Source organism: Python bivittatus, unplaced genomic scaffold, assembly GCF_059951505.1.
Source record: "Python bivittatus isolate LINGU-HERP-01145 unplaced genomic scaffold, Pbiv_v1 ctg000200_np1212, whole genome shotgun sequence".
Classification (NCBI taxonomy): domain Eukaryota; kingdom Metazoa; phylum Chordata; class Lepidosauria; order Squamata; family Pythonidae; genus Python; species Python bivittatus.
Genome location: NW_028277040.1, coordinates 17,678,414 through 17,822,592, shown reverse-complemented (window position 1 = coordinate 17,822,592; position 144,179 = coordinate 17,678,414). Strand labels below are relative to the sequence as shown.

Here is a 144,179-nt window from a genome sequence, read left to right as displayed (position 1 = left end):
ACTTCAGCTCCCAGAATTCCCCAGCCAGCATGGCTGGCTGGAGCATTCTGGAAGCTGAAGTCCACACTTCTTAAAGTTGCCAAGGTTGAGAAACACTGCTCTAGCCTCTGCATGAAGATGTCCAGCAGTGGCCCCAAATTACCTAGAGTGCGTGTGAGAAGCTGAAAGGAAACACAGAAGCTTTTCACAAAGAGCCCTGTGAATGGGGAGGGCAATGTCAGAGCCAGAGCTAGAATTCTATGGGGAAAAGAGCTGACAAACTCCATGCGTTTCACTCACTGTCACTCCCTGCTGCAGCACACTGCTTCTGCCATGGCTGCGCTTGACACCTTTGCTTCTGCTCTTTTACCCTGTCAGTATTCTCTCTCTCTCTGCCCCCCCTTCCTCCTTTCCGTGTTTCTCATGCAGCTATAATGGAACATGACCATGCAGGATCTTGAAGTCAGCTTCATAAGAGCCGGGATAGCCTAGCAGCTGATTCCAAAAGGTTAGCCGAGTTAACCTGTTGCAGCAAAAACAGCAAAGCTGCTTGTGACACCTGAAAGATCTCCAAAATTATTATGACTTTGTTGTGGCAGGCAGATCAGTCCTATTGCTTCATCGGAGCACTCCAATACCAGAACTGTCTGCCAGAATATTCTGGCAAGTAGCAGAAAGTATGGGGGAAGTTACATTCACTGCCCTTCTTGCCACTGTTTTTTCAACCTCTCCTCCCCGGTTCCTCAAACTGCAAGCATGTGGTCAGATAGTGGCTAGTCTAGGGTTAGGGGCAATCACCGCTAGAATTAAGAAGGACCACAGTTGGCTAATGCCTGTTCTCTTCAGCTCTGCTAGAGATGCTCCCTATGAACTAGATGGATATGATTCCTGTGAACTAGAGACAATCATCACTTCTTCTTGGGACCTAACTTCCCGGGGCATCTGAAGGATACTGCCCTAGATGGACGCTGTTTTGCCAGATATAGCTTGCAAAAGGAATCCACAAAGAGTCAGATTTCTATATTATTATTATCCCACCTTTTTTTATATATAAGTCAACATACCTAATACTCCTACCTAATATTTTCCCCACAACAACCATTCTGAGAGGTGGGTTGGGCTGAGAGAGAGTGACCGGCCCAAAGTCCCTCAGCCGGCTTTTCACAGTCTCCTGCTTTCTGGCTCAGCTCTTTCATCACTACACCAAACTGGCTCTCCATCTCTTAACAGTCCTATATAAACTTTATTGTTTGAGAGACTATTCAGAGCATATTTTGAAGGTGTGGGGAAGGGGCTGCAAAGGAGAAGTGAAGCTCTAAAATCCCATTGCATGATTGCAGAATCCAGCTTTGCCTGCCTGAAGATTATTTCTTATCCTCATAATTTGGGGGAGGGGGGATGTGCAAATGCAAACATCAATCCTCTTAGGTGTTCATTAGAACAATTCTGAAATGTGCCAAGCTTCTTCCAAACCTGTGTGGAATTATGGTGTTTGGGTTTTTTTTGCTGGCAGACGATGACTATTTTTTGCTAAATCAATGGCCTGAGGAATACTTTCTGCATCCTGGCATAATCAAATATGAATCAGGTGGCATGTTTTCAAAACTTTAATAAGATTCTATCTTATAGGTGCATCACAGATATTGCTGCAGTAGGTAAAGCCAAGCCTGCATTTCCAATACAGAATATGCCATTCCAGCAGTTCTGAAACACGGGACTGCAACTTATTTTAGGTAACCATAAAAAGGTGCCAAACGCCTTTTATCAGTTACATTCCATGCCTCAGAAATTGAAGCTGAAAAAGAAAGATTCTCTCTATATTTTTGCAGGATGACAATTAAAATGATCATCTTATTAAAATTGAAAGTGATGCCTTTCCTTAAAGACCAAAATGTAAAGTGATAATTACTGAAGTTATAGATATACAGCTGTAGGTTTTTAAAATTAACCTATTTTTCCAGCACTGACATTCTCTTTATATATGTGCAAATCATGGATTAATATGAATGACTATAAGAACTCCAAAGGGGGCCATTATGATTTTCTTTGCATCAATAATCCTCAGAGTTGAAAAGATTTACACATTGTAATGTAAGGTCTCCATGGCTTATCTGAAATAATAAACAGTTGGAAATGGAGTTTTGCTCCCACATATATATTTATCCATTTAGGTTTTTTCCTGCCCCTCCTAAATTGTATTATCCTGAATGGCTTCATTTTAAATCTGGAAATGTATCTATTCAGCGACAATCAATTGACCTTTCCTTTTGAAGGATGGAAAAATTGTGCACAAAATACTTGAAAAGTAGCTATTCCATCATTGCTTCCCCATCAGAGTATTATAAAGATCTGCAAGGAGGTTTGAGCAAAAGTGTTGAGCTCAGTGCGTGCATGGCAGACCACCTGCTTTGCATCCAGAAGATCTCAGGTTCAATCCCCCAGGATCTCTAAATAAGATCTGGGAAAGACCCTTGTCTGATACCCTGGAGAACATTTCATTTCACGATCAGTTACCTTGGAGGTTTGCCATAGATTTTTCTGTTCATGACCCCTTGAATATTGTAGTGGACATTGTAGTAACCAGACCACAGTGTGCTGCATTGGCTTGTTAAAAAGAAACTCTTAATAGGAGCCCATAATCTTTCTGTAGCAGAAAAGTAGAATTTTGTTTCTATTGACCGAAACTATGATCAGTGAAGGGCATCTGATATTGCTGTTTTAGTTTCCCACAGTGCATTGGGTGTAATATAGAACATTAAAATGCTGCTTCTTATTGATTCAGGTCTCCTTTAGTCACTGCTGGAGGTCTTTGATTATAGCAGTAACCCCATTGGAGGGTTCTTTGCAAAAATATAGGAGACTGTAATGACATATAATGTGAGATGATTTGTTCCCCAACTTTTATTTCAGGACTATCTTTAGAAGGAGGCAAATGCATAGCTTATTAATTCCTTATTTTGACTTTGAGGAAAACCAACTGAAAATTGACTTCTAGTTTGTTAAAGGGAAGTGGTCAATGACTGACAAGGGGGCTTATAATGCTGAGCAGTAGGAAACTAGGTAGATGAGTTTTCTTAAGTCTTGTGCCTTCCAGATATATTGCGATGTCAGCTCCCAAAATCCCAGCCAGCAGCCCAACTACTAAGAATTCTGGGAGTTGTAGTCATGATTGTATGAGATATAGAGTTGTCACTCTTCTGGAGGGCATCAGTTTGGGGAAATCTGATATATGCTGTTTTATTCAAAATCTATTCTAGAACTCAGGTTTCTCGGTTATTACCTACAGTTCAAACAATGCAACTGTTGACTGAATGGCCCCAAAGAGAACATGACAGCAAAACAATTCTGTTTGAAAATAGAATTGTAGGAAAGAGCAATCAAATTAGGATTGGGAAGCCATCATTCCCAGCAATAGGGATGTCAAAATTGAACTAAAATGGGCTCCTAGGAAGAAAAGGATATTGCTCATCTAAGTGAAGGGTTAAATCAATGAAATCCTCAATGTGCATAACAGTAGCTACCAGCATCAGTAGCCTGGCCTGTTTAACGCTTATTGTGCAGGTGCAGAAGTAGGACATCAGCTTGAAATGTGTCTCATCAGAAGTTACAGAGTAATTTCTCATAAATAAAGGCTGATGTTATGAGCAGAAGAAAATTGCATTACATATATGCCAGTGATTTGCAAGCTTTGTCAGAGTCACTGCTATACTGTGATAGCTAGAATGTCCTCTGAGCTGGAAAGGTTCTGATTCAAACTTTCATGTGTATTCTTCTGTTTGGTTTTCTTTTGTTTTTTGTACCTTGGAGTCATTGCTGACTCCTGGCGACTGCCTGGACTAGTCTCTGCAGTTTTCTTGGCAAGATCTTGGAAATGGTTTGCCACTGCTTGCTTCCTAGGCCTGAGAGGCCACCCAGCTGGTTTTATGCCTAAAGTGGGACTAGAACTCATGGTCTCCCGGTTTCCAGTCCAGTGCTTTGGTCCACTACACCAAACTGGCTCTGTTCATGTATATTCTAGGTGCCCTTTAATAAACTTAAGTACTCAGTTTCAGCTGCTGATTTTCCATAATATACAAACAACAAGTAATAACATCCTACTTTACACGACTGACATCAAACTGGGATTAACAACATAGTTCCCAGAGAGTCAGAACATTTCAAAGGGCATAAGCAATTCCTCAAATTAAAGTATCATCACCACTGTTGTCATCATCTGAGATTGCCAAATCTTCAGAAATTTCAGTACAATAGATGCACTCAAGGCATCATGAGAACTTGTACAAGAACGCCAAAATCTCCTGTGAGACCTTCCAAGATTTTAATGTTCTTGCACAAACTCTCATTAGATCTTGGAATAAGAATACAAGGGCTTTGCGGCTCCAGGTCCTACATGAGTTTTCACCATCATATTCAGGACCCAAACGTTTGGCTGATCCCTGCTGTAAAATCAGTGAACTGGCAGGAGTTCTTGGAGCATTTTAAGAGTAATGTAAATGCTATGGATTACAATTATTAAAGAGAGTTGCCATTGTCACACTGATGATGCATTGGTGAAGGGGTGCAATGAATCTACAACTCCCATTGATTTTCATAGATCACAATCATGCTAAGGCTAATTGGCTGCTGTCAGTAATGCATTATTATATTACTGTTCTTTGACTATTGCCACTGGGAAGATGTTTGTTACTGAAGTCATTTATGTGCCGGCAGTCTCCACTTTAATAATAGAGAATGAAATATTGCTATCACTACTTCACAGTGCATGAATGACAATTCAACATTATATTGCTGGGTCTACAGATGCAGTGTCTATTGAAGCCAATGCCCTCTGTTTCTGGAGCAATGCCAATTAGATATTAATATTTGAAAGAAGCTCAAGTGGATATAGATATGCATCTGAAGCTGGCTGCTACAGTACGTTAAATGCACAGAATATAAAATATCACCCCCAAAACATCAAAGGAGGACAGTTTCACAACTTTGGAACTACTGCATGTGTTCTGTGGATAAACAGTATTCAGTAGACTTTCTAAAACTCAGGTTTAAATCTCCCCCTGACGTACAGTTTTTGATTTTGGCTGGAACCTGTTTTATGTTTCTTGCCCTTACTCTCAAGGGTCGTGTTGAACAAAATCCTTTTTCTCCCTCTCTCCCACTCTCTTCCTTTAAAAGACTCAAGAACCATCTTCTTTTGTCTACCCTCAAATATACAGTTGTATCCTAAAACAAAGGAGCTCTGCATTTACATTTTTTCCTTCAAAGCCTGATCAGCTGAGCTAATGGAGCAATTCACTATAGCTAGCTGTGAAGAGAAGCGAAGAATGGCTTCAATTGTTCTCTAAGAGCTAAACGTCTGCCTTCGTGGGTTGGCTTCTGGAATTATGGCTGTGGATGCATGCATGACGAAATGGGATGAAAACCTATCCAGTGCACATGAGTGCCTTTGAGTAAGCTAAGCAGAAGACTAATTATGGGGAAATAGTTCTGTACCTGAGGGAACAAGACCCAGAGGAAGCTTTTAAATGCAAAGTAGGATGTCGGAAGTGGACCAAAGTTCAACATGTATCTTTTCTTTAGACATCTAATAGATTCATGGAAGCCTTTGGTCTAAACATGTTAAGGGATCTGTTTCTCCATCTCACTTGGTCAAGTTTAGAACCATGTGACTGTTTACTGCAACCTTCTCCTGTCTGGCCTCCTCCAGATATGTCAGAACTGCCACTCCAAGAATCCTCAACTAGCATGCTAGCTGGGCATTCTAGGGGTTGTAGTCCCAATATATCTGGAGAACACAGGGAACTGCTTGATGATTGCTTTGTGTTTTGCTTTATTTGTACAATGCCTAGAGAACTCTGATGGCAGAGCAATTTGACAATGCAAGTGAACGAGCGAATAACATATGTTACATTTCTTTGGCTTATCTCAGTGCCTGTGCAAATTTAATTTGCAATTGTGTAATAAACAGTCATGTGTTCCAGGTTTCTTTCATTTAATCAAGTCAAAGTGCTGCATGCATTATATGAGCGTATCTGATTCTTTCTTCCAAAGATTCAGATGGGATGGCCATGAGTTCCACTTTGTGGGTAGTCATCTTCTATTGGAATGGTCATCAGAAGATACTCTTCCATTCAAGGACTGTGTTTAGTAGAAGAAGAATTCCTGGGAAAAGAAACTTAAGAAGGGAAAGAAGTGACTTGGATTTTGCCCACCAAACTTCAGCACCAAATGAACAGACTGGATACATGTGTTTAAAGGTCACTTGCTCATGGGGCCTTCTTTCCTATGGGGGGATATATTTCTATGTAAATTCTGGTGCCTTTGGGGCTAGACCACAGATTCAATGGCAAAAATGCTTTGGAGTGTTCAGGCCAACGAACGTACCCTGTCTGCGGTTCTTTAAACCAAATGGGTTTTTACTCAGGGACAGAAGACAGATGGGCAACCCCAGGAAAGTGCTGCTGCTTAAAGAATTGCACCCAAGTGCTACTTTTGTGCCCCCCCTGCAAGGCACTTTTCTGCATTCAGATCCAAGGCACTGTCCAGTCCTAGAGATTACTTCAAAATGTATCTCTTCTCATATCAATTGGATTTTGCACATTTTTTGGAAAGCAATGCTCTTTTTTCTCCCCTTTTCTGGCAATGCTACCCTTCCTTCAGCCCTGGTGATCATCTCTGGCAGTGTTTGCCAACAGGAAAATGTGTGTTGTACAGTACTGAAACTCGCTAGAGAGGTAACCTCTGTACCAGTAGTGCAAGTTATCTTTGGTTTCCAGAGATGCAACCATCAGCACTTCAGTTGTGGATTTTTTTCCCCTGCTAGGACTTTTTCTTGCAGGAAAGAGAAGAACAAAAAAACCTCACTCTCCCTCATTGTCTTGTGTAAAGCGTAGAGTTGTATGCTACAGCATCTAATGCTTCAGAGTAAACCAGCTTGAGTGTGACATTCCACTGTCTTTTCAAGAAGATGGTTTTTCATTGAGCAACTTGGGAAATGAACTACATCTCCCAGCCTAATTTCAGTTGAGAAAAACTTCCTGGAACTGAATATTTCAAATAAGTAATTAAGGTAAATATTAGTTGATATGTATAAGCATGTGTTTAATCAGCTGGGTCCTGTCACAAATTTATGCCAGTTCAGGGCAAAGGGCTGGAAAAATCATATCAAACATAGGCTTTTCAATTAACCTCTATTTCATTAGCTTTTTAAAAAGTATAATAAAAAATCTGGGCTTGAGTATAAAGTAGGGCAGCCAATGAAGTTTGAGATCCCCGCTTTTTAAACTTTCACAGATACTATGGAAAATATAAAATCTGTATTTTATTTATATTTTGGTATACTTAAAGCACCACCAAGGCCAAAGGGAATCTTTAGATCAGACCTTTTTGTCTTCCATTATTTCAAGGTTCTCTGGTTGGGGAATTGGAGTATTTGCCAAAGAAAACAGATCCTGTTAATCCTCTGTTAGGGCCAATACATACAACTCATTTATATCCACTTGGGCTGCTCTTCTTTCTCAATTCAAGCCAGCTGGGCTAAATAATAAGGCAAAGATTGGCAACGGTTTATGGCACTAACTCTTTCCCCCCAAGAAACTCCGAAATACATCTCATAAGTTCACAAAATACCTGTGAGATTTTGCAAGCTCATGGGAGTTTGACTTTTAAAAAATATTTTCTTTTTGCAGGGTAAGAATTGCCTCATGTCTACCCTGGCACCCATTTCCAGCCCATGTGATAAGGTGGTACAAATTTTCCCCAAAAGATGGCTTAAAATGGAATAATAAATTGAAATCCAGGCACATTATGGAGGATTCATATTACTGCTTTGCAGACAGATACTTCAGCACCACAAAGTGCTGAAATCCTGGGGGTAATTAATCATGTATGCTGAATGCATGTGTACTAGTTTCATTGCATATGGAAGCAATGACTGGCAGCATGTCAATGCATGTACCTCCATCAGATGTGTCAGGCTACAAATGGAATTTACTTACTATCACACAAAAGAAAGCTAAAATAAGTCTTTCACCTGGATTAATTTAATTTCTATCTCAACACAGCCTGAAAAGAATTGGTATAACTGCTACCAATCTGAGTGTTGAACTATACTTATTCCAACTACCATAGTAATATAGGATATCCTACTTTTTAAATAACTTTGAAAATGTGGCATTCAACCCATCTCAGACTACAGATTGGGGTGGTGGTGCACAGAGAGGGCTAATGGTTTACTGAGAAATCCCAGGATATAAAGTGACAGAATATATAGGTGGCAGAATATATAGGAACATTTATTTATTTATTTATTTATTCATTCATTCATTCATTCATTCATTCATTCATTCATTCATTCATTCATTCAAAAGACTTGTAGGGCTGCCTATCTTAAACACAACTCTGGGAGGCTCACAACAAATATGGTTGGAATATGAATATGATTAAACTCAAGGATAATTCCAGGTTTGGCCTACACTGTGGTGATGAAGGTAGCAAAGTATCATACTGTGCTGATGACACAATTTAAGGTAACCCTGTTGGGGAAGTATGGGTGGGATGATCACCTTTCAGAATCCTGTGACATGTTCTTAGGGTATTTTGCAAATAAAATTACTTGTATTTGTTTTGACTTAGACCGCACATTGGCAGGAACAAGTGGGGTAACTGGGGCAACTTCTTGCAATATTTTCTGGGATTCTATTGGTTTTGTGGACTCCAAATATGTGGACAAGGTGGTTGGTAACACATGCTCTGCCACTTGCCAGTTAGACTATATGCTACCTGTCTCCTTAGGGTGGCTAGAAGTGGTGCATGCAGTTGGATTCATGAGGGAAGGGGGTGTGGAGTCCTTGGTGCTCTCTGAGCTTGGTGGTTTGCTTGCAAATGTTTCATTACCCAACTTGGTAACATCATCAGTGCAAGCAAGCAACCAAAGAGCACCAGGGACTCCACAATTCAACCCTAAGCTACATACATTTTCTTCTATTGGAAGGGGTTAAAACTGCTTCTGTAAAGGAGGTGGCGGCACACCGCTTCTTGAAGAAGCCTGCCTATATCCAACCCTATTGAATAACTTCTCCTTGGTCTCCAATCTTCCTTTCTTGGGGAGGGTTTTGGAGAAGGTGGTGGAACTGCAGCTACAAGAGTCCTAGGTGAAACAGATCATCTAGATCTCTTTCAATCAGCTTTTGGACCCAAGCATGGGACTGAAACTGTACTGCTTGCTCTTGTGAATGTTAGAACCTGGAGCAGGGAGTATGGTATCTTATTCTGTCTCTCAGTAGCATTTGCAATGATTAACCAAGTCATACACATTAACCTGTGAGGGTTAGGAATGGGGAGCAGGTTCTGTTCCAGCCTGAGGAGGCAATTCCAGATGGTGATAATGGGGAACGAGCAATCAAGCCCCTTGCTACTCCTTATGGGTGTCACAGAGCTCAGCTCTATATTAAATCATTATGAGAGGTTAACCATGGATTTGCAGGCTGATAATACCCAATTATATATCTCAGGAGATGCAGTGGGTGTTCTTATCTGATGTTAGTTAGGGGTTAGATGGGATGAAACAAATTGAAATTGAATGCCAGCAAAATGGAGTTGTTCATTCAGAATTATCAGAGTGGGTGGTAGACTGGGTTATGCTCCCTTTGAAGAAGTAAGTCTGGTTGAGGATTTGAGCATACTTCTGGATTTGTGACTTTGCTTGTGGAGGTTGTAGCCAGGGGAGCTTTTGCTGACTTTTGGTCGGTATGCCAGTTGTAACTCTTTTAGGAGCAGGAGGTCCTGGCAACAATCACTCATGTCCTCATTAACTCCCGATTGGATCGTTGCAGTGTCTTCTATTCAGGGCTGCCTTTGAAAACTCCCTGGAAACTTCAGCTGGTGGGTGAGAGCATGTTATATCCATATGGGTTGGTCTGTGTTGCCCACGGGATCGTTTTCTCTCCAACCTGTGCAAGCAGCTCAGGAAGCATTGTCAGGGGTGAGGAATTGAAAGCAGGCTTTTTCTGTTGCTCCGAAACTTTCCTCCCCCAAGGCCCAACTGGCCACCAAAATGCTGCAGCTTTGTCAGGCTTCTGGGATGTGAGGGGCCAGTCATATTATATCTTTTTCAATGATGCTGATCATTTTAGTTTATTATGTTATGGTATCATTATGTCTTTTATGTGAGCTGCTTGGAGTCTGTGGAATCAGGTGGGATATACATTCTTTAAATAAACGTTATTAATCTAATTCATAATGCTTTGAAATATACAACTGCCTCAAAGCTAATACCCTTAATAATGGATGCATGTCACAAGTATGCTATGGTGGTGAGTTGGTTAAATTGCAACACAAGTTGTATCATTAATTTTCACCTTTTATCAAATAAAATTCCAAATGCTTAATTCTGACATTCAGACATTTCCCAAGTCTGCTTTGGCACCATCAGTAACAGCATGATGGAAGACTTGATCTGCTGACTGATAGGTTTCTGCAATTGTCCTGCATCTTTCTTACTAATTATGCCCAAGTTGCTCATCATTCAAAATACTGTTTATGCTAGGGGTTTTCTACAGCATGTCTTAGTATAAGCAGTGAGTTAGGAGTTCCATAGTTTGTTTGTTTGTTTGTTTGTTTCTCTCTCTCCCCCCCCCCCCCCCAATCTTCTATTATTTTGCCACACCCTGCTAACAGGCAATGGCAGGGACTGGATCTGGAGTCGCCATCTGCTCTATACCAGAACTTTGGTCAAAATATGTTCATGCAGTAATTGTACATTATGCTGTAAATACCTACCACAACTAGGTATGCATAACTTTTCAACCATATTTCAATGCTGTTAAGCATCTTCATGTGACTATATGAACAAATGAGGAGAAGGAGAATTAGCAAAAAGGGAATAGGGGGACCACCCACAGCACTGAGACATTCCTAGGATTCAGCTTGACTTCACATTGGACACAGTTTTAAACAATACTCCCAGTCTTGCTTTGTCACACCCTTATTAAATCCTTCACAAAATATCAAGTTTGGTCCTCAGCTGGCTAGCAGCAGCAGCCAGGATGAAGTGATGCTTAAGAAGCTAGACTAGGATTGAGAAGATACAAGTCGACTCTCATCCGTGGAAACTCACTGTGTGATTTTGGGCTATCTCCTAGTCCAATCTGTCTCATAGGGTTGTTCTGGAGAAAAATAGGAGAAGGGAGTACAGTGTGTGCTGTCCTGAGCTCCTGAAAGCTAGTTGGGATTTAAATCTAACCGGTATATAAACTAGTTAGCTGGGATTTAAATCTAACCAGTATATAAAGTAGGCAGCATGATGATACATGTAGCAAATAATCAGTAGCAAATGAATAAATAATTATATTATGCCATCTCTCCATTCATAATAGCTCACAGGGCTTCTCTGGGGAGAAATTGGAGAGGTTGGGTTATGGATGCAATCTTGAGCTCCTAGAAGAAAGACGGATTATAAATCTAATGATGAGTAAGTTTTTTTTTTTTTAAGTAAAATAATAGCACTAAAACATCAAAACGAGAAAAACAGACAAATGAAAAGCAACAGCTATTACTACCAGTCTTGACACAGGCTGTAAACTGGTTTTGGGGAGAATTAAAAGCTGCCTATTCTTAAAAGCCTTGTATTAAAAACTCCCAATGCCTTTGTACTTGCCCTTCCCCTACCAGCACAAATGAAATAGTCCAGGCATCTTCTGTCAACTTAAGTTACTTTCCCAGGATTGTTGTGAGGAGACAACAGTGGAGAGGATCATCTTGCCTGTGCTGCGCTTTATGGAGGTAGAGTAGATTTGATGATGCGGGGTCTCAAACTGTGGGTTGCAGGAGAGTCACAGCGGGATACGTGAAACTTAGAAGTGGGGGTATCACCATTCTGAAACCTGATCAGGCTCATGCAGGCGAAGTGGAAGTCTACCAAAATTCACTCTGGCATTGCTCTTCACTTTGCCTGTGCAAAGCTTGAGAACTCCTATGATACAGAGATTAACATTTGATTACTAGAAGTAAGTGGTATATTTCTTTCGTGCCCAGCCCATTCAATCATTACTTTCATCCATGATGATGGGATTCATTCATCATGTTAGGGGGATGTGGTGCCTCTAGGTTTGAGAATGTTTGGCTTGTAATATTTCCTTTGGGGGCCTGTGTCTCCTCCTTTCTAATAGTAATAGCTCCAGGGTGAGCGCCAATAGCATTGTGGCCACAATAGGAGGACTGAGGAATAAGAGGGAAAGACCAGCGTGCACAAGGCAACTGTGAGGTTTGCAAGTGTACTAACTATCCAACTAATTATGGAAGAAAAAAAGAAACAGAAAAACCAACAAGGGCGGAAATATACACAACTTTCAAGTGCAGCAGCTATAGAACATAAACTGACAGCTAGGGGGAAAAAAAGCAAAATGGGAGGAAGAGTGGAATGTCTCTCTTATTCTTTCCCAGTACACAGTTCGTTTCCTTTTCTGTGGCTTTAAATTCACCTGGAAAGTGGGTATGCCTCTCCTTTTCTCTTTATTTTGTGCTAACGAAGGGGGGCAGCTCATTACGAGCTGCAGAAACATTAAAGACATTCAGAGCAGGCAGGGGGATGGATATAATGTTCTCGTTGGATAATTTTTACAATACTCTGCATAATCATCATAATCATTTAAACCGAACTTTAGTTTCTGAAGAGCTCTGCAAGCATGGATTCAGATCTCCTTACAACAACTCTGCTGCGTTAATCATAGTTATGATGGGTAGTGGAAGCGGGGAGGCAGGCTGCACAAATACTCCCAGCCCAAGCTGGTCCTGCAGGCTGGGATGATGGGAGTTGTAATGCATCACAGTGGATGGATTACACAATAGCCTGCCCATCGCTGCTTGTGCTGCTGCATTCTGGACCAGCTATAGCTTCCAAATGGTTTTCAAGGGTAGCCCCTTATAGAGCATTCTGCAATAGTCCATCCATGAGGCAACCAAGGCATGAGTGACCATAAGAAGAGCTTCCTGGTCCTGGAAAGGGTGGCACAGGTGCACAAGGTGAACCCCGTGCAAAGGCCGTCCTGGCCACAGCTGCCATCTGCTCTTCAGGTAGGAGCTGTGGAGTCTAGAAGGATCCTCAGATTGCACACAGGCCCAAATGGGGAAATACAACCCATTCCAGCCAAAGATGGTAGATCCCCAGCACAGAGGGCCTAAAACACCCACAACTACTCAGTGACCCTGAGCTTGTTCCTCTCAATCCAAAACTTCATAGCCTCCAGGCACTGGGACATGACTTCAACAGCATTGCTTGGCTGGCCCAGGGTTGAGATATAAAACTGAGAATGTATCAGTATTTAAAATGATAGTGATCAGTTGTAAATGTACACCATCAAAATCTGCATTGAATCAATCTCCTTATTTTTATGGTAATGCTCTTCTTATGGTTGTCTTGTGGATGGACTATTGCAATACACTCTATATGGAGCTATCCTTGAAAACCATTTGGAAGCTATAACTGGTCCAGAATTTATTTATTTATTTATTTAGTGGACTTGTCCCCGCCCATCTCCCCACAATGGGGGATTCTGGGTGGCTTACATCAAATTAAAATCATAAATACATGATTAAAAGTTATAAAAGAACCACACTTACAGAGATAAAAAAGAGAATGCAGCAGCACAAGCAGCGATGGGCAGGCTACACCATGCCTGTGTTACACTCATGCTTTGTGAGCTGCAGTAAGTTACTAGTTACCTTCTGGGTACAATTCAAGGTGCTAGTTATCATTGTTAAAGTCCTACATGGATTAGGGCCTAGTTATTTGAAGGACCTTTTGTCTCCTCTGGGTTTTGCCCATCTTGTAAGATCTGACAGAGTTGAGGTGTTTGGGTGCCATTGATTAAACAATATCATCTGATAGGACCCATAAAGCAGACCTTCTCTATTGTGGTGCCTGCCCTCTGGAACAGTATCCCTCTGGAGAATCATATGACCTGTACCTTGCTGGCTTTTAAAAGAACACCAAAACCATGGCTGTTCTCCCAAGCCTTGGGTTAGTGTGGTTGTCTGTTTATGTTTCTGCTGGAAGGGGGGTGGGGGTGAAATCTGATTACTGATCACCTCTAGGTGATGCTAACCATTTGGTTTTATTGTTGATTTTACCATTTTGGTATATGTCAAGCCACCCAGAAATGTGATAATGAATGAATGAATGAATGAATGAATGAATGAATGAATGAATGAATGAATGAATGCATGCATGCATGCATGCATGCATGCATGCATGCATGCATGAATAAGTATCATTCAACTCACCTTTGGGCCTGCTTGCTATTCCCTTTGGATGGACAGTCTTCTAATTCTTGCTTCTTTATGTTTAAACTGGGTGTTGGGTTTTTCAACTGATGGTTTCTAAGAGAAAGGCTGCCTTTTGACATCTCTTCAAATAGAGGTCTATCCTCTCTTATTTACCCACAGGGTGGCGAATGATCATGTTAACCTTCAAGGAATGGAACTATCGTGAGTTCCTGACTATCCCAGATGTATTTAAGTTAGGGATGGGTGATGGCCAGTTGCATTTACCAACCCTCCACTTTCTCCCAGACAGTTGAGAGTTCATCCATGTACACATTCTCAATGGTTTGGCTAGATTCAGGTGTCTTTTGGAGGATGGGAGAATGAGAGTATTGACTGTCCCCCATCTAATTTTTTGTTCCCAGGATCTTCTAAAAAATTAAATTAAATTAAATTATATCAAAATCAAGTCAAATCAGCTAGCCTTATCTGGTTGAAACACTTGGTGCTTGCAGGTTGACTGCCTGTGTACAGAAGAAGCTTCTAAATCCAGATATAAGTACCTCCCTTTGTCTGAAGTGTGAATGATTTTATGGCAAAATTATTGAAATGCTGTCTCATTTTTCAGAATAGGCATTTCATCATCGTAGGAAATACATTTCTTCAATTTAGCTTGCAATGTCTGATAATCTGATAAAAATGGTATTTTATGCCTACACTGGCACTTTTTCTAGAGCTTTGTGACAAGGTTTGTTTCTTCCACCACCCCCTCCCCAGAATTCTGCATGTCTTATTGAACTTCTGATGGTTTACTTTCAGGGTCATCAGATATTTTTAAAATGAACTTTCAAACAGCCTAAAATGTGCAAACACCTTATAAAAGCGTTTTTAGTCTTCATCAATTCTGTTGGTTTCCCTTGAAAGTTTGAAGGTGCTCTGAGTAAACATCCTAATTTGCTTCAAACTGATCTTTGGATGGAAGCTATCTTTATAACCTTTCTCATTTTATGCATGCTTAAGCTAGCAAAACAGTCTGCTGTTTAAATATTGTGGAGATGGGAGCAAGAACATGAAATATTGGAATATTAAGTCCTTCAAACCTCATTTCAGGGAACATTCTGGAGAAATTTTAGTTGAAAGAACTGCCATAAAGTACAGCAGCTCCAGAGAAGGTCTCTAGTAACTATTTGCTTTTTTCACAAATTCAGCTTTTCAACAAATATTAAACCCCTTACTCTTGTTTTCTCCGAGTTGCCAGTATGGCTACCTATTCTGTTGGGGGAAATGGGACAAACTCCTTTTGGATGGCATTCTACCTGGGAATGGGTGGGATGCAAATTTAGTCAGGGTTAGAGCAGGCCCATTGTAATACTGTAAATAGAACTTAGGTTATTTGTGGGAAACTGATCGCCTGTTAATTTTGGTGTATGTGCTCTAAGTATGACTGAGCCAGGATCCAATTCAGCATGACATATTAATTATAATTATTCTTCCACTGAAATTATTTATTTATTTACAACATGCTCTACCATGGCCTGTTCACTCTGCTCCTTGTACTTCCTTTTCCCAGCAATAGCTTGGTAGCAGTTTCAGTTTTATTTCTAAAGAAAATATGAAATAAATTCACCATAATTTGAAACTGAGATAATCATTATAAATACCAATAATAAGCATTTATTTACTTACTTAGCCACCCATCTTATGTACCATAGCCCTGGGTGACTCACATAACAATAGTAAAATAACAACAACAACAGAAACTCTTGGCACTCCAAAGCCCACCCCTCCCCACATTGAGCTGTACTGGGTTAGTCTCATCCTACCCCAACGCTTGCAGGATGAGGCAGCTCTTCAAGGTCAGGGGCTGCCACAGAGAAGGTAGGCTTCCTAGGTCCTGTGAGATTACAGCATTTAAGAGAAGGGACCTGGAGGGTACCCACACTATTAGGCCTGGTGGAATGGGCAGATATTCTCAGGGAGAGGTGGTCCTACAGATAACCCGGCCCCATGCCACTCAGGACTTTAAAAGTGATAACCAGCCCCTTGAATTGCATCCAGAAAGAAATTGGAAGCTGGTACAGCTCACGCAGCAACAGATAAATAAATAAATAAATATGGATGAGCCATGGAATGCCCAGAATTCCATGTGCCACTGCATTCTGGACCACTTGTAATTTCTGGATGGTCTTCAAAGGCGGTCTCATGTAGAACCCGTTGTAATAATCTAACTAGGAAGTGACTGTGAGCAAGGCCTCGCAGTCCAACTGTTGGTACAATTGGTGCATGAGATGAATCTGTGTGAAGGCCCCCTGGCCATAGCTGCCATCTGCTCCTCAAACAGAAGCTGCGAGTCCAGGAGAACCCCCAAATTGTGCAGCAGCTAGAGTCAGAGTCAGCCCAGCCAGAGTCAGAGATGACACTTCACCAGAAACAGGGAGACCAAAAACTCATAGCCACTCTATCTTGCTAGGATTGAGTCAGAGTTCCTCTCCATCAAGGCCCTTACACCCCCCAGGCCAACACTGGGATAGCATTGCTTCGTCGGCCAGGGATAGAGATGTACATCATCAGCATACAGACGATACTGCACCTGTGCCGCTGGATAACCTCCCCCAATGGTTTCACAGAAATGTTAAAGAGGAGGGGTGAGAGACACAAGCCCTGAGACACTCCACATTGCAGGGGCCTAGGGCTCAACCTCTCCTCCCTAACATCTACAGGAGCCAGCCACAGTGGAAGAAGGAGAACCACCACAAAACAGTGCCCTGCACTCCCAGTCCCCAGAACCAGTCCAGAAGAATATCATGGTTGATGGTATCAAGCACCACTGAGAGATCCAGGAGGGCTAGGATAGATGCACCACCCCCATCTTGAGCCCTCTACATGTCATCCATAATTGTGACCAATGCTGTTTCAGTGCTGTAGACTGGCTTGAACCCAACTGAAAGAGGTCCAGATAATTCACTTCATCCAGGGCCCTCTGAAGCTATCTTCCCTAAAAAGTGAATGTTCAAAACTGGATTAAAGTTGTCCAACACTGTTGGGTCCAAAGATGGCCCCTTGAGAAGAGGGTGTACCACCCCCTCCCAATGAGGCATCAATCACTGCTTGGAGCCAACCACCTCCATAATTTACCAACCATAATTTACACTATGTTATAATCTTAAAGAGAACTTTTATAAAATGATGTACCACTGGTATATGATACCAGAAAGATTATCTAGAATGTATAAAGGCACTTCAAATCTATGTTGGAAATGTGAACAAGAAGGGTCATTTTATCATGCTTGGTGGACATGCAAAAAAGGCAGAAGATTTTGGGTTCAAATGCATGCACTGATTCAGAGGATTTTAAAGATTAATATACAACTGAAACCAGAACTTTTCCTCTTGGGACTGATGGATAAACGGTTGGAAAAAAGCCACGGAACTGTGTTTTTATATACGATAACTGCAGCGAGATTATTGTATGCATGAAAATGGAAAGATTTGGCAATATCTACAATGGAGGAATGATTCATGAAGATGATAGAACTTGCTGAGATAGCCAAATTGACCTGTTTGATTAGAGAAAAGACAATATATATGTTTATTGCTGACTGGAAACCCCTTATGGACTTTTTGTGTAAAACAGAAAAAAATGAACTTACGATCTATGATTTTGATGCTTCAAGAGGATAGATTATAGAAAGAAGAGAGTCACAATGTAACTTTAGAGAAAGAGGTAAATCTACAATTGTACTTATAACTGGTGTAAAGAAGACTGGAAGCCACGTCTTTATATCTTTTTTCTTTCTTTTCTACTTTTTTCCTACCTTCTTTCCTTTTTGCATTTTAGCTTTCTCTTTTATTCCTTTCCTATTCTTTCTTCCTTTTTCTTTTTTCCTTCTTACTCTATTTTACTTTGTATTAATTTTTATTCTTGTTTTTAAAACTTTCAGTAAAATTATATTTTAAAAAAGGGGACCAACCAACCACCAAAAGGCTTTAACCAACCAGGGGGGCAGGGGGGGGGCATGGGCCAGAATGCAGCTGGCAGAGGTCTCAGCAATGAGGACCCTGTCTACTTCCTTGGGAGTAACCAACTCAAACTCTTTCCAGATAACCAAGCCCAGGCATGCTTTGTCACTTCCACAGAACCTGCCCAGCATGTGTCTGACTCCAAGTGAAGGTGAACAGCTTTATCTGACCAATGCCAAGAATATTTCTCACAGCAGCCCTCACCCTGAACGGTCCTGGTTAACCGAATAATGCTTATGGCCTGCTATCCATAGATGCAATAAGAGCGGAGAAGTGAGCCCGCTTCGCCACTCTTATCACCACATGGCAAGTCCCAATAAAGGCTCTCACCGATGCTTGGCTGGCCTCACTCTTCATCTTTCACCAGCTTTTCCCATACTGGTATAGCCATATGGGCTCCTACCCACACCCCAAACAAAAACTAAGTTTGCAAGATACCAAAATACATACATGCCTACCACTTAAATCAAACTGTCATAAGAGTTTGAGAAGAGGAATTAAATTTTGTTGAGGGGTAGGGAGAATAGAAAAGTAGCAAAATGAATGGAACAGTTGAAACGGGGCAGATCAGCATCCATTCCTAACCACAATGACACCAAAATTACAAAATGTCAGGATATAAATTACAGCATTCTGTATGTGTGTTGTGACATTGCCTACAAAGATATAAAGGGAATCGTTTGCCACCCGCTGCCCCCTGTGGATGCCTCTAGCACAGCTGGAACACTAAAGCTCTACTACTGGCCATACATGTTGACCTGTAATGGTACATTTGTAGGTATCTGAAGCTATCTATTTTATAGAAGATAAGAAGAAGATACACAAAGAGTAACAGAGAAAACAGAGACAATTCCAAATATTGTCATGCACTTTTTCAAACAGATAGATTGCTAAAGATGCTTATTATCAGGCTACATTGTATATCAAAGCCATGATAATCAGAATGCTGAATGCATGACTTAGAAAGGAAGGAAACAATTTTCCATCATGACTAATAGCACAATTCTCTTGGTGACATTTTGTGATTCCTACTACCACCCAGCAAAAACTGCACATTTCCTTATTGCTCCATAATTGATTAGCCATACTTTTGTAAGGCTAGCAATTTCCCATTACTTCATTATCAAAATTAATATTTCATTCATCTTAATTGACTTTAGAACACCACCATCATTAGATATAAGAGGCTTGGGTTAAAATCTAAGCTTGGTATACAAAGCCCTGAGTTGAAATTTCATTGAGTCTCATGAGGCTAGATGTTTTTGCAAGATGGCTTTGGTGGATCACTTTTCCTCATTGTTCACCTCCTCTTTACAGCTTTTGCTCCTGCTCCACTACATTTTCTCTTAGGAACAAAGGAAGAGTCCTTATCCTAAAGTAGACCACTGGCTGATCTAGCTCAGTACTGTTTGCACCACAGTTTCCAAGATTCCAGCTTTACCCAGTCATTCTTGGACTGAATCTGGGACTGAACCCTTACAAGGCAAGAGCTATGAACCCTCCTTGCGGTCAAATGCCAAAGTTGCATGGCCAGCTAGAGGAGGGTATGTCAGATGGAGGCTGATAATTCTCTTATTTGCTCCTACAGCTGCTTACTTGCTCAGAGCAAGCCAGCTGGAAGGACAAGTCACACAAGAAGATTCTGTGTTGACAGGCGAGCCCCCTTGTAGAAGTAGGCTCTTGGCAGCTGCCCAAAGAAACCAGTTCCTGAAGTTGATCCTGGGAAAAAGGATGATGTTAATAATTATGATCTGCTTCACAGTGCAATTTTATAAGACAATCTGCTGCCCTGTGCTAACAACCTTTGAGTTCTTTTCAGTCCTTGATCTATTTATAGACAGAGACTAACATGAAAAGACCAACAACTGCTGAAATGATTAAGGCTTCATTTAAAACACACAAGATTTGTTATCTCTTATGGGTGCAGAAAAACAGATTAGCTGGATTCTTAGAGCAAACTGTATTGGTTTTTATCTTATTATTTATAAACCACTCAGTTGGAGTCAGGCAGTGTCTAGATCGAATTAAATAAATAAATAAAACCATCCACATCCTGAATTAACCCAATATCTGGGTTCACACAATAAATTGAGCTATAAACCTCCCAAAGAAGCTGGGTTCATATGACATGCTAAACCAGATACACACAGCAAACACGATTAAAACTAGTCAAGCTTAGCATATTGTGAGCACGCAGTTGGTAGGACTTCAACGGGCACAGTTAAGTGTGAACTATGTCAGAGAGTAAATGCCTACAGCATCAGCAAGGGTGAGTGGCTGGAATATCTTGGAAATGGTATACACAAGATTTGAATTCACAAAGCATGAGGGATACATGACTGCCCCACCACCTTCTAACTCACATGTTGGAAGCTTGGTATGAACCAGGATCTGTGCCTATACATGTATAAGCCTATAAGCCCTATAAATACACAGCCTCGGTTCACACTGAGCATTCAGCTACAGTATATTGGTTGAGGATGTGCAACTGCATTCCTGGGTACTTTCACTTTAAGCAGCTGCAATGAGGAACTTGGTGTCTTTCAGACATTGTTTAAGCACAGTTCCCATTATTCCTCATTGATTACACTGGCTGGGACTGCTGTATTTCAATAACATCCGGAAGGATACAGATCGGTCACTCTCACACACAGACACACACTCATGCATGCATATATATATATATATATATGGAATGGAAGCATGAATGAACCTAATTGGGAGGAGAGCCTTCTTGCTAGGGGTGAGATAGCTAGTAATTAAATGAAAAAGAGAGACAGGTCCCCCCAATTCTTTAGTGGAATACTTTAGCTTGTAGATAACTGGGAACGAGATTCTTGGCCGCAGTTATCCGCAATAATCTCCTTTTGCCATCAGGGGCAGTTTTACCCCACTTTAGCTCATTTTCTCAATCCAGTGCCTGGTTCCAGGAAAAGGAACATATTCTCAATACTCTCACATTACAGCTTCAGTGCTTGCGATCCTGTCATAACATTCATTAAATGTAAGCTAAAAGGGGTTGCAGTCGGAAGGTGATACAGCCTTTCAAATTAAAATGTGAAACTTTCAACTGAATTATATTTAAAATACATGTTTTTTAAAAACTCATGGGCTAGTTTTGCAAGGGTGCTGTAGGACTTTTGTTGCTATGCAGTTAACAGGGAGAGAGGATTTAAACACAACACTTAATCTCTCCTGCCCCCCTCCCCATTAAGTATACTGTGTAGAGCTGGAAGGAGCTATTTAAGTCACTGAATCCAGCCCTCTCCTCACCGCAGGATCCAGACGGAAGTATCCCATCAAATGAGTATCCAGCCTATCTATAGGTATCCAGCCTAGAGAATCCCACCACCTTGCAAGGAATGTATTTATTTCATTTGCATCTTGCCTTTTTGTCTGGATCTCAAGGAGGCTTACATGGGGGGGGGGGTGTCCTCCCCATAGCAGCCCTGTGAGGTAGCTTGGGCAGACAGGAAGTGCCACTGGCTCAAGGACTCCCAGTAAGCTCTGTGGTTGAGTGGAGATTTGTCCCTGGCCCTTTCCCATTTCCCTCCAACAGTTGAATTGCTTCCCTGCATTGACTGTGGTTGTATTGCTGAATTATTCTTGCCACTAGGAATATTTGCCCATGGCTTGAGTGTTCTTCCCATTGGACCCAGTCTTTAATCAACAGGGATGCTGAAGAGGGAAGGATACTCTTTTGCCCAATACCAGGAACTTCAGGGCCAGATCTGGGTGGGAACCTGGAGGAGGAGATATCTGTAGGGCAAATTGAGAGAGGAGCTCATGAGCTGGGACTTGAGGAAAAGTAGCCATAGGCGTTGTCCTCCAGCCCAGTCATTTCAACACTTTTTTTTCCCCAGAAAGTTGCAAGCTGCATATATAAGCTTCCCAACCAACACTGATGTGCAGTCTTCCAACTACAGTAAAACCAGCAATGCTACCATTCATTTCCACTGCAGCGTCCTGCTTCTTCCCAAACATATTTTAAATCAGGTGGGAGCCCCAGTCAAGGCAAGAATTCCTCGTTGGTATTGCAGGTCAGCCTGGACTGCAATACTTAGGTTCCACCTTCTCATTTTTCTACAGAAAAGAAAAAATGGAAGGAGCGGGGAGCACTATTAATGCCTCCTTGGGCTCCTGAATGAAAAGGCAGAGATGAAATCTAACAAATAATATAGGAGGAACAGGCAGAAGCCTAGGAAAAGTTGTGGCAAATGAGGAGCTAATTCTGTGGGGTGAGGTAGGCAGGCTCTCTTGCTTTGGCCTAGCAAACAGACACATTCTTATTTTATTTATCAGATCTACACACTGCAACCTTCACTGCCTACTCCTGGAGGTATACAATTTTTTTTTTTTGAATTGCTATAATCTAAAAAAGGAGCTGAAGTTCAGTCCTGTGGCACAGGACTATAGGAGCAGCTTTTCTGAGACACCTTCAGATGAGTGATGAAGCTGCTGAAACCTTAGCTCCGTTTTCAATCTTTTGCTTCAATTCTGGGGGCGTATTTTGTAGTTGCTTTGGGGCAGAGATGGAAGGTATGAGGGAGACACCGTCCTTTGTGCGTGGAGAGGCAGCCAGACTTGACTGGGTGAAGCAGGCGTTAGGCTTACCACCCACAATATTGTGCTGGTTGGACAAACCTGACAAGAGTTTGATTCAATAAACTTATCTTTGTTTATTCCTGAACTCCCCAATCAATATCTCCCAAATCTGACATTAGCATGAAAGACATCTCACTTACAGCATTGTTCTGACATTTTCAATTAGTTGCTTGGTTTTGTTTCATGGCACATCCCAGCAGCGTAATTGGCTAACTCTGGCCCAGCAGTATATACAGAGGCTAGGTTTGTTTTCCAGCAGGTTGGGCAATCTACTAACCCACCTGAACTAGTTTCTTTCCCCTGGATCAGATCAGTTTAACAACAGTCTCCCTTCCTATCTTGTGGATAGATTGAGGGAGACCCAGAAACAGCTAATTCCTCCCAAATCAATTTAATTGCAACTGCAAGACAGCTGTCAACTCAGAACAACAGATTCACGATTTCGCTCTTTACTGCCACCGGCAATATCCCTACGTCTCCCCTCCCTACCCCCCCCCAGCTGCCACCGCTGGCTACACATGGTGAAAAAAAAAGTGCTTGCGATGGGATAGCTGAAGAGTCGTTGCTCGGGCAAGGACCAGGGTGCAAACTTGAGATCCGTCCAAGCACATTTTGTCCACTGGGGAAAGCACGCACCCTGCAAAGGTAAAGAGAGCGCGTGCGCGCGCCCCAGCCCACAGGGGGGCGCGCTCTGTCAGGCAGTAAAGGGAGCGAGCGCCGTCCCCCTCCCTGCCTCCCCCCCTCCATTTGGAACTTTGCTGACTGCAAGGTTCTGAAACCGAACGTAGCGACACACGGGGGCGGAGGCGGTAGAACGTTCGATTCTTCCTTCGTTCCATCCGGCCTGTTCCTCGAGGGAGGGGAAGAGGGGGAGTACTCGATCCCGGGTCCACGTTACCCCCTGCCCCACCGCGGGAGTCGCTTGGAGGAGGGGAAAAAAAGGAGGCCTCGGCAGCGCCACCCTCCGGCCGTCGAGCCTACTGCGCCTCCCCCTTTCTCACTCACTCACTCTCCCCCCACCCCCACCCCCCCGCTCCGACTCTCAATGTTCCACACTGCCCGGCCACAGAGCGTCCTCTGCTGCTTTATTTCCCCCCCGGCTGCTTCCATCCCCTCCAAGGACATTTTATCCCCTTCCCTCCCCCCTCCATCCCTCCCCTCCGATCTAACATCGGGACAGGACGCCTGCGAAGGTAAAGGAGAAAAGGGTTAGGTGGCTGCATCAGGAGCCTGGGCGAGCATGGTGGGGGGAGGAGAGAGGAGGGGGAGCGGGGGGAGCGAGAGAGAGAGATTGGTAGAGGGAGCTTTGTTCTTGTTTTCAGCGCTCGCTGCCTGGCGGTGGTCAGGAGAGCCGGAGGAACCGGACTGAGTTCACGCCTCACTTGGTGCGCACACACCACACTGGTCGTGGTGGAAAGCTTCCTACCATAACAGCCTCTCCATACCTCCTGGCTGGGAGCTCGGCTCTCCCTACAGAGCCAAGAGGAGGAGGGGAGGGGGAGGAGGAGGAGGAGGAGAAGGAGGGGGCGGCGGGGGGGGGACGGCGACGCCGACGACAACGACTGTATGTGTGTCTGTTTGTATGTGTGTGTGAGGGGGAGAGAGAGAGAACGAGGGCAAAGCTTCAGTTTCTGCCCTGCTGCTGCAATTTTTGACGAGGACCATCCTTCTTTCTTTTTCATTTTTTAATTATACAATACAAAAACCCAACCGCCTCCCACCCCCAATTTCATCTTTCCTGGATTTTTTTTTTTTTTTTTAAAGAGGGGGCAGGAAAAAATATGTCGGTCTGTTTTGTAGAAACTGATCAAGACTCGGTGGCGTTGAAAGCTTTCCAGAAGGTGCAGTTTGAATTATGCTTCTTCTTCTTCTTTTCTTCTTCTTCTTCTTCCTCCTCTTCTTCTTTCTTTCTCTTTCCCTCCACCCCCATTTCCAGCCTACTCTGTAGTGACCAAATGTAATTCTTGCTGATGGCCGTGCCAACAGAACCCGAGCTGGCTGATTTCTGACTGAGAGAAAAACATTGGAGTCTGAAATAGCAAATCCTTTCCAGCTATTTAAATACAAGGAGACAAGAGGGAGTGGGGCATTTATTGGTTTGGTTTGGGCCTCCCCATTTGTATAACAGCTCAAGTATTGTTATTGGCAATATATTGGGAGGAGGAGAATATGGTTGACTTGACCCCTTCTGCTCCAGTGTAAATATTTACAGGGCATTTGAGAGTTTTTTTTTAAAAAAGGGCAATCTTTACAGCGTGTCATGAGTTATTAATGCTTATTGCTTGAACACTTTGCTAAATTTGCCTCACGCCTTTAAAAAGTAGGTGATTGACGTACTGTCTGAAGAATTGTGGAGCTGAGCTTGTAAAATGAATTGAGATTTGAAAACAGAATAATATATATTTAAACACTGAGATCCTTCCTTCCTTCAAATTGTGCCATCCCTAAACACGGTAACTGTTGCTCTATAACATGAAACTGAAACTTTTAAAAGAATTGTTCAACCATTTAGTTGTAAGGGGGCTGGAATAATTCCGCTCGGAATGATAGGGCATTGAGTGGATTGCACTCCACTTAGTTAACTGATATTCTTTTGTCCCATTCCCTTCCTTTTGCCCCTTCCCCCAACATTTCCCAAGATGTCCAGTGATAGACAAAGGTCAGATGATGAAAGCCCAAGTACCAGCAGTGGTAGTTCAGACGCAGATCAGAGGGACCCGCCAGCACCTGAGCCTGAGGAACAGGAAGAAAGGAAACCTTCTGCAACACAGCAGAAGAAAAATACCAAACTCTCCAGCAAAACTACTGCTAAGCTATCTACTAGTGCTAAAAGGTAATAGATCCAAATACCTGATTGCTTCCTTTCTTCTCTCTCGCTCTCTTTAGGGGAAAGGGAGCAGGAGAGAAGCCTCTCGTGATGAGAAGACACTTATTGTAAAGGGGCAAACTTTATTCTTCGATGACAAGGCCTGTAATAAGAGATGGCTTTAGGGTTAGAATCCAGTTACTGCAGGGCCTCCTGCTCAGATCTCCTAGGGGTCCATTCACCCAACCCATTTGCCAGGTTGAAGATGGGAGGGTTGCATAGGCAGTTTCTTCACCTGAGAACTCTGCTACTACGGAAAGCAGATGTGATTGATGGGGGTTGAAATGCACCCTGGGAAGGTTGTCCTCTTGCCATCTGCTGGGCTCTGGTTTGGCCCACTTGGCCCATGTGTAGACCTTTTTTTGCATGGGTGACACCTTGTTGCTGCATGTGTTCATTCAGGCAAGGAGGCCCAGATCTAGATTGCCATCTTCCGTGCAGGGGACACCCTGAAATAATGAGAGGATACTTTCATTGGCTGTTTTTTCAGTTGACTGTCTTTGGATGCTCTGAAAGAAGAACTCTTTCCAAGTTATATGAATTCTGTGGCTGTTGTTTCTTTTAGAGCTTCCGTGCAGGTCAACTTACTTTGTGAACATGGATGGGCTGGGTTTTCTGTATGCAATTGAAATGCAAGAAGGGCTGTTAACTTGACCGTCTCTTACCTTTGTGGTCCATCCAGCTATTGACTTTCCTTTTATCTGTGAAGTTTCAAAAACTCGAGAGCCTTTTATAGGTTGCTCCTAAGTGAACAATATCAGTATCTGCATATATGCTTTCTCACAGCTTTGCTTTCAAAGAAGCACATATGCTTTTAATTTTCTTTAATAGCCATCTGAGTTGGGCAAGCTTGAAATACCTTGAACCTTGCCTCTTCAGAGATAACTGAGTAATCCCTTTTCCTGAAGCTCTGTTTCAGCTAGGAATCCACATTACATTATCCAGTAGTCTATCTGTCAAATGGCATAAAAAAAACTTTAAAAGTGCAAGCCATTTTTTTGTTAAAATCAGTAGTAGTTTCAACATTAAGTGGGCCAGTATGTTTGTGGGCAAAATGTGCTGCTACCATAATGTAGACTTTCATTAGGAATCTTGAAATGTTGCACTGTACTTCAAGCTCTGCACACATTATTTGAAAGCAATATTAGCTTTTTCCAGCTTCTCATTTTAAATACTAAATTGAACAAAATTGGAAACAAAATGCTTACAATAGATCTTTTGAAAAAATAGGATATTAATCTTTTTTAAAAATGACCTCTGATGCATTTAAAGTAACTTGCCAGCTGCTCTCACAAAGTATTTGTACAATTTGTTTGTTGTGAAGAAAATGACTCTGAATGTTTTGCTAATATTTTATTTGGTGTTTTGAAATTTTCGACCCACTTTTTAGTTCCATAACTTGTGTAAATTCATGTAGAGTACAAGTCTAAAGTATCTAAACTATATCTGGTGCACTTGTCATAGTAATGAATGTTCTGTCGACAAAGCATAAATTGCCTGAACTTTTAAAATCATCAGTGTGTGCCTCTCCCTAAAATATTTTGTTCTTGGGATAAATGACAGAACCTCCATCCTTTTGATATCTTTTATTAAATTGTGATAAAACTGATAATTTTTTTTAGTTGCTGACACATTATAGCTTTTGTCCAGAGGCGCTATCAGGGCTGGATCCATCACTGATAATATCAGTATTTGTTTTATTGAACAGAGTCACCAGCAAATCTTCAATACAAATATTGGGAGAGAGGAAAGAATAGAAGGGGGGGGGAGTGCATCTAAAGTTATCTCAAGATTTTGCTCTGATCACTTGCCTGCATAGTTATCAAGTGGACTGAAATGCTAAAATTCACTGTCTGAAGTCGGAAAAAATCCAGCCCAAAAGTGTTGTTATTTTCTGTGTAATTGCTTTTGGCTGTAACTCCTTCAGTTATTGGTACAAAGTCATTCTGAAATCTTCTTGTATTTCCTCTTTCCCTCCCCTTGCCTCCCTTTCTGGTCTCATTTGCATATAAGATTTTTTTTTTAAAAAAACCCTTTATAAAGAATAGCTGAAAACTCCTAAGACTCACTTTTCAGAGACCTCTGAAGGGATTCCTGCCAGGCTAAGGTGTAAATGCTCTGTCTGTTTACCATAACAGTGAAGGAAAAAAGCTGTAAAGTTTCTCTGTCCTGGGATTTGGGTTGTGCCTGTGAGAACAAAGAGGAAGCAGCCATGTTAGCATTACAGAAGGCAAAACCAATCTTGCATTTAACTGCATGGTGGTAGAGGGCAGTGTAATTCCCTGATTTATTCGACTGTCTCAAATGCTTTGTGCCTGTTCTCATTTTGCCAACAGAATTCAGAAGGAGCTAGCCGAAATAACCCTGGATCCACCTCCGAACTGCAGGTATGAGAAAACCAACCGGCCAGCCTTTCGGGGTGCTGATGCAATTGGAGATGGGGTGGGAATGAGGTGCAGATAAAAAGTTAAGGTGATTGGAGGATTGCTCAGCAACAGAAATGTGCCGTTCTGCAATATCTGTAGATCAATATAAGATAAAGCAGGAATTGTAAGAGGCGAGAGGAACAAGTGTCATGAAATGCTTTGACAGAATGCTTTGATTGTCAATGGCACAGGGTAAATGTCATATTTGTTGGAAATAGTTGCCTTTGTTAACAAGTGTTTTGTTGTGCATGTTTAAGTTAATAGTGATGTGATCATGGATGTGATGTCTTAGTTAAGGACTTAGGAGGTGTTGGATATTTGAGGCTTATGACAACATGAACTACCTGCATGTGAAAAAAAGGCATAGTTTCCCCTCCAACTTTATGTTTTGGTTTTGGTTTCAGACAGAATTAAAATGTAATACTTGAAAATATGTTTCCTGGTTAGATGATATTCTAGAATAAAATAATGTAGAAATATTGTTATGGCTTTGGGGGAGATTTATTGTGATTATGATTATTTTGCAAAAGAGAATTCTAAGTTAGCAAAGGTGAATAATTCCGTTTTTGAATGAAAGAGTTGTGCAGAAGTTCTTGCATGCCAATTCAGAGATTTTCTCCCTTACTGGTTGAAAATTAGAAACATGCTACTTTTTGTCTTAAGAAAATTAGTAATGTACTGCTTTAAGCAAAATTGCAATTGTTTGGGAAATATCCAGTGTTGGGTTTGGAAGATAAAGTTATTCAAGGTTGTGGCTGATACTTGTATTGATTCTTGTTCTTGATCAATTTGTTATAAGGTACTACAGTTTGCGCTGACCGTTATATTGAATGCATGGCTTGTGTGAAGGAATATTGCCGCATTTTTGTGGATGGTTGCTATTTAATTGGATTCTGGGGAAATAACCATCAAAGCCAAGGAGGCTTGTTGTTGCTTTCCTTGCGCCAGTGTGTGTATGTGTGTGTCTGTTATTTTCTTCTTAAAATAGTTCAATCCAAAAATGTAATGTTTATCATTTTTTAAAAATAACTGATGGTCAAGTCCTTTACGTTTGTGCTGCAGGTCAAATGCCATTTGTAAGCTTGTCCTGCAACAAGTTATACTTGAACATATGCAGGCTTTGGGTACAGTTGTCAATCACTTTAGAGTCACAATCTGGCACACACTTCTTAGTTTCAAGCAGTGAAAGAAGATGTCTTAGACTCACCTAAAGAAATAAATAAAATGAACTATGAGGGTAGAACTCCTAGATTCTTATTACACTTTGGCCCTTGGATCATGGGCAGATTTGGGCTAGATACTTGGACAATCTTTGCACCTATAATCCTGATTTTTCATAAGGATTACTGCGACATCCCAGGTTTCAACTGAAACATTGACTTTGTGTTTTGTAAAATCTTAGCTGTACCTTCTTTTGACTGTTCCTGGTGTCTTATTCCCTAACGGCTGCCCTTTGGTACCACTTTTCCTCTTTGAAATGCCTGTTGGCTATAATGGGTGAGGGAGGGGCTGGTGGGAATGGCCAGGCAGGATACGCTGATAATTTTATTGCAAACTCTAAATGAAAGCATTTATGGATGCTACCTAAAGCTACCTAAGTCTGGCTATGAATGATATTTTGCCTCAAGGGACAAGGTTTTTTTTGCATCTATAGTGATATCCAGGCAAATAGATTAGTAATGCTTGTTCGCCTCTGCAGCGCCATGGATCCGTTGGTGTAGGCAGGTGAACTTTGCAGTGTGATAAAACTCCATGAAGTGAGAGCAACAGTTTTCTTTTTTCTTTCCCCGAAAGAAAAAGGAATAGAAGAAGGGCAAAAGAATGCTAAAAGAAGAATCAATAGCAGATCTTCTTTTTAGAATTAATTTCTCTTCTTCCCTTTCTTCTGCCTCCAGAGAATCATTTCTTTTTGATTTTGCTGATCTCTTTGCTCATTCATTTTTCGTGATTCCTCAACGTCTGGGTCCTTTCTCTGGTACAGGGGCCTCAAAGGAGGGGTCAATTTGCAACTGGACTAGACTTTGTAGATTACTTGGTGCAGAGAGAGGCAGCAGAGTTGTGGAAATAACCCATCCTTTCCCCGAGGCAGAGCTGCTTGTGAGCTGGAGTCAGGGCTGGCATCGGAGCAAGTCCAGGCCAGACGTTTATGACGAGCCAAGAGCAGCGAATATACCTCTGCTCTAACAAGGTTGCTATTTTCACCCGAGGAGGTTATGTGTAGTGTGAAAGAATTCTTTGTGTGAGTCTTCCAGGACTGGTGCCTTGCTTGGGAGCTCCCCCCTTGTTGCAGCTGGCACGGGAATTCCCCTCCCTGAATTCCTGGTGATGTGGGTGGAACTCAGAATGGGCTTTCCTAATTAAAAAAAAAAAAGTGACTCCAGAGTTGGAATCAGAGATAAAGCTTCTTGATAAAATAAGGTTTTAAGATTGCTTGTCAAGGCTTTAAAAAAAAAAAACTAAATACTTTTAATATTCGAATTTATCCTCCATCATTCTTGGGAGAGAACACTATCTCTGCCCCAAATATCTTTATTCATAAGTGCTCTATTTTCAGGAGGTAATTAGATCCTTCTGTCATACAATCAGTTTGGCAAGATGCAGATTGCTCTCTGCGTGCAGGATGGGAGGAAACGAAGAGAGAAATGGGTCTGCTCTAAAAAAGGTATCTTTTTGTTAAGGAATGCCACTGTTTTCCTGTATATTAGAACTGGGTATAGTTCCAGCAGGGCTCATGAAAGCTTCTAACATCTGTTTCAAAAGTTGCATTTTGTCTTCAGAAACTGATTCCCAAATGTATGTGCTTTTGGAGAACAGCTCTTTTTAAGTAAATAGCCATTTTTAATTACAAAAATTGAATTCAACAACTGGAAGGAATCATATCCAGGGCTGTATTTTGGCAAATGCCACAATCTCTATGTGCGAATGGCTTATTAAGCAGTAATTTAGTAGCTGGAAATATAATATATGGAGTTCTAATAGTCATTATTAACAGTGCAAAGGTAAATGCCCTTTAAATGAGTTCTATTACATGAACGCATCCATGCAATTTTTGGGGGGACAGATCTTTATTATTTTCACTTCTTCATCCAGTCTACAGTTATGGGATTTCTTAGTACCCTCCTATCCCGATAGGCTTAGCTTCTAAGCCCAGAGAAGGTCTGTTGCCACCTGCTGAGACATAGCCACACCAAAGTTCCTTATATCCAAATAGAGAGGCCTTAAAGAAATAAAGACAGACTGTGATCATTGTTGTTGTTTTATGGTAGGGATCTGAGAATAGAGATTCTCCTAAAACCTCTTTGTTGAGTTAGCATCCAAGGTGGCATTTGAATCTGGGACACCTTTGTTTCTAGTAGCTGAGATTCCTGACTATTGCAGAGCAGGGTGTAGTAGGCTCAGGGTGATCAGATTTTGGAAGTTTTGCCTTGGTGAATTGGACAAAAGGATACATTTGACTTATAGTTGATTGTAAAGTTGTTCTATGTTCTGCCTTGTAGTAGTACCAGTTACATGCCTACCCCAAATGTAGAGCAATAGGAAGAGAGTGTCATCTGTCATGCTCTCTCTTGTAGTTTGCATAATCATGATTTTGCACCATGTACACACACCATTTCCAGGTATCTGTTGCTGTGTGTGTAGAGAACATCCGGGTTTTCAGTTGTCCAAAGATTTTCCTAATGGTGTCAATCAGTTTGCAAGATGGTTTTGCAACATGTGGCCCTCCAGATTTTGTTGAACTACAACTTCCACCCTTCCACAGCATTGATCATGCTGGCAGGGATTGCTAGGAATTGTAGTTTAGCAACATCTCAAAAGCCACAACTTCCCCCCTCCCCCCTCTTCCAAATGAGTTATAAGTAGGGCTTCAATTAGTCTTCAAGAGTAAGAGCTTAGAATTGTAATAAATAGAATAAAGAGAATAAAGATTTGCCTTGTTCTTTCCTGAAAAAAAAAGTGGGGTGGGGGATCAGTCTGTCTCAATTCCTTGAACTAGCCATTCCCAATTGGTGCCGGGAAATGACTTATATTAGAGAGGAGTATGGGAGTTGTAGTCCAGCTTGCTTTAATTGAGAAAGACAGGTTTAAAGCCTTTGCATTTTAGGGTGATAGAGATTCAATAACCATAGGAGCTTCCCAAAGTGGTTTTTCATTGTCTGAGTGAAACAGAATCACAAATGGTAAAAGGAGACTTGGCTCCTTCTACAGTAGTGCCAGAATGATACTAATGTGCAAAGGAAATGATTGAATTACTTTAGGGTTGCTGTGCGTTATTTTGTTTGTATGTATAATTAGGGAGCCACTCTGCTAAATGTAATTGGGGATAATTTACCGTGCAGCAAACGTTAGCTTTCCTCATTGACTATGAGTATTGCAAACATCATTGCTTGCTCCTTAATACAATTACATTTAACACTCTTTAACTGATGAATGTGAATATTTTGCAGTTTGCTGACAGTTTGGATTGCCTTTTTTTATTTGTTGTCATTGTGGGAGCTAACTTGTCCTAATCCAGCAATATTTCTGTTAGATTTCAATTTTCATGTCATCATTTGAGCTTCTGTTTTGTTCACATTCTCACTTCACATTCTCATGTAAGAATCTCTTATATTTCACCCATTTTGTTATATTTACATTTCATACTTAGAAGGGTCTATTTGCTATTTTAATTTTAATCACACCTATCAGGTTTCAATTTTTTAAAGTAAAAAGTTGAGTGTGATACAGCACATTTGGAAAAAGGTGCGGCACACAGATCATGCGTGTGGTGCTATCGGGCAAAGTAGCTCTTATCCTACCTGAGCAGTATCACTAGAGCAGAAGGGGAACTCCACATTCATCTTATTCCATACTTATTACAGACATGTATTCCCAGCTTTCAAACATGTTTAGGATGACTTGTACTGACTCAAAATTATAACAAAATCATTGGCAATAAAACTGGCCAAAAAGCAGTTGGAAGGCAAGGTGGTTTAAAAAGCACCATACCAAGAACCAGCAGAGAGATCAGTGATCAGTGAAGGAAAAAAACAGTCATATTTAAATGTCTTCAGAGAAAGAACTCTGTGCTCCACCAGTTTAAGGTGCTTGGCCTTGGAAATATATGCCATCGGCTACATTCCAAAAGGTGACTGAGTCCAAGGGTGGATTTATAATTTAATTTAAAGTCAGTGTAATGTAATATGATTACCTCGCACTGTATACTTCATAATTTCCCCTTCTTTTGTATTACAACTATAAGTCAGCTTTAGAGGATTTCGAGAATCTTCAGTTGAGACTTTGTGTACTCCTGCACTAGATAATCAGCCTGTGGGAGAACATTTCAGAGTACCACCATGCAGGATGTGCTTTTCCATAGCTGAATCTCAGATGGTAGAGACGACCAAAGGAGAGACTGCATTGAAATGAACAGAAAGCTTCCAGGTACTTTTGCTGCAAGTTGTGAAGAGCTTTAGGTGTTCATTGTGGCATGCCCGGGAGCCAGGACAGTTGACAAAGCTTTGTATAAGTATCATGATGTCATCGTCTTGCTGCAATGTTTTGGATCAATTTCAGTTCCTTAAAGTGCCTTCAAACACAGTACCATATAAAATGCATTACAGCAGTCTGCTGTAGAGATGAGGTAGTGTCGAGCTGACACACCCACACAAGCTAATTTAAAGCATTTCATATCATCCTCTGCTCCATTGATAATTAAGGATAAGTTAATATCTGTGTGGATTTCATCCTTCAGGGAGATTATTACAGCTCCATCCAGCCCAGAGCGTACGCTTCTCTCCTGCTTGCAGGTCTTTGCTTTATGTAGACTTTAGACATGTTGGAGTGTGTGGCGGGAGAGAGTACATGAGTGCTAGCAGGACCTTGCTACTTGTTTTGTCATAATGATGCAATTAGTGTCATATCACAAGCTCTGCCCTTTTCATACAATCTGAAACGTTATGATGCAGGTATAAAACAGCAGGGCAAAACTACAACACTGCTTTCATCCTTTCCTCTCCACCCTGCAGTTGCTGTTGGCAGAATAGATTCTAATAAATTATTACATTCATAGTGTGCATCTTTCAGGTATGTGTGCAAAAGTAATTTTTCAAACTTTTCTTTGTCCATCTCCCTTTGATTGCCCAAACCATGCTCCTTGTAGAAATATTAGCCCACTACCTCCATAAACAAGGAATGGATTTAAATCAAGCAAGGACTTTGCTTGTGAAATAAGTGTAGGGAAATTGCACAGTCTTGGAATTACAGTGGAATCTTCCTGCAAATTATATCTATTACTGTTAGTTTATTATTTCTGCTGATTACTTACTAGATGTATTGATATTATGTGGTCATTTTGATGTACAGTACTTCATATTAGAATATGAAGAGTGGGATAGAAACAATAGTAATAATATTTTTGCTAGTAGATGTGATGGAATGGACTTATGAAGGCCAGGCTCAGGGAGATAAGCGTGTTCTTAGCCCCCAACAGGAGCGTGGGAAGTTCAAGAAGATGAGGCTGGCAGCTCCCTAAGGAATTCACGGTGTTGTGGCTGGCTGGCTTGGGAACTAGGGTTCAATCTGGGGAGATTTCTGTCTGGAGGTTGTAGCTAATAAACGCAACAGAACTGTATTTGCATTGTCTCTTGGAGTTCTTTGGGCTGAACCTGACATCAATCTCCCCAGACTGAACCCTAGTTCCCAAGCCAGCCAGCCACCACACTGTGAATTCCTTAGGGAGGTGCCAGCCTCATCTTCTTGAACTTCCCACGCTCCTGTTGGGGACTAAGAACACGCTTATCTCTCTGAGCCTGGCCTTCATAAGTCCATTCCATCATAGTAAAAGTATTACTGCAGAGAACTATAATGGGATTTCCTATCCTTTCAGTAGTAAAGGGTACAATGAGTGATTAAATCCTGTAGCAAATCTAATTATTAATTTAACTCAATTAGTACAGTGACTACTTCATATATTTAAAATTTGCTTATTTATATGCAGTCCTTCCACAAGAGTTTTAGGATAGCCATGTAGATGAGTTCAAGTGTGCAGAGTATGGAACTGATGCTGAAAGGGAGTGAATGGTGGTAGTAAGAATTTCCTAACTAGCAGAATAGTGTTGCTAGCTCTGTTATTTGAATTCAAGCATGTATTCTTAATAAAAAGAAACAGAGTAGATATTTAGCACTAAAGAGAGAGGATGGGTGGAGGAATGTACGGATAGATAGATAGTACAACACTATACCCAGAAGATAAATATGTGTTGGGTTAAAGCCTTGGAACCATTGTTACTAATTGTTGCTTAAATAATGGTTCCATTCCATCTCTCTCACTCTTTTTCAGTTGAAACTTTGGATAAAGTGTGTGAGATATTGAAAAGTAGTTTTGAACAGAGTAGCATAAGGATGGTGTTGCTGGATTAAACAAAAGATCAACTCCTCCTCCCACCCAAGAATGATCAACTAGAGCAGTAGTTTTCCTACTTTTTTCAGGCTGCAGAAATGGTTAGTTAAAACAAAAATCCCAGAACCCCTAATCAAGAGTCAAAGCACTAATGTTAGAAAGCTGGCAATAAAAAGAAAGTAAGCTGTTTATTGTAAGTGCAAAATTAACATTTCCAATGTACAAAAAAAACCTCACTTGAATTTCACAATTATCTGAGAGGATAATGTTTTAACTAAAAAAAATCTATGTTCAGTGACTGGGATATGATTGCTTTTCCTTGAATAAAAGTTCCGTATTTGGGGCAACTGATGTTTTTGTTGCTGCCTATAAAGAGAAGATTCTCTTGAAAGATAGGTTCTTGCTAACAGTGTAACGCCTTTCAGTGCTTGACTGCCAATATCAAGATATTTTGATATCTTCTATACAGAAATTCATTAAGTTCTACATGAGAAAATGTCATTTGTAATGTGAAATAGGCAAATTGAATGTTAATTTGTATTGTCGAAGGCTTTCACGGCCGGCATACGATGGCTGGTGTGGGTCTTCCGGGCTGTATGGCCGTGGTCTTGAAGTCTTGTTTCCTAACGTTTCGCCAGCACCTGTGACCGGCATCTTCAGAGTGCAAGAGCACAGACAGGAGCAGGCACAGAGAGAACTGCTCCTGTCTGTGCTCCTGCACTCTGAAGATGCCGGTCACAGGTGCTGGCGAAACGTTAGGAAACAAGACTTCAAGACCACGGCCATACAGCCCGGAAGACCCACACCAGCCATTGAATGTTAATTTCTCACAACTTAGAGTATTAGAAGCTGCAATACCAGTAGCAGTGGAATTTGTTTCACTCTTTCTGTTTTCATATTTTTCTGTACTATTTGCTATTGTACCAGTTTGTAGCCATATCTTGAAAAAAGTCCACATTACCTAAAAATTCATTAGGCCTGGATTTTTGGGGAAGAAATGGAGGACTGAAGATGACTCTGCAAAAAGCGGAAGTGACGACCACGGTGGAATGAAGAGCCACTGAATAGACCGGTTTTTCATAATTCCTCTCTGGACAATGAGGGGACTTGAGACTGCCCACAAGTGCTCCAGACAGTTGCTCCTCCTGAGGAGATCGCAAGACAGCAGTCTCTGGTGGGATTAGAGCTCTGGGAGATGAGGGAATAGCCATCTTGCTCAAACCACGGTCGGCGCTTTCAAAAGGACACTGGGTTCGCATACTTCCTTTTCTAATGACTTTCGAAAATTGCTTGTTGATTGCTTTTCAGCTATTAGGAACCTTTGGATTGACAGGTTTTACAGCACCGGGTGTGTTTTCTTCAATCCTTAGCAAATGAAGTTTTAAATACAACTTTAAGGACTAAAAAAGAATTGGGGGGGAGGGATAAACAGCAAAAAGGTGATTAAAATTTTGATTTTAGAAAATTACAAACAAAGTTCCAGATAAATTTGAAATAAGGTTTTGGAATTAATTATAAAGAATCTTTCCAGTGGGAAAATGCTTTTGTTTTGAATTCTTTAAAAAAAAAAAAGATTTTAAAGATTGGACACTAGAGGGAACTAGAAGGAACCCAAGATTACAATTAAAGGAAAAGAACACTGAAGCTTGACTTACAAATACAGAATGAAGCAATATATTTTAATATTGGACATATTGGAGGATGTTTTTGAACAGTAGATCCAGAAGTCAATTTTAAGAGTGTCTGCCTCTATAGATAGACTGTGTTTAAAAGATGTTATGGAAGAGGAACAAGTTGTACCTGGCAAAATTGAGACTGATTTGAAAGTGGATTTAAATATGACAGGCTACAAGGATGACATGGAAAAAGATATTACACTGGACGTACAAAAGAAACCGGCTGATATCTTAATAATTAAAAGGGATATATAAATAACAAACTAAGAGAGTGACCTGGATAATTTTCCTATATTGGATTTACAAAAGAGGCTTGTTAAAGCTTTGAAGAATTTATTGAGAAGGGACAAAGAAAAAAATGAAAAAAAATCAAGTTCTATGACATTATTTGAAGGGTCTAAGATCAAGATTATTAGAAGTAAAAGGAAGGAATATAAAGTTGGTTTATTTGATCAAAGTTAAAATAGCTATGTTGTTATCGCTGGTAACCTTTAATGGACTTACTAACACCAGGACTGAAATGAAGAGGCTTTAAGTTTATAGATAAGAGATGGGATATGGGAAAAAGAGATCATTTGTCATATTTTAAGAGAAGGTGGTAAGTTACTAAAATTGTTTATACTTGTTGTGATGAAGGGGGAAGTCACTTCTTTTCATTTTATATTTATATTTTTTTAGTTTATATTTTTATTGTTGTAATTGTAGTTTTTAATAAAATTACTATAAAAATTCATTAGGCCTAATGAAAAACAAATAAAATAATATGCATACAGTATACTGAAGGAGAGAGAGAGGGAGGATGCATGTTGATGGCATGGATTTTTTCCATTGTGAATGCCTGGCTGAAGCCACTTAAGGACCCATCTTCCTCCTGCCTGCCTTTGCAAATGTGATTCTCGTGTATGTTTACTTTGGAGGAAGTCCCACTGCAAAGAGATCCCACTGCAAAGAGATTTAAAGCACAAGGGCATTGCAGTTGAGCAGTGCAATCCTAAGTTTCTTTATTAATTCCCACACAACTCAGTGGGGCTTATGTAGGTGTGCACAGGAGGCCACCTTTAAGAAGCTCTGTTTGGGGACATCTGTATGCATGCACCGAAATACTGTCTGCAACACAGAAAGTGAATAGATTGGAATAGGGTGTGGACTTAGAAATGCTTGTTGGAGTTTGGGGGCAGGTTTGGCTCCTGTGAACCTGGTGAAGAAAAAGTACAGTGGTACCTCGAGTTATGAACGCCTCTGCTTACGAATTTTTCGTGTTACGACCAGCTCCGGCCCCAAAAATTTACCTCATGTTGCGAACCACCTCGAGTTACGAACCGGATCCGTGGCCATTTTCCCTCCCGTGACAGGTGGTCCGCGGCCATTTTCCGCCCCTGACACGTGGTCCGCGGCCATTTTCTGCCCCTGACACGTGGTCCGTGGCCATTTTTCCACCCCTGACACGGGGTCCGCGGCCATTTTTCCGCCCCTGACACATGGTCCGCGGCCATTTTCCGCCCCTGACACATGGTCCGCGGCCATTTTCCACCCCTGACACGTGGTCCGCGGCCATTTTTCCACCCCTGACACGTGGTCCGCGGCCATTTTCCACCCCTGACACGTGGTCCGCGGCCATTTTCCACCCCTGACACGTGGTCCGCGGCCATTTTTCCACCCCTGACACGTGGTCCGCGGCCATTTTCCACCCCTGACACGTGGTCCGCGGCCATTTTTCCACCCCTGACACGTGGTCCGCGGCCATTTTTCCGCCCCTGACTCTCCCTCCAAGCAATAGCCGCCTCCCTGTCCTCCACGCCAGAATGGATTAACGGTAATTACATTGAACCTTATGGGAAAATTTGCCTTGGGTTGCGACCAATTCGAGTTGCAACCAGAGTCACGGAATGGATTAAATTCGTAACTCGAGGTACCACTGTAGCTAATCACCACCTGAATGGACCACTTGACTCTCCTCAGGGAAGAGGAGAGTCAAGGTGTGAGTGGGTGGCTAAGTGCATTCAAGTTTTTCTCCCCTCTTAGTTTCTTGCAGAGAGTCCATTCAAATCCTTGGGGAATGCTCTGGTTCTGTGGAACCCAGTTTTTTTAAAAAACCAAAACAGGTCTTTGGAGATGCATCAGTTGGGCAAGGTAAAATAGCAATGGCTTGTTTATCTTCGGCTTCAAGTATATTTCTTCTTCCTTAATACTTCCTTAATGTAATCAGTAGATTCTTCTGCTGTTAGTTAGGTTTTATGGATTTTAGTATATTTTAATCTGTTTGCATTTTCCTGTTTTGATTTTGTTTAAAAAGAAAGAGGATTGTTGAAATTAGCAAAATTGGATCAAGACTGCTGTTTTTGTGCATGGTTGGTGAAAAGTAATATAGAAGCAATACTGGAAAAATCAACTATATGGAAGGAAAAATCTTGGCTATTTTAAAGAGTTATGTTACCTGACAATCACAATACCATTTCAAATTTCCTATTGATTTAGCATCTATATTGTGTTTATTGTCTATGAGAATGTTTATATTTATCACCTTTTCATCAAGAACTGTGGGAGTGGAATGACTAACGTGCACCATCTTTCCTGATTTTTCCCACAGAACCACCCTGTGAAATTAGGCTGGGAAATAGTGCTCACTTAGTAAGCTTCATGGCTGATGGAGAATTTAAACCTGGGTTTCCTCAGTTGTAGATCAATATGACAATGTAGCTAATGTTTTTAGTGAAACATAGTTTGCATCCAAGCTACACAAAATGACTACTACTTGTATGCTATACCTTGAAAATGGATTGTCACGGTTGTCCTGTTCTAGGCTGAGCATGCATGCAGCTTTCACTTTGAAGGAGTTCACTTTGATTTGCAAGCAATTATAGGCAGCAGCAGGGAGAGGACCAGTGAGTGCAAGTGCAATGCATGCACCAGCATGGGTGTGGGCAAGGGCATGCACGCACCAGTGCTGCTTAGAAAGGAGCAAGAGCTTGTCTGAGAGTTCAAAGCCAAATCAGTATTCAAGAGCGTAGTCCAGAAACAGTCCAGTGGTTCAAGTGCTACAGAAGAGTAGTCAGCTGGTGTGGGGTCAAAGAGCAGAGATTCAGGCAGCATATGGGATTCAGAGACATGAGAGGATGGAGTTGAGGTTGGAGCAGCTGCTCCCATGGAGAGCCAGCCTACAGCCGTAGCTCTAATATAGGTCATATATCAGAGCTACGATTGCTGGATGTGTCTAATTAAGGCCATTGCCTCTTTTGTTTCTTGAGTAACCAAGTGTGGTGTGTCTGTTTAGTTCTCCAGAGTTTGTTGTGTGTTCTCAGGCTGAGTGTTCCTTGGAATCAGGGCCTCTATCATCTAACTCATTCTGCACCTGTTCTGGATAATTGCTGGCAGAGCCTAAGCGCTAGATTGCTTCCTGGTTCCTGAGGCCAACATTCATCAAGAGCAGGCTTCTCCACGTTCAAGTCATCTGTCTCAGTGGAGACCATGACAGTTGTGAAGATTTAATAGAACAGACACACTAAATTGGGAACTTGCAGGTGGGCTCATATCTTTTTATCTACAGCTTTGCATTTAAGACCCTGAGGGCTTTCCAAGTCAGTTGCCCCATGCTGATGTGTGAATCTATACTGCTTCCAGGGCATTATAATTTCAGAGAAAATAAATGTAGTTAATGCAGAACAGTAGCTAATTAATGAGAGTTCCAGTCTAATCTCTGTGGAGGGTGTAGTTCTCCAATGTTTGGAAAATCTCAGTCCTTGAATTCACAGTAGCTCTGTTCAGGTGTTATAGAAACTGGAGGGTTTGCCAAGTGTGTGCTCTATTTAGGTCCTGTTCCCTGCCAGTGTTACACAAATCATGTCTTTTTCCTGAAGACCTTTGTGCATTCAACCTGAGAATCTTGGCTGGAATGGAATCCAGTGCTTGTCGGAAGATTTTGCTAGTAATATCACTGGATCTTAGAGAAGCATCTGGACATCACAGTGGCTTAGTGAATCAAATTTGGGGCAGAAATAACAGAATGGAGTCTTGTGACTCAAGTACTCTTCAAATGTCCAAAAGTAATTAGGGAGTGATTCACTCTTCTGATGTAATGTGAAAAACAGTTCTGTGAGTTCAGCTGTTCTTATTCCACAACAGTAGGCCCTTGTTTTTCTGTCAGATATATCTGTTACAGGTGGCAGGATTTGGTTGTATTCCATACCAGGTATTCTTCTGATAACTTTGTTTCCTTGCAGTAACAGCTGTGGTATTTCTTGTTAAGGCTTTATACCAAGGAGGCAATTACACTCTCTTCCTACTACATATGTAGCAGACTCAGAAAGGTTAGAACAGTAGATGGCAGAGAATTGGGAAGCCATGCACACAAGAAGTTTGCTGTCTAATACAACGCAGGACTTGTGCCCTGTGGATATGTTAGTTGCCAGGTTCAAACAATGGACCTCTTCCTCCTGCCTTTTCGAGTCAATGGCCATGTGGTTTCCTGGCCTGGAAAGTTTCTGCTTTCTGTTCCTTGTTTACAGGCTGTCTTTCTCTAGCATGAGAATCAGAGGTTCCCATTTCACCAGCTTCATCTTTTACCCCTTCTTGGTTATAAACATGAAGTTAAGGGCTGTCCCAAATAGCAGGGTACCTTATTCTGGAGGCCTACAACTATCTGCCTCAGAAGTGGAGAGCTCTCTTTTGTTGGAAATGTCGAAGCAAAGCCGTTGGCCATTTTTTAGGTACACAGTTGTTGCATCTTGCGTTGCAGACTTTTTCAGAAGCTGGTTGAGATGACCTTGAGGGTCTGTTCTATGAGTCTGTGAAATGTTATGTGAGGTCTACTCTTTGTGTTAGTTGAGAGTTTTTGATGGTGGGATTTGGAAATAATACATTGATTATTGTTATGAATTGATTCTATTTATGTTTTGGGGCTTTACAGTACTGTAATAGTTTCTTCCCAGAGTTCTTACAATGTGGCCCAATAACATTCTAGAAAGCATTATATGGACATGTACTTTTCGTACTAAGATCCTGAAGAAAAATGCTGGATAAGAGAGACAGTATATTCTGTCTCTTGGATTGCTATGTAGATGATCCATGTGCTGGTTGATATTCTCTTATGAATCTGAAAGTCAACTTTTACAAAGCTCCCTTGGCACCATTCCTCCTGAGAAACAGCCTTTCAGTAAGATGTGTGTTTCAAAATGTGGAATTGGATTGAAGTGGATGGTTTTTTTACACAGTGCCCTTATAGAAAGCTTGATTGTTAAGCTTCCTAGGAACAATCCCTTTTTCTAACTCCATCAGCAGAAAGATTTGAAGCTTTTGTGACACCATCGGGTATTTGCTTTGCTTTGAACTTAGCTGAAATTTCTCCAGTTTTCTGAAATGCTATAGAGATATTCCTTAAATATTATTCACCAGTTTGGGGTTGCTGCCATTCATCTCCTGCAGTGTTCCAGGATGAGACTAGAGATGGGCCATCATGGAGTTTGCAAATGGTTATCATACTACAAACCTTAAAGAAAGCTAAAATGTTGATTACTTGTAGAAGCTGCAGGAGCAAGACAAAGGGTATCTTAAAAAAAAAAATCCCATGGGAGAGAAAGACGCCCCATCCAAGAAAAATTCTCCCCACTGAAGAGATCTAATGAAATTGTCTTCCCAGTTACTCTCTCCACAAAAAGAGGAGAGAATTTGACAGGCCATTTGTGGAGTTTTAATAAGAGAGCTGGTTGATTTGATGTTGGCGGATCTATTGATAAGAGTTTTCCTCAACGTCCCAGTTTGGATATACTCAGCTAAGACATCAGTCCACATTTGGAAAAGGTGGGCTTTTGTTGCTATTGGACAAACGTGAGATTTGAAAATTGTTGCCTTCAAATGCTAAACTAAAACAGCCTGCTGCTATAAATTGTGGCAGTATGTTCCAATTCACTGTTTGTCTTGGACTTGGTGTATTTTTTGCTCATCATCTCTTCTTTTTGCCTGCAGAACACACATGCAAACAACCTTCTTGCTGGTATTCAGAGGTTTTGCATTTTTGTTGACAGCTGGTTGCTAAATTTGCTTGTTACTGAGCTGATAAACTCAGCTTGACAGGAAATCTGTGCCATTCTTTTGTTTAGAAATCGTACCCAAGTGGGAAGGCAACTTTCTTCTCCTAAAATGGAAGGATCAGGCATATGTGTCCCAGGGATTCACCTTGGATGTGGTTTAATAATGGCTCAGTGTGTAGAAGACCTTAACTCAATCTGTAGGCCCCTCCTGTGGTCTGGCTAATATATGTGAAAGATGCAGTTATTTTAAAACAGCAAGGGCCAGTAATTTCTCTCTGCACCTCAGAACCCCACTGAAAAGGCCTGTCGAAGTGGCTACAGGTAATAGAGGATATTGATTATTGTCCTGAAATCAAAGTTCTGGCGGCTGAAGTGGATCTACTTCAACAAAGACTTCAGTTTTTCCAGGCCCATTCTCCAGCATCTGTTAGTTAAGAAATTTAGCCGCTTATGTAAGGATCGGTTGGCATGCTTTCTTTGTTCTTTCACCTTTTCATTTGATAGAAATTCATCTGCTTTTTGCAAATTTGGGGGGGGGGAGGCATTTTTCTCTGAGGTGCAAGAGGCCTACAGTACAAGGGCTTCTAATTTGAGAGAAGCTTGGGCAGCCCTCTGCTAGGAAGAATTCACCCAGGCAGATTCCTTGAATCTGGTTGAGCGGTGTGGCATTTCCTCCCTTTTGAACTGGGCTTTTCACATTTTTGTTCACTACCAGGGAAAAGCGGTTCCAAAAGCTGATGCTGATTGGACAACTCAGGGAGATTTAGAAGTTGAATTGGAGTTCATTGTTTTCAGCTTGGCTGCCTTAAGAGCTCCAGGCCCCTCTGTGTGTTTCCAAGGGTATCAGTAATTTGAGCTTTCCTAAGCAGAGAAATCTGAGATCATCTTTGATTGTATATATGCTCTCCATGATATCAGTCTCACAGTAATTACTGAAAACAACTGTGGCATTTAGTCATCTAAGCCATCTAATTTCTCTGACAGAGATGAACAGTGCCAGGGATTTACTGCCAATAGGATACAGCGGCCCAAAATGGTCGCGATCGTCTTGCGATGGCTGTTTATTTGCTCTTCTAAAAACCAAAATTTTGTAGCAGTGACATCCAGACTTTGTGCCGCGAAAGGCTGAATTCTGGGAGTTTTCAGGAGTAGTACAGTGTGCGGCAAAGGAACTTTTGTGTTTTCGTTATTTGCGTAATTCTGCTTCTGCTAGCCAGGGGAACGGAGTTTTAGGGAATGCTTAAACTGCTTGATGAGGTAGACTTGACACACTTTTAAGTCTGTGTCACAGCCTTAAGGGCTAGAAATTGGTAGGATGAGCATTATTAAACTCCACTGATTTCAAAGCATTAGTAAGCACCTGCTTAGAGTTCTTTCTGTGAAATTTGTGGGATTCAGAAAGGTTAAATTTAACTGAACCCTCCCCTCCCCTCCCCTCCCCTCCCTACATTGTGCTTTCAAAGGACTGAGGGAGATTTGCTTTTTTCTTTCTGGCCAGAATAGATGTTCCCTTGATAGGCATTATGGCTATCTATCTTATTTTCTCCTAATTAATTATGTTTGCGGGAAATGCAAATCTTACTAGGAATGCAGTATGCAGGGAGGTAAAACATATTTCTTCCCTCTCTCAAGCAATTGAAATCCCTCCTGGCCAAAACGCTTAGATAAAACATCCTTATGGGTTGAAAGATTAGGTCTGGGAGCCCACAGATTTCTGGGTTGATAGATCCAAGAGTAATCTCGGTCCCTGGAAAATTATTCTTAATAAACGTAGTCCTGAATATATATAGAGTATATATGTATATATATATGCTATAGGTATCTGAATATAAAATATATATAAACAGGGCCATTAACACTACCTTTTTTTTAGATAGGCTGCCAGATAATGCTGCCAGCTCTCCTAGGAGTTTATTCTTGTCCTTGGTGCTTTTCGACTACTGAGGCTGTTTCTCAGTGGTGCCATTTGTGATTTTGAAGAGGCAAATGGCTCTTGCTGTATCTGTTATCCGTCCTTGTGAAAGTGATGCTTGACTGAGGTGATTGCCTTGCACTTTTGTTAGGGTGATGACAGAGAAAGTGGGGGAAGAGAGAGAGAGAAAGAGCGAGAGAGAGAAATCTCTGAGAGGAGGGAGAGAAGGTTGAATCACAGGGTGATTTCATCTTTTCAGTCATACACCATCCAGGATCCTTTGGGATCGGAGGAGATTTTAAATGTTGGCAGTAAATAAGCATTTGTGCCCATGCCTGCTAGGCACAGCAGTATACTAGGACTAAAACTGCTGCTTTTGGGCTACGAAAAGGTTAGCCAGGTGACTGAATGGAGTGAGAGCAAAGGGGGCCAGATGCTTTGGCCCGGTGATGGAAGGGGGAGAAAAGGAGGGGAGGGCGGAACCTCTGTCTCCCGGGGAATACGCAGGCATCTTAAGGGTCTGCCGCTGTCTAATCAAGGAAAAGGATCTTCACACTTCTCCCTTCGCTGAGGCATTTGAAAACTAGTTTGATGAAGCTTTGAGCTTGCCAGTCCTGATGGCGGGACCGCCTCGTTCGACCATGGCTTTCTTTGTAGTTAATCTTTCCTGAAGGCAAATCAATGAGTTGCAGCCATTTAAAGATGTGTTTACCTAATGATAACCCTTATTTACCCAACACTATTATGAGAAAGTGATTTATTGGTATATTGGGGAGGGACCCGGTGATTTTAATTTTGAAGGAGCAAATTGGAGGAAAAAAACAGAAGAAGGGTGATGACACTGAGTACAGCAGCAGTTACAACACTCCATTGTTTCGTGTTTTGTTTTTAAGTCATTATCGCTTCTTTTTTTGTCACCTCTTAGTCCTTCCTTAGTAACAGCTAGTTCTTAATGGTAGTAGTGATGCTGCAAAATACTAAACATAATAGAATTTTAAGGCAATTAACTGCCTAATAGTATCTTCAAGAGTGTTATTAATTTAGCGGACTTGACGAGGCTTGGAAATCAGCAAGTGGTTTCTCACTAGCAGTGCTCTGGAAGGATTCAAACATATTTTTCTTGTAGATTGCTCGGTGTTTGACAAAAATGAAAGATTTCATTTTGAAAAATGTCTACAGCAAGAGGTTGACTTCTTGTATGTATGTTTGCTCATGCAAAATTGGAGCTGCTTCAGTAAAGTTCTGTGTGTTTAGCATGTTAAATTCTGTATTCAAGACCCTCAAAAACATCTGTGTGTAATCTGTAACTTCCTTTATGAGATTACGGAATCCAGATGGAGTATGTCTACAGTGGCATAGGTCAGTTTTCCATCTGGTTGGGAATTTTGGTAGTTGCAATCCACCACATTTGGAAGATAACGGTTTATGGGCATCCCCTTGGGGACAAGCGATGTTATGTGAATCATGGTGTCCTTACACACATAAATGAAATTAGGAGATTTGCATCATGATACAGCTGATGCAGATTGCATATTCAATGTTATTTGCATGATTATGTCCTAGTGGTTTTTACCAGACATGTAAGCAATAGGTTGGAGAAAACTAACATAGGTTAATGCCAGAGTCTTGTAGTAAATCAGTGAAGCTAATGAGGGAGAGGGAGTACTGTACAGTTCAGATAACCAACTGCCAGATTATTTGAGAGCCCAGCATGCTGGTTAAGGCTACAGAGTGACAACTTTCATTTGCAGATAGGTATTTCAGGATTCATCCCAGAGAAAGCTTTCTTAAAAAAATGTCTCCCATGAGTTGCTGATTGAAATAAATGGAGAAATCCAAGATTTTGATACATCTGTAACTGAGCACTAGCGTGTCCTCCTAGAAACAAAAGTCAGCAAATAACATGCTTACTTAAGTCATAATTTATTTTGTATGGGGGAAAAAACCATGTGTTTATTTTACAGAGATTTTAAAATAGCACTGTTTGTTGCTCTAATAAGGAGGTCAGGTAGCATACCCAATATCCTCCTTCCAATTTAATCTTCAGAATAATCCTGCAATGTGAATTGTAATGCAAATGAAGTTTATTATTTGTATGTTGTTACCTGTGAATATACGTTTCATCTTTCTCTGTGATGGTTCTGCTGCCTGCCTGGGACTTCAGTATCTCTTGGGCCCTGATGTTCTCTGATTCGAATCAAAGCTGGCTCCAGAAGGAGGAGAAGGCACATTAAGGGAGGCTTAACTGCAGTTTTCTTTCCTCCCCCCATCTTTGCTTCAGCTTGTATGAATGCCATCCTTTTCATTGCACCCTGTTTTGGAAATCTGATAGGAATGGAAGGTGGCCTAAAGGATTTATCAGACAAAGCTTCAAATCTGCTCAAGGCAGGAACTGAACCTATCTATTGATCAGCTGATAGTATTAATAGGTAGTTTCCATTCTGCCATATCCTGGCTTCCTCCTGAGTCGATGATGCAGTTTTGTATAAATGGGGAGCTCCTGGCAAATCCCATGATTATGTCTGGTACTGCCCTAAAAATAACCCAAATACATAAATAAAACATTGAGAAGGTTTAACTGAGAGATTGGTTAGCGCAGCTTTATAATGTAGTGCTCTGTTAATTTTGGAAGCCAAGGATGTAAGCTGAGGCTAAGAGTGGTTTAACACCATCCTGCAATTCATCTGGTGTTATTACCTCCTTGTTGCAGATTGGGGGTTTGGCTGATAGGGTAATAAACACTGGTATCCAGACACATGGAAAGCCAGTTTGGTCTAGTGGTGAAGGCACCAGCCTAGAAACCGGGAGACCATGAGTTCTAATCCTGCCTGATGTACAAAGCCAGCTGGGTGACCTTAGGCCAGTCCCCCTCTCTCAGCCCTAGGAAGCAGGCAAGGGTGAACCACTTCCAAAAAAACCTTGCCAAGAAAACTGCAGGCCATCACCAGGAGTCAACACTGACTCAAAGGCACCCCCGAAATCCAGATACATAGCTACACTTATCATACGGATTTCTTCCTGGATTTCTCCTGCCAGCTCTCATTTCTGCCTCAAACCTTGTCCGAACATGAGTGCAACACCTCTGTATTATTTATTAAAGAAGGCTGATCTTTTTAAAGCTTCCATGTAAGCCTGCAAAAAACAAAACAAATAAAAAGATGCTGCTGTTTTAACGAATCCAGTTAAGGTGATTCTTTAAAGCATCATCATCTTTTATTCAGGCTTGAGCAGAAGCCTGGAAAGTGACAGGCTGTTTTTATGAATAGCAGAGAGGTGCTGTGCTTGCCTGAGATCTAAAGCACTTTTTCCAAATCATTTTTGAAGTGTGTCTGGGTCTATTAAATATGTAGCGTGCAGCTGTCCTGTTCTTCATTTTTGATTGAGTAAGAGTGTTGTGGTCCCATCTGCATGTGGCACGATTGCATTCTCCTGCCCCCAATGCATGGTGATTTTGATCTAACACTCACACATTCTCATATTAAATGGAAGGGAAGATGTGTGTATGTGCGTGTGTGTGTGTTATCATTAAGAGATGACTTTCCTATAGATGGATGGCCTGGAGCAAATTAAGTGCTGGACCTTTGTTTATTGTTAACTCTCCCTTAATAGATCCACACAGTAGTAGATTTTTTTAAAAAAATCTATATAGTAATTGGCTGTGTTTGTTCTTTTTTTATATTTGTTTTTATTGCTAATGTCATTAGCTGTCTCAAGAATCCTGAGGCTACAAGGCAGGATAAATATGCTTAAATAAATAACCCCCCCTTCAGTTCCCAAAACTAGTGTCACAATTTTGGGGATTTGGATCTGTTTCAGATGTTTGCTCTGAGTATGTGTGTGTGAATATGTGTATACACAGGGATCAGAAAGAGGGAAAGAATGTCTGTATTGCTCAGATAAATTGTAATTTATGGTTAATGTAATGGTTGTTTAGATAGGATTATATTGAGATGAGAGTATAGGAGGGGACATGCCGAAATGGAGATATGTAGTATTTTGAAACTACATTAAACTGTTCGACTTTTCCCCTGAAAATTTGCCATGGCCGGCATTACACGCCTTTTAAAAATGTTACTCCCCTTGGGCTGTTATCCTAAATTTATTCCCAAATCAATTTCATTGAATTCAAGTGGAATTACTTTTGATCAGATACATAAATGCAGATTGCCTTGTCAGTTGCAATTATAAACATAGATCTAGTATGCACTTTGTATTAAGGCATGATATGGTTTGCTTTATTTTGGTGTAGTGTATTATGCAAACCGAATCATTGTGATTGATTGATTAGATTTATATCCTGCCATTTTTTTTGGTGCAACTCAAGGCAATGTACATACTGCTCCCTTCTCATATTTCCCCTACAAAAACAACCTTGTGAGGTAGGTTACTCAGTTGGCCACGGTTTCCAAGAGGGCTACTCTGAATACATCCAGGAATTATAACTGTTTTTCCAGGTCTAATGTTCTCTTTAAAGTTTGGATTTTATCTCCAGAAATCCCCAATAAATGTCCACTGCTTGCTGGGGAATATGCAAACTGGAGTCCAGTGTGTCTAGAAGTTACAGCTTGAGAAGCAGCCTCCTCCTGTGTTTCAGGCTGAGCAATGTTGCTGCATAAGATTGCACTGTGGATTGCTATTTTTCGTAGCCCAGCGTTCTTCAACTCCTGTATTTGTCAAGCTTGTTGAGATTACTTCTTTAGCTGCTCTGCCTCCACCTCCCTCCCTACCAGATGCAAACCCTGAGTGGACGTATGTTATGTGTTTATTAGATAAGTGTTTTCCTGGCATGATTGCTAGCTTCCTTCCATGGCGTGGTGAGCAGATGAGCCCAGGGCCTGCTGCCGCTGCTCTCTCCCTGGATACATTTGCAAGGGCAAAATATCATCCCAAGAGGCCCAAGAAAACGATTTAAGGATTTACAGAGAATGCAGAAAGCACCATCCTGGCAAATCTTTTTCCTCAAGATTTTGATCTAATTTTAGGGGGAAATGGGCTTATTTTTGTTGAGAATCTTCCCTGTCCTCTGCTTTTTTTTTTAATCTGTGAATGGTATTTACTTCCCCTTTTTCCCCAGTGTGTAACCAACGACAACTAATACCAAAACAATTCACTAGGGAAAAAAAAGTTCTAGAATATGAAACTAGTATCAAAGGAACCATAGGAAAACAGTGGGGGCAGAAGTTGAAGGACGTTTTGTGGAGTAAGGGTTATTTATTTGCTTATTTCATCTTTTTGTAAGCCAGCTCATCAAAGATTCCAGGTGCTTATGTTTCGTAGACCAATAAAATGATTAACTAAAAAAGAAACAAGTTCCATAAATAATGTCATAATACTATAAAACCACTTCTAAATCATCAACTATGTTAATACCAGATACCTCTGTAACAGAAGCCTCCAACTATAGGTACAGTGACCATATGTCCTTTATTATTTATTTCAGAAAGTTGTCCTTTAAATTTCATTATTTATTTTCTTGGTTTCGCTCTTGAATTTTCCTTTGTAAAGCGAAGTTATAAACATAGACAGGTTTTTTTTAATCCTCATAAACCTCTTTCAGATTTGCCCCCTTTTCAGGTTTGTCCTTTATCTTTTCCAAGAAAATAGGGTCACTGTAACTGTAGGGCATTGTCTACTCCAATAGGAAATATCACCTTGATGGCCTTCCAGAAATGTTAACAAGGAGAGAGCTGTCCTAACCCTTGGGGACAACTTCCAGAGTGAGGGGGCTGTAACCCAAATTTGCCTTCAGGCCCCCTCTCCACTGGCATTCCAGAGCACAATCCGTGATGTGCTCTACTGGCCTGCACATTTTAGATGGGCAAATTCTCCTTGGGGAACTTGTCCTGGAGATAATGAGAACCTAAGCCATAAAGCTTCCCTGTATGGACTCTGTAGACCCTTCTTTTTTTAAAAAAACGTGCTGTATTCTTAATTTAAAACATTTGCAAGTTTTCTGTAGCTCTCTACAAAAAGTAAGAATGAGCATAAATGGATGAAGATCATGTCTATATATTTATATACTGCCAACTATGTACATGACTCTATACAGAGTACAAAAAGTCAGGGCTCCAAGGTCTTGCTGTGTAGAAACTAATACAAGGAAGATGTCAGAGGGAGAGAGGCAGGAGTTTTTGCAGCAAAAGAAAGCAACTTTTGCTCCCAGTGACATCACTATGCAAGCTCCTCCTTTATAAGCCTGGGTAGTGATGCTCCTGCAGGGTGGAGCTTGCATGTTGTCATCACTGCACATGCTCAGATGCCATGAAAATCACACTTTGTTCCTTGCGTGTCTGAAAAAAAAACAGACCAGCCTGCCCAGCTGTCTTGTTTTCTGTTGGTAATTGACCCAACGCAGATTAGCTCTGATTTTTCTGGGAATCGGATTATGTCAATTGATGTCACTGGTGTGGATGCCCTTGGGGTAAAGTTTGTCGGGTTGAGTTTGGTTCCTGTTGATTTCATGTCATGGAGTTTTCTTGGCAACAGCATTGAAATGGTTTCTTCTGGAATGTTATTTTATCTTTCCAACCTAACCTCTGGCTGTTTCTGTATTAGTCTCCCATCCAAGTACTAAATTTGGTGCAACCCTACTTAGCTTTTTGAAATTAGCCAAGGTTGGCTAGATGCTGCCATCTAGCTGGGACAAATAGAAGGTGGTTATCCAAATATTTTTATTACACATCCTCAGTTTTATCCCAAATTCAGATGTAATATTCTGTGGGGGCTGGAAGAATTCGTATAGCATTATGAATTGTTGGAGTAGCAAGCAAGCAAGCAAGCAAGGAAAGACTGTATTATTTCATCATGAGCCCAAGCTTAGAAGCCAAGGTGCCTTTCTGAAGCTTTTGATTCAGTGCATGGTTCCTGGCTGGCTCTTTCCCCTCCATCTCATTAGAAATGAATATTCATAAAGATTGCAGTCTACAATAGGGGGCTGGGATGTGTACACTGAAGGGGGCACTCTCCTGAGCACACCAAACCCTCTGATTTATTTAGTGAAAGCACCCTGCACCAAAGCCTTGCTTGACTGATTTCCAGCTTTCTTTTATCCAAAAGAGACAGTGACGGTGATGTGGTCTTTGTTGCTAAAACGAAGTCCCCAGGCAAAAGAACAGGAGCAGCCAGTGAGGTACTCCCCCAGTGCCAGATGTGAGGGGCTGTTGGATAATGCTGTACGCACACAGCATTTAGCTTGCCGCCTGACCATCATTACGTTTGAGGGAAGTGCCAGAACGACTTGCTGAAATATTAGCATAGTAATATCAGTTATCAGAGGTGAAATAGGCCCAGGCAACAACAACAAAAAAGGTTATTTTCCTTTGGGAATGAACTTTATTTGGAATGTTGTAAAGTTTTTATGGTAAGACAATTGCAGGAAATGCTTTCTGCTTTCTTTTTAGATTTTTTTTATCCCGCCTTTATTATTTTTATAAATAACTCAGGGCTTACCTAATACTCCTTTCGCCTCCTATTTTCCCCACAACCACAACCTTGTGAGGTGGGTTGGGTTGAGAGCGAGTGACTGGCTCAAAGTCACCCAGCCAGCTTTCATACCTCAGGCAGAACTAGAACTCACAGTCTCCTGCTTTCTAGCCTGGAGCATTAACCACTAGACCAAACGGGTCTGTTTGGTCTTTCTGTTAGGGAAGCTCTTTTCTTATGCACAGACAATGTGAATAATTTTTTTTTAACTGACATTTTAACGACCTCAGGAAACTATCATTCAAGATGCAAAACAGCAGCAGGTTGTGATGTTGTCAAGGCATTCACAAACAGAGAGAAACTATTATTGATAAGTTTCAGTTACACAAAATGCCAAAGATCTCACTTCATTCTGATAGAAAGAATGTCACTTTTAATCCTCACCCCCAAGTTGAAACAACTGAACAAAAGTCTCCTTACAGCCTGATTCAGTTTAATAAGCCATATTAGAATAAGGAATCTAAATCAATTCATTCAGAGGTGTTAAGCTTTATTTTCATTTTTTTAAATGAGAATAATTATAAGCAGGAACATTGTTTATTTGGACCTATTGAAATGATGCTTGGAACACAAGAAATGAACATTTTCAAAATGCCTGAGCCACATGTATGTGGAATAGATTAAGCTGTGAATTTGGAGAACGTGGGCTTCCAGGCACAAGATGCTGGAGGGGAGCATCTGCCATCTCAGCTATTTGTTTGAACTATTCCTCTGCTGGAGAGCAGGGCTCGGTATGACATACTCAGTTCTGGGCCCCTAAAAGTAGTTTATTGCCTCTGGTGTAGCAGAACACACAATCTAATTATTTGTGTTAGAGTCAGTCCAGTTGAGCTTTGAACGTTGGATGAAAAATGGGCACCATTCTGTCCTTCAGCATGGGCAGCAAGATATTCTATTCTATTCTATTCTATTCTATTCTATTCTATTCTATTCTATTCTATTCTATTCTATTCTATTCTATTCTATTCTATTCTATTCTATTCTATTCTATTTGTAATTGTAATTCTAAAATAGAAAGATCAGTAACAATTGCCAGGATTCCAAGAAACAGGAGTACAGTAAGCTTATCTTTTACTGACTGTCCACCTGAATTTTGTTTAGTATTGACAGATAGCAGTTCTTGGGGATTCCGTTACAAGTCTTAAAACGTCTACCCAGTAATACAGTGGATTGGACTTGAAACTTTTTGTGTGAAAATCTTGTTCTCCGCTATGGATTATTTGCCCACTAGGATTTTGTAGACATAGGTGAAGGTGCTTTCCTTTTCCTACCTGGAAACCAAAGTTCCTCCCACATTCCCTTAATCATATAAAAGAAAAATAATGAATGTGGAAGCTCTAAACCAGGGTTTCTCAACCTTGGCAGCTGTAAGTTGTGTAGACGTCAACACTCAGAATTCCCCACCCAACATGGCTGACTTGAGAATGCTGGAAGTTGAAGTTCACACAGTTCCCAAGGTTGAGAAACACTGCTCTAAACAGTAATATGGAAATACTTTCCAAGAATAATTATTATTCTCTTGGAAAGCTCACAGCCCCAAAGTTAACTGAGAACCTTCTCCCATTACCACCTGATTTGATTTCATTGTTACTGAAATGTCCAAATCCACCATAGACTGCTACATGAGGCATAGACTTTATCGATTTCTGTGTCTATTTTTTAATTAACCAATTTTTATACCAATCAGAAATTACACTTCAAAACAGGAAAAAAAATGTCCTAAAACTAAACAGAATGCTCAGGCCTTCCACCCCACCCCCTCCCAAAAAATCTCTATTTCGGGTTACCTTAAGCTTCTTTTGTTTCAGGAGTATAATTTTTAGACAAGGGGAGGGAAAGATTTTGTCGCAGCTACGGTTAAACAATTGGGCAGTCCTGGTTTGGAAATCGCACAGAAAACTCTCAATAGATTTCAGTCTGCCTTCTGCCCACCTCTCTTCTGGGGAAGAGAACAGTGCAGAGATGTATGAATGTTTGGAATGTGTCCATAGAATCCATAGTACTATACAGAGGCTCAAGAGGGAAGGTAAAGAGTTTGAAAGCAAGCAGGCTTCACTTTTAGGAAAAGTGTAAGTGTGTTGCAGTTACTCATCAACTGTTTTTGTAACTAGACCAGTTGTTTACACATAATTCAGATTGCAGGGAGGGAGTGTATACGTAGCTCACAGTGAGCCTTTTACTGTAACTTTTCTGTACTGTGGGTCATAAAGAGGTTTCCAGATGATGGATTTTCCTGGTGCTCTGTTTTGTGTTAAGCTGCTCATAGACACAAAACATTGAGCCGTCTCACTTTGCTGGGAGGCAAATGGAAAAAATAGAAATAAAAATGACCCGTGTCATTGTCTGTAATGTTTGAATCAGGGATGTAAGCACATATATGTTAGGGACATTTCTGTTACTTGGGATGGTGGGTGTATCCTATAAATTATTAAACTTCATTTAGGTAGTTATTAAAACAATCAGTCAGTTGCCTTTCTAGAACTTGTGCCTGCCGGGTCTCAGATAAGCAGCAATCCATGATGAAAAAGGATGGATTCTATGTAAAAATCATAATATGGTATATACCTAACCCAAAGATGACAGACTGGAGAAGGAGACCTTAAAATATTTTTACGTCATGCTGTTTCAGTCAGCAGAAGGTTGGAAAATGTTCAACATTAAAACATTAAAGGACTACAGTTTTCTTGTATCACCTTCAGGCAGAATTGTAATATAGAATTAGACAGATTTGTTAACTTACATTTAATCCAAAATAGATGCTGAATTTTCAGTAATGTCAGTTGTCTTAGGTAACTCTTTTATGAGGCAATGCCTGATAAATATATTCCTAGGCAGGCAGAAATATAGACAAGAGGAAATCTGGGGGGAGGGGAGGGGAGGACTAGTACAGGTAGTCCTCACTTACCAATCACAATTGGGACCAGCAACTCCATTGCTAAGCGACACAGTCGTAAAGTGAAATGCACGTGACCATGACAACTTAAGAGGTCGCTGGCTGTGATTGTTAAGCAAATCACTTGTCATTAAGCGCGATGTCACATGACCGCGACTTGTGACTTCCTGCTGGCTTTCCCATTGACTTTGCTTATCGGAAGCCAGCTGTGAAGGTCGCAAATGGCAATCGTGTGACCGCAGGAATGCTGCAATAGCCACAGTTTTAAGGACCGGTCATAAATCTCCTTTTTCAGCCCTGTGCATCTTTGAACAGTTGCTGAACGAGTGGTCAGCAAGCAAGGACTACCTATAGTAGCATATAAAAATATAAAGGTTTTGTACTCAACGGGACTTGTTTCTGTTATTTCTGTAAGTGTTATAGCGGGAGTGAGAATGTCACCTCCTCCCACTTCAGATCTTGGTAAACTACGACTGCCAACATCCCTCATTCTTGGCTCTGCTGGGTGGGTTACTGGGCATTATAATTCAGCAGCACACCGCAAGAGGCCAAGTTCCTCATCCCTTGCTTTACCCAATCCTGCAAGACAGACAAGTTTTGTTTCTTGCAATACCGAAGTAGCAGTAGAACTGGCAGAGAGAGCGATAGTGGGGATAGCTAATGTATTGCACGGCCATTAATGGGGGAAAAAGATAATATAAATGTATAAAATATCCATGAGTTCATTTATGTGGATAGACTTGACATTTGCAAATAATAACTGTATTTATGTATGCATGAAAGGAGGAGGAAACTGAGTTAGTGACCTGTGTGCCTGTACAGTCTGTTGCTTCAAAGCCATTGCTCTCTTTCCTTATAGTTTTTTATCGTTAAACTGGTCTGGAACAGTTAAATAATTATATGTTTGTTACTGGGGTTTTTTTCCTTTTCCTATCTTTATTATTATTTTAATAGTAATATGTTAAAGAACTCTAAGTATGTCTCTTAATGAAAAGCAATAAATACCTCCTATGAATAAATATATACTAGGCAGTCCTTAAAATAAAGGACGCTTGAAGTAAAGATTGCCTTTGAATAAACATCTATTCTCTGTGTAGTAACACGCATGGCCAACCTGCCAGGGGTAGCTGAATCAGCAAATGATAAGTAATGAGCTTCGATAGATAGATGTTTTATTATGGTCATAGACCAGCTATAAAAAGAAAACTCATGCTTACAATGTGTCACTTACATAAAACATAAAACAGAGTTCCAAAATGACACCAATAAAACTTGAGAATAGGCCTTTTATTGCTCTGCCTGCAAGTCAGAAAGCACGCTTAGGAATTCCCTGAAGTTTGATTCACTGGCAGGCCTTGCTCATCTCCAAACCTCGGTCCCTGCCATGTCTATAATAGGACTAATATGCTCCAGAATGCCTTCTAAATTTTTAATTCCTTAATGTACTGCACTAGACAGCAGTGCTGTGCCCTCTCCTCAGGACAACTGATGAAATGATGCAGATCATTCCAACGTGCCTTTGGCGACTTGAGTTATGCAATAAATTTGGCTACTTGGGGCCTAACCTTATTTGGTACATTTATAGGATTTTCACTGGAAATTAAAAATACGTAAAATTGAAATTCGCAGCCACTGAATTCTTTGGCCAGAAAGCTCAACTTTCTGTGAGCTTTCTGTACTAGTATGACATCACTGAATCTATTCCAAGATGCTTCTCTTATAACTTCTGGACTGCAATGTGTTATTGAGAGGTCTGCTTTGACTTTTAGCCACCCCTTATGTTCTTACTTTCTTATTTGGATACAACAGTGGAAACCTTAGCATTTCAAAGCAGTATCCATTGGCACAACTTCCTCTGAGGCTGATTGTCAGATTTTGGCACTATTTAAGCATAGGAATTGATTCTAAAATTGATTCTAGACATTATGTGCCTTTCAATATTTGGTAATCAGATTAGTTTATATCTACTCATCAGTCTCTAGGATAGTTATGGAGCTTTCCTAGAAGGTTTTGAGTGGAGAAATTTCTTTGGGAAAAATTCCTACACAAGTCAGACTAAGTTGTTCAAGAGTCTTTGTACAGAAAAATAGTCTCTTTGCATTAAGAGTCTCTGATGCCCTAATTTAGCATGGCTTTTTCCTAATTAAAGATTACTATGATTAGTAAAAGATAATCCTACACGCTACAAACTAACAGATTTTATGCCAACACTCCTACTTTTCCAATAAATAAAATATTGCTTAAAATTTTTGTTTACTAAAAATGAAAGTGAAATTGATTTTGTGTCATGAAGTCAGTGTTGACCCTTAGCAACCACATAGATAGATTTTCTCCATGACGATCTGTCCCTAACCTGGTCTTTCAGGTCTTCCAGCATTGCAGTCATCACCTCTGTAACTAAGTTCATCCACCTTGCTGCTGGTCATCCTCTTCTTCTCTTACCTTCCACCTTTCCCAGCATTAGAGCCTTTTCCAGAGAGCTAGGTCTTTGCATAATGTATCCAAAGTATGATAATTTGAGCCTGGTCATTTGTGCCTCGAGTGAGAACTCTGGTTTGATTTGTTGGATGATCTATTGGTTTGTTTTCCTGGCTGCCCATGATATTCTCAGGAGTTTTCTGCAACACCAAAATTCAAAAGCATCAATACTCTTCCTATCCTGCTCCTTTAAAATCTAACTTTCGCTTCCAAAGAGTGTCACAGGGAATACCATGGGTTGCACTATTCTGATCTTTGTAGATATAGATACATCATGGCATCTGAATAGTATAATTTTATTTTTGCTTTTGCCTTTACATGCAGTATGGGAATAGGTAGGAATTTTAGTTTTTTGTTTGTTTGTTTTAACTTGGAGAGTAAATAAAATTGATTCACTGAATACACACTTGGAAAACTAGAAAGTAATAAATATCCCACTGATGTTGCAAAAGAAATACCTTTCTTGATAATATTTACTGCAGATCACAACAAAAAGATATAAAGAAAATAATTAATAAAGATATATAAATAATACAAGTACCAGTTAAAACATGCTGTCTGAAAACTTGGGTTCCATAATTTAAAGTAAATTATGCGCTAAAGTAAATTTCTGCGCTTAAAATGTAAACAATTAGAATCTAGAGAGAATACAAATGATTTGATCTACTGTCAAAAAGACTACATAGTGGGAGTCAGGTCAGCCTTCTTAGGTAGCTAATTCCATTTCTGGGGCATCAAAAGTGTGGACACTTTCTCTTTGTGGGCGTCTTTTGCAAAGACAGCTTTGCAAAAAGTGGAGCCGACGATCCCAGTGAAATGAAGAGCCAGTGAGTAGACCAGGTCTTCAATACTTGCTCTCCTGAAAAGGAGAGGACTTGAGATCGCCCACAAGTGCTCCAGACAGTTGCTCCTCGCAAGCAGACTGCAAGACAGCAATCTCCAGCAGGTTTAGAACTCTGGGAGACAAGAGAATAGCTATCTTACTCAAACTGCGGTCAGCGCCTTCAAAAGGACACTGGGTTTGCATACTTCCTTTGCTAATGACTTTCGAAAATTGCTTGTTAACTGCTTTTCAGCTATTAGGAACCTTTGGATTGACAAGTTTTACAGCACTGGGTGAGTTTTCTTCAATCCTTAGCAAACAAAGTTTTAAATACAAGTTTAAGGACATTAAAAAAATTGTTTTTGTATAAACAGCCAAGGGTGATTAAAACTTTGATTTTAGAAAGTTACATATGGACTAAGGATCCATATAAAATTGAAATAAAGTTTTGGAATTAATTATAAAGAATCCTTCCAGTGGGAAAATGCTTGTGTTTTGAATTCTTAAAAAAAAAAAAAAGATAAGACTTTAAAAATTGGACACTAGAGAGAACTGGAAGGAACTAAAGATTGCAATTAAAGGAAAAGAACGTTGAAGCTTGACTTACAAATACAAAATGAAGCAATATATTTTAATATTGGACATACTGGAGAATATTTTTGAACAGTGGACCCAGAAGTTAATTTTAAGAATGTCTGCCTCTATAAATAGGCTGTGATTAAAAGATGTTATGGAAGAGGAACAAGTTTTACCTGACAAGATTGAGACTGATTTGAAAGTGGATTTAAAAATGACAGACTTCAAGGAAGATGTGGAAAAAGATATTATACTGGACATAGAAAAGAAACCGGCTGATGTCTTAATAATTAAAAGGGATATATAAATAACAAACTAAGAGAGTGACCTGGATAATTTTCCTATATTGGATTTACAAAAGAGACTTGTTAAAAAGGGACAAAGAAAAAAAATGAAAAGAAATAAAATTCTAGGATATTATCTGAAGAGACTAAAGATCAAGATCGTTATAAGTAAAAGGAAGAAATATAAAGTTGGTTTATTCGATCAAGGTTAAAATAGAGAAGATTTTATCTCTGGTAACCTTTAATGGACTTTTGCTGACATCAGGACTGAAATGAGGCTTTATGGATTTGGAGATGGGATATTGGAAGAAGAGATGGGATATTGGAAGAAGAGATCATTTGTTGTATTTTAAGAGGAGATGATAAGTTACTAAAATTGTTTATACTTGTGATGAAGGGGGAAGTCACTTTATATATTTCTTCTCTTTTTCTTTGCTATGTTTTTATTTTTTCTTCCTTTTTTCCCCCTTTTCTGTACATATTTTTTTTCTTTTTTTCTTTTTTCAGTTTGTATTAGTTTTGATTGTTGTAATTGTAATTTTTAATAAAATTACTATTAAAAAAACAGCCAATTTATGGTGGAATACAAAAAGAAAAACTTTCTCCTTCGTTATCACGTTCTTGGTCTCTGATGTTGGTAGCATTTTGGGAAAGTTTAATGTTTCAGGGAAATTAATATGAGAGAAGGCATTTTTAAGGAATTTGGATCTCAAGCTTTGGAGAGCTTTGAAGTTCAAAAACAGCATCCTGAATAGATCCTAGGAGTGAACCAATAACTCTGGCTGCTGAATTTTGATTGTAATTAAGGGTGTGCATAACATGGGAAATACGTTGTTTCAAGTGGGAAACAAATTTAGAACAGGTCTGCTGTATTCCAAGTGTTGTCAAAACAAAATTATTTGAAATGTTTCCAGTGTTCTGCTCATTGAAAGCAATGGAAACCCTGAAGCAGCTACTTTTGCACTCTTATTTTACCCTTCAGGGCTCTAAGAGCAGGTAGAGAATGCTATCGGTCATCCAGATTTACATGAAAGTTGGCCAAGCTGATGATTTTTAAAACATTAAAATAAATCTCTGTCGGAAACAATGGCAGTAAGGATTTACTCTGTACTGGCAATTATATTTAGAATCAATTATCCAACTAATAACTTCAGTTTCTTTACATGAACCTTTTGTGTTGCTGAACCAACAGATTTCAGGACAAAGAGAATAACTAATCTCATCAATGTTTCTTTCAATTTGCACATCTTCCAGCCCAGCCCCAAAATTTTAAAAAAGCCAGGTAGGCTATAAAAGAATGGGGAGATCACCTTAATGAAGAAATGATAAGGGCGGAAAAATGACAACTCCGTCCTGGGAAAATGGAATGTGTGAGCAAATAGCATTGAGTGTGTTTGGTATGATAGGCAGCAGAGGGAAACTCTACCAGGCTTTCAAGAGTCTGTGGTTATGCCCTACAACAAGAAAATAGGATCCCCACAATCTCTGTAGTGCCTGTTTCCTGACCTAGCCTACCTCAAAGGGCTGACAAAGGCAGACATTACGAATTATACTTTGTTCCATTCCTGTGAAGTTTTCCTAATAGTTTGACTTAGAATAGTTTGACTCCACGGCCAGTTTTTCTGCAAGCCCAGAGAAACGTGCATTAGAATGTGCATACTTTTCCCCCCCTTTTGTAGCCTACTAGCCAGCATGAGCCCAGCAAAATCAGCTGGATGCTTTTTGCAGAATTTTGCAGATGTTTTTCCTCACACACAGGAGTGGGCTACTGGCCAAAAAAGAAAAGTTGCTGATGTTTCTTAACTACGTGAGTAACTTTAACATTGCAGCAAGACACAAGAACATGCATAGAATACCTACACATGAGGAAGGTCAACAGTCCAAATTAATATAGAATCTTTTCATTTTTAAACGAGTCCTGTAGATCTATATTAACCAGCCTCAGGAATACGCAGAGTGTAAGCATCGCATATCAACCAAACCAACACTGTATTACTAGTCTTTAATTTTATTCAGCCTGAGCAGAAATAATAACCCTTGAGTGAACGCACAAGAGTGCACGTGCATCTTTGCATTGCTTGCTGAAAAAGAAAGCAGATTAAAAGTATACTCAACAAACCAACCCACTCACATGAACTCTGTTCCCATAGCAATAAGAAAAAAAACACGACGTAACTTATCAGGCAGACCATTCTCTTTTTCTGTCTGGCCATGTGCTTGGCTGTACTAGCAAGGCTGGAAGAAGTTTGAAAAAAGCAACTCATAATCTCAAGCCACGAAACGAGAGCCCGGGTGCAGTGCTCGGAACGCTCAAAACCTGCTAAGTGTTGTTTCATGCTCAGAATAAAAGAGCATGTTTTTGTTCTGGTCTCGAAACATAACTCTCACAGCACAGAGGTTTTGTTTCCCACACTTGGAACGTTTGAAATGGCCGTGTTGAGGTCAGAAATTTTTGCACATTTGCAATTATGATCTGTGAAGTTTTCAGAGGTTGCCACATTTGTAACATGTTCTGGTAACCTAAACAGGATGTTATAAGATAAGAATGTGGGGACCACTATTTCACAGCATCTCTTGTCCAGGGAAGATGACTCCTGGCCCTCCACAGGACTTTCTATCCATAAGTGGACAGAAAGTCCTATGTTCCTCTGAAAAAACTCACACCTCAAATGACAAGATGGAACAGTGATTTCTCCCAAGCTGTAAGGGAGAGCTGGTCTCTCCAAAACATACTGAATTAACGCCCTCCCCCGCCTTATTATAACCTTTTCATGATCTGAAGAGGAAAAAATAGTGAGAGAACGTGCAAGTAATCTTTTAGATACTTGGGATTAAGACGTTTAGAGGGTTCAGTTTTATAACTGAAAATAAGTTCAAGATTCTTTACTATTGTTAAAGAACTAATTTAAAACAAGTTGATAGTTTTAAGATGGCGTTTTATTTTACTTTTTCTAAAATTTTGCACAAGCAGGAGTAAGCTGGCCAGCTGGTGTAGCTTTGAAGAGGTTTTGTCATCAGAGGGCCTACAATTTTCTGACTGCTCTAAGTGAGGTGATTAATCTGTGATTAAAATTTGATTCATTTACCAATTAAAGAACCTGATTCTTTTGCTTAGAGTTTGCAAATTAATGCATAATTTTAGTTTATGGGCTTTTTGTGAGCTATTCTCACTGTGTAATAGATATGTTATACTGATTAATGGAAGTCAGATATTAAAGTACCTGTTGATCCCAATCTGTATTGGCTGAAATATTGATTGCTGGCAATATACATAAAACATTAGTAAACATATGTGGTCCATCATCAGCCATAGAAGCTCACTGGGTGACTTAGGGCTAGTCACTCTCTGTTAGCCCAGATGGCTTCACAGTATTGTTATGGGGAAAGGTAAGACCAAAGCAACTTAATGGAGACCCTTTAGTCCTCAGGAAGCAGTGACAAACCTTCATATTATATTAGGTTTAAAAGCCAGCCAGCGAACTTGAAGAAGATGAAGCCGAGAGCCTGAGAGATTGTGGGGGGCAGCTCATAAAAACCGTGCAGGCTTCACTCTGGTCCATCCCAAGCCTCCACAAGGACATTCACATTTGAGTGATGGGGTTCCCCACATACCCATATCCTTAAAGCATATGTTTTTGCCTGTTTAAGTGTATTTTATTTCTTAATTGTCCCAATGTGTTAATATGCGTTGGGGAGATTCGAAATTTGGTTGGACAGGCAAGAGATGCACTGCAAATCAAAGGGGTGGGAGAGGTGGGGTTACAATAGGACAGCCTGGCCAGGGGGCTGATCTGTGAACAACTTATATCAGGCTAGGGTGAGGAACTCATTGCACTATGTAGTTTATCCAACATAGGTACAAAACTAGCAGGCTGGCCACAGTGTGGGTAGAGGATTCAGACGCTGAATCTACGCTGCGCCTAACTTCTGGTGAAGCTGTAACCAATAAAGTTGCAGCCATTAGGGCTTGTGAAGCTTTCGATTAGTAGGGGAAAATCCAGTTCAGAATGTGTGTGAACATACACAGAGCAGCTGTTGGCAACCCCTTAAACCAAATGTGTCTTTTCCCGGGATCATGCATCAGCTGTGAAGGGTAAGCACATGAGGCCAGGAAAAGACAGAGCTGTTTTAATAGGTTGCCAGCAAATATTACATGCGTGCCCTCAGACACCATAAGTTACATTTTCCCCTTCAAATCCAAAATGCTGCGCAGCCTTACTTGCCATTATGGCCAGCGTCGCATCATGCCTGTTGTGTGTTCAGGGGTTCTCTCCCTTTTCTCAGGACTTGATGCTGCCAGCTCAAAAATTGGAGGGAAAGTGTCTGTACAGTGAGTTGGATTCCTGGAGGAAAGGTGGAGTATAAATGTAACACATCATAAAAATAAATAGCCACTACAGTTGACAGTCATTCTCAGTTTTCCATTATGCACTTTCCACCTTTATGTGGCTCTTTACAGCATGCTTTTATTCATAGTCGTATGTGAAAATGTATTTCCCATTGTGCTTTTCCTGAGCATTTCTTAACGGCAGAAATGAATCTGTGCTCCACTGTGAGTATACCCTTCACAGCTAGATTCTGTGGGAAGAATTCAAAATGTTGTCCTCTTTGAACTGGAGATCTTATGTCTCCTGGTTCTTATTAAGGTCTTGTTTTCATTTTCACAGATTCCTAATTACACTTGGCTCTTTCCCATTAACTTTGTAGACTCTGGCCACTGTTCCTTCATTTTCCACATGCAGATTTGAAGGTTTTTTTCCCCCCTGCCTCCCAGCTGTTATTTAAATTCCAGCAGTTCAGAGCTTGCCATTTCCATGGGGGAACTAAAGACTAATACCAAAAAATATTTAATCTGATGATGTGTTTAGACTCAGCTGTTTTGTCCTTTGTTGACAGTGAAAGATATTTTCATTGTATATCAGAGAGTTTAACAGCCTCATGTGGACTTGGAATAAATAGCTTTACCATGGTTCTTGTTTGCCTGTGTTCTGGATTTCAGATGGAAAGTGTTTGAACTTGGTGAATTAAATGTCACATTCATCTTAAGTAACATCATAAACATCTGTTTCCCTTGGTTGCTGTCCATCTTTCTTTTTTTAATAAGCATCTTAGAAGCTGTTCTTATCAAATAGATGTACGTAGTCTCATTTTTAAATCTACTGTCTAAACTTATAGTTACTTTAAAGCATCACTTTGAATACTAAAAGCTTTAGAAGCAGCAGTACCGTGTTACTCTGAGTGCTGCTAAACTGAAGGAGGGACTTGAATCTGGAACCCCTGGTTCTAGACCAGCACCAACTGCCACACAGTGTTGGGTCTCAAAATCAAACTGACACAGTATTGGTGAGGATAATGGTGATGATGGCGAAATTTAAATTCAGCATGGTTGCCTGGGGCACTCATGGGAAGACAAAAAGGAACAAGTGATGTCACGCATGTCATGATGTCATCATGCAAATTACATGAATGATCTCATTGTTGCAAACTGCATGGTGCAGCTGACAAACTACTTAATTCACATTATTTGCACGATGACATGTGTGACTTCCTTGTGGCTTCTACTGGATGGGTATGTTTGTCTAAGCAATTGCATTTAACCATTGTTGTCAGGAAGGACAACCAGTATCTCTGACAGAAATTACTTTGTACATCTATAGGTATAAAACGTTTATGAAGAATGCAGAACTGATCTCTTGAAAAATGTCCTCTTTCAGAGTTATAGTTTCTACGTAGGAGAAATTTCTCTCACAAATTCCCCTCCGCATTCATTTAAAAAAGAGAATCGGTACACAGTTTAGCTGAAGCACATATTATTTATTACAGTACAGTACCAGAGGCAGCAAAAGCAAATCTAAAAAGGGTCAGAGATGCAACCCTCCCTAAAGAGCTATGGAAATTAGAATATACATATGATTCACCAACAAGATTAGGCCAAGCATAGGTGACATTGGTAGTGAGGTCAGATATGAGGTGGAATCTGAGGTCATGGGATGGAACTACAAAAACAATGGTAGATTGAAGGAATAAAGACTATTCTCATGAATGTGCTTTCTTCTAGAGAGTTACTTTTATGAGTTTATCTTATGCTGACCTTGTTTGCCAGAGCCTATGCTCTCTTCTTAGTATCTTCTCACAGCTTTATTGACATACCTTGGCCTTCTGACCTTGTTTTACAGGTCCTTGGGAAGGTTACTTAAAGAGGGGATATTTTGCTGGTCTTAACCAATGTCATATTTTTCTCCTGGACATAGTTTTGGTACTCTGATGGGAAAAAAAAATGACAATATAGGGACTATAAATTATTTGGAGAAAGAGTCCAGTGTGTGTGCTTGTGCATGCATTATGCAAAAAGGATTTTTATTTGAAATCTATAGCCTGGGGTGATACACATTGTGATTTTACACATTGTGTAAACATAAATGTAGATTGTTTGCCTTTGGCATCGTGTTTCAGATGAGTGCAACATTTGTAAACCATGTTTATGGCTAAACAGACACTACAAAGCAGGGCGCGCTAGTTTGTTCAGCAGATTGGTATTAAAACAAACCATGACTTAATTTGCTGCGTGAACCTAGTCAGTTGATGTCTGAAATTGTTTCTTTTTTCCCTGAATGGTCAGGAAGTGGAAAATGCTGTGACTGAAAAGAGACCTTATGAAGCTACAATGTTGATACCTTAACATTTGGAGCTCCTGATATTTCAGAGATGTAGCTTGTATCTTTTCCAGAAAAGGGTAAATAGCATAGGAGTCTGGTGCGTGTTCATGACATGTTAGAGCTTCAGAATTGGCTCACATCATGGTGGCTTCACTTCATCAAGCACAATTTCAGATAGTTATTTTGAGTCTTGCCTCCAGTTGTCAGAACAAAGTGTATCCTTTTTTTCCTCTCACGGTGCTGCTTTATAACCACCACACCATATTCTGTAGCCTATTTCTCATTAAATTAGAACTGTGAGCAAAAGCTTCTTACATGTTTCTTCTTCTAGAAGGAAACTCATCTAACTCAAGAACCAGATTTGGCTAACCCTGATAACAGTGAGTTTTTACAAAACTCTCTTGGCATTAACTTAAAGCCTTGTTTTTATCTAGCACATTGGTTCAGTACCGTATCCTTGAATTATTTAATAACATAACGCAGGGAGACAGTGGGCTCTCAGAACGGCATACAAAGTAAAAGCCGAAGGATGTTTTGCAGCTGTTTTCTTAGTGCTGATTTAGGTGATATATTTATTCTGCATGTAAGTTGCTGTGGTGTTTGAAGGTTAATACTTAAAATAAATATAGTGGATGGGTGTACATGGTTTTCTCATCATCAGCTAAGCCAGTTGCGAAGTATCTAAGCACTTATTCTGTGAAGATTTGGGAGCAAATTATATGCATATCATGAAATTGCAGTGATTGTTCGCTAGATAGAAAGTGGCTTTGAGAGGCTGGATGGAGATTGTTTAACTCTTTCTCTGCTATCTGGCTTTCTACTCAGAATTAACTCCGCTCCCATTGCTTTTTCATGGGTGTGGCATTTGTAGCCAGGGAGGGTTTAAACTTGGAGGAGGCAAGTTAAGAGAACTAGGCAGAGGATTTCCAATCCTTTAATAATAATACCTCTCTGGGTCATGTGACTGGAAGGGGGGTTAGAGGGAGGGGGGCTTAGAATGGATCATCCAGCAACACCCTGAGCCACCATCCAAGAGTTCCCTCTCCCATAAGGATGCATTGGAGGGATTTTTTTTTTTCTGGAATGCTTTGCTCCATTATCAGAGAATTATCATGCTGAGAGACAAAGCCCTGAGCCCCTTTGCATAATTTCCTTCCACCGTTGGACTGGAAAGAATAAAAAGGGATTGGCAGGTCTCCCCATTTGTAATTTGCTTTTTTGTGCAAGAAAGTAAAGAAAAAGAACAACAGGAAGCACTATTTTTCTGTCTTTGGGTGGAAGTGCAATTTAACTAAGATATCTGATGGGAAAATACAAAGAACTAAAGAAATTTCCCTGTCCAAAAAAATCATGGAACATTTTTTGTGCTGTACTTGCAGAGAGAATGAGTTGAGGCGATTAAGTACTGAGCCTTGCACTGAAAAAAAACCTCATCTAGATTGGCAAATCTAACACATATATTTCTCCTTCAAACAGCAAACAGAATTTGTAGTATGGAAGCCAAGCTGCAACAGGTAAACCCAGGCACTTAGAAGCGAAGCAAAACGTTTTAATGCCTGGATTTTAACAGTATTTAATCTCCTGTCCTGAAAAACCATCATGTCAAAGTCCAGGACATGAGACGTGGAGACCTGTATGGGTTGATCCAGTCCTGCACCTAAGTCTCACTTTCAGTGGGACAGGCCCAGTTTAGCCCTGACCAAACTAAGCGTTTGCATTAGTTTCAAATCTCTGTAGTTCATGCAGCTAATTTAAAGTGGATCCAGCCAATCCTGCATGGGTTTTTATTTCATTTTTCAACATATGTTGCTGCATCTGTGTTTACCATCACAATTACAGGAGCTAGAAAAATTATTTTTTAAAAATTAAGTGAGGATCCCTGTACAGTGCTTCAGCTGTACCTTATACCATCCCAGGGTTTGGGGGCCTGTTTTCTTTTTTGTTTTTGTAGTGGTGAATTATAGCCACCAACATTACATCATTATCTTAGCATCTTTGTTCAGTCCTGCAGTGCCTTAGTTAAAAGTGCCATCCAGTTTGTGAACTCCAGAATGCTTTGCCTCAGAAAGCATGTGTCTTTTTAATATGTCCTGGCTCAATTATCACATTCAATTTTGCCTGCCAAAATAGCCATATATATTATCTAGCGAGCGACAGGCTGGGCCTTTATCTGTGCCTGGCTGCTTGCCAATTGCTTAATTGAAGCTCTGTGTTTGCGATGTGTCGGATCTGACAGAGGTCTATTACACCCAGCTAAAACAATATTTTGAAAATGTTTGAAGTGAAATCCAATCCTGGGCCCTAAGTATTTATGCTTCTTTCGTGGATAGTGGCCTACTGTTCTTGAGCACTTGGTCCTTTAAGGTAGTATTATTATTATTACCTGTGAGGACGGGCAGATTTGGGGCCTTTGATATTCATTAATGTCAGTATTAAACAGTGTCTTTGACACCTTTCTCTGCATTGCCCCCAGGCTGAGCTATCTAGTGCCATGTACTCTGCCTGTAATTTCCCTTTTGAAGAATGCTTTTCACACTTGTGAGCTGGCATTTGCTTTACTCTGTGAGATGCTCAAGTTATTTCTGCTTTCTTGTATATCCAACTTGAATGAGACCCACAGGTCAGTGTTATAATTAGGCTACATTTACTGTGGTTCTGTTGGGCTGAACACAAGCTTTGGGGAGATGTGGGGAGGCTGAAGAATAGCTTCTATCTTAGAGCTGTAACTATACTGAATTCTATCGTATAGTGCAGTATTAATGCAGCATCAGGGGTTGTGCAATATGGAATGTGAAGGTTGTGTTATATGTTTTATGTGTGTTATGTGTTTTATGTGTTCTATGGTTTTTATATTTTTAAAGCTGCACTGGGGTGGCATTTAATTTCGTTGTACAAGTAGTACAATGACAATAAAGATTTCTGTTCTGTTCTGTTCTATTCTATTCTATTCTATTCTATTCTATTCTATTCTATTCTATTCTATTCTATTCTATTCTATTCTATTCTATTCTATGTTTCCACTGCAGTCATCCTCATTCTTGGCAATTAGATATATACGGGAGCATATTTGGTGAATTTCAAATGATTGCAAGCTATCCATAGGCAAACATAGCAAGGTGTTTTGTGTGATCTATGGGTCCTGAGTTTTAAAAAAATGGGGCATCCATTCTATTGGAGTGAGGCACCTACATTTTATAGTGCAGTTGAGTAGTATCCTGTCACTGTTTCAGATGAATAATTGGTTGGTTGAACAGCACGATAATGAAAGGGAAAGGTATACCATATGTGCTTATATATTTTAAAAAAAAACATATTCAGTAATGCATTGCCTTTTATCCAGGGGTAGCCTTTTGATCAATCAGGTCCAGGGACTGGAACAGGCTATGCTGCTGGGCATCATAGAAATTCACAGGATATCCTTTGGAATGGCATCGAAAAGCACATCAATAGAAGCCCAGCTCCTATACGGCTGTAGATGATAGGTTTGCCATATGGTGGAGGCTGACTAATGTCTCAGAGAATATGGAAACCTAGTATTTCTTTTCAGATGCTACAAGAAGTTCTCATTCCTCTGCATCAGCTCCAGTCTCTTACTCGCTTCTAAAGCATCTGCTTTTCTTCTAGTGAAGTGGCGGGCGGATCCTTATTTCTCTTATTCTGTAATCAAAACATCAACTGTCCCTAACTCTGTTAGATCATAACATGATAATTGCATTTGGCATGATTAAATCTCCTGTAGCTTACTCCAACCCTCTCTAGTTTGGTGTTCTCCAAGTGGGTTGGGCAGCATCCCGATTTAGCTGGAGGGCACCAGATTGGAGAAGGCTGGACTAACTGTGTAAGACAGGGTTCCTCAACCTTGGCAACTTTAAGACGGGTGGACTTCAACTCCCAGAATTCCCCAGCCAGCAAGGAGTTGAAGTCCACCCGTCTTAAAGGTGCCAAGGTTGAGGAACCCTGGTGTAAGAGATGGTAGAGGTGTAAGAAAATGAGAGGGAATAGAATAGTAGATGGATTGTGCCCATGTGTGATCCGAGGAAAACAATTAAGCAAAGCATTTCTAAATTGGTAATGCTAATCCCATGAGGTTAGGTTTTTCTCATATCAAGTAAATATTCTCATCCCTTTGTCACTTTCAACCAGCAAATAGTAAAAGTTTGGAGGCATCATTCTTTGCCTGTTTCATTTCACAACCAGCTACCTTTTGCGATTTGTATAATTGGGCTATGTTCACCCAATGGTCTCATGACTGATGCTAATTTTACAATTTCCTCTCTGCTTCTGTTAATGTATCCATGTACAGTGTTCACACCAAAATGTAGTGTGAGTTCCTGCCCCCATTAAAAAGGTTGCTGATGCAAATTGGGGAAGGACAATTAAAATACTCTCCTACACAAATGAAGTTACCAGTATAGCTGGGACAAAGATTTATTCATTATTTACCTTTTCCAAGCTACAGATAGTGGAACCTATCCAAGCTGATTTTGGGAAAGGGCAGCTTCAGAAAAATGAGAGTGAAGGTGACTGAAAATTACACCCAAAGCTTCTCATACTTCTTCAGTTCATTCAGAAGCAGTCAGATTTGGTTGAGCGGAAACATAGGCGTGAGAAAGCAACTCCGAGTCAAAAATAGTCATAACATTTAACAGTTATGTAGATCTTTCCACAAGTTGCTTATTATTCTGCAGTGCTTCATAAATAATGATTCAACAGTAGCTGGCCTCGTAAAGCTCCCTGTCATATTCTTCAAAGGTTGGAAATATCCTGTGTCTAAAAGTGTGTACCACACACACTTTTTCTTCTTCTCAGAGCTCACATCCTCTTCATCCTTAATGAGGTAGAAACACAAGCTTAAAAGCAGAAGACTGATTTGGCTGTTCTGTCTTTTGAAGTATTAGTTTCAACTGCATCTTGAAGTGATGCTATGTGCCAAGAAATATACTTAATATTTTTGCGGGGCCAGAAACTGGAGGCACATCACACATTAGGGCAGGACTGCCTATGTGTGTGTGTATGTGTGTGTGTGTGTGTGAAGTGAAAATAATACAGGAAACTATAACATTTTGCTGCTATTTAATGATCATCTGAAATTTTGCAGCCCAGATCTAGTAGCCTTATAGTTTAGCTTTTATGCTACAGTTTTCCTTTACTGCCTTAACATGGTAGGAAATAGTACTCTTGTCAAACCTTTTACAGCAGTTCACAATTTAAAAAAAGTAAGATTCTTAAAAATTCAGAATAGGCAGGTTTATTGCAGTGAGCAAGAGCTTAGGTTACAGAATTTTGGAAACCTGCTAGCTTGGCCCTCATTTATCCCTGAGTATATTAGGGGAGTGTCTCCCTATTGCTTTTGATCTTCTTTCTGTCGGAGTCTTGGTTAATGGGGAGGATGTTAATTACTTATTTGTTATCGCAAAAATGTCCGTTAGTTGTTCTTCAGTATTTTGGAAACCATCATTTGCATTCCCAAGGTCGGAGAATTCCATCACTTTGGAGTTTTTGGCAGTCAAGATCAGAGGGAGTTCCAAGGACGCTTACCCGTCCTGGTGAACTCAGTGGGACCTACTCCAGATAGAGTACCTAGAACAGATTCTAAAGTGCACCATTATGGGTCAGATAATATCTGCCTAGATAACCCATAATGAATCAGGGAAAGATAGATGTGAGCTCTACTCAAAGTCACATGATTCATATCCTTGAAGTAAAATAGGAAAATATGCCAAAAATCTAAGTTATGACATTTGTATGCAGGAAGTATCTAGTTTTCCATGATGTCCTTTTGGCTCCTGCCCAGCAGCCTGCTAGCTTTGCATTACCACAAACTTAAATTAAATTGCTGTCACAAGCGATATAAGCCTAGTGGGTTTCCAAAAGACAGATGATGAGTTAGTCAAAACAGCTTTTTGAAAAATCAAACACACACACACACAGCGTGCTTCAGTTCTGCTTTAGGTAAGAGTCAGGATGAGTTATGCTGCATAATGTACATTATGTAATATAAAGCAGGTAAATGCACTTAAATTACCCCAGTCTGCAAGTGAGTTCAGTTGTTTATGTACAATAGCCCTTGCTGCATTTGAAAACTACACATCAAATGGATTTATTCTGTGGTGGGCAATTTTCTGTTTGGATTGTAGAAGGTCAGTGATTTTATTTGTATTTTAATTTAGTTTTTTTTTTAAAGTATTCTGTATTCTTAAGTTTTCCATGGTTTAGGATCAAACAACTTATAGGACTGCTTTCTCTCATATACAGTAGGCTCGCCTACATTCTTAGACCATCAGGAGGGCATATGTGATGGGACGTATCGTGGATGCATTGCCATCATTGATGAATTCTTCTTTTTCTATGGTCAGCTCACACTGTACAACAAATTGTCACTGGAGAAGAAGCAACCCTCCCCCCCCCATTACACAGTTGTAAATGTTCCAACACATATAAATTAGGAGACATCTGTATTCAGGCCCTTTAGTGATTTAATATTAAATGGTTATTCTTTTAGTTATTATTGTTTTATATTTCTAGATTTTAGTGAGTTGATTTGTTTAGTTAACTGCAAATGACTGTATATCATCTCTGTCCCAAAACTCTAGGCAGTTTTCAGTATAGAACTTCCCTACCCCAAATTAAAATAAAGCAACCCTCCAAATGGTAGCCCACGTCACCATGGCTCTTCAAAAGCCTGCATAAATAACATTATTTTGATGGCCTTGTGGAAGACTGACAATGAGGGGGGCAGGCATGTTTCTGGGGACAAGGTGTTCCATGGCATTGGAGCTACCATGGAGAAGGATTGCCTTGAGGTCTAGGTCTTCATCACCTCACAGTGTGTAGGGACTCTAAGCGGCACTTTTCTTGATCACATAGGATGAGAAAAATCATTTTGAAAGAGATGACTTTGTTCTTAATGATGCTCTTAGAAAGCCAAGCTTGACTTCTTATATAATGCTGTGACATTGTCCCATTAACTCTATCATCTCTGGTTCACTGAGATCACTGTAAGTTGAAAAAGCTCTTAGAATTATGATTGAAGCTGTGCAGGAAAAATAAACAATGGCTGTAAGCAACCACCAAAAAGGTTCACTGAAGTTGTAGGTATGTAATATTTCATCTCCTGAAAAGTGCTTCTTCTGTGCTAAAAAATCAAAACGGGTGAACGTTTCAGCATGGCTCTAATTAATACATTAATCCATCTGTGTTGCTTGCTTTAAAAACACCTTTATTTTAATTCTGTGTGCACAGGAAATCTATATTCTATGATGGTACTGAAGTGTTGTAACTGTTCCAACACATATAAATTAGGGCTAGTGAATTTGCATAAAGGTTCTTTTCCTCTCCATAATAATTAATAGAAGCTTAGCTATTTGGGAAAGTTTTTGTTTTGGTGGAATTAAAACTCCAATTAGCCACCACTTTGGCAACGTGCAGTGTTGCCCAAACTGACTTGTGCTCAGGGCATCCTTTCTTTTCTCCTGCACCCCCAGATCTACTGTAGAAGTACTTCTTATTTACATCTTATTTCCTGGGAGGGTATTAAGCAAATATAAAAGCCCATGTTGGCTCACTGCTCTGCATTGCCTGGGTAAGATAGTGTCCGCCATATGGAACATCATTCCCCCCCGAGGTCAGGCTGGCCCTGACCTTGATGGCCTTCCGGAAGGGCCTGAAGACCTGGCTTTGCCATCTGGCCCGGGGATCAGAGAGTGGCCTGGAGCCCGTAACATGGCTGTATAGTTCTTGAATGGCTGTGCTGTCCTGGGGATTGTAATTTGTGGCTTTTAATTGTTTAATTGTTTTTAACATTTGTTGTTTGTATGGCTGTTTTATTTATTTTTTATTTGTTGGTACTATTTATGTTTTAATTGTAAGCCACCCAGAGTCACAAATGTGAGATGGGTGACTGTATAAATAAATAAAATAAAATAAACCTTTGAGTGAAAGGAGCCTGTGTCAGCTTTCCAGCAAGGTTAGGAAGTATCTTAATAGCTTTAAAAAGAGCAAGTCAAGTTAAATAAACGTTTCTGCTCCCAGAGATTTTGTGAGAGCAAAGGTAAGAAAAGAAATGCTGAAGACTGATGAGCAGAGAAGGAAAATTTCAAGTAATGGATAAATTCTCTTGGAAGGAAGACAAGGAGCTGCTTGTATAGCAGAGGATGGATTCTGGCCACTGAAAACTGCTTAGCTGATTCCCTGAGCTTTTACTGAAAAAAAATATATAGTTCCCCAGATTCTTCTTGGCGTCTTTTGACAGATGTATAGGGATTTATACATTTTTGTTTCTTTTTGCCCAATGAAATAAAACTTCTATGCCCTAGAATACAAGATTCTATAGCATACATTTGTTACTGTATCTGGGCAATTTATCTATTAATGACATACCTTTATAAGGTGGTTTGAGCTTGTGGGTTATCCTGTTAATCCTTTTATTTTGATCTCATGTATAGGAAGCATTTTTGCCCTTTGTGGGGAACAGGATCTGGGCAGCAGTTCAGGCTGCTCCCCAGGCCCTCTTGGACAACCAACTGGACAGAGATGCAGCCAATTCTATATACAGTATATTTGTCCAGATGGTAAAATCCACATGTTGTGTACCTTGTTTTTTTTAATGTGATGGCTGGGGACTGCAGAGACCCTGGTTCAAAACCCCAATTGACAATTCTAAGTGGGTGATTTTGGACACTGTCCATATATCTCAGCCCAGTCTACCTGATGGGGTTCTTGTTGCAAGCATGAAATTATTTCCATAAATTGTCCTGTAAATAATTCACGACGCTGTTATTGAAAGTTTTATAGATCACCATTTTAGGATTTCCACATTCTAACTGCTGAATTTGCAAAGAGCTTAGGTTCATGCTAATGGCATAGCTCATATTTCAGTCGTATACTGAAATTTGAGATTGTATATGTCTCTTATCTGTTTGACATTCAATATGAATGTTCTGTGTGACCGTGTGTGTGTGTATAAAATGTATATGAATGTACCATATGAACATTCTATATGACATATGAGATCATATAAAAATCATATATTTCAATCATGTCTAATTTGCCAAGAATTGGATACGATTGAACGGATAGCATCATCATCAATGTATATCTAAGTATCCCTATGTAAGTTCAGAGAATCTTATACTTACCTAAGAATTTTTGTGAGCAAATTACATTATGAACGATAATGTAATACTGAATATGATAGATAAATAAAAACTTACATAGGATTATAATTATTGTTATATTTTCCCCTATCAGACCAATAGTCTGGGGACCAAAGTTTGGAAATAGCTGAAGTAAGGGAAAATGTGTTCTACTTTAAGTTCCTCAAAAAAAAAAAAAAAAACAGGATGGCTGGATGGAGAGAGAGAGTCATAGAATTTGAGAGATGATCTTCTTGAGAATTGCCCTTCATTGTCATGTCCTTGGTTTCATTGCTGCATACCAAAAGATTTGGTAAGTCTGACTAAGGGAATGACTTGATGAATGTCTGGAAATAGTCACTGCACTCTTAGCAGATTTCGGGAGCAATTTATGCCAAGCATTTCCCGAGTGCTATTTCAGGAAGCCAGGGAAATCCGTATTCTACTACCTAACGCTGTGAACCTGTCATTGCGAATTACCTTACTTTTTTTTGTTCTTTCCACAGCAATTGTTTTTGATAGTGAGAAGCAGGTAACTCAGCTTTTTTAAAGCATATATTCATATACAAATTCGTGTTATTTTTTTTTAAATCCACACTGATAGAGAAACTGAATTCATCCCAAATGATTTATAGGAGTAGAGGTAAAGGAAGATTGTGATGAAGCCAGGTGTGGCCTTTCTTCCAGCCAAGTCTTCTATGCATGGAAGAAAGGGGAGGCTGCACATTTACTTACTTAACTTATTTTGTTGGTTTGCCCTATTTTCAGTAATCTGCTATTTCTGTACGCAACCAGTTTTCTGTAGAGCTAGCACTCAGGGCGGTGGCGGGGGGGGGGGTACACAAAGGGCATGTGGTGTTTTGGAAAATGATGTATCTCTTTCTGTTCATAGAACTTCTTCATGCTATCAGAAGCTCTTACACAAAAGGAACATTGTAGAAGGCCTATGTATTTATTATTTAAGGCTTTCTTTAAGCTATATACCTTGCAGGATGTCTTACGTATTTAAAAAAATTCAAAACAATAATAAGGCAGTTCAAATCAAGAGAACACGTCATATCCCCTTGATTATAGCATTTGGAATTAATCAAGGTATCAAAAATTGTGGAGTTTGGGAATATCCCTGGCAGGAGAAGTCTACACCTGAATTGCAGAAATGGATTGTTGATATGTACTATTTGTGAGCATTTGAATTATGCCACAAAGTGGCAAGGAAAAAGACTTTCAATCAATATAGTAAATGTTGGTGAAATTGTTTTGTTTATCAAACAATTTCCAGGTTTTTTAAAACTGTTATGACAACCATTTTAGAGATTGTGTTGATTCTTTAATGCTTTTGCTTGTATTTGTAGTTTTTTTTCCCCCCTCCCCTGATTCATTTAGCATAACACAATACAGTAGTGAGAAATACTAGATGACATCCAGCCTAGAGAATGGGACGGTGGCAAAGGGCCCATCAAGATAAACCTAATTGGAATGAAAATTGAAGAAAGCACATGGAGTCTCCAAGCTTTTCCCTTGTGTGGCCATACTGGCCTGCCTGTCTTCTTGCTGATCTTCACATGCAGGCAGGTGACCTATAAGCTTTAATGCTCAAAACTACCCCTTTATGCATGGGTGTGGAAAGGTACTGGCAGCCCATTCAGTTAGCGCAGTAGAAGGGTCACATGAGCTGGCAGTTTGACCCTACCCTAGTACCCAGTCAGGACTCTTCCTCTATAGCATGCAGGACTGTGCTGGACCACCTTGCAAATCTGTAATGGCCACAGTGGTCCCACCATTAATTAGGTTTCCTTCAACTTCGTGGGAACCATACTTTGACTCAAGGAAGCATTCACTCATCATATTGAGCAGGTGTCCAGAGAGCAAATATATGTTTGTTCTAAGTGTTTTAGTGTTGCTCAGTCGGTTCTTCTATTGTTTTTCTTGATAGTGTCTCCACAGAATTGATACAAGGTGAGGTGTGAATGAATGAATGTCCACTGAAGGTTCTCTGTTACAAATTAAGAACATCAAACAGATAAATGTAATCAGAAGCCAAAAAATGATACAGCCTTATTTCTTCTCTGGATTCTAAGGTATTATATTATGTCCTGAATATCTGCCCTATATCTGCCCTACTCAAGTTCTCAACTGCAATTGCCCCTCTAGTCTCTTTGCTTACTACGTACTGAGTAGAAGTTAAATTTCCTTCTTGTAAATAGCTAGGATCAAGGGTCTTAGGTTTGCTATAACAACCCTTTCCAAGTTTTTTTGTACAGGTTTATGTAGTCCCTCCAACAATAACAACAACAACAAAAAATGTAGTTTAATCCTAAGTGGAAAAATGACTTTATGTTCACCCTTACAGTATGGAATGCTGTTCAGGCTCATTTAACTAGAGGGCATTCAATGTTTGAAATTAAAGTCCCTTGATTTTTCCCCCTTTTGTTTGTAGGTCACCTTTTAATGGGACCGTAAAGATTAAAATATAGACAGAATCCTCCTATTTGTCATCCTCAGTGCTGAAGGGGCTTAAAAGTTCAGAAGGGTAATAACTCAGCTGTTAAAAGCTGAGGAAAAGGGAAGGAAGAGTGGGCAACACCTTAAGTAAGTTTACATCTGAGAGAAGCTGAACATTTTGGAATGGGGTGCTTTTCATCTCTGTAAACTGTGCTTCCTATAGTACATGCCATGTGCAGGGGTAATGTAGGACTATAATCAACATGACTGCGTTATTCATATTTCTTTATACTTTACACACTGATAAGCATGCATTTTCCACTAGGGCCTGATTTTGATGTAACTCAGGTCCTTGGTAACCTACGGTTTTTCAACTGGCAAATTGCATATTTCTGAAACTATTCTGGCTCCCATAACCCTTCCTTCTCCAGCGTAATTCCATCCTCCCTCTCCTTATTGGTTGCCTTGATAGTTTCATGTTATAGCTCTACTTACGCCACTTGTAGCTGAATTTAACCAGGACTGACAAACACCTATAATTCTTGGCTAATGTGGGAACCTTGGTTAGCATTATTGGCATCAACGCATACTTAAATGTATGCTACTGGAGAAAATGAAAAAGAGAAAATGAGTGCCCTAAAAGAAGGTGAAATGTTTTAGATCCTGGGAGTTGGCTCCTCAGCTGCAAATCGTGGTTTACTTATGGATATCCCACAGAGAACAGTGGTTACTTTTTATTATTATCACTAGCTGCCTTGAATGGCTAAAATGGTTAAAAATAAAGGGCAGTGTTGATGTGTTGTATTTTGATGTGTGTCAAGTTTTTAAATGGTTGTTTTCCTGGTTGTAGATTGGGATCCAGAGAGCATATATGATTATAAATATGGGCCATTACAAAGCCATAAGATCCTATCCTATCCTATCCTATCCTATCCTATCCTATCCTATCCTATCCTATCCTATCCTATCCTATCCTCCCCTCCCCTCCCCTCCCCTCCCCTCCCCTCCCCTCCGCAAGCAGACTAACATGGATACCCTCTCTGAGATTGACTTCTATAAGAATTTTTTAAAAACATTCTTTTAAATCTATATACTGTCTTTCAGTTTTGCTACACCCGAGATGATTTAAGTGGGGCTGATCAAGTTTCTCTCCTCCCTGGCTTATATTTGGCTTGAGTTGGATCTTTCAAAAAGAGAAGAACTTAATTACACATACTAAGTTTATCTGAAACTGACCCTTCAGCGGCCAGGCATGAACAACAGAGCAGGCCCTTTTGCTTTTGCATTTGGAACCTCCTGCTAGTTTTCCTAACTGTGACCCTAAGCATCCTTGTTAGGACTGTGCCATGCTTTGGATTTGAGAGGAAAAGTTGTTTCTGAACATAGCAGTTTTGAAGGCAACTGCATCTTTTCCCAGGATCAGGGGGCTTGCAGCTGCAGCTACAGCACAGTCTCACAAAAAGATATGAATGATTTAATTATAGCCAGCAGATCTGGGCTGCAAAAATCCAGTCCACCATTAGAAAGCAGCCCCAAATATAGAAAACTAGTGGTTTGCCATCTACTGGTTATCTGGAATTATGCAGCCCAGGTTTGGTCACCTTGGTTGAAGAAGTTGCAAACAGGTGTTTTGTGTATGCCCATGGACTCTTTTTGCTTTAGGTCTGCTGCACAGCCCTAAAATATAATTATTTGTTTGTTTGTTTGCTTATTTTTATTTATGTTTCACATTTGTCATTGCCCATCTCCCTGGAAGTGACTCTGAGCAATTTACAGTAAAAGGATAAATATTAATTAAAATATAATATAACATATAAAATAGTGTGGGTTTATACCTAAATGCACCCTCGTGGCATCAGGCTACATGTGTCAACTGGGAAAAAGAGATCTCTTAGGTATAGTGTTCTGTATTTTTGAAAAGGCAGAGGAGAATGGCTTCCTTAAATCAGTTTAAACCAGAAATACATTTTCCCTGTACTGATTTTTCTTTTTCTTCTTATGAGTTTAAAAAATCTGATAATCCAGTTATTTTATCTCCATTTATTTTTTATGATAAAAGGCTAAAATATTTTAAGAATCAATCTAAGGAAAGCACAGCTGTCTGGTGAATTTTCTGGACTTGCTTGCCAGGCTGTTTTGCACATATAAATTAGGTTTTTTCATGTACAATTGAAAAGAGAAGTGTGTCATGTAGTGATATAATGAAAGCTTTAGGCAGTAGCCCTATATTTAATTAGTGGGACTAAGGACACTGAACTCAGTGGTACATACTTGTGGGTAGGTAGGTAGGTATGTGCAAATAAATAAGTGTAAACAGTCCATGACTGTGTTTGATCACAGTTGTCTCTAACATACATAGTTTATGTACACTATACTACTAATATGTATAGTTGCTACTATATATATTCATTGAGAAACCCATCTAATTTCCCAATGTCTGTTTTTGTTATGTAGATTTCTTTGTTACAGGATTTTTCTTTGATAATTCCCCAAATCCTCAGCAATCACCAGAGTTATCTGAAAGAATGCTATTTAAACTCTGAGAATTCTCAGTTCATCAAACTAATTATCCGCTTTTCTTTATTGAAATCGTTATTGTAACAATGACAGCCTGTTATCTTTGTGTAACTTTACTGCTTTGTTGGCTGTGCATAGTCATCACTACAGTTGACCATGTGAGTGCTATCGAAAAATTTGACATTGCACTTCCAAGTGTGTGAATGCGAACAATCATGTTTTAAGTAGTATCTTAGAATTCATCTGCAAGTAACCAGTAGAAACTCTCCCCTGTCTTGGCTTGTCAGATAGAACAAATTGGCTGGTACATAGATCCAGTTAACTTTGATGAACAACTAGACTGAGTTTTTAGTCTTCTCTGCCTGATATCTAATCACGCTTACACCAGGGGTGAATTTTACTTCCTGCTTAAAAAAACAAAGTAATATTTTCTAAGGTATGAAAGAAAAGGTGGCAAAGAAAGAAAGAATTCAAGGTATATCTGTATCATTGTCACCATTAAGGAGTGGCTCTTCTATGCTACTTTCAGATGAAAGAACAGCTACTTCTTCCATGTCTCCCCCTCTCTCTCTGGAGTTGCCAGGCTCAGCCATTATTAGCAGAGTTCTAAAGAAGTAAGACAGCTGGTATTTTCCCTTAGGGATGTGAAGGCAATCCCAGACGACCGGCCCATCTTAGATTACAAGTACAAGCAGCATGAACGCAGCTCCTTTCTTTCTCTTCTTTCTCCCTGCTGCCTCAACTGTGAGTGTTCAAAGAAGGGAGCTCTTGCATCCCACAAACTCTACTGGAAAAGAAAAGTAATTGATAGATGAAAAAGAAAAGTTTCAGGAGAAAGAGAAGGATTATCTCCCCCAAAATAATCTGTTGATCTTTAATAGCCATATACAAATCAGAGAATTCTTTGTGTATGTGCACTTTTTTATTTAAAAAAGTGTGGGTCAAATGTATTTAGTATGATGAGAACTTCTAGTTTCCTGCTTTGTTTGCTTTCCAGTTCTGGTCCCACCAGTGCAGCCTTCCTCTGTTATCTTGTCCATCATTAGACAGACTATTAATAGACTTTAGTCACAATATCTGGTATATGATGTGAGATTCTGGATTCTTGTAGGCAGGATTCTTTGCAATAATCCACAAGGGCACTGGTTGAGATATTCAGTTTTCTGAACTCATATTGGCTACTCATGTTGGTATGAATTATTCATTCACAATTCAAACATGTGGTTTAGAAAGGCCAAGGTTTTGGCTAGCCTCCAGTCTAGGAGCAGGATTGTCAAAATGTCAATACATCCACCACAGTTGGGACCAGAACTTCTATCACTAAGTAGTGTAATTGTTAAATGAGTCATGCCCAATTTTATGACCTTTTATACCACATTCGTTAAGCAAATCACATGGTCGTTAAGCAAATCTGACTTTCCCCATTGACTTTGCTTGTCGGAAGCCCCCTGGAAGGCGATCATGTGACCCCAAGACACTGTGATGGTTGCAAGCACAATGCTGGTTGCCAAGTGCCCGAATTTTGATCATGTGACCATGGGGGCACTGTGATGGTCGTAAGCACAAGGACTGGTCGTAAGTCACTTTTTTCAGTGCCATTGTAGCTTTGAACGGTTGTTAAACAAATGGTTGCAAGTTGAGGACTACCTGTATATGCATCCTTCTCTTATACAGTCAAGGGGCAATACAGATCTGAGCTTTCTAATAGGGTTGAACAAAACATATACAATAAGGTAATTAGTTTAGTATTTAATAATACTCACTTCCAAATAGCATAGATACTTCCTGTCCTGGGAAATATCATTTTGCAAAGAAATGATCAGTCCTGGCTTCCTGAAAGTTCAGGTCACTTAGGGTCATAATCCAGAATCCAAACATTAAGCAGGTTTAACCCTATTAATTTCATGGGGCTGAACCACACTTCATTCCATGCTTGATTGCAATCCCTCTTAGACAGCCAAAGAGGTTTGGACCACTTCAAGTTTTTGAGATCTCCAATCATGAGGATTTTTCAAAATTACAACTTATTAAAATAAAATGCAAAGTAGTTGGAGTTTTCTAAGAACAAAAAATGGCAAATGCTGAAATTTGATCCTCATTTTGAATTGGAAGGCCAGGCCAAATGATCCTGATTGATTCTGCTTGATTATAATTTTGCATTTAAGTAAGTGTTTTTTTCTTCTATGGGAATCTGTATCCCACATGTAGAGAACATTTGTTAATGATAAAGGATACGGGAAATTGTAGTTTGGCATCATCTGGAATTCAGAAATATCAGGATCCCTATTCTTAAGTAAACAGAAGTTTCCCACAGAAATTTCTGTGGGAGTCTGCCTCGATGTCCAAAATAACTTTGTATCGTAAAAGTAAAGCTAACACAGAATTTAACTCAGCTTGGAAACCATTTTTAAATTGTAACTCTATATATATATGAGTTTGCACCATATCTAAAATTTGGGTTTGTCTTAATATAAAGTCTTAATATTCTGACTCTAAAGGATTTGCTAAACCAGAATAGATTTTCAGTGATTTAGTGTAGCTTTTAATCTTATTTTATGATTTATATTGAGCTGACTACTGCTGTTGATATTTATATATTGCTTGGAATTTAAGAACAATCTCTAGTTTTCAAAATGATAAAGTATATTCAGTTACTTGAAACCAATTAATGAACTGTTGAAAACTCTAACCTAATTCTATGATGCTTGTAAATTCCCTGTTGATTCACTTCGTGTTTTATTTTTCTGTATTTTTCTCTCTCTTTTTCTTTCCTCTCTCTCTTTTTCTCTTTTTCTTTGGTGAAAATGCTTCATATAAAAACCCAGAAATTTCACAAGTGGCTTGCTCAGTATAATTCCACAGTGAAAAAAGATCTGGAATACATGGCCAAGTCTTTTGAACTATGTTTCTGTGTAGTGTAAAGACTATTTAAATGCAGCCTGCTCTGTTTTAAATGTTATAGCAGCCAGTTAGTATGCGCATTTATTTGGTAGATTTTGTGCATTATGAAAGGGTTGATTTAAATCAGTTCTTGGTCACTTTTTAAAGCAGTATTTAAATTACGGTTTTAAATCAATCCATTTTGCTGAAAGATTTATTTAACTGGCACTGAAAAGAGTGTGAGATCATTGCTTGGATAATGTGCCAGGTATTGTGTGCCATACAGCTGTAATTTAGTAGTGGCATCTGTAGTTGCATAATCTGTTTATTGAAAATCCAAACAATTAAAGACTGGTACTTTTTTTTTTTTTTTTGGCTTGAAAGAAAAGTAAATTCACCTGATGCTATTTTAATCTCCGTGCTGTGTGAGATACTTTAAAATGTCACTGAGCCTTGAACCCGCATCTGTTTAAGCTAAATCCAAGTCGGCATCATGCTTACCTAAGACTGCAGTTCTCAACTTTTTCACTCTGAAATGAGTCCCATAGATTAGGATGAAACTTTCCCAGTAGCCATTGAACCTTATCACCTTGGTAGTCATCCAAATTTATTTTTGCAGTGACCGTATCCTGTCACCCAAGAACAAGCCGAAACTGAGACCCAGCTTAATAAGGAGTGAGATGATCTCTAGCCGCTCTCTACAGCCAAGAGGAACGTGAACTCATTGCTGTCACTCTAAATTTCAGACACAAGTGAAGTGTGTCCAGGGTTAAGTGCAGCTTCGAAGTGAGTTCTTGCCTTTCTCCTGTGATTTTGAAGTCAGCCTGGCATCAAGAAACACCTGCTTCTCTGGGTGTAAAATAAAGCGAAGGGTTGTGTTTATCATGGACCCTTGCCAAAATGAACTGATTTGATATAACCTTTCAAGCAACCATATGAATCCTTCAGTGGTATTTCAAAAAAAAATTTCCTGGAATTTTATTTTGAATCACTTCTAACTAAGTTTGAAATGGATGTTGTCTGCTTTTTGTGGAAAATGTGGAAAGAGAGATCTCTGAAACGGAGGTAGTCAGGTGCAGGTTGAAATGTTTAGAGAGGAATGAGCTTGCCAGTGATGGTTGTGGGATCTGCTTTCACTTGTGCAAAGGTTTTAGAGGTGATATGAATCAGTAAGAGACGGTGCAGCCAAGTTGTCATGCTTTGCAGGGACCTCAGAGGAACACAGGAACCTCTGTCTTTTGATGAGCCAAATCTGCAGCCACCACAGTTAGAAGCTAGCTTACAAGCGAAGTATTTTTGGATCCCTAATCATTTATTTCCTTCCTTTCTTATTTCAGTTTCTTTTTAAAATTTTCATGTTTAAGATGTATTTTTTAAAATTAAAAATGAGTATACTTGGTCACCTGTGGTGATTAAAAATCACCAGCAGATGACCAGAGAAGGAAGTCTTTGAGATTGAAAGAAAGGATGGTTTGTTTATTGGCTCAGATTCTTACCATTGCAAACTTTACTACTGTGCAAACACTCTGCTCATTAAAGCTGGTCCCTGGGCATTTTCACAATTTATTGCTCATCTGGCTTGACTTCAGTTGAAAAGTTGAGCAAATTTTCCTTGAAGAGATTTCTCCTATGTATCGAGGTTGTAATAAAAGAAAAAAGAGAATGCTTAATGAGACTTTTAGTTACTCCTGTTAAGAAAAAGAATGGCTAAACAGTTTATTCCCTTGCACGTTGCTTTAACCGCTGCACTTTATGGCACTGCTGAGTAGGGCAAAAGGGATCTGTAGGAAAGAAATAAGCACAGCATAATTCATCTCTTTCACTTTTTTATTGCCCTGTAATTTAAGCTATTTGGCACACCTTTTCATAATGAAAATATTACTGTTAATATGTGAAGTTGATTATTTCATTTCTGGGTCTTCACCAGGGCTATTCAGCAATAATAGACTAGTCTTAACATTCCGATTGGGCAATTTGTAGAAACCAAACGGTCTCGTAGACTGCAAAGTGGTGGCTTGTGGCCCACGTCCTGCAAAAGCACATTAAGCTCTGCCCCCTTTCTTTGCTTCCCAGGTGTTTTGCCATCATCTGGGTGACGTGGAACGGATCGCTGCTCCTACCCTGCTCTCTCCTTTGATTCTGACACAGCCAAGGTTACTTTTTTTAGCAGCGAAGGAGCAGCTGTCTTGGCTGGGGTTTGGGCTGGAGAATTACGCTTTGGGCTGTCCCACGCAGGAGATTCTGATGCATTCAAGATCTTTATTTTCAAGAGCAGTGGAAAACTGGTGATCTTGTTCAGGAGCATCAGGGTGGGGGTGGGGGGAGAGTTAACTTCAGCTGCCTCCCCAGGAATCCTGACATGGCCAGGGTAGCTGCTCAGTACAGTTTATGACTAAGATGGGTGAGGCAGTGTGTTCACCGTGAAGGGGTGTGTATGGAAGGCACAGAAAATAAATGGAAGAGAGGTGGATAAATGAAAGGGAGAGAGAAAAAAGAGCCTCTCCCTGCTCTTGGGTTTGATCCCATGCACTGACAATATACATGGCCCTCAGATATACACCCGTGTGTAGATGCAGTCCTCAGCTCCACCCAGAGTCATACATATTTAATCAATAGTAATTACGCCTCTTGAAAAGCTTCCCTCCTCTTGCCATCAATACAGTATTTTGCCAGCATACTTCCCATTGAACTGAATGCAGCTTCTCTGAATTGAACTCCTAAAGACTTCTTTGTGTAGACCTGTTATGTCAAGCAGGTAAGAAGTGTGTAGGCAACAGTCAGGTTGCCATATAGGGACTGCAAAACTCCAGATGTCACTAGATGGCAGCAAAGTGATAAGTAAACTCTGACCCTTTGCTGCCATCTAGTAGTGTGCCCAGATTTTGGCAGCCCATAGAAAGAGCCTAAAGGAAAGGGCATCTTGTATTGAAAGTCACTGATTTCACAGTCTGGAGGATCTGAACTCAAACCTCATACCCAAGCTTCAACTTCTGGATATCGGGGGTCTGATCTTTTTTCTGTCACTAAAGACAGCAGAGATCTTCAACTTAGAGTCCTTGAGCTATTCCTACAAGACTAATGCTTGCGTGCGCACCTGCTGGGTCTTTCACACAAACGCACACTCACCCATTCTCCCACATGGATCCTTGCAGAAAAGATGGCGAGTCCTTTCCCATCCCCACCTTTTTTTAATTTCGAGTGCTGGGTATAAATTTCCTGCCTCTTTCTCCTGCATGTCCCCAACTCTCAGTCACTGTTAATCTGGATAACATTGAGCTCCTAAAAAGAGGGTATTTATTTGGTCTTATTTGTAAGCCTTGGGGAAGAGACATCACAACATGGGGCGGGGGGGGGGAGGTGCTCACCTGCTCCAAGTGGCAGGTATTCCAGCAGCCTTCCTGAAATGTCAGCTCTGTCTCCCTCCTCTTAAACTGCCTTCCGCTGACTTAAGCATCGGTTTAGGGCCTGATGCTTGGGCTTGCTCTGCGACCCACCCTGCCCTTTTCCTTTTGCACAGTACCTTATAGAGGGCACGCCTGCAAGCTGGAACTGCCTCAGTTGTGTTGATTGCGCGTAAGCTGCTCTGATAGCCCTTTTGACTGAAGAGTAGGATAAGCATACTTTCACGTGAAGGCACGGCTTTGCTGGATCAGACCTGGTCCCCTCTAATCACAGGCGATCTTTTCAGTAGTAGTCAGTGCCTTTCTGAAGGTGCCCCAGAGTGGAAGGCAGTGTTTTCCCTTCTTCCAGCAATCTCCAGCTGTTTCTAGCATCTAGGGGTTTATGGCCTCTGAACCTGGAGATTTTTGCTCAGCTCAATTGACTTAGCTCTGATCCTTGGTTTCTGACATTTTTCAGGAAGCCAAGTCATCTCTTCAGAAAATAAAGGCAATACAATAGAAACTGTGGAAGATCTCACCCAGTAGATTTTATCTCCACTGTGTGTGCCACGGTGGGGTGCTGTCTGCATCGGACTCCAAGGCCTTGATAAAAGACAACATTCTTTTAATTTGTCTTAGATGGCCTGTATTTGCCAGGATGGTAATTCCAGGCCAGCTTGTTCTCAATTGTTTGTCTGTGAACCAATTGTTATCTGGGCAGTAACAAGCCCTTCAACCTATTTGGCTCTGGTCAGCTTTTATTACATGGGGACAGATGTTTCACAACTGGAATTCTTTCACAATTGATTGAATGGTCTTAGCGATTGTTACTCCACACAAATGAATATACGACATCACACTGATGTGGAGTATTGGATTTTTAAAAGATGTTTTCTATATAAACGGTATATTCTTCCATGGCAGTTTTGCTGTTTGTTTTTTTTAATGCAAATGTGCCCTCATACTAATGCAGATCATATTACTTTGAAATTTAGTAGTCTTCTTGATTTTCACAATATTGATATGCTATTTTTGGAGAAACAGATGTAAAAATTTTCTTTTTGTTTTTCTGTGCTTCAAAGGCTATTCCTTCAGCTTGCTTTAATTATATGTGATATGAATAAATAAATAACTCCTAGGGGTTAAAACCGCAAACTTCTGTTTGTTTTGCTGAAGCACTCTATAATAAAAACACACCCACACCCACAAATAAATTGTTGCTGCAGTTATTAACTTCATGGTTCAGCTGTTTGCTTCAGTTTAGTTGTTTGTATTTATATACAGTATTTTCCTGAATGTTACATTTTCCAGAATGAGATGATACAGATTAATCACACCTATAAATTATAATTAGCCATTGGCACCATTATTTAAAGATAGTGGCTTAACCTGTAATATAATACTTATCTTCATGATTGAGAGGCGTTCAGGCAGAAGCTTGAATTGGGGACTAGATGCAGAACAGCATTTTATATTATTATTAGTATATACTACATACTGCCTTTTTTGTAAGAATGCTTGATGTGGTTTATCATTTAAAATTACATCTCAGAGATGAGATACAAAAGAAAAAGGAGGCAAGGAAGGAAGAGGAAAATAAACACATTTCAGGTGATCTACAATGACAATGATATTATTTATAAAATTTACAGTGAAGTTACTTTATGGGGCTGCAACACAATTCTGGGTGGTGAGAAGGATCTCATTCTTTGATTCACTGCCATGGAACGCTCACTGAAAACATGGGGAGGGTGATAGACTCAAGGGTGCAAGGCATCTACTTATTACCAAAAAGTTATTACAAAATACAGATTTTAACCCGCATCTGAGGGTCCACCCCAGTTTGTTGTTAGGCAATTTTGCTACACTTTGAGATCTTTAACCTACACTAGGAATCTATTCCTGTACTCTGTGTGTGTGTGTGTGTGTGTGTGTGTATGCGTGCACACCTTCCAGTCAGTCTTGACTCTTGGCGACTGCCTGGACAAGTCCCTGTGGTTTTCTTGGCAAGATTGTGGAAGTGGTTTGCCATTCCTTGCTTCCCGGGGCTCCGAGAGAGAGACTGTCCAAGGTTACCCAGCTGGCTTCGTGCCTAAGATGGGACTAGAACTCGCCTGGTACCTTCTCATTCCTGAACCACTGTCTTTTTCCTTACAATCCTTGGCCCTGTCTTCTTTCTTAATCAAAGGCTTTATCTGACACTCTGTTTCCTATTCTATACATATTTTATTCTACATTGCTTTCTCAACCAACATATCCCAAAGTCACTTGTATGCACAGGAGGTAGAATGTGCAATCAGGTCCTGAGGTAGAGTGGGACATTGGGGGGTTCTAGTAGACCCTTTCTTCAGTACTGCAACTGCTCTGGGCCTGGTACTGTGTCCTCAGACCCACTTCTTGAAGCTTCTGGTGGTGGCCAGCAATCTTGGCTGTTCTTCAAATGCTAATGCTATGGGCTTAATTCCCTGGAGAAATTGCCAGTGTTTCTGCTAAAAGCCCGGTGCCTCTGACATTCCTAGACTTTCACAACCCAGTTACACCAATAGACTTGTTCTGGGGAATCTGTATCGTATCTGTGTCTGTTTCATCTGTTGTTGCTGCTGCTATCTCACTTTTCTGTCCAAAGGTCAACCAATCATTTGTGTAAATGCAGTTTTGTAGCCAGTTTGAGTATAATGCTACAGAGAGGTAGGTGTGTATGCTCATATCATACTCAAATTGCATGTAATGATTCAAGAATCAAACTACTGTCTCCAGCCTAGAAGCTCCAGCATTTCTTGCCTAGAACAAAAGTACAAGTTGAGCTTTCCCTCAGAGTGGTACCTTCGAGATGTTTAAGACTAGAGCTTACATCACTTATTGCGAAGGGCACCATATTGGGAAGGCTGTCATGTTTGTACAGCCTCATTGACAATCTACAAAGTTTTCCATCTCTAATCAAAGCTACAAGCTGGATGAGTGTTTTATGGCTTTCAAAATGGAATCAGTTTATGGTCATTTCCCCCACTTTTCATGAATGGAAAAAGATTGCCTGACTCCCTAGGCTAGCCTGGTGTCCTTCAAGTGTGTTGGGATATAGTTATAGCCCTTCTGTAATTTGAGATCTGCACTTTGCCCTTTTGTTCCCACAATGCTGGGAAATGTCACAAGTTGAGATAATTAACTTCCACCTCTGCTATTGATCCAGAGAAATGCCACCAAGGTGGTTTTGCAGCAAGTCCTCTGGAGCTGTGAGGCAAACAGTTCCATTTTGGTGAAAATGGGACGGGCATGGGACCAGGTTATTTAAGGGACCGACTCTCTCCAGTTACATCTACTTTTCCCATCAGGACCGGCAGGAGAGGCATGTTACGGGTGAGTGTCATCTGGCAGGACCCAGGAAGAGAGCCTTGTCTGCCGTGGTGCCCTGTGGAACATTATCCCTCAAACCTTAGATTGGCCCTGATCTCTTGGCCTTTAGGAAGACCCTGAAGACATGGCTCTGCCACCGTGTCTAGGGGTCTGGCAATGGTGGGGAGTCTGGCAATCAATGGCTGTATTGAGCTGATGTAGAATGAATTCTGCTGCTGATCATGATTTTATGTTTTTTAAATTGATTATCGACAGTTTTTATAGGCTTGTATATTGGCTTTTAACTTGTTTTTTATTGTTTGTATGTGTTGTAAGCCACCCAGAGTCACTTAGATGAAGTCGAAATAGCAAAAACAATATACCTGCCTTGTCTTGCCTTTCAAGTCTTCAGATTTCCCTCCCAAACTCAAGATGGTCTTGTGTTTCTCCATCATCTCCCCCTTCTTCCCATCCATTTTGCCAGTCCCTTGCACAGTGGCCAGATTCTTTATATCATGAAAACAAGTGCCACTGTTCGAGATTCCCTTTGGTCAGCTGGAGGGAGCTCTGCTCTGCTCTGCTCTGCTCTGCTCTGCTCTGCTCAGAGGTTACCCAGCAGCAAGGTGAAGATGCTCCTGGAGCAGCGCATGCATCGTTGTGAAGGTAGCAGGGACAGAAGCAGCCGCTGGATGAAACTGGCCTAGAGCATTTAAAGTAATCTGGTTTGGAAGTCTGGAAGTTGCATGCCAATATACAAGGTCAGGGCTCCAGGAAAGGACAGGTGGGTATAGCAGTAGAGAAATCCCAGGCTGTGTTCTGCCTGCTGTTGGGTGAGGAGACACAATCCAGTAAGAACAGGAGTGCCTCATTCTCCAGCAGTGTGCCAAGAAGCGCTTCTCAGGGGGCTGAGAAGTTTGTGAACATGTCACAGCCAATCTGTTGGTAGGAAACATACCTGAAGAAGGAAGCCTGGGACATCAGGGTGATCCAAATGCCTACTATGACGATGTCTGGAAGGGATCATTATTTAGTTGTGCATAGAAGGCCCCAGATCCAGTCCAGGCCATCTCCATCCAGTTCATGGATCATATAACAAAGGATGAAAAAGACTTTAGCTCCAGACTCCAGAGAATCAGTAGCTATGTTCATGGTTAACTGAATCATGGTTTATTGAATTAAGCCAGTTGCCTGAACATAAACTAGCCACACCAGTTGGGTTTGTGCAATATTTTATCTTGTGAAACAGCCAGTCACATTTTAATATGTGCTGTGTGATAAAGTCATGGCAAGTCACGTTTGCCTATCCATTGTGGGCTGGATAGGCAAACGGTGTAACTGGAAAGAGGTTCATACTCAGCAAGCACCAACATCCTCTCAAAACACACAGCTCGTTTAAAGGCTATAAACCAATTGATAATGAAAACCACACATACAAATTGATTTAATGTTTTATAGTTGCTCCTTATAGTTTGTTTGAATTTAAAGCAATTTTGTATTTAGTTTGTCCCCCCTTGCCTCATCCACCCATTTAAGTTGCCAGAGCCTGCCTTCATGTTTTATCTCCAGCTACATTTAAAATATGACTGTTGATCAGTGTCTCTCAGCCTTGGCCACTTTCAGATGAGTGGACTTCAACTCCCAGAATTCCCCAGCCAGCATGGCTGGCTGGGGAATTCTGGGAGTTGAAGTCCACTCATCTGAAAGTGGCCAAGGCTGAGAAACACTGCTGTGCAGGTTGTAGTTGTTCATTATTTAATACTGTAATTTAATATTAGCCATTAATTCATTTGACGTTTTCTTCTCTTTAAAAAATTGCGTCAGGTTTTCCTTGTGGTGGTTCTGAAAAAGCAAAATCTAAAAAAAAGATTTTGCTCTGCTGGCTGGGGATTATGGGAGTTGTAGTCTCAACACCTCTGGAGAGCCTCAAGTTGGCGTAGGCCGTAAAAGTTAACAGTTGAAATACTTGACCAATGTTTGGACAAGAATGTTTTGGCTGATCAGAGGAATAGTTCTTATGTGCATAAAACCTTTGGGGAAATAATTCTATCTGGGGCCTGCTGGGTTGTGCTAAGCTATAACGTGATCTGTTTGGTATTGGCTTAGTCGGATGTGTAACGATACCGTAGTCAGTGGGTTGTGAATTCAGCCCGTTGAGGCTTTTTCTCTACATTTGCTGTAAAAATTGTGGCATAGTGTAATGTATAAGCCCAGCCGCTGAAGCTCATTTAATAAAGCTAATCAGAATTCAGAGAAAGGTACTGAAAATTAGGTCCAAGGAAATGCTGCAAGTCTGAATCGTGTTAAATGATGAAACAGACAGTACCTTCCTTGGATCAAATAGTGTAAGAATTTGGATTTGATTCTTTACCCTTCTGGCCTGCCTTTTGGCCTATGAGAACCTTGAAGACACACATACTAGGGAGATAATTTTGTTCCCTGATCCCCATCTATTCTCCCTCCTTCCTCTATCCACACTTCATGTGGCTGGAGCACATGGAAATCTAACTGATGCATATTTGCAAGGAGATTTTCTGGAATGCCAAATTATTGCGTTTCCCCCCTTAAGTTATAGCTTTGTTTTTATTTAGCAGTAAATCGGTGGCATGAATTTCCTGGTATGCACGCAGAGAATTAAATTGCATTGCTAGGGCCTTTTTGATGGTTCTGTGTCTGTGGTGCTGTTCTGCGCATATTTACTTCTCAGTGTTTTATCTTGTTGGATCCATGAGGCATTATCCTTTGTTCACTCACCATCGTTTTACCGCCCTGTTCAACAACTCCAGGCCATAATAATGTTTCATGTACCACACGGGGCCATTCCAGCATACGTATGCTATACATCCCTTGTTCAGCTTGTCCTATTCTCAGCCAGGTTTCTATTTGAAAGCAGTGCAAGCAAAGAACATAATACTATAGCCCCACTAGAAGCATGATGGAATGAGCGGTTACCACAAGTCAGTGAATGATGTCACTGAGAGACCACGTGCCGATTTTAGCTTGGCTCTGACAAGACACTCAGTAAGTGTCAAACAGTCCCGGATTGGAAATCTGGCAACTGTCTGCCGCTCTGCAGAAAGCAAAGGCGCCATTAGCAAATGTAAATACAGATTGGGATATTTACACAGCTTGCTTCTTAGTGTAACCTTTTCCTGATTCCATATAGAGACAAGACTTAACAAGGCAGAGTTTCAGGATTGCCCAAGATTGCCAGTTTGCATAAAGCACAAGCCCGGAGGCTGGAGGGTTGTTTCCCCAAGCTTCTCTGGAGACTACTTCAGCCTTGGGGTATTTTTCAACCATTGAAAAATTGTGTTAAATCTCTTCCACCAAGGAGGCTTGACTGTGGGGTACTGTCCAAAAGCATTCCACTAGAACGGGTGCTGCGGATTATTTCTTTATCGAATTTTGTTTATCAAATTTATATGGCTGCCCATCTCACAAAAAAGTGACTCTGGGCAGCGTACAACAATGAAGTAAAACAAGAAATATATAAAAACAGACATGATTAAAAAAAATATAAAAGCCATTATTAAAACATATCAAACCAAAGGCACAGGAGAGAATGAATATTAACCACAGTGGCGGAGCCATCTTTTATGCAGCTTACTCGGAGAATCCTGAAGGCTGGGTGGCAAATTTCAAAGCTGGCTCATTTGCGGGAAAATTGCTTGTGTGTGGACTTTGTCTGACCCAAGACTAGATGAGACCGCGATGGCTCTTGGGCAGACCCTGATCGTGTTCTGCAGAATGGAAAACTACAATATGCATGCGTACAGATCGTGAAATGGAGGCACGTCCTGGTTTGATTCTGTCCCTTGCTTCCCCACGATGGCTCGCGTGAATTTTGCAGTGAGAATGTCAGTTGTTTCCGAAGTAGGTGAGATCTCAAATGTATAGATAATGCAGGCGCACATACGTTCGTGAACATGCGCTCATGTATATTATTAAAAAATGAACTCTCTGCATGTGGTGAACAAGGCTCTCCCTCCACTTTCTGATGTGCTGCTTGCTGGGATATCTTTTGGTTTGTTCACTTTACAAACTTTACAAGTTTGTTCACTTTACATTTTTGTAGTCAAAAGTAATACATTCAAGAAGTCTTCCAGTCTAGACTTCTTCCTCGTTTGGTCTAATGTGCGGTCTGATTTCCATAGAAATGAATGAAAGGGTGAAAATATTTCTCAGGGCTGTTAGTTTGACCTATTGGACCTTGTACCCTTTAGGCACGGAAGCCAGCTGGGTGACTTTGGGCCAGTCGCTCTCTCTCAATCCAACCCACCTTGCAGGACTGTTGGTGTGGGAGAAAAATAGGTCTTGTACTGCACTTAGATACAGCGTGTGTCAAGTAGAGGAATCATACTAAATACTAATACTGCAGTTTAAACAGATCTGTTGCAGGTTTTCCGGGGAAGGAGATGACCGGTTCTCTCAAAAGCCTCGTGCAGACATATTCAGTAGAGGTTATTTAGTGCTTGTATGTTATGTTAGGCAGTTAAGGTGATTTAAAAGCATTGCCGGCATTCCTTCCTTTGGTTCAGTTCTTATTTGTTATTTTAAGCAAAACCCATGGAGTACAGTAAAAGATTAATAAATTTATACATAAATCTGGATTTGCCAAGAATTTTTACTCCAAATGAAAGCAAAAGTTGCTTTGTATTCACCAGCTCTTTTTAGTCCAATTCAAAAGAAAGCTACGCTTGCTTCTGTTGCAAATTTAACATCTGGAGTTTTATTCTTTCCAGCTTCCTTTTTTTTCTTTTTCTTTTTAAAGTAAGGCCTTTTTTTTAAAAAAAAAAATACGAATGTTTGTGTGGGTCTATGTACACACAGCCCACATTCTAAATATGGATTGGGATTTAAATGATGTTAAGTTTCCAAATGACATAAAACTAGATTAACAGCTCAGTCTTAATGATATTCACTTCTAGAAATAACTCCCATTAATTGCCGCAGAGGCTTTTTTAAAAAGCAGGCTTATGTTTATGTCTATTTTAGGTTGATCAGAGAGGTTGCTGTCTTATCCGGTAATTTATTTGTCAGTTCCTAGGCAGCTTTATTGTGAAACTGCCTTCTCCCATCAACTTTAAGACAGCAGCGCTGGTCCTTCCTGGACACTTTTACCTTCCTCGTCCCCAAACCGGCATTCAAGATGTTGCAGTCCCATCTCCGTAGGTGTGTATGCATTGCAGCCATGAGTTTGGTACTAGGTTATGTAGGCCCAGAGATTGTTCTGGCTTGCTCTCATGGTGGAAAGCGTGGTTTCCTGTTACTCGTGGGTTTGGGTGGTTTTTTAAGGAAATAGATTTGGAAGAAAATTATTTGAAACGTGCACCTCAAATGCTTTTATATTTAATATTAGCAATGGTGTTTGTTCATTTTATTTATTTATTTAGCACTTCTAATCAACTTGAAACTGAAGCACAAAATAAATACCTCCTGGGGACTATTAATATTTTTCTAAGTAGAGCTTATTGTTCAGTTCCTGATTATTGCTGATATTATGAATTCTTTCAAAATACTTTTTTTCTTTCTCTTTTTTTTTAATTCATAAAAGGATTTTTGCATAAGCCATTTCAAGCTCTGATCAGTGGGAGCTAGTTACCAAACCCCAAAGTCCCAAGCAATTTTGACATCATGTTCACAATCATAGTAATATTTCTGGGGCCTGGTCTGAATTTGGCCTTCTGTCTATGTAATGTGCTATGTTGCATTAAATCTATGACTTTTACTTGAACAATTCTTCTATTTACTTCTGTATGCCTCTAAAAGTTGTTTTTAAAGATATTTATGTTTTAGTTAACAGAAGTAAAAAAAAAGAGGGAAAATAATGTTTGTATAGGGCACCCATCTTGTTATATATCTTAGATTTGGAGCCTGTATATTCAGAAGGTAGATAGGTAGTAGATTTAGCTAGTAGTTTCCAGGTAGTCATCAGGAATCAAGCTTAATTCAAGGGAGATACCTAACTGTTTCCCTGCAATAGAACAACCAACTGGGTTCCATTCTAAAATACTAACTTTCCAAATAGCATACAGTACTTTCTACCCACTGCTAGGTGGGAATGGCAGAATAATTTGTTCCCATCCCATTTTCCTTGCCACCCCCCCATCATTCATAGCAGACTTCTCCAGAGTTGAAATTACTACTGGCAGGAAACTGGCAAGTGACCATTTGACTATGAGGCTGCGCTAATCTTTTATGGCCAAACCAGAAAAAAAATCATTTGTCTGCACTAAGATCTGTTTAGGAACAGATTCCAATCTTCCTAGAAGATAGGAAATGCATTGCTTCATCAGCAAGCTTCCCAGATGACCCTCTGTACGTAATTCTCCTGCTAAATTTTTTATGACCTTTGACGAGTTTGTCTAAGGAATTCCAAAAAGATTGAATCTTGTATTTCTGAATTCTTCTTAATCCACACTGCATGATGTGTCTTAGTGTGTTAGCAATATATGGTAAATGTCAACAGCCAGCACTGGAGAATCAGAACAAATGTGGTCTTTGCATATTTCCTTGACCCTCTCTAACAAGTGGAAACAAAATAAATTGTGCAATATAAGCAATCAGTATGCAAATTTATTTAATTTGCATATACTCTGTAAGCCGTAGCATGAGAGATTTCTTTGTGCAGAATTCTGAATATATTATGCCGAATGTGTCCTGCTCTTATACTAGCTCATTCACCCTGGTTTTGATCTCACCAGTAGATCTGAATCTGTAGAGTACGTAAGAACCTTAAAGTCAAATATTTGTGGTAAGCTGGAAGATTAACAGTGATCTGAAGGAGTTTGAGACAGCAGGGTGAGGAACCATCACTTCCTGAGCTTTGCTGGTTCATATGAATCAGATAATGCGTGCAAGAGGGTGTTTTCTTTCTTTCCCCCTTTGCTTCCCCTCCAAGCAATAACTAATGTTTGATTGCACCAGCTTTTGGGGATATGTTGGAATGGAATAAATGGCTAAGATCCTGAAGATCCTCAGTATCTCCAACAGGGATGAAATTTTGTTTCATTCCCACTTCTAGTGTGGGAGCCAAAGCAATAGAAAGACCTGCCATTATCCACAGAGGACTTTCAATGCAGGCTTCCCTTGTTGCACCCAAACAGGAGGCCTGCCCAGTTGAATTGTTCCTAGATGTTCTCCAAGGAGAAATAAAATTGTACCATGACATGCGTAGTAATAATAGTAGTTACTGTTTGAACAGTACTTGCGTGTATTCAGAGCACTTCATGTGGATTTTTTTGTTGGAATTCTCACAAGAACCTTGGAAGGTATGTCACTGTTTTTATTGTTTTAATTAGGTTGAGAGACCTTGGTTTTCCTGAAACCTCACCTGCCAAATAATGTACACATTGATTGTTTCTGAACTCTGTGCATGCATTAGCATTTTTAGCATACATTAGCCATATGTTAGCATGCCCAGTTGTCTGTCTTAGTCCCCAGGTAGGGAGAGAAAGAGAGACGCCTTGGAGCTCTGGACCCTTCCCCACCTCCTTTGTCTTGAATGCTGAGGAGGGAGAGAAGAGACCCCGGGCTGAGTGGCCCCTTTAGGTTTCCTTGATGAATATACCCTCACTGCCTCTTCCACGCCACTTTCTAAAGATCACTTCTGGCTTCTTCTCAGTTGCCACCAGGATCTTCAGGCATTGTTCTCTGCTCCTGGTCCCAGTGACCTTTTGGTCCCCTCTTATCCCATCTGCAGCACCCCACTTATGGTGCAGGTCATTTGTGTCTCCAGCAAATGCAAGGATCGCCTTTTCTTTCCATCTCTTTGGCTTGCCTCATGAAAGAAGTGAGTCTCCCCACCCTGTTATATTTTTGTCCACCTTTGGATTTAACAGCTGCCCTTTCCCTCCAAGTGGCCCATTAAATTGATGTTTCACTGTATTTAGCTGTTCAATGTATGTTGCATATGTATGTTAGCAGACAAAGTGCCATGGCAAGACAAGCCCCTGCATGGGATGTACCATTGACTGTCCGCTGAGGTGGCTGACATTGGGAACTCCTATCAGTGGCTGGAAAGGGCTGGACTAAATGACAGCACTGAGGCACTAATCATAGCAGCACAAGAACAGGCACTAAGTACCAGATCCATAGACGCAGGGGTCTACCACCCTAGACAGGACCCAAGGTGCAGACTGTGTAGAGAAGCCTCAGAGACAGTCCAACACATAGAGGCAGGGTGTAAGACGCAGGCAGGAGCAGCATACACTGAACAGCACAACCAAATAGCTGGCATTGTGTACAGAAACATCTACACAGTGTATGGGCTAGACCCCCCCAAGTCCAGATGGGAGATTCCACAGAAGGTCATGGAGAATAATAGGGCTAAGATCCTGTGGGACATCCAGACAGGCAGGCAGGTACTGGCCAGTCAACAAGGCATCATGGTAGTAGACAAAGACCAGAAGACCGCGGTGGTGATAGATGTAGCGGTGCCAAGTGACAGCAATATCAGGAAGAAGGAGTATGAGAACCTGGAGAAGTACCAGACCCTGAAGGAGGAACAAGAGAGGATGTAGAAAGTAAAGGCCAAAGTGGTCCCAGTGGTGGTAGTAGCATTTGGGGCTGTGACTCCTAAGCTGGGAGAGTGGCTCCAACAGATCCCAGGAACAACATCCGAGCTCTCTGTCCAGAAGAGTGCAGTGCTGGGAACAGCTCAGATACTGTGCAGAACCCTCAAACTCCCAGGCCTCTGGTTGAGGACCCGAGATTGAGGAAGACACGTACCACCCATAGGGGTGAGAGGGGATTTTCAGATATATATATATATATATATATATATATATATATATAGATATAGATATAGGTATACAGATACAGATACACACACACACATGCACACCTTTGCTTGGCCCTGGTGTACTTCACATATTTTTTTCTCCCCTCTCCTCTTCCCTTTTCTTTGGGTTGCCTTAGAGCTTATATGGGAATGAGATTTCTTGGTGCAGAAATAAAAGTCAAAGGAATGATTTAATGAACATTATATTAGCCAGAAATGATCAGGGTTGCATTGTTGTTGTGGGGAAAATAGGAGGAGGAAAGATTATTAGGTATGTTTACCACCTTGAGTTATTTATAAAAAAATAATAAAGGCAGGATAAAAAATCTAAAAAATATATTTTTTTTTAATGACAAATTGGGCAACTCACAGCACCCCAGACCCTTTATAGCAGCTCCAGGGGCCACAACCACTGAAAACTGGTGATGAGGTTTCCATTCATTTTGAATTGGGAAATATATAAATACCAGAGTGGTACTGCTCATACAGGCTTGTTGTAGTTTAAAAGAAAAACTTACTTTTAAAAACTCATTCTCCATAAAATCCAGAAGAAGAAAAAAAAAAAACAGAAAATTTTGGCCTGACCCGTGTAATACAATTTTGCCCATGTTGTACTATATCCTTTGATCTCCTTCTTCTGCCCAAATGTTAAGCATGGCCGTGACTTCCAAGAAGTTGTTTGTCCATTTTAAATTATGACTAAATAGCTAAGAAATATTCACTATGAAGTGATGGTTTATATTACAGGTGGGTGAGATGCTCCTGCTACAAATAAAGATTTCAAAGTGGCTATTACATAGCTTGATTAAAGTATTAAATACAGTTTGTACATGAAAGTTTAGTGTTATTAATTATTTATTTAGATTTATTGGAGCTACATTTATTATAGCACATTTATTTACTTTTATGCTATTGACCCACTTACAAAAATATGTTCATATGCTTAGGCTGAAAAAGTTGAGGGGATGATTGTCATCCATGATTGTTCCTTTTTTTTAATCAGTATTGCCATAGAAATAGGAAATAATTAGAAGTTTCCAATGTTAAGAATGGGTGAGAACTTGGCTTGATTAATTCTTGGCTTTTTAAATTTTATTTATATAATTCACATTCGTCGCTGCCCATCTCACTGGAAGCGGCTGGGCGATTTACAGTAAAAGAATAAATATTAAGTAAAGTACAATATAACACACACACCCCTTTTATTAAGGACTAAGTAAAATAGACAGAGCTCTTCCTACATGGAATGGAAAGAACCTGAGATTTTAATTTTAATAGTTGTTAAAATAGAAGAAAAGAATCCAACCGATTTCCCTTTCCAGGTGAGAGACTTTAAGCGTACTCCGGCCTGTTAGTGATGCTGTATTAGGGTAGCTGCCTCCTTCTTTGCTGACTGGCTCCTAATCTTTAACCGTTATTATGTAAAGAAGGGACAACATTGCTACCCTGCCCTCTCTCATAAGCACAACATAGCTATTCCTAGCTACTCCATGCTGGCAGTAGCTTTCTGGGTTAAATTTGTCTGGCACGGGTAGGTGCTCGTTTCATTCAGCTCATTTTTTTTCAGAAGGACTTATTCTTAGCAAAAAAAAAAAAAAGAGTTTGTATTTAAGCCGGATGGATTTAACAGTAGAAAAAATGCAGGAGAAATTAAAACGAAGTGGTTTGTTCATCCCAGACTTTTTCATTTAGTTGAAGACACATGCAAAGGATCCATGGAGGAGATGCAGAATTGTGCTCTCTGCTCTGCTTGGGAGCTGTTGGATCTTTGGGGGCTCCCTCGTGTGGTGAACCATTGAAGTGCAACTAGCAGTTTTCTCAATCTTCTCTTTCAAGTCGTGGGTTGACTCTGACCAAGCTGGCCATTGGATCTACCTGATTAGGAAGGAATCTGTTTAGGATAAGTTTTGAAGTTTGATATTTATTTATTTGTTCATTCATTCACCACATTTATATAGATATATTCCTGAACTTTGGTGATTCTCCAGTTAATGCTCTCTGTCAGAGTCTGCACACTCAATCCCAATCTTTTGGTTTATTCTTCATTCCTGAGTGGTTATACAGCTGTTGGTTTCAAACATCTGATCTTCATGTGAGCATTGCTTTGGTTTCTGCCAAATCAAAGAATGCAGTCAGGTTGGAGGCACTCAACCATGGCTCTCACTTTCTTTCTTATGTTTGCTAGGTATTGTCTCTAATTGCATGAAAAGGGCTCACATTTTGCCAGACAGTACAGTCAACTCCATCCCCCTGGTTATTGCAGGAATCCGAATCAAAGCATCCCTGAGAAAGGTTTCTTTAGCTTCTGGTTGTCCAGAACATCAAAGCAGAGCTAGGTATCAGGAAGTATTAAGGGGGCAGGTCAAATTGTAAACTTCCTTTGAAATAAAAGTTACAACCCAATTCTTTTCATTTAGACCCATGGGACACCCACTTCCTTAAAACATAGATTACTAATCAGATCAATTCCTCATTTGCAAGGAAAGAGTGAAACAAGCATAATCTTTGTGATAGGGAGATCACTTGTGCTCTGAAGGAACATGGCTTACTAAGTATGTTCAGAAACATCATTTCTGTCCCTGAATCAGTTCAACAGTCAGGGTTAGCTTAACAGTATGGATCCTTTCTTCTGATTGCCCGATTTCCTTCTCATGATGCTCAGGAGATTCGCTCCCCCCACCCCCCAACAAGCATTTCTTGGCAGTACTCACTCTCCTGTGAGGGTATCTTACTTATGGAGGTGAAGGAACTGGGTATTTGGGGGTGAGCTATTTCAGAAGAAGGGCTGCTCTCCTTTCTCCCCATTTTACTGTTTGGCCAATTTTAGAGGGACATTTCAGGGTGAACCATGAGGGGAGAAGGAAGATTGCTCAAAACCCCTTTGTGCCATTAGAAGTGGTAGGAGCAGCTCCATTCATGCTGTGTTCTGACCATGGCTGGCCCATTGCTTGGAGAAATCATAGAAGCAGGGCATGAAAGCACCGATTGTCTCTTTTTACAGGATTGGTCACAAGTTTAAATAGCAGACCACTGATATAAGAAATACAGTTTGTAAACTTTTAAGAAGTCTACACAGCATTAAACAACCTGGATGGCCATCTCTCATGGGTGATATAATAGTGGATTTCTCCACTGGGCAGGGGGTGGTAGTATATAATCCCCAAGGTTTCTTTCAACCTTATCTTCTGTGATTCAGTGATTTAAGAAGTATTTGGGAGGGGGGAGATCTGGAAGATCTAAACAGGTCAACAGAATTAAGTTAAACTTCCTTAACTTAAATCCACAGCCGTGAACTTAAAAGAGGGCTGGAATTAGCGTCATACAGGCGTTTTTTTTATAGTTTTACTTAAACATTCTTTAGTGGCAGTTTGTATAATTGGCAGCCGAAGTATGGCGCAAATTAGCTTGTTTCCAAAGTACCGGATTTCTGGCTGGATTGTGTCCCAGACAATCCATTATTCTAAGCTTGCAGTAGCAGGAGTTGAATCTGTATTGGCTTTGGGAGATGGTGTTGACACATCGTGGCAAAGCGTGCGCCTTTTTTCCATGGCTGGAATAGCCTTCCCTTGGTCATAGCAACTCTTTCTGCTCTTCCTTTTACTTCTACTAAGCCTCAAGGAACATATCCTGTGCAATTACTTCCTGTTTATGTCCTCCCCATGTGCCTAACTTTTGAACAATACTAAATAAGTATATATAGATAGATGCACTTTATTCTATTTTATTTTCACCTACTTCTATCTTAAATTTTTAGCTTTATGCCTTAGTTTTAGACAAATAATATTCTGGTTTTTTGGTCCTAGAGACGTAGTTTACAGTGGTAACAATAACGACAGTAATATTCTGTATTATTCTTTTAGCTGATGTTTTACGTTTGGTCCTCCTCTTTTACTTTTAAACAGTTAATTGTTTTATTCTGTGTTGGTCTTTGACCGAAATAAAGTTGGACCGACTGTGTCCTCCGCATTTATTTTATATGTTATTCATGCTTGAACTTTAACGTGGAGATGAGCAGAAGTTGAGGGCAGAATCTATTAAGACAGCTCTTGAAAGAATATACCGTATAAGATTGGGTTACATTATGCTGACATGAGTTTCCCTTTTTATTATGACAGGAGAAAGGCATTTGATATCTAGCATTCTCTCTGCCTGCTATTGTACGAAGAATTGCAGCATCTGGCTTTTTAGCAAAGGCATCTGGGTCTCTGACAGTGGTGGATATGTCAGCCTGGATTTAATTAATTTGATTTATTTATTTATTTTGAACCACATGCTTTCAGCATATGTGGCTATAGAAAACGTTACAAGTGCTTCGGCAGTCTCCTCAAAACGAGAGGAATTCAGGGCAGGCTATAGTTGGGGCCCTAAGTTGTCTTCATCAGGCCTGGCAGGGGTTTTCTCTGACAGGCATCTGTTTGTGGTTGCTCCCATTAGCAGAACACGAAGGAGGCAACTTTTACTGATTTCCCCTGGATCCCCCTTCTGCCCCTGAAAATCTGGTCAGAGAGTTGGAGAACTTTCTAGAACAATTTGGCAGAGGGAGCAGGGAGGAGGAAGAGGGGGGATTGTGCAGAGGGGGAGTAAAGAGAAAATTGAATTGGAACCACAGCAGAAGCACATACTGTTTTCTTGTGCCCTGCAGAGGAAATTTAAAATTGCAGCAGTGTCAGGACTTTGCTGTGACAACTTAATTAACAATGTGGATGCTGCTTAGTGGAATGGTTTTTAAGTACTTTGGTATTTAAATCAAGTACTTTATGTGGAATCTGGAATCCTGGTGGTTGGAACAGCCATGGCTGCCTTATCCTCCTTGGATTATATTTATTTTGGAAGGGTTCTGCAGAAATAAATAAGACTGTGTCGCAATAGAATTCAGAATTGTGCCTTCAGTTTGGGGATCTCACTTATTAACAGTGGGTTTTTGTGACCAATCCATATGGTCTAATATTGCTGATGCTCTGTTGTGTGAACTATACCCAGGATTATTTGGCGTTCATTTAATAGCCGGGTGTGAGTCATCCTTACAAATGGTAAAATGCCACATTTGTGATGGCATGCAGTCCATGATCCAGGAACAGCCAAGGAGGACTATTAGCATTGCCAGTATAAGACACCTACTAAGGAGGCGGTAAAGAAATGAAGCTAAGCCTGCACCCATTGTCATCTTCTCATACAGGGAGGGGGGTTCCAGAGCTTGTTCTTCCCATCTACTCCACCTGACAGTACTGCTCCTTGTTCAATATTGTAGGAGCATAGGAAGCTTCCTGGTAACTCTTTGGACTGTTGTCCTTCTAGGTTATTACTGCCTGCTTTGCCAATGAATGGTTCTCCTGAGACTCGTGATAGAGAAAGATCTTTTGCATCACCAGCTACATGATCTTTTCATCTGGTAATGCCAGGAACTGGTACATTGGCAAAACACTGCTCTGCCACTGTAATATGTGAATTGGAGTAGACTGCAGCCCATGTCATCTCCGGGGTTGTAAGGGAGGGTTCAGGTTGAATATTAGCCTTTCCCAACCTGTTGCCTGCTAGATATTTTGGACTGACAGTTCCCATAATAATCAGCACAGCAACAACCATCCTGGCTGGAAATCTTGGGAGTTGCGGGCCAGCACATCTGGATGATGCCAGATTGAAGAGAGTTGCTGTAACACTATAACTTGCTCTGATCAGAGGAAAGAAGAACAATAGAGGTCAGCTATAGAAGCAAACAGTGATAACCCTCTGAACTATAAATACTTTGAGGTCAGATTTTCTTATAAGAAAGAGACTTTGGTTTTGTTTTCCCTTGTTACTCTGCTTATGTCTTGATTTCCCCCATTGCACACCACTGATAACTCTACAAATTCCCATATGAAGAATTTGTATGCATTTTGTTGTTCAGTCATTAAGTCGTGTCCGACTCTTTGTGACACCATGAACCATATTGTGCCAGGCCTTCCTGTCCTTCACTGCCTCCTGGAGTTTGCTCAATTTCATGTTTATTGCTTCGGTGATGCTATCTAACCATCTCATCCTCTGCCGTCCCCTTCTCCTTTTGCCTTCCATCTTTCCCAGCATCAGGGTTTTTTCCAAAGAGTCCTCTCTTTGCATTAGGTGGCCAAAGGATCTGAGCTTGAGCTTCAGTATCAGTCCTTCCAATGAGCAGTCAGGGTTGATTTCCTTTAGGATTGACTGGTTTGATCTTCTGGCAGTCCAAGGGACTCCTAAGAGTCTTCTCCAGCACCACAGTTCAAAGGCATCAGTTCTTCAGCGCTCAGCCTTCCTTATAGTCCAGCTCTCACAGCCATACATTACTACTGGAAAAACCATAGCTTTGATTATGCGGATCTTTGTTGGCAGGTCTCTGCTTTTTAATATGCTGTCCAGGTTTGCCATAGCTTTCCTCCCAAGGAGCAAGCGTCTTTTAATTTCATGGCTGCAGTCTCTGTCTGCGGTGATCTTGGAGCCCAAATAAATGAAATCTGTGACTCCTTCCATTTCTACCCCTTCTATTTGCCAGGAATTGATGGGTCCAGATGCCACGATCTTAGTTTTTTTAATGTTGAGTTTCAAGCCAGCTTTTGCACTCTCCTCTTTCACCCTCATCAAGAGGCTCATTAGTTCTTCTTTACTTTCTGCCATTAGGTTGGTATTGTCTGTGTATCTGAGGTTGTTGATATTTCTCCCTGCAGTCTTAATTCCGGCTTGTGATTCTTCCAGCCTGGCATTTCTCGTGATGTACTCTGCATATAAGTTAAATACGCAGGGTGACAATATACAGCCTTGTACTCCTTTCCCTATTTTGATCCAATTGGTTGTTCCATGATCGGTTCTAACTGTTGCTTTTTGGCCCGCGTACAGATTTCTCAGGAAACAGGTAGGGTGGTCTGGTACCCCCATCTCTTTAAGAATTTACCACAGTTTGTTGTGATCCACACAATCAAAAGCTTTTGCATTGTCAATGATTGTATGCATATGCAGACCCAAATGTTCAGCATTTTCTTGAAAAGCTGCCCATAGCACCTTCCTGTTCTGTACCAGCAGAAGATCCTGGTGCCACAGGTTGGCTTCACTCAATCCTTACTTTCCATCACAGATTGGTATGTCAACGGGCCACCTGTTTTTTATTGTGACTCTGCACTGAGGATCATCTAGGACAGTGTTTCTCAACCATGGCAACTTTAAGATGTGTGGATTTCAACTCCCAGAATTCCCCAGCCAACAAGGCTGGCTGGGGGATTCTGGGAGTTGAAGTCCACCCATCTTAAAGTTGCCAAGGTTGAGAAACTCTGATCTAGGATATGGCTTGGCACAGCTCCCCTGCAAATAAGATTGAACAGTAATCAGGAGAAAGAGTTTTGTGAGGAGAAAAAAAACTCATTCGTCCATTCTGTTGGCATCTCCGTTTGTTAGGAAGTTGCACTTGAAACCAAATTTCCCATTATGGGTATATTTGAACATGCCCTTCTGTTGGTCGCATTTCTCTCCCTCCCTCACATACACATACCCATCCACCCGCCCACACACACATTTTTATTTTTAAGAAAAATGCTGAGCATTTCTTTTTCTAGATGGGAAAATGGGTAAAACACTTTTGGAAGCAGAAATTAAGTTCTGTATTGATGACAGGAAATCTGGACTGTGATGGACACAAAATAGATTTTTCTCTTTGGAAGGTTGAAAAACACACATTAATCACTGTGGTCACTTTATTCAGGAGATCTGAGACAAACTGTGTGGACAGTGCATGTGTGATCCTAGGAATGCTAGAGATTGTAGCTTTTTATCACAATTGAAAAACTAATTTTCTTCCTAAACCACCCTAGAAGAGGAGGGTTGTAATATTTGATTGCTGTATTTGCTGATTTGCACTGTGATTTGTTTTGTTGTACTGCACTTCGGTGCACCTGCACACTAAATAGATGTGCTGCTGCTGCTACATTATGCCTAAGCAGGGATTTGATCTTGAGTTTCCCCAGTCCTTGTCCAACCTTTTAACCGCTTTGCTATATTAGTTCTTTCCTAGGAACTGGGTTTCCCATGGATATACAGAGGAGACTAATGCTCAAAGTCTCTTTAGGCACAGCTTCTTCAGGCATAGACTGTTCTTTGATTGCTACTACCTCCCTCTAAATCATAGTGCAAAGGAGAGCGTTGTGCGAACAAAGGAGATGTTTGGGCTCCATGTTTGGTTACACGCTGGGCTGTTTGTCATGTCCAAAATGGCACCCTCTCAGAGGCACCCAACATTTTGGCCTGTTGTATCTGTGTGTCCTGCTTTAAAGAAAACAGTTCTTTTGGAAAGGGTCTAAATTTGGCTTAAACATTAAAAAATAAATAAAAGAAACAGCAGAGCTCTTGAAATTGTCCTGCTCTGTGCTCTAGTAGAATGTCTGAAATTTCTCAGCCATGTTTTCTGAATGGACCAATAAACCTTTCCCACAGATCCCCATCTTTTTTGGCCTCTTTTGACTTGAGCAATATATGCCCTCTTTTTAGTGGTGCACAAGTGCCCAACTGTTAGAATTGCACAGGCATCAGTGCATGGGTCTTGGTTCATTGTCAGTGTTCAATGGGTTTGTGATCCCAAACTAACATTTAAATGCTTTTACCATTTTATAAACTAATCCCACAGGTCAGATTTACTTGAGGACTTATAAGCTGTTGTTTAAAGTGGGTGGATGGATGGATGGATGGATGGATGGATGGATGGATGGATGGAGGCAAGGTTCCTCCTAAAAGTGTTTTTACTCTGTTTCATTTTAGTTTACTATCTGTTTTCAGATCATTTGATCCTCCCTTTACCTCATCTTTTACTATTTTATTATTTTAATATTATTGCTACTATTGGGTCAGTCCTTTTTATAGAAAGAATATCTGCACTGCAGTTATGGGGAAAAGGAAGAAGAGGCAGTGAACAGCCTCTGCAACACAGGCTTCATCTAAGCTTCTGAAACAACAGAAAGTTGACAGACATATCACAAGCAAGCAAGCAAGCCTTTCTTGTATGTAATATCACCCCACTTCATTTAACCAACAGGTATGATCCTCTAGAGTGGGACCTACAGGCTGAGACCAAGAGTCAGCAACTTCTAGAGCTTTCCTCCTCTCTGGGAGAGGATGTCCCTTCCCCATGGTTTGCTGCTCTTGACTCACTGCCAAACAACTCATATAGGAGGGGGACAAGGACTCAAACCTTAAATCCTTGGAAGAAGTAAATACACTTGATTTTATAACCAGACGTACTCTCCTGACAGCACAGACCAGTCTTTCAATCTTCAACTTACTGACTACAGTTAGAAACAAAGCAGATTCTCTCAAAGAATCTTTTGCAAAATTTACTGAAAGCCAATAAAACAAAATTGCCCACCCTGCCAAAACAAGTGATCTGTGCCTGAATTGTGCCCTACAGATGGTCAGCAATTGGTGGCCTTCAAGAAGATATACCACTTGGAAATGACTTATTCAAGCAGTGAAGGAAAAGAACTCCACTCTTTTCTAGCACCTAATAACCCACTAGGTCTCTAGAGATCCTATCCCACTGGATTCCTTTATACCCCCTGAAGCTTGGAAATTACACTTTCAGAGGATGTATGAAGACCCCTCCAGTGAGCCCTGGATGCAGAAGATAGAGGACCTATCTGTGATAGTGACCCCTGGTGTCTGTGACTGAAATTAAGTCCCTTGTTGGGCACTTAAAGGGCAGAAGGCCCCTGGAGCTGACCTTATTCTGCCAGAACTAATGAAGAACAATGTAGAGTGGTGGGTTCCAGTCTTGGCGTTGCTCTTTACCTACATTGACACCACTGGATGCATCCCCAGGGGTTGGGGCCTGGCAATTATAGTTCAAGAAGGGAAAGAGGGATGATCCTGCTAATTACAGGCCAATTAGCCTGCTCAACATAATCACTAAACTTTATGCCAGGCACCTCCATGAAAAACATAAGAACTGACTGAATCAGTAAAATCTGATAGAGGAAGAGCAGGCCAATTTCAGAGAAGGTAGAGGCACCAATGCTTGGTCCTACAACACTTGATTGAAAAATACTCAACCAACAATGTAGCATCACTTATGCTGCCTTCATAGATCTTAAGACAGCCTTTGATTCTATATCCAGGGCCAAACTATGGGAGAAGCTGGAAGTCTCATCAATCGACCGTAGGGTTCTCTACTTAATTCAAGCCTTGCACACTAATACAACTCTTAAGGTCAGATGCAATATGTAAAGTTTTCTCACAAAGCCAGTAAAACTCAAAAGGGAGTCAAATGGGGATGTATTCAGGCCCCTCTGCTTTTCAATTTCTACATCAATGGTAATGGTGAGATGCTAAACAATTTGAATTTCCATCTCCCCAAACTAAGGGGTTGCATTCCAGAACACCAGTAGTCCTTAAACGAGCTCTGAGAGCACTGGCTCAATACTGCAGCAATGATCATTTGTCCATAAATGATCAAAAAGCCAAGATTATGGCATTTGCCAAGAGCCTGAGGCTCTGCTCATGGAGCAGTAATGGTCACAAGACACAATAGGTGACCTACTTCAATTAGGAGTAGTTATGCATGCCCCTGATTCAAGGAAAGCTCACTGAGAATATGCACTCTACCACTGGAGAAAGATTTACCAACGCCATTCTTAATATTTTTCGCTCCAAGGGAGAATATTACATCCCAGCCACACTTCAGCTTTTTTCAGGCTAAGGCATTAGCCCAGCTCCCCTACTGGACTTTTGTTGGCCCTCCAGCTTTTTGCTTTACTACCTTGGAAGTGGGTACAATCTAAATTCATCAGAGCAGCTCTCCAGATACCCTGCTGTGTCTCAAATACCTATCTACAACTGGAGACAGGTAGGATCAAAGTTGAGGCGAGAGTGTGTCTTGCTTCCATAAACCTTTGGCTAAAGCTTAACTTTTATCCTCAAGGCCTAGCACTATTAATTCTCCAGGACAACTTTCAGTGTATCTGGATTAAGGCTGTTAAATCTGAACTCCAAGTTTAGGCGTCTCTCCCTCCTTGATTCTCAGGAGGGAATATGATCAGGTGAAACAAACCCCGAGGCAAAAGATAATGGATACCGAGTGTCAGGTAGATCTAGGGAAGGCCCCAGCCTTCCTGTTGTCACCAAACAACAGATATGGTGTCACTGCTTCCGGCTGTCTTACGCAACTAGAAACAATTCTCTCTCACCACATGTCATGCTCTCCCCTCTTCACTATTGGATGGCAGTACTAAAAGGCTGTGATTCTGGAGAGGTGGAAACCCCAGAACATGTTCTTCTTCATTGCTCCTTCTATAGAGACATTTGAACTAGATTTATCTTCCCTCTGATCAGCAGATATCCTGGTTGCTCAGATTCAGCCTGTGCCCAGATGCTGCTTACAGATGAACTGCCATTTATTACAGCGTGCATGGCTAGCTTTTACACTGCAGCATGTAAAATTCGCCACACCTTGATAGGCCAAGCTCCTGCTACAGAGAAGTATTTTATGTAATTTTAGATATCATCGCTCTGCATAAATTTTAGATATCACCACATTTTATGTAATTTAGATACTACCTCTCTTATAATCTAGACATAGATTTCTCCTTTTGGAGTTTACTCACAGGTTCTAGTCAAGTTGTTTTATAGATGTATTTTAATTTTGTCTCCAATTTATTTATTGATGTCTTAAGATAGATTTGTAAGTGCCCATAGATCAGATCACTCATAAACACACTGGTGTAAGACTAATAAACTGAGTGACTGAAAAAAAAAGTGTGTGCGTGTATCCATCCATCCATCCATCTCAAGATGGCTTCCCATCAGGACCATAAAAGCATTTTAAAGCCACTATCTAAAAATGACAACTTTCGACTCAGACCCTGTGCCTGTGCAAGCTATTTAATATCCTACTCATACTTGGCCTTCTGCAATTTCTGATAGCCTAACATTGGGTTCCCTCTGTTGTGTTCCCTCAGTGGTACCTCAACAAACATGTTTGCAGAATAGAGACTGTGGTGATGTGTTGTTGTGTCACTGTGCTGAGTAATCAGTCTCTGTCATCTGATGGCTGCGGGTCTCGATATCCATGGTTTTGGTTTAATGCCCTCCCTTTTATTGTTGCCACCCTGCACTGATGCTAGGGTGACCGTGGCAATGAAAAGAAATGGAACTGCTGGTGTGAAAGGGCCATGCTGAGAGCCAACCCTCCTGGTATTCCCTCTTTTTTTCCTTTCTTTTTTGCCTTTTTCCCCCTCTCACACTTGAAACGCACTCACATTTCTTCCCTAGCAGGCTCATTCTGCAGTTCAGCTCCAGCTACATGAAACATGGGTTTTAAGCATCCTGGTGCTCTAGATATTTTAGTGCTAGTAATGTGGCCATTGGTTTGTCTTGCACAGGTATGTTGTGTGATTCTCTTCTTGAGAATTAAAATGATTCTACAGCAACAAGACTAGGAAACTCTGATTTGTACACATGCATAATACATGTTTGAAAATGCTTTTGCACATTCACCTTTTCTGAGAATACCATTAAATGAAGATGTCCTGAAGTTTCCATTCTTCAAAAATGAGTACAGTAATGTGTGAAATATCCTTTGACTAATTTTGTAATCAGCAGCAAATTTTACAGTGTGATCTTCTATATCTCTCCTTAGGTTAGGGGTAAGTCATTAGGCTTGCAATATATCTCCATTATATCATTTCTTGTTAGTAAAAAATACTGGGTTAGATCCATATTTAAGGTTGATTAAGAAAAAGTCTATTGAAATTCATGAAACTTAAATTAGTCTGATTTCACTGGATATGCTTTAAGCCTAAGTTTGGATCCAACCCAGTATTGTTTACTAACAAAATAAGCTATAAGAGATATAGGCTATGTAACTTAGAGAAGATCCAACTTACTATTCTTGATATTAAATATCGGGACTGTGATATTAAATGTGGCATGGCATGTGAAGTAGGAGCTAAATTAAGGGTATAAAAACTCAGTGTGATGGACATAGTGAATGTGTTTCATAAAAGTATGTAGCTTTTTGCAGCCGTATTATTACTGTTTTGCCAGAAATTGAATTGTTTCTGTTTGTAAATGAAGAAGACTACAAGGTCAGTAGTTTCATTTTGAAAAAAAATCAGGAAAACCGCAGACTGTTTCTCCAGGGTTGCTTCTGGCGTGCACTCTGCAGCTCACTTTGGAAGCTCCTGGCCCTTCACGAGGCTTTGCAGGAGTAAGGCTGGGCTGAGAGCAAGCAGAGGGCCTGCGGGTAGGTTCTCTCAGTGCTGGGCTTGCCTTCACCCCTCACTGAAGCCCCACAGGCCATTTCTCCAGGAGCACTTCCAATGCGAGCTGCAGGCAACATACTGTGCCTCTGGGAGGCTCTCGTCCCTCCGCTTTTTCCTGTTCTGCCGCCACCCTGAACTGGGCCTTCCACATAGCCTCTGCCGCCGCCTCTCCTTCCTTGCCTGGTGTCGGAGAGCTCTGTGCCTTGCCATCCTATCCCGCTACTTCCTCCCCAGCCAGGCCCAGCAAATTCCCTTCAGCAGATGAGGCTCTGCCACCCCACTGTGCACGCATCCCAAGGCTGCACCCTCGCCCAGCACCTGGTTCCCAGACAAGCAGCCGGAGGAAGAAGATGGAGGTCAGCTGGGGGGGCGGCAGTGGCAGAGAGAGCAGGGGTATGTGGCAGAGTGCAAGGTGGCCAAAAGGGCAGAGATGGGGGGGAAGATGGGTGGGGGGAGTTTGAAGTGCCCTTGCAGTGGTAAGTGCGAGCGGGTTGCCAAGTGCCTGAATTTTGATCATATGACTGCAGGGGTGTTGCAATGGCCGGAACTTCAAGGACAGGTCATAACTATCAATCATTCAGCACTGCTGTAACTTTGAACAGTTGCTGAACAAATGGTCCTTAAGTGAGGACTACCTGTAAAAGAAGCCCTGACAGCAGGGTTTGGGGATCACCCAGTGAAAATTGAGCATGCTCAATGATTCTCAGGGTCTGGTTGGTTAAGAGATGGAAAACCAGAAAGAGGGGAATGGAATGGAGGCTGATTGGCTGGAACTCTGGAAACACAGTGTTTTGTTGCAGGTCCCACTTTGCTATACATTAAAACTGTGTTTCTCCCATGGGAATTCTGGGAATTGAAGTCCACACATCTTAACGTTGCTGAGATTAAAAGCTGTGAGACAAAATAGAAAGAGAAGAGATATGGAAATGGAGATAAAGAGGAGACAAATTCCCTGCTTTTGAGGTAGAAAGTGGTTCTGGGTAGCAGCCTTTGTATTTTTTTATTGAGCTTGATTTGATTTTATTACCAGGTATGTTGCCTCGAAGGTAGTACTGTATAGAAAACTTGTATTAAATAAAGGATTATTTCATTTCTGTGTATTTGGGCTTTGTTACTTGATCATAAGTCACTTCATATTTTGGGGATCCCCAAATTATTGCCATTCTGTGGCTTTGGGCAGGTTTTCTCATACAATTTCTGTGCAAGCCTTTAACTTTTTATAAGATCCCAGGCTAAATTATGTATTTTGAGCATGTTTCCATCTGGGAAAAAAGAAGCTAGGGATCCAGCTCGGTTAACTTTGCAAGGTCTTTATTGTAAGAAGAAAATGTTCTTTTTCTGCATAAACAGATGGTAAGTCAGTCCCTGTCATCAAGTTCACATTGCTGCACTGATCAAAGTACCGGAGGTTTATCAGTGTTATTTTAAAGAATCTCAGTCTCATACAGCCCAGTTACGGGGAAACCTGTTCTTCAGAGTTTTCTTAAGAGCCTGATCTCTTCCTGGAACTGCTCCAATGGCTGGAACTTTGAGGACTGGTCATAACTACCATTCCTTCAGCACCACCATAACTTTGAACAGTTGCTCAACAAATGGTTGTTAAGTGAGGATTACCTGTAAAAGAATCCTCCAGAATAGAAGGATGCTTCTTGGGATTAGGAAGGGAATAGGCTGAGCTAACAGACTCTTTCATTTCTTGTTCCTCACACTTAGCATTCTGTGGTCACTGAGCACATTTAGGCCTCATTAGTCTGATGGGTTTGGGGGAGGGGGTCCTCTTAGTCTTCTTAAAATATTTTTGTACTTCTGAGAATTCTGGAATTTCTTCCTCCCCAGCAGCCCAGTGCTGCCTTTTTTGTTTTGTTTTTTGCACAGCTGGTGCCATTTTGATGGCATAAATTCATTGTCAGAATATTGGATGCAGATTATTTTCTGTATTCTCTGATCTGGCATAACATTGTTTTAAGAATCACTGTAGTTTGATGAGTTCTCTTTGCATTGTGCTGTGATGTGCTTCAGTTGGTGCTCATGTTTATAAGATTAAGCTCTTGTAAGCAAATAATAAACTCAAGTATAATCACTGGAGCAAAATAAAGAGGAGGGGAGAATAGTCTGGATAAAATAATATTGAATTTGAGGGAGATTGCTATAGTATGTAATCACCTATGAAACAAAATATATACAAGAACGAGTTCCATTCCCAAGGTCTGTCCTTAAGTCAAATTTGTATGTAAGCCAGAACAGTATTATTGTATAATACTGCGCAAGTAGTATTGTGTAATGAACTTGAACCATTGTGTATTTAACTCGAATCATTGTGTACAAAATAAATTTTGCTACAGTAGGCTCCGTTCAACAGGTTGGATTGGAACTGGGAGTAATCCCAGGCCAACAGTAAAACAGCTATGGTAACCTGGAGCCCCCACAATTCAGAAGGGTCCTTGAATGATCTCCCCCTCCTCCTTCAGAGGCTAACAGTGATGACTAGTTAAAACTGCTGAAGAAGCACCCGGCATTAAAAGAAAGAACTTATCAGAATATAAAGAAAAGGTCACTGATCCCTCAGATGCTGCTTTGAAGGATGTATGGTCTGTGTTCTTGCTACTCCTTCATTGGCTGTGCATCTCGACAGACAGCCTCTGATTGGTTCAGATGCTTGCTGTTTTTGTGTCAAAGAATTCTTTCAAAACAAGGCACGTTTGGGTTCCATACTATCTGGATGGCCATCTAGCATTTTTAGAATACACATACGGAGCCAAGGAAGGGGAAGCCTAGAAGGAGGCCGTGGTGGCTGAGCAGGAGAAGAGAAGCTCCCTCAAAGAAGAAGATGGTATCAACACTGTCCACAAGAGAAGATTGAGACTGCAGCTCCTTTCGTTTCTTGTCCTTCCCAACATTGCTAAGTTGTGGGAGGGGGAGACAAGTCTGCCTCTGCCACCCCCCACCCCCTCACTGCCCCTATCCATGATCTCCTCTGCCAGCTTTGCCTTTCCACTATTTATAAACTGAGGAAAATCTCTGATGGAGGAAACATACTCCAGGCATGTGGGCTCTCCCTGTGATTTGAACCGTCTTCCATCACTGCTGTGAGATTTCCTTCGTGTGTCTCCTGAACTAAGAGAGAGGGAAATTTATGGTCTGAGAGGCTGAGAAGGACTGAAAACTGAGGCAGGGAAAAAAGGAGGCAGAGAGGTATTGTTGATAGATATATTTCTAAAACTTAACCAAAACCAGAGATTCTCAGTGTGTATTTAAGCTTCGTTGCTATCTGTCTAAACAAGGCTTTAAAAAATATCTCTGAGGCAGAGTGTCAGGCCTCAAAATGCATTTGGTCTTTTTGGAGAGAAAGTGATTTTTCTGGATACCATTCCATCTTATTGTTTGCATTGAATTGATAGACCCACTCTGGTTTCCCATTCCAGTGTGTTTTTAGCAGATTAATCTTCATGGAAGATGAAATCAATTGAGATGATATAATATCAGACTGTTTTAAATGAGGATATATTTTTTATCGATCTGGGAATCACTTGGACTCCTCAAAAGGAAGAACAAAAACAGGGCATATGTTCCTAATGTGAAATAAGATTGGTATGGACCACATGGAGGGGCAATAGCATTTTGTCGGAGCATATAATGTGGTTGTAAATGTTCCAGGTTCAGTCATCAACTTCTCAGTTAAAAGAAGCAGTGAGAGGTGATAAGAAAGACCTCTGTCTGCGTTTCTGGAAAGTGGCTACCAGTCATAGCAGAGAAAGTTGGACTAGATGGACAAATAGCCTGAATGGCTACAAGGCAGCTCTATCATCATATAATAGAATCTAGTGTCATTTCACCAAGTTTTAATGCAAGGGTAGGCAACATACAACTTTTGAGTTTTTGCTGAATTACAGGTCATTGGTCGCATGTTGCCCATCTCTAACGGGGAGTTATTTTCATTCATTGTCTCTTGATTGAACTCTCAACAGCTTGACCTGCATAAACATCTACCATTACAGAGACTGGAGGGGGAAGCCAGGGTGAAATGATGGCATTCCACACAGAGATATGGTGGTGCATCAGCGCTGCTCTCCCCTGATTCCACACTTCATTGTGGCAAGGCAGAAATGGCAAGAGGTCATGTTTCAATCCACAACACCAGCGATCCACAGAGTTTGGGAGAAGGATGATATCCCATTGGTGGAAACCCCTGGTTCTTACCTCAGTCAATGGAGCACTGGTCTTGCATGGAACCAAGAGATAATGCAACAGGGAATAAACATAGCATGAAGTGGATGGGTGCTGATTAGTTTGCCCTCCATAAGGAAGACTGTGGGGTTGCCATTGTTTTAAGATTGGTTATGATAAGAACACTAGCTGGTTGATTGTAAGCTGTTTCACAAGATTTGAGGGGCAAAAGTGGTGGTGGTACAAAAGTGCCCTGAATTCATAAAGGCATTAGCCAGGACTCATACTGCTCTGTAGCTGTATAATGTAAGGTAAAAGTAAGTTTTATCTGATATTTTTACTATAGGTAATCTTCAGTATCTGATAAGTCAGTGGTAATTGAAAAGATGTGTGTTCATCATGGTTTTCTTTGATGAACGTTTGAATGCTTCAGACTATAGTTTAAAAAATAAATCTAACGTTACATATTGGTCCATCAAAAATTATTGCATTGGAGATGCTTTCATATATTTTAGTTCCTCCTGGATTCTGCCACAATAAAAATCACTGTTTGGGGCTAGTAGAATAATCAGTTTTTTGCAACATGCTTCTATATCCACAACAACATTCTCTAGGCTAGTGTTTAACTGACGTGTCAAACTACAATTTCCATTATTCCCCAGTCAGCATGGGAATTATAAGCCCATGTATCTAAAGAGTGGTTGGGAAAAGGCTGATCTATAGGGCCAGACTACCTGAAATGTTGTAGTAGATCCTCCCTCTCAGTGAGCAACCTTTGTAAGGTTAAGCGACAGTAATGGTAATGCAGTGTTGTTGTTTTTAGTCCATACAATTGTGTCTGATTCTCTGAGATTGCCTGGACAAGTCCCTGCAGTATTCTCGGCAAGGTTTTTCAGGAATGGTTTGCCCTTGCCTCCTTTGTAGGGCTGAGAGAAAGTGACTGGCCCAAGGTCACCCAGCTGGCTTTGTGACTAGGCGGGACTAGAACTCGCGGTCTCTGGGTTTCTAGCCTGGTGCCTTGTAATGCAGTAAATGCACTAAAATGATTGTAAATAGTAACTTAGGAGTTATTGCTTTTAGATGATTGACTATTTAATTGATAGATGCCCTTGTTCTGACTCTGAGTGATTAGCAGGTAGTTTGGCACACGGCTTGAGGCAGTAACCTTAATTGTGACTGATTAATCTGGCTGAAATATGTTGCTAAGTCAATTCAGTGTTTCATTAAACTGACTGAATTGCATCCAGCTATTAGATTTGAAGGAAAGGCAACTGACAGATGATATAGGAGCACAAACCCCTGCATTAAGCTATAAAAGAGCCATTAAGGAAACCTGTGCCAATATTGAATTGTTCCAGAGAAATTTAACTTCCAAGCTAATGCTAATTAAGAGCTATGTGCTTAATGGATGTCAAGAGTTAATTAGAAAACCTGATGACCTGTGCTCAAGTTTTAAATATTTTCTGTGTCGCTCCCACTTTTTGTATTGTTTCGGTTTAAAAAAGAAATTCTATGGTGCTTTGATTTGTGAATGCTATCAGTTACATGGCCTTATGCCATCTTGCCTCTTCTCAGTCAGAATTTTCCTAACCTTTATTTGCAGCACTTGTGTTATAAAAGCGATACTGATTAGAAGACCAAAGTTAACAGTTTGAAATATTGCCAGATATACTTCAGACTGTTACCATTTCAAAGGGTCAAATCCTGGGTGCAGAATAAAGTAGCAGAGGAGGGTACACAGAATCGGTTGCTGTGGACTTGCGCCGCCTCCTCTCCCCACTGAGGGAAGAGCTCTGCACTTCTTGTCCTATTTTCAGCGTTGCTTTCTTTGTGCTAATACAGGCATTTTTGTCTCCGGATCACTCTCAGTATATTCCTAGTTTAGCTGCAGCTTTCTCAGCAGCTGAGAAATTCAAATCCCTTATCTATAAAACAACTTATGTCTAAAACAGTTTTACTATGAAGTAAAAAAGCGGAGCCATAAATAACCTGAACTCAACTCATAATGAAGGGTGTGTGCGGGGGGGGGGGGGTGTCACAAAGGCCCAGATGGCAGCTCTGACTGTGCAATCAGAACCCCACCCTTTTTTATATGGGTTGCATGTACAACACATGTAAAAAAAGGGATGGGGCTTTAATTGCACAGTTGTGACTGCCATTTTTATTTCTTGATATCTCCCACTCCCGCGATGGATGCCTCTACCCCTAGTGACTTACATAGATATATCCATGCAATTTTCTTGCTGTGATTTGGAAATGAATTTCCATTACCTTTTTCCAGGCTGTTTTTTTTCTACTTCCCAGTTGTATTCAATTTTAGCCACTTCCAGAAGGAAGAAACCTTTGCACCTTGCACCCCTGTGCTGTTTTCCAACTCTTCTGTAGAACAGATTGGCGGTTGGGTAGAAGTTGCAAGGGACAAGAGAGCAAGAAGAACTCTAACTGTGGAAATGAATGTAGCCCTATATTTTAAATAATAATAACTATGCCTTTTGATATTTCCGTTCAAGATTTCTCTTTGAATTGCACGTTTTCTTTTTAAGAAAGTTGCTTTTTTGTGGAAAGTTTGCCAGAAATTCATTCTGAGAAGTGTAGAATAGAAAGAAATGGAAACAGGACATTCTGGCTTTATGAAAGGCAGAAGTTCTTATAGTGTTAATCTAAATGTATATTTATAGCCTTTTCAGTTCCTTCACAGTCACACTTAAAAACTGTAATTCTTCTGTCTAAACTGGCCTTTGAAGAGGAAGCTTAGTTGAACAACAGTGTCGTCACTTCTGCTTTCCTCTAATGATTCCTTACCCCCACTCCATTCCTTCCTATATATTCTTATATTATAGGAAGGAATGGAGTGGAGTGGGGGTAAGGAATCATTAGAGGAAATAAATCCACTTTTGGATTCATTGTGGCATGTCAGACTATATTTTTTAAAATAAACATCTTTGGCAAAGTTGGCAGAGTATGAGACACTTTATGGATTGGCAAATTCAGATTTCATTTTCACCATTTCTCAGGAAGCGAGTGAACAACTTTAAGGGCTTTGGGAAATATTTATACTACAGTCTCCCCCAGTTTGATGGGTCTCCAGATATGTGGGATTGCAGTTCATAATTCCCAGGCATAGTAGGGAATTCTATTAGACTAATAGAAAAGAAAAAATGGTTGTGAGTTGGGGGACATGAAGTAGTAGGATCCCAGAAAATTACTTGCAACTGACTGCATATAAAACTGTAAGTGTATTAGATCAAGAAATAAAGGTTACCTTATCATAGAGAGGTCATTTAATTTATTTACCTTAGACCAGAGAATAAGCGAAGAAGTTTTAGGATTATACGTATATGGTTCCTCATCCCTTTTCTGCAATCCCAAGAACCATTACTGCTTAAAGTACATGAAAGTGATAATAAAGACTTAACATGTTTTTTAAAAACTATAAACTTTCTTGTATAAATTTACTTAAAAGCTTCACTCTATATCCAGGTACACAGCATAAGAGATTGTTGGAATATTGCTGGAAAAACCTGGGTTCAGATCCTCACTCCCCTAGGAAGCTTACGTGGTGTGTTATGCTAACCTACTTTATGGGCTTGTGAGGATAAATTTGGATAATCTTATGTACGCCGTCATGAATTTCTTGTACAAAAAATAGGCTATAAATGTGGGAGAATTATGTAGCCTTTGCGCATTAAGACAGTTTTGTATGTGCCCCATGTGCCCACAGAGAGCAACAAACAAAAGCCTACACAGCTAACTGTTACAAAAGACAAAGATGGGCCTTGTGTTGAATATATTGATAGAAGCACAAATGATAATGGACAGTTTCTTCACACCAAGAAGCACCAAGCCATATATAAACAACAGACGCCATTCACAAGAATAATGATTGTAAAAGGTCATAAAGTTCATTTTCTCTCTCTCTTCTCTCTCTTTCTCCCTCTTGCTTATTTTAATAGTGCTGGGCCTAAAGGTGATAACATTTATGAATGGAGATCTACTATCCTTGGTCCCCCAGGTTCTGTATACGAAGGTGGCGTATTTTTTCTGGATATCACATTTTCATCTGATTATCCGTTTAAACCACCAAAGGTAAGGGTATAAAGTTTCTTGTTAAATATTTTCAATTGCCTTCCATTCTCAATCAGGAAAAGCTACAACTGCAAGAAGCATTTCCAACATGGTGGATAGCCCAGGATCACTAGCAAACTGGGGCAAGGGATCCACAATAACTTACCTTCAGGGTACTGCAGCACTCACTGGAGGCATTCCAAGCTGGGCACTTTCTGAGAATATTAGGGCATGAGAAATTGCCACTCCAGACCCCATTTTTCTGCTGCTACCTATTAGACAGAAGGAGTGGAATTTGGAGGGCATAATTTCCATTACTTCTGCATCCATGAGGAAAAATAATTTAAGAGGTCATAAAATATCTTGTTTAACTCCTCTACTTTGATCAAATGAGCATTGCTTAAAGAAACCAGATGTGGTAGTAGCAGCAACCTAGTCCTGGTAGTAACAGTACCAGGTAATATTCTGTGACTCTGTTTTGAAGATGCAAGTCATTTTTCTTCACATATGGCTCAAGCCTTACATCAGATTTTTTTCCTCTCAAGGGATACAGTATTTTGGACCATTTGTGAGCAGGCATGTGCTGTAGTAGAAATGGGGCTAAAGCAAGTGAGGCCACTGAGAAAAGTGGAAGAAACAACCATTTCATCTTTCTGATGCCATCCTTTTTTATTCTGATACTCCATTTTCTCTCATTCTTTTTCCGACCCTTGTTTCCCTGAGCTAGCATGATGCCAGAGAGACAGGACAGTTCTTGCCAGCACTCTATCCTGCTTATTTGCCCAAGTCTTTTGAAAGCGGGTTATGGTAGCCCTCACAAGATAAAGCTGCCCACCTTGCTTTAAATCAGATTTATTTCAATCAACAATGGAGGTGTGTAATCTTACAGGCTAAAATGAAAAACAGAAGTTTGTAAGCCCTGGTTTGCTTGATAGTGTATAATTTGATAAATACTCTCTAAAAGTTATAAAGCTTTATCTAATAACGTGACATTCAGATACAGTGCTTCTTTAATTATCAAACATTTCAGCTTGTGGTCTGCTTCTGTGATAAGTGCTCTTTTCCTAGTTGTTTCAAAATCTACTGAAACATAAATAAAGCATATCCTTACTTGACAGCTGTTTATAATTCACCATTTAAATCTTGTACGTATGCTCTAGTACAAAACATGGATTTTTACACACTTTGAACATACTGAAAGATTCTCTTCATTATATTAAGAATGTACATGGTTATAATGTTCAGCCAAGTCATATACTGAAGTACATCTCTGACAATGACATTATGCATTCCTGGAGGCAGTGGATCTGAATTTTCAGCCCTTTTTCCCATTGGCCAGGGGGTGGGGGTGGAGGTATGATGACTCTTTAAAAAAAAAAAACATCAAGAAAGGATATATCAAAGTGCAAAGTATTTGTCCATACATTTATCAGTGGCTTGATGCAAAATAGATGCAATTAAACGTGTTGGAGGTTTGACACATCTATTTTAACTTTGTGTTTTCAGTTTTTAAGAAGTATGGAAAATCATACAGCATTATGCAGTAGTTTGCCATTAAATTTTAGAAGCATGATCTTGCAGGCAGAGAGGGATTCCAGAACAGGCTGTGGGTTGCCTGTCCCAGCCCTAAATTATTAATATGTCATTAAATTTTTTGAACTACTTGACAGTAGTGTAATGTGCACTTTGAGTAGAAAGCTCAGGGTCAGCTTTCGTATCATGGGGCAATCATATAGCTACTGAAAAGTAACAATTGAGCAAAGTAAAGAAAATAGGAACATTCCTAGAGTCAAAAAGGAGTTAGGGTAAGAAGTAAACTAAGTTCCACTGTCTCTTGGTGGGGTAGTAAATGTAAACTGAAAAGAGCTCAGTTACCCAAGTACAGCACCAATAGCCAAGTACAGCAGCTACTTACACATTGCCCCAAAAAGAGAAAATTGGAGGCACAGATTTGTATAGAATCTTAATATAATCCAGGATTTAAGTATGATACATTTTTAGATTGTGAGAAAGACCACGCAGAGCTAGGGACCTATGTCCCTGCTCCCCCCCCCCGCCCCAGTTTGGATCTTTAAACTGGCACAGGCTTTCCCTCTGTCTGAGACTTTCATGCTCGGCATAAGAAATGCACCAGCACAGTGGAGTTGTAGGTGAAAAGAGGACTGAAAGCCAATAATGCATTGCAAATTTAACCAAAAGAGATATTAAGTACAAAACAAGTTGCAGTTTTGACCACGTGTCATTGGCATTTTGGCTGACGTTGAACTCAAGCGCCCTGAATGATAGCATCAGCGCAAATGAACTAAAATGCCTCAAAATTGCCAGATGAGGTGGAATGTGGCATTTAGTGAAAGTGCAAGTAGAATCAGCATTGAAGTCAATTGTACATTTTTTACAAAGCGTGTGTGCCCCTGCTTCCTGAAAGTTATTTTTAAAAAAGGTATGTCAAATCTATGGTAGCTCTTAACATGGTCTGAAGCATAAGCTAAAATTTCCTGTGCTTGCTGATATAATAGAGATATTTATGCCAATATAAATGTTTGTTTAAAAATTGCAGCTGTGCAGCAGATGTTCAGTGAAGAAGATTCAAATTCTGCTATTGAATAAGTAGACCAAATGTTAGGTTTACTAAGCCAGTTAATCTGTTGAATACCTGCAAAAGAAATCAAGAAGCTAAGTCCCCCCCACCTTCTCTCTCTGTCTCTTCATTTGTCTAACAAGTACTATATTCTGGCTAGGATCCAAAGAATTATTTTAGTCATGCCCAAAAGATTAAGATTTATTTCCGTTTTCTTTTTAAAAAGTGAAAAAGAAGGTGGGGGGAAGCCACACAAATTCCCATCTTATATCTCAATCTGCATTTTCAGGTTTCCTATCAATTTCAGAAGAAGCTTGTCATACAGCATAACTGCAAAAGGCTCAAATGCAAAGCCAACTTGGCAGTGCTTTTCCCCTCTTTTCCTGCTTGTAGGTTTCTTGAAATGTCTGGAAACAGGGGACAGGACTAGACATGCCCTTGACCTGATTCCTTGCAGAGAGAGGAATCCCCAAGAGTGCCACAAGGCTCAGTGGGTCCTCTGCTGTTCAGGGGTTCATTCATGACATGAATGGAATCTGAAGATGCATTAGATTTGCACATGACACAAAACTGGGTGCACTATGGATTCCATCCAAAGCCACAGTGTTTAATGGTAAAAAGTATTAAGGTAGAATTGCTCCCCTGTCCCCTCCCCACCTCCTTTTCTTGCACGTTTTAGTGCTTAATTTCTGGATTATATTAATTCAGATCCTGGTTTAGTAACCCTGGTTATTGAGCGACATTACACCAGAGTTTCCTGGTTCAGATTCAGCAGAGGGCTTCTAGCTTAATAGGAGCGAGAAGCTAGGCTCCATGCTAGGCTAAGCTATATGAAGTGAGAGGAGGAACAAAAGAAGCTAAGGAGAACGGGTCTATTCCAAGGTTCATTCTGCTATAGCTCAGAACTATATTTCTTGAAACTGCTACATTATATGGCTCAAAACAAAAGTGTAACAAATTTCAGCCATATATGTATATTCTATAGAAACACAAGCTCCTAGTTAACAGAGCAGGCTATTAACACATCTAGGCCTTATTGTCTCCTGTCACTTATCAGGGAGAGCTTTCTTTCCCCCACCAAGATAAGTTAAATGGAAGTGTCAGAGATTAAACTTGAGACCATCTTGATGCAAAGTATGTGCTCTACACTGACCAGACAGACCTTGTGCCTGTGATGACATTTTGAGTCAGATTTAGTTTCCTATGGAAGCTGATGCCATTGAAGACTGTTTATGCAATATTCAGAATTTACTAACATGCCCTTTGAGCATATTCATACTGTGGTGGAAAACTCACCTAAATAAACAGTTGGAGAGGATCTAGTGATGGTCTTATTTTTCAAAGCTGTCAGGTTACAGGTAGATGAACCAAGAGCAAGAGCCCCAAGGTTAGTTGAGGGGGAGTCATAACATCTACAGTATATCCTGATGGCTCCCATGTTCTGTTTGAGCTTTATTCCCCAACCCGGTGCTCTCCAGATTTCTCAAACTAGCATCATCTAGTTTGGCCACCGTAATTAGTGAAAACGCTAGCGCCTCACTCTGAATTTCACACACACCAAACTTAAATGAAAGCTGGGTATCTAAGTGGCATTTTACACATGCACACGCAAATAGTTCATAGGCATCTTTAGCTATGACAACAGAATTATGCCATGTGTGGTGACGTCATGACACAAACTCTGCCCTTTTGTGCTTGCATTCCAACTTGGTACGAAAGGACGCATGTCTTGGGGCTTGCAATGTCACTTGTCTGCCCTATGGAAACTGATGAAACTGCTGTTTCTCAAGGGCATGCAAATGTTTGTGTATGTGTAGTCTGTTTTTTTTCTAAGGATTTAAAAATGCTGCAGACTTGCCAGAAAAAAGCCACAATAAAGCTTTTAACTTTGAGACATATATAGCAGTCGTGAAAAAGGCAGCTGCTTGCAAGGGAGGAGGGAGGACTTCTTCTCGGATGAGGCATACAGAATCACAAACATTTTTTAAAAAATGAAAGGTCTCAACAGAAAAGTTCTCCCACTGAGGGAGACATTCAAGACAGGTTTCAAAAGGTCTCCCACTGAGGGAGACATTCAAGACAGGTAACAAACTATGCCTGAAGAGCGTGTAATGATTTTCTCTCCCGCCCCTTCTGTTGCTCTTCTACCTGTAGGTTACTTTCCGTACTAGAATCTATCACTGCAACATCAACAGTCAGGGAGTAATCTGTCTGGATATTCTGAAAGACAACTGGAGCCCTGCTTTGACTATTTCAAAGGTTTTGCTGTCTATTTGCTCCCTCTTGACAGACTGCAACCCTGGTAAGACAATCCTTCTCTTTCTTTTTTTCTGCTTAATAAAAAAAAATTATTAATTGTGCAGCAGGCAGAGCCAGATGAGGCAGTTCCCTCATTTTGGTCAACAAAAAGTGTTTATTTTTACCATGTCTGAAAACAGGACATAAACTGGCCATTGTATGATCTCTAAACCTGTGAGATAAATCCATGCTGAAAAGGGGGCTTGTTTTGCTTGTACATAGAACAGCTTGTGAATAAAAGGTTCACTTTCTTCCAGTTATCTTTCAACCTATAAATGCCCACACTTTGCCATAGAGAAGCTATGATACATTTAACATCAGCTTCCCCAGCCTGATTTTCTCCAGATGTTTTAGGACCATAATTCAGTTTTTTCTAGAGGTTGCAAGTCTTCCAGTGTCTTCCAATGAGTGGGAGCCCCAGCTCAAGGAAGACTGTTTTTGATTGATCCAAATGGCAGAATAGACCCTTCGTTCCATTGCAGGTGACTGGAGCACGCATGTTTAAATATAAAAGGCAAACTGGCCAAGGTAGGTTTCCATGTACAAGGAGAGCTCCCTGACCTTCAGTAGTGCATTCTCTCTTGGATTGTACCATATATGTTGTCTCTGCATTTTTCAGTCGGTTCCAGTGTGCCAATCTCTTATCAGAAACAAAAGACTGCAATAGATGATTGGCCTGCATCTGTAGCTCAGCTCATACAGGCTACTACCACTCTGTTTTTCATTTATTTATTTATTGTATTAATTTGTATAGCTGCCCATCTCCCAAATGCAATTCTGGGCAGCACACATAGGGTTAGAACCGCATGAAACAACACAATCAAAATAAGAAAAGCAATGGCAGCCAAAGACAAACTTGCAGTGATGGGCTTGGCTAACCTCCAAACCCCATGCCCAAGGGAACATTCAAGTCTTCAAGAACTTCCAAAATGCCAGCAGGGTTGGGGCTCCACAAATCTCCAGGGGTATGGTATTAAGGTTTAATAGATGGGACTCAGAGCACATCCACTCTACTGGATCTAGTGGGATGGACAGAAAAAACTAGAGAGAGGTGGTCCTGCAAATTTCACGTGTATGATTTTATAGGTGACAGTCAGCATCTTGAGTAGCACCCAGATGTACACTGGGAGCCAGTGCAGCTCACAGAGCAGTGGTGTAAATGGGCAATGATTTAACAGTTATGGTATACCCATAACTGCTCCCACTCCTGCACTCTAGACCAGTTGTAGCTTCTAACTGACCTTCAAGGATAGCCCCACGTAGAGTGCATTGCAATAGTTCACCCGGGAAATTACCAAGGCTAAATGGCTATGATCCATGAAAGGGTACAAATGCTACACATTTGTGCAAAAGCTACACATTTGTGCAAAAGCCCTCCTGGCCACAGTTATCATCTCTTTGAATAGGAGTTGCTGGTCCAGGAGGACCCCCTGATTGTTCACCAGTACTGTCTAGAGTAGTGCTACCCCATCAAGAACTAAAGATGGAAGATTACTGGATCCAGGACCCCAAAGCCACTCAGTGCTGCTAGGGTTGAGCTGAAACCTATTCTTCCCCATCCAGGTCCTCACAATCTCCAGGCACTGAGAGAAACCCCAACAGCATCATTTGGTTGGCCCACGTTGTGAGGTATACCAGTGATACCTCACACCATGCCAGGGAATGACCTCACCTGGCAGCTTCATATAGATGCTAAATAGGAGTGGGGAGAGTACAGAGCCCTGAGGAACCCCACAAAGAAGGGGGCTAGATCTCTTCCCCCACTACACCATCCGCTGGAACCAGCCCTGGAGGAAGAAGGGGAACCATCATAACCCTACTTCCCACTGCCTCCCTTGCCACCACTGCTCATCGTGACACATCTCCTACAGGAGTGGCGAAAGATGGAAGACTGGGAAAGACCCGTTATGCAGATTCTGAATCCTGTGTTTGAATGAGATGCTGCCACTCGCTCATACAGTATATCTAAGGCTGCAGTAGATAAGATAATCGGGCCCAAAACTATATAACACCTTAAAATGTAAAACATTTAACAAATGTTTGCTATTATACAAATTAGTTTAGTGCAGCCACTATAACTATCAGAATATGAAAAAGCACTTAGCCAATTTTGTCAGGAACAGAGTGGCAGAGCTTTTCAAATAGACTTCCGTATTGCTGTGGCTACAGAAGAATTCTCTGAGCATCTGAAATAGCTGTTTCCCCTCTTTTAGAACAAATGCAGAAGCAAACTTTTCTAACTGTTCCAATTTAAGAAAAGCTTAGGAGAGTGAAAGCCTCTGTATTCAGCTGGCCATGAGCACATCCTCCTAAAATTACAGGTGTCATTTTGTGGCTACGGCTTCAGGGTTAAGCATATTTACGTGGAAGAGAAATGCATTTCAGTCAGTTGGGCTTACAGAGTGATTGTAACAAATAATAATTTGTTGGGACTGTACCATTTCAGACAGGGAGTTAAAAGTCTGTATGGATATCATAAACACCTGACAGATGCTTTTGCCAAGGAAAAGCTAGACAATGTTAGCAGAGCAGTTTTAAGTAGCAAAGGGTTTTTTCCTCATTTACTATTTCTTCATTCCAAAGTACAGTAATCCTCCTTTCACAAGTAGGTCATTTCACCAAGTTCCAGAAGCATGTTCAAGAAACATCCAGTTGAGACATTGCACAGGCTGGAGTTGAGCAGGCAAGAAAAGGCTGAGCACTCTTTCCTGACATTTCTCTGCTCCAAAACCCTTTCTTAGCAAAGCAGGCACTGAGCTTTTGTTAAAATGCACCTGAGCTGGATCCAGACATATGTTAAGAGAAAGTGGTATTTCCATATCCTCCCCACCACCTCCTAACCCTGCTACCTACTTCTTCAGACCTGATTGAATGGGGTGATCACTGGAACCAGAATCTGGAGTGGAATCTGGAATCACCACAAAATGAGACACTTTTTCTGCAATCATGTCTAACCCAGGATGTTGTTCCACCTTCACCTAAAAAAGAAGAGTAGTGTCATGTGATTTGCCATTCTGCCTGGATTGGATTTTGCAATAGGCTTGCTTAAGAATTATGTGCTCTGCTGCTGCTGCTGAGTGCTGCAGGCAAAAGCAGATTGGGGGCATGGGGGAGGCTGGGATATTGACCATTGAATGGTGGGTTAGATTAGATAGAGCCTGGGACCTGGGAGAAGGATGACAGGATCCAGGGGCCGGGAGAGGACTGATGCTGGAAAGAGGACAGAGAGTAACATCTAGGACATGATGAGCAGGAGGAGATACGGTGAGAAAGTGGGGGTGGGGGGTGGGGGCAGGCTGCTCACAGAAAAGGTAGAATTGATATCTGAAACTCAGGCTGCCTCCCATTCTTGGATTCAGCCCCGATGCCAGCTTGCTGGTTCCTCAATGACCCTGACCTTCGGCTGGTGCTGCTGCTGAACGCCAGGTCAGTCTGAAGAAGACTTCCCTCCTCCACGCCTTATTGGGAATGAAGTGCCAACCTGGCATGTATAACTGAGACTTGGGTGTACCCAGAGAGGGACGTGCCTCTCTCAGAGATATGCCTATCTGGGGTTTCAAGTGTGGCACAAATTTCATCCCCAAGACAGAAGGGGTAACAGTGGTTATCTGGGTTTTCAGAGGTACTGTGCCACAGGTAACAGGATGTAAGACACTGAGCTCAAGGGAGCAGCTGGGTTTGTGGCTACTGTATTGGCCTCTGCTGCACAGCAGCAGCCCTGCTTGAGCTGCTTGATTCCATTGCTGCATTGTCAATGGAGTCTTTAAGACTGAGACTTCTTGGAGACGTTAACTTGTCCTCATATAATGTGGAGTTTCAAGCATCTCAGGTATTCATTGCCACCATGGCAACCATGGACCTATCCTAGAACATTGAGGGCCCTACACAAGCAGGTGGTCACACATGAGATCTGGTTTTCTGTCTCAGGCTGGTTGCAATGTGATCTAAAAGTGGAAGACATTACCACTGGTCTTTTGTCCTGGTCAGATCATTCTCTGATCACTTTTTGGCTCACAGTGCTATCCTCCTCCTCCACAGGGAGGATGGACCTATTAGATTGGCCCACCCAGATGACTAATGGAACCAGGTGGATTTCAGAGGGAGCTTGTTTTTTTTTCAACCATAGTCTTAGCTGCCATCTGCAATGGGTGGGTTTCAAGGGCCTTGGATCAGAATGTCCTTGTTAGTCAGTCTCAGGGGTAGGGTGGGGTCCTTGTTTGCCAAGGAGCTCCAGGAGATAAAGTAACAGAAGAGATGCCTAGAGTACAATTCAACTGAATGTGTGTAAGACTCCACATTGGCAATTAAATTGTAGAGATCAGAGCAGTAAAATGTACTTATTCTTCCACTCTTACTGAATCCACAAATAGCTGTCCAATGGCCTTTTTAAGATGACTGTTTCCTGCTGGTCAGGGAGAGAGCACAAGAACACCTTCAGAGATGCTGTGGAGGAATATTCTAAGCATCTGATGGATAAAGTCATTTGGATCCACTTGGAATTAGACTTGATTGGACAAATCCAAAAAAGTTGACCAGGGCACACTTTTGTCCTTTTACCTGAGAAGTGTTTGATGCTAAAACCCTTGAGAAAGTGATCAGGGTTCTTGGAGTTGTTAATCGAGCCACCTGTCCTTTAGATCCATGTCCTTCCTGGTAAGTTAAGGCTTCCCAGGAGGTGACATGCAGTTGGATCCATGTGGTGGTAAATGCATCCTTAAGTGGAGGAATGGTTCCATAAGCCTTGAGAAGCCTTTTATGTCCAGTCTCCAATTTTCCTTTTTGGGGGAAAATCATTGGCAAGGTGATCAGGTTGCAGTTTCAGAGGGCTTTGAAGAAAACTGATTATCTGGACCCTTTTCAGTCAGGTTTCAGGAATATAGTTTGGAGACATCCTTGTTCGCACTTGTAGATGACCTCTGGCAGAACTGGGATGGAGGCACTGTGACATCCTGGGGCTCCTTGATCTCTTGGCGGCTTTCAGGGATTGGGAGTTCTCTTCCTCCTTTCTCCATGGCCAGTTTCATTTGGTGTTGACTGATGCCCTAGTTGCCTTTCATGTGGACTACTGTGACACACTCTACATGGAGCTGCTCTTGAAGACCACTCAGAAGCTACAGCTGGTCCAAAATCCTGTGATACAGGCAGTTGTGGGAGTCCCTTGGTATGCCTATGCGCAACACCTTTGCTGTACAAGCTGTTCTTTTTTTTTTATCAACGAACTTCTACGTACAGGGTGCTAGTTGTCACCCAAAAAGCTCTTCATGGTGTAGGGCCTAGCTATCTGAGAGACCGCATTTCTGTTTCTGCTCATCCTATAAGATCTGACAGAGAAAACATGCTCTGGATCCCCTCTATTAAGCAATGCTGTCTGATGGGACCTAAAAGACATGCCTTCTCTGTCATAGCACCTGCCCTCTGGCATGGTATTCCTCCAGAGGTTTGAACGGCTCAACCCTGCTATTCTATAAATGAGCCTTGAAGACATGTCTTTTCTCCATGCCATGGATCAGATGGGGTGTATGACTGCCTGAATGGGACTGTGTTAAATGTGTTGGTTGGATTTACTTTTTTTTTTAATTAACGTACAGTTTGGGGTTCTGTTTTTAATTTTATTAAAGTCATGAGTTGGGTGGCCTTATATATATATATATTAATTGATTAATTAATTAAGAACCGGTAAGTGATACTGGCATTGGGTGCTCTTCCCTGTCTTAATTGGCCAATGTGTGAAATGAATCGTCATAGCTTTGCTCATCAGGGCATGACTCCTAATGTGTCGTCTCCCTTCCTCCCTCTCTCCTGTTGTCCCTTCCCAAATTCTTGCAGCTGATCCTCTGGTGGGAAGCATAGCCACTCAGTACCTGACCAACAGAGCAGAACATGACAGGATAGCCAGACAGTGGACCAAGAGATACGCAACATAAGTGATGTTGACTGCTTGGCGCAGTGTGAAGGTGCGGGGATGCAGCTTTGCAGTGTGCAACCAAACTTTATAGCCTTTACAATACGGACTTCTGTGTATATGTTATACTGATTCTACTCTCTGCTTTTATCCTTTTGAAGATTGGAATACTGCTTTCTCTCCCTCCTTCCCCTCCCCAACCACCTCCCCAAAAGGTAAATGCTGTCAAGAGTAGAACTTTGTAGCTGTAGATTAGTTATGTTTAAAATGCCTACTTGCAAGTCTTGCTTCTTTGGGATATCAAAATGTATTTTGTGATGTAACTAAGGATACTGTTCCTGAAGTCAACCAAATATAATAGTGCATTTTAGCCTAATTCATTATCTGTATGAAGTTATTAAAGGTAGCTGTAGATTACTAGGAATTACGTCATTTGTATTAAGCCCAGATCTATTTCCGATATGTGGTACATGCTGTTGTGAAAAATGTTTAAAACTTTTACCTTTGTCAGTTTGTAATGAAAAGGATTTCTTTTATCCTTGTCCCCTCTCATCGCCACCCACCTTGTAGCTCAGAGAGCATCCAGTGTATCATCTCAAACACAATAAACATGTTCCCCAAGGAAGAACTTCTCTGTTTTCATATTTGAAATTAAAATGTGGGCATAGCCAGTAGGACTGTTTATATACAGATCCTTGTGGAAAACTAACGTAAGGCAAGAAGGGCCCACTCAGAAGGTCTGGCAGATTATGATACTTGTAGTTTGCCTCTACCAATATTTCTTAAGGCCAAACCTCAAAGAATGCTAAACCTGGCATTTGTAGCCATAGACATCTGTACAAACCGATAAGCTAGAACAGCAACTTCTTAAGGCTTAAAAAGAATGGATATCTTCCATCACCATCTCTCCTCTGCCCCATCACTCTCTTAAGTCGCTGTTACCTGGAAATATTAACCAGTCTGGTGGTGGTAGTGCTGATGATGAACATCATAATCCCTGTACAATTGGCATTGTAGCATCCACCACAAATGTGAAAATCTGTTCTCGGGCAGAAAGAAGAGAGATGAATGTTTCAGCTAAATCTATAAAATGATAAAGTGCAAGGATGTGGTAAGGGCCAGCCAGAGTTAGGGCCACAGCATGAAGCTCCATTAACCTTGTCCTCCCTCACTCCATTCCTGATTTAAAAGAAAAACGTTCCTGATAGTCTTGAGGAACTTCAGCTCCCCACACAACATTCATAGTTGCTATTATAGTTTGGGGAGAGGGATACATTTTCCTTTAGGACCACAGTGAAAGGCAATATTAAGTCACTCCTCCCGCAGGCTCTGCAATCTCCCAAACCACTATTTGCCATTTGAAAAAAATAAGACACAACTGCAGGCAACACATTTAGTCTCATGTGTAGATTGACCCCCATTTTTCCTTGAAGGAAAAACAGAATTATTGAGCCGCAACTGATGCTTAATTGTTCTCCGTTGCAGCGCAAAAGATTTTGACACAGTGGGCAAATAGTGCAGACCACAATTTGCCAAGTGTAGCAACCTGATGACTTGTAACAACCTGATAAGCTGTTCATCTCCAATTGCCGGAACAAACATTTCGGAGCCTTTTCCGCACTTCTGCATCTGATTAGAACCTGAAGAAGTTAAGGACTGTGATACAATTCTTCTCTCTCTTTGATACCAAGCAGCTGGTGGAAACTTGACATGTGCTCTACTGTCAGTTTATTCTTAATTAGTCAATTGATTCTTGGCCAGTGAGGGCACAGCTGATAAAGCCACTGTGAGTATAGTTGACGGTGGGCAGGGGAATCTTGCTATTTTATGGCTCCTCCAGAATAAATGAGCAAATTGCCACAATTCCTATTGGATTTCACACAGTCTCCCACCCACCTCTGTCATTTACCATAAATAAGTCAGCTTTTGTAACATAAAATTGAAGATGTTCTCAAACCTGTGAGCTAATTTTGGATCTTGCCAATCTTTTCTAATTTGTAGGAGATATCCACCGCCCCAGTGCTTTAGATGTAAGTTTAAATTTCTGAATTATGTTAAACCTGTCTTCCAAAGCAGCACAATTGCATGATTTGCTTATTCACTTCTCTGCGTGTCATAAACAGTGTCATAATACTTCAAGAGAGTGTTTTTCTCAATGTTGGCAGCAGTATATAAATAAATTAAATATTAATCTGGAACTAAATAATTTTTTAAGGGGAAACACAACTGAGAGAAAACATACGTTTTATATATAAAACACAGGTTTAATTAACTGGTAACTTTGAACACAAGATATGAAGAAGGCCTTTCTCGGTCTTTCCATGTGAAATGAATGGGACCTCCAAATATTCTTGCATAATGTTCAGGGGCCTGAGTGAGGACTGCACATAATATCACAGATAGATAGATAGATAGATAGATAGATAGATAGATAGATAGATAGATAGATAGATAGATAGATAGATAGATAGATAGATGATTGATAGATAGACTGCATACTTGTTGGTTATGAAAACTTGATGGAAACATTACATTTGCAATGAGATTTTCATCACAGTCTGCTCACTGCCAGAGTTGATTGGCTGACCCGCCAGGCAAAATAGGGATGTGTGCATCACGTGGATAGCTTAGTCCACAGCACATGTTAAATATTAACATTCCTTTCTTCATTACATGACCAACATAGGCCTTTATTTATGTAGTCAAAACAGCCAAACAGTGCAAGCCATTCACCCAGAAAGATAATTTGTGTTTATGTTGCAGATATTCCTTATTATTTATTTTGCAGACTTCTAGGTTCAAACTCAACAAAACTATTGTGCATGTGGTGGGGGGCTGTTGAAGCACTTCTGTCAAACAGTTGTGTACTTTTTGTATAGTTGTGGTTGGAGTTCAGCATTTTTATCATGCAGGGTTAACAAATTACAGAGGCTTCAAGGTATGTGAGGTTTGTCTGTAAGACCGATGGCTTCCAAATATGACACCTAGAGCAATGGCATTTGAGACATACCTGCGTGTTCTGGAATACAGCTCAAATGACAAACTACTCTATCTCCCACCCCAAAGCCATTTTCACTTGGAATGTTAAGGGATTATTAACAGCTCAGGTCCTATTTCAAACAAACCCAGGAAACAGAATGCCTGTTCAGTGCAACAATCTCCTTAGTAGGCAATTGGTAGAGGCAATCCATTTGACCTATATCTTGTTTGTTGTTATAGGCTAGTTTTCATGGAAGTGACAAAGGTATTTCTGGGCTGTCCTGCCTCAAATTTTAGAAGGGGGCTACTCTACCCACTGCCCCACTCCCAAAACAGCTTCTTCCACCAGAAAGTTCAACACCAAAAGACAACATTCCAGCCTAGCATTATCGCCAACATTCTTGATTTCTGGGCCCTGGGCCCTCTGTGCGTGTGGATGAACTTTCTTGCATGGAGAAGCATTCAGTCATGATTCCCAACTGATGTCTACAGCATAAACTCAGTTCACCTTTAACACCTCTGTGAGAACAGTGCCTACAGCTAGTCTTGTAAGGAGAGAACAGAAGGTATATGTGGGAAAATGTTAGGGTACGGAATATAGGGCACCTTTGCTAGTCATCCTCCTTTAATTTTAGGGGATCTTCAGAATTCCCACTGAAATGAGTGGAGTTTACGGGGCACATGTGCTTGGTACATTTGTCTTATAAGTTAGGAGAAGAAAGTATGACAGTTTCCTGGCAAGTAGGCTGCAGGGAGAGACTCCAAAGATCTTGCTAGTTCCTATTGAAAGGTAAAATGCATTGGTATATTGCACGTCCCATAAATTTACAAAAAGTGGCAAAATGTATGTTTCACACATTCAATATGGGACCTGCAAAGCTTTCAGATATTTATATCACATAATATATAGTATAATTAACATCATGTTCTTGTTTTTTAATGCACTAAAGTTTCAGATTGCAGAAAATTTGAAATATAAATGGGATGCCTTCTCAATATTGCCCCTGTTACCTTCTTTACTAAGATTTTATTATTGATTCTAAAATTTCCTTCCTGTCATCAAATTGTCAACACCTTGTTCCTTTTCATGTTGCTTTTTCTGTCTGTAAATTTTATATTTACTGAAGTAAGAGGGGGGTTGTGTATACATTTAAACTTAAAAAGAACTTAATTTTGTTTCTCAGTTTTTCTCTGCTTACACCAAGCAGTAGAAATAAATTTGTATTGTTAAATAAATCAATTAGTTGTTAAATGAGAACGTGTGCCTTTTCTCTGTTTGTTTGTGGTTTTTAAACCTATTTTACCTAATTAACTTGTTTAGGGCCTGTAATGCTGTAATTAGCAATGTCCTACATATACAAAATGCTTTTTCTATCACATCAGGTTGAGTCTCCTGGATATGTCTTGTTTGACTTGGGGACTGCCCAAAACCTTGTGTGGGCTGCAGGTTTCTTATTTGTTTCAGCCAATTTTGGCCAAGACCCAGGAGGTCGGAACACATGGCCGACACTGGCTGATCCTGAAAAATATAGTTAGAGTTGGTTAGGAATTCAGTAGGAAACCAACAGAAATTCCTGGGAAAGATACTAGACTAAGAGGTCCAAAAATATCCCAGAAAAAGTCAATGGCAAGCAACTTCTATATTGTTTCCAAAAAAACCCCAACAACACAGGATCAGTAGCCATTGGATGAACCTTTACTCGTTTTGCCCAAAATGGTTATTTGGGGAGGACAAGATCTACTTCCCTCATATCCACGACTCTCCTGGACATGTGAGTATATGATTTGGGTTGGCCTAAAAGTAACTGTACTACATCAGATCCTTAATTTTAATTCTTACATTATGTGCTTGCACATCATGATGATGGTGATCCTATCCATTCAATCCTGTCCGATTCTCAGCAATTCTATGGACCAGCTCTCTCCACAATTTCCAGTCTTGTATGGCTTCTTTCAGTTGTTTTATGCTCTGGTTAGTGTCGGCTTTGACAGTGGCTTGCTTTCCTTTTTAACGGTGACCATTCCGAGCATAACTGCCTTTTCCAGTGAGTTTGATCACATGACATGGTTGAAATAAGTAAGGTGGAATTTTGTGATTTTGCCTTCCAGCAATATGTCTGGTTTTATACACTCCAGAACCTGCTTGTCACCTTTGCTGTCCATGGAATGCACAGGAGCCTTCTCCAACACCACAGCTCGAACACGTCCATTTTCCTCCTGCCTAGTTTTTTCATGGTTCAACTTTTGTAAGCACAGATAGCTATGGGAAACACGACAGTGTGGACTAATCTGCATTTAGTTGCCAGGCTGATGTTCTTGCTTTTCCATATTCGATTCATGCTCATCATTGCTGTGTGACCTACCGCGATTCGATGCTTTATTTCTGGACTGCATTCACTGCTTTGATCAATCTGCGATCCTAGGAAAATGAATTTGTGCATGCATTCAATCTCTTCACCATCAGTTGCTATTTTGACATTTCTATTCCTCGCAGTGGTCATGAGCTTGGTCTTTTTGATGTCCAAGAAGAGGCCAAATTTCTCCGTTCTTCTTTAATCCTTTTGATCAGCTGTTTCAGGCCTTCTTTGGTTTCTGAAAGGAGAGTTGTGTTGTCAGCATATCGAAGATTGCTGATATTCCTTCCTCCAATCTTTACTCCGATTGTTGATTCTTCAAGTTCCAGCTTCCTCATGATCACTTTGGTGTACAGGTTGAATAAGAAAGGTGAAAGAATGCAACCTTGCCACACTCCTTTCTCTATCTTGAATCAGTGTCTCCATAAGGTGTTCTGACAGTGGCTTCCTGATTTGTGTGCAGTGACTGCACCAACTTGACCAGATGTGTTGGCACCCCCAGGTCTTCTAGGGCTCTCCACAGCTTGTCATGATCGACACAATCAAAGGCTTTCTTGTAGTCAATAAAGCAGATGTAGATGTTCTTTTGATATTCTTGAGATTTTTCCACAATCCAGCTTAGATTTACAATATGTTCATGAGTGCCATGACGCCTTCTGAAGCCAGCTTGAACATCTGGTAACTCCCTTTTGATGGTCAGTGCCAGACATTGTTGTATGATCTTAAGGAGAATCTTGCTAGCATGAGGGATGAGAGCAATTGTGGAATAATTTGAGCAGTCCTTGGAGTCGCCCTTTTTTTGGCGATGGAATGAACACTGATCATTTCCAATCCTCTGGCCATATGTTCATCTCCCAAACTTTCTGGCACAAGGCTCTGACGGTTGTGGGTGGTACAGGCCCCAGCAATTCTGTGGGGATGGTATCAACACCTGGGGCCTTGTTATTTGGCAATTGGCTCATTGCCTACACAACTTCTTCCTGAAGGATGGCTGGTTCTATTTCTGCTTCCTTTTCCCCATCATCCTGAGGAGGCTGGGCCTCTTTGCTGCTGGCACATAGATCTTCTGCATATTCTCGCCATCTGTTCTTGACACTTTGTTCTTGCACGTCGTACTCTCGCACAAAACTGATAATAAATTGAAATGGTTTATTTTGAAGGGCATTGTTGTATCTCCATTACAGAATTATGTGAGGCCGAGAACTATATTCAGTTTGAGGCACAGCAGAATATATACCCTTTAGATGTATATCCATTCAACTGAACTCTCTTGAAGGTTTGAATGAACACAAAAGTGGGCGGCAGTAACCAACCTGAATATCATCTTGTCACAGTCACTCACTCCTAGTAATAGACAATTGTCCTATGATCACTAAAAGCATGGTATGCTTGATGAAGGGATGGATTCCCAAAAGACCTCTGCAACTCTGCTTTTATGGGCCTGCCAATGAAACTGTTGAGAATTTGAAACCTGGAGTTGCCTAGGGTCATTAAATGAATTAGGCAGCCATATATGTTTTGTTTACACACACACACACATATACATACATACGCACACACTCATACCAGCAGTGTCATCATTATGTAGGGACATTAGCTGGGGAACTAAAAATAGTTATGGGGTGGATAAAGGTGAACAACCTAAAATCAAATCTTTATTACAGTCATAGACCAGCATAAACCCTAAAATGCAACATACACAAAATGGAATTATTGTAAAAAAAAAATTAAAAATGAGAACAAACAACAAAAATGGAATGTACTCAGAGAGGTTGTGTGCAACTGTCCCTACACTTGGTTGTGTTCACACTAAGGATCCTTGCAACTCAGCTCAAAGCACAGTGAAGGCCCAGTCATATTCAGATCATCTTAGGCTCTTACAACACCTCCAGATGACCTTGATGGGTTCTATGAACTTACAGGTTGCAATGCAAAGGGCAACAGACAGCACGAGCTAGTACCTCTACCTGGTGAGAATCTGCAGTTGCAATTTGTGCTGTTGCAACGGCTCTTTCTTGAGCAGCCAGGGACACACAAAACAAAGCCATCACATTGCTGCCTTCATTGATGTAGTAGATAGAGGGAATAACTTTGAGAGACAGGAAGAAGAGCCACTACCAAGACAATGGTCAGAGTATGGGGCAAAACTGTAACCTGAAAAACTGTCTCAGGACCCTCCCTAGTTCTTGCAAAGATAAAGGGAGGAAAGGGGGAAGTGCCTTCAGACCTGCAAGGTTCTGTTGCCATAGCTTTATAATAAAAGCAATATTGGCCTGTATGCCTTCGGTTTCCTAGTCTGGTCTACTTTGAAGGCTGACACCCCCCAACACTACCAGAAAAACATATTGCTCCATAAAACAGTATTTCTAGGCTTGTCAGTGAGAGCAAAGAGGCCATCTCTAGCCCTCCTCTACCCCCAGGTGTTTATTGTATCAAGGCAACTGGTTCTGGCCTTTCATTTATGCTATACGTTCTTAATCCTGAAGAGGAGAGCTTGGAGATCAAATGCCGGATACTCTGAATTGCTTTTGCAAGTTATACAACAACATTGCTGAGCTGACCTTATCAAGATGCTGCATGCCATCACTTCTTTCCATTCGTCCATTAATCTTCATGACTTCTCCACCCCTTGATCTGGAACACAGTCATAGAGTGATGGGCAGTGGTGTCAGCTCTGGTTCTCAAGGAAGAATGCTGAGAATAATCTCTGGATTGGGCCATTTTCTGCTTACAGATGTGGGATCATTTTCTAGAGACAGTTTTTTGTCAATGTTCAATGTACTGAACCATTTTCCATGACAAGTTTGAAGGTTCAAAACAAAATAATCTCCAGCTTATTTCTGGGCACTACACTGAAGGCTTTTGGGATCTCAGGAAACCTTGAGATATCTATATACATCCCTGCTATATATTTAAAAAAAGCCTAGGATAGTGATGTGTAGACATAAATCTGGTGCCTAAAGGTATACCAGAAGGAAGGGGGAAGTTCTATGCAAAGCAACCATAATTTCAATATTGGGAAACTTAATAGCTACTATGGGAGCTTTTCTGCTGAAAGACAAGATACGGATCGTTAAAACAAATATGATCAAAGTTATTTAAATTTTACTTTATTAATATTTAATTCAACTGCATATTAAATATTACAACTGCATATAACAATTCTTCCTATGACTTTGCACTCATTTGCCCAAATGCTGGGAGATGATTTATGTACTGGGCAATGGGATATTATTAACCCATTTTATTTTATAGATTCCTGCACACATTTTTATGGAAAGTTGAAAATGGGGACAATGCTAGGAGAATAGGCCCTTGCAGGCTCTGTAGCCTTGCGTATTAAGGTGAAGAGTGTTTGACCTCCCATGTTGTCATTATTATTTGGGGGCGGGGGAGGTAGCATAGTCTAAAACTTTGATTAGTCTATCCCATCATTTCATTCTACTAAAGTGTTGGTGGAGTCAACGTGGTTGCTCAGTAACATTGACATCAGCTTCTATACTAAGCAGGATTTGGTGTCAAGAGTAATGCTGGAACCGACGTACACACTTCCCTTATACGTGAAGCACGTAAGAAGAGCTGTACTGCATCATAACAGAGGCCTACTTAGTCTAATACTCTGTTCCCACAAAGTCAGATATTTATAGAAACGTACACAACAGACAAGCCCCTTTCTGTCAGGCCGCCAAGAACAGTGCGGGAGGTCTGAACGCACACGTTCTTCCTCCCCAAAATATCTGGGCTGGTCATGGCGCTAGTAGCCGGACAGCCAATGAGCTGTTTCTGGCTAGCCCCCACAGGCCTCATCCTGTGCAAACACAGTAATCTTGTCTGTTAAAATTCCAACAACCTGCTTATATAATACAATGTTTCCCAGAATCTCCCGATATTAAACAAATGCAACATATAAACTGGCCCCAAAACCTGGGGCAGGGCTCGACAACCTTTCACTACCCAGAGGCCCCACCTTCAGTCGATGTATTTCTTTTTGTGCCTGAGAGCTCCCGTTATAGTCATGATCAGGTATGGGATTAAACATGATTTGCTATTAGCTTGCTTCAGGGTTAGCCCAAAATATTTTGCTGTGTGAGGTAAAAAAAAAAAAAAAAAGCTCCCCTGCTGCCCAGTGATATCTGCTGGGAGTCAAAAAAGTCAAGATGGCCTCCTTTACATATGCATGGGACATCATCGCATGTATAAAAAGAGCAGGGCTTCAATCACACTACCTTAACTGCTATCCTGGCCTTTTTGACACCCCTCCTACCCCCCACCCCCAAGATATTTGCTGCTCCTGCCTGCAGTTCAATGTGTAAGAACCAACCCACTCTGGCAATGTTGTGCCTGTAGTCAGCCAGCTGTCTTGGATGGCGGACAGGCTGTGTGGCATGTACCGCTCCGTTCCCTCACACCTCTTTGCTTCTCCCCATCACTTGCTGGGAAGATTTTTAAAACTCAGGATGCAAATCTCCACCCCCCCCCACAGGTATTTTTAATCCACCCACCCATCCACCCTTCCTTCTCCGTTCCACCAGTGACGCCCTTGACATCCTGAGCTTCCGCAATTCCACAACTCGGCCTTTCCCAACCCAGATGCCTCCCGGTAGGTGGACTTCAACTCCCAGAATCCTCCAGCCAGCATGGCCGGGCTCTGCTGTCGGGGCCTCGAAAGCATGAAGGCGGATTCCTGTCAGGGCATTCCCTCTGCATCTGTCCCTCCCTTTTTCCCCCTTCTGTTTCCTTTTTACAAATTAGCAATCTTCTGCAAATTTACAGAATCTCCTAAGCAGGCAGGAAACACATATTGCTACAAGACCTAATGTCGCTACTGATAGGCAGGAGGCGATGTTCAGGGCCACCTTGATGACTGTGGCTCTGTTGGCCTGTACCTTCCATCTGGGCTTCGTGAGCTCATCAAACGGGACTTTTTAAGGCTATTTCAGTCAGTGTCCGAAGCCAGAGGGTCACTGTGAGTTCCTACCTTCTTCTCCTTTCCAGAACAATTATATGCTGCGGGCAGAGGGGGAATGGCCGAAAAAGGTAACTAGATATCCACTAGATGTCAGTATAACCATGCTTTGCACAACACCCAGGAAAGTATCTCAAATCAAGCACTGATTCCTTCAGAGGCCTCTTTCCCCAGTTAGCCCGTGTGCCTACATTCTGGGAGTTTGGTTTTCTTTCCGGAAGGTTATGCCTTCTGTTTCACACGCACACACGTGCACAATCCCAGTTAGTATCGGTGCAAGGAGGGAGGGGTAAATAGGTGTGGAGGAGGAACGGCATCGTAAGAGTTGGCTGTGAGGGCAGGGCTTGCTTACACGATGTGCGTCGCTCCCGCCTCAAGGGTCAGATTGGCGCATTGATAGACAAGAGGAGCTCTTAGCCTCAGAGGTTGGTCAGGTGACTTGGGGCCCTGTCAGACCTACCTTACAGGTTGTTGTGGTGGTCAAGAATAGGAGGAAGGCGCCCTAGGTATGCCACTTTGGGTTCCTGAAAGGCGGGATATAAATTAAATAGATAATAATGGTAGAATTAGACCTGCCTGAGCCTGCTACTTTCTCTCTCTTTCTCTGGCGTGTAGCTCTGACTGAGTTCCATAAGAGTATCCAGGATCTGCTGGGACCAGTTTATTCACTTCCCTTGGTTACGGGATGCCATATAATATACAAAACAGTGTTTTCGTCCACCTGAAGATTGCCAAGAGAATATGGTGAAAGCTTCTGTTATTTTCCTTTGCCATAGAGGAAGATTCAGTTTTTTCCTCCTTAAATAATGACCTGCAAATTCAGTTACGTTCCCTGGCGAGAATACAAGAAACTGGTGAAAACAAACAAACCAAAAAAATGGGCAAGAAGTGCAAACAGCTACAATTGTCTTCACCACAAAGGGTGGATACCTGTGAGGGTTCACTGCTACTTTGACAGAGCTGCTTGCCTGGTGAATTTAGCTCTTTTGTAACTTCTAAACATGGCTTCTTTCTCTTTCCTTTCAATCCCTGTCCCATTACCTCTTTCCCTCACCTCATCTCCATCCAGTTGTGTCCATCCCCAACACTTTCCTTTCACTCTTATCCCATTTCTATCCTGTTTCCCCATCCTTTTTTTTTTTTTTTTTGCAGTTTCTGTTGGAAGGAGGGAGTACAATGTGGGTGTCTCTGTGGGTGACAATGAGAATGGTTGCAATATACAGATAGGGATCAATTAATTTTATGTTCATTTTAATTAGCAGATATCATTTTTGTTGTCCTGGTTCTTCTTCTTCCTGCTCCCCCTCCCCCTCCTTCCGGCTCAAACACACACAAACACATTCTCCATTCTGTTTTTCCTATGTTTTCCCACCTCTAAGCGAAGGTAAGGTTGTATCAGAGGCTTCAACCCAGCTTAGATCTAAATGTGACCTAACATACCTGCTCAAGTTCAATATGACAGCAGACAGGAAATGAGAGTTTTCTACAAACCAAAGATAGGCAAACATGGCCCAGTTGAATGTCCCCCTATCGTGTACTATTTCTGTGGCAGAGAAATAGTAAGTATATCAACCCTAAAAGCAGTATTCCAAATATTTGCATTGCAGATGTAACAGGTGGTTATATGAGTGCTGGTACTTTCCCATGATGCCACATCTGGAAGAAAAATCGCAAAATATTCACAAGAAGGAATATGTGTGTATACACACACACACACACACACACATACATATACAAATATATTGTTAATCTAAGATTTGGGCAACATTGCCAGCTATTCCAACTGCCTCTTTAAAAAAATTACTAGAAATGCAAGACTATCAAGGGGATTTGTAAGAAAAATCCAGTCAACAGCAAACCATAAAAACTGTATTGTAATAATGGTCTCTTTATTTCATATTTGCAGATAATTTAGTTTATTTTGGATCATGGGCCTAAGAACGTAAAAATTGAAAGTTACAAATGATAGAGGCTTATGCTTGTGGCTTAGTTTTGATTGTACATGGCCTATTGCTGCGGACATCACATAATTTAGGGTGAGCTCATCCATCGCCATGGGGTGGGGTATCATCAGTAAGCTGATGATGCCCAATTATACACCTCTGCCCCTGGAGAATTAAGTGATGCTGTTCATGCCTTATCCCAGTGCCTGGAAGTGGTGGGGGTCTAGATGGGGAACAACAGGCTTCAAATGAACCCTGACCACACTGAGTTGCACTGCCCCAAACCAACCGGGTGCACAACTTGGGGGTCCTCCTAGACTCACGACTCCTGCTTAAAGAGCAGGTGGCAGTTGTGGCTAGGAGGGCTTTTGCACAGCTTTGTATTGTGTGCCAGTTGTGCCTGTTCTTGGATCAGGAGACTGCTCACAGTCACTCATGCCCTGGTCATCTCCTGGGTGGACTACTATAATGCAGTCTACTTGGGGCTGTCCTTGAAGAGTATCCGGAAGCTTCAGCTGATGCAGAATGCAGTGGCATGAGAATGGCACATGTTACACTTCCACTCCACAATCTGCATTGGTTGCCAGTTTGCTTCTGGGCCCAATTCAAGGTGTTGATTCTGGCCTTTAAAGCCCTTTATGGCATGGGGGCAGGTTATTTGAGGGAATGCCTCTTCCCAATTCCATCTGCCCATCCCATCAGGTCTGGCAGAAGAGGTATATTGCAGGTCCCATCTGCTAAGGAGTTACATCTGGTGGGACCCAGGAGATGGGCCTTTTCTGCTGTGGCACCCGCCCTGTGGAACATCATCCCCCCTGAGGTGAGATTGGCACCATTTCTGCTATCCTTCTGGAAGTCCCTTAATACCTAGTTGTGCCAACAGGC

The 144,179-nt window shown here is 40.8% G+C and overlaps 1 protein-coding gene across 4 annotated transcripts; it reads left to right on the top strand.

The window, feature by feature from the left end:
* Positions 1-23,892: 23,892 nt before the first annotated feature.
* UBE2E3 (ubiquitin conjugating enzyme E2 E3) lies at positions 23,893-132,940 on the top strand. Of its 4 annotated transcripts, XM_088135745.1 has the most exons (7): positions 24,230-24,245; positions 24,661-24,701; positions 25,500-25,693; positions 28,063-28,113; positions 120,163-120,295; positions 125,007-125,154; positions 130,977-132,940. In XM_088135745.1, the coding sequence occupies exons 3-7, from the start codon at positions 25,500-25,502 to the stop codon at positions 131,072-131,074; spliced, it is 624 nt and encodes a 207-aa protein (XP_087991871.1). In that variant the 5' UTR covers positions 24,230-24,245; positions 24,661-24,701; the 3' UTR covers positions 131,075-132,940. The 4 variants fall into 4 exon arrangements, with proteins under 4 accessions (XP_007422356.1, XP_025033091.1, XP_087991871.1 ...); XM_007422294.3 differs by lacking the exons at positions 24,230-24,245; positions 24,661-24,701 and adding an exon at positions 23,893-24,053; XM_025177323.2 differs by lacking the exon at positions 24,661-24,701 and having other exon boundaries at positions 24,175-24,245.
* Positions 132,941-144,179: the final 11,239 nt, after the last annotated feature.

Coding starts and splice junctions, on each gene's coding strand:
- UBE2E3 (XM_025177318.2), top strand. CDS start 24,642: ATGTCGGTCTGTTTTGTAGAAACTGATCAAGACTCGGTGGCGTTGAAA. Junction 25,694..28,062: donor CTATCTACTAGTGCTAAAAG/GTAATAGATCCA, acceptor TTTTGCCAACAG/AATTCAGAAGGAGCTAGCCG. Junction 28,114..120,162: donor GATCCACCTCCGAACTGCAG/GTATGAGAAAAC, acceptor TTATTTTAATAG/TGCTGGGCCTAAAGGTGATA.